At 34.1% G+C, this 144,179-nt stretch overlaps 2 protein-coding genes across 2 annotated transcripts; one reads left to right on the plus strand and one right to left on the minus strand.

The window, feature by feature from the left end:
• The first annotated feature begins 3,835 nt into the window (after positions 1-3,835).
• Positions 3,836-16,253, plus strand: LOC137926400 (aldo-keto reductase family 1 member B1-like). Its single transcript, XM_068770002.1, has 7 exons — positions 3,836-3,962; positions 7,394-7,536; positions 10,415-10,556; positions 11,532-11,726; positions 13,301-13,500; positions 14,938-15,093; positions 16,138-16,253. The coding sequence occupies exons 1-7, from the start codon at positions 3,891-3,893 to the stop codon at positions 16,175-16,177; spliced, it is 948 nt and encodes a 315-aa protein (XP_068626103.1). The 5' UTR covers positions 3,836-3,890; the 3' UTR covers positions 16,178-16,253.
• A 1,046-nt stretch (positions 16,254-17,299) lies between these two features.
• Positions 17,300-106,111, minus strand: LOC137926131 (AT-rich interactive domain-containing protein 5B-like). The gene is made up of 13 exons (XM_068769661.1): positions 105,537-106,111; positions 85,972-86,113; positions 85,004-85,113; positions 28,776-28,980; positions 28,101-28,276; positions 26,733-26,885; positions 26,282-26,456; positions 23,383-23,506; positions 22,387-22,778; positions 22,013-22,158; positions 20,740-20,821; positions 19,703-19,854; positions 17,300-19,333 (listed from the first exon to the last, which is right to left on the minus strand). Exons 1-13 carry the CDS (start codon positions 105,555-105,557, stop codon positions 18,254-18,256), a joined length of 2,958 nt encoding a protein of 985 aa, XP_068625762.1. The 5' UTR covers positions 105,558-106,111; the 3' UTR covers positions 17,300-18,253.
• Positions 106,112-144,179: the final 38,068 nt, after the last annotated feature.

Here is a 144,179-nt window from a genome sequence, read left to right on the forward strand (position 1 = left end):
ATATAATTTAAGAAAGCGACATTACTTTCCGGTTCCATTATTATGCGATACGCTCCTAGCTGACAAAATAAAACAAAACCCATATATATAAAAAAAACAATTTAATTGAATTTTTTGATTAATTATCTTAAAGCTTAAACAATGGTTTAAAGAATTTTGTAATATTCTCTTTCACGCGCAGCAGTCGCTTTAGAAATTTGCTTTAAACATAAGACTTCATTCCAGAGACAGATCAATGTTCATAAATAAATCACAAAGTTCATTTGCAATTCTATACCTTTGCTAAGATTTTCCAAATTAAATGTCACGTTTCAATTGCTTGTTGAAGCATCTTCTTCAATGCTCTTTGAATTTAAAATTTTACATAACTTTTTTTATTAATCCATTTGCCAGCATTTACAAAGGATATTAGGTAAGATACCTTTAGGAATCCTTATATTAATACCAGCTGATCCCGCAAACGTTGTTTTGCAAAAAAAATATAAAATTTTTAATTAACAAATAAAAAATAAGGGTTGATCGTAGAGGGGTGAAAATTTAGGATTGTATGTATTTTTGTATGCTGTATCATAATAAAAACCAAAAAATTTGTTTAAAAAATTAAAAAAAAAATTAGGTACCACCCTTATCACTTAGGTGTATGGAAAATAGATAGTAGCCGATTCTCAGACCTACTGAATAGGCATATAAAATTTGGTAAAAATCGGTCGAGCCGTTTCGGAGGAGTACGGTAACTAACATTGTGACATGGAAATTTTATATATTAGATGTATGTACTCATTAGATCCGTGAATATTGGAATTGGGTCGCATTTTTGTATAGTTTGGGAGATATCTTCATGGTAACATTCAATTTGATTCTTGTTTTGTATCAAACAGGACTCATCTGGCACTCTTGACGTATTCCTCTTTGCGTTGTATTCCTTCTCTCTCTCTCTCTCTCTCTCTCTCTCTGGTTGTATTCTTTCTCTCTTTACTTCTGTGGAACTTTACCGATCTTCAGCGGTGTATATTGCTTTGGCTACTGCATAGATCGTGGTACGCACCAGCGTATAGGACTACGGTATTGTGGTCATCACCCATCATTATTTGATTTTTTCAAGTTGTCACCGCTTTTCTTGGCTATGTAACCGAAAGTGCAGAAATTTATGCGACCTATGCGTATATGTAAATGCAATTGGACAGCACCGGATCTCAATTTCGTCGATGCTTCATAGATTCGATTTGCTTGACCTACAAAAATGATTAAATATTAACAGTATGATTAACACGTTCACTGCGGGCCCAATTTTGAAGAACTTTCAGCTGGTGCGGCTGAGGTCGAATCAGCCTCAAGCTGAACTTCCTAGTAGTGCGGTTGAGGCCTTTTCTGCCTCATGTTCATCAAATTTTTTTTACAATATTGAGTCAATGCTTCGCAGACATAAAGAAAGCTATATTTGTCTTTGTCATACCTCATACGGTTGAGTGTAAACAGCCGCCGCACTAGAGAGAAAACACGAGTTTTACGCGCCGCACCAGTGCAAAGTCTACCATGAGGCTGAATCGACCTCAAGCTGCAGTTGACGTGTTAAATAAGTGTGATAATACAAATGTTGTTACACAAAACGTGTTATAATATGTTTCTAAAAACCACTTTCAAAGTTTAGCTAGTTTCAGAGGACCTCCACAACTAAATACCTACAATATTAACAAAAATAAATAATAAATGTGAAAATTAGATCTAACTACAGAAATTTGCAGCGCGAATAAGTTCCAACAATAATTAATAATTTACAACTACATATAGCAAAGTGATATTTCGACCGTTTGCACACGTGGTCGCGCTTTGCAAATCTAAACAAGTCACACAAGCAACAATCGCTGAGATTCTTAAATTATTATCTGCCTACATTGATACGTGAAATCAAATCAATATTTTAATTCCTCGCTTTTGTGTTCTCAATTGTGTGTCCATTTTTTTCATATCACCTTAATATGTCCCTGTTAAATGTCCGGTGGAGCCCTGGAGGTACCCCAAGGCAATTTTGAGAACCTTTGTATTATATAATATATTTTGGAGGGTATGTACAAAAATTATTATATATGTTTAGTCGTTTTTAGTCATGATTTTATTACCGGATATATCGAACACCTATCTCTCCGCCGACATTCCCTGCATGCTAATTAAATATAAACATAGTTCCGTAGTTTTCATTGTCTGAATGGAATAATTTTGCTGCTTCAATTTTTCCATAGAAATGACGTGTGTTGATGAACAAGATATTGCTGGGTTACCTTGCTGGAAGCTTTATCTGTATATATCAAAATGATTGGTTATATGTGTAAAAATATATATAATATTTAGTTTAGTATGACCTATCGAATATACATAAAAAACTAAAAACTTGTCATACTTTTTCGGAGTTAGGTTATTAACACAAAGGAGCTATAAAGATTAATAATATATAACTAATTTGCTGTCAATAAATATATGTTACATAGTATCTAAGTATTTCTTTTAGAAATAATAAATTACGTAATGATTATAGTAAGAAAAAGCGTTTTTAAATTTAATTGTTGTTTACTGTCTGTTCTTTCAAACTTTATGTTGACAGAAGGTATTGGTCTCTCGCGTTCCAATAGAATAAATAATTAATGTAATAAATTTCAGTGATCAGTTTATATATATCAGTTGATTGAGGTTTAATATTTTTAAAATTATATATTGTTTCGTATCTCTCTGTAGAAATGTCTAACAAGAAATTATTGCCCAGTCATATTTTAACAAAAAAAAATTACGTAATATATTTCAGACATTTCAACATTTTAGCAAAGAAATGAGTTATACATTCACTCATTTAAAGTTTCTACTCCTGTTTGGTTATATATATCATTCTGTATATATGAATGTATATAAAATTACAAAATACAAATCGATAAATATTTATACTTAACGTTTAAAAATTAAAATTAAATATGAATATAAGCCGTGAAAAATTATTCCTTGTTAATGTTTTTAAAATAAACAATTAATTATTAAACTGTTGGGAGTTTTTCATGCACGTGTAAGCCTTATTGAGATTTCGCTCTGAGCAAATAAAGCCATGTTGCTTTTTTTACTTTTTTTCCGCGATTTACCATAAATATATTACAGCAATGAAACAATTATCTTTCCGCCTTACCAAGGTCATATTTTTCCGTTCCTATGTACTGCTCGTTGCAGAATTTTGAGTAGCGGTTAAGGTGCACTTCCACTGTTTGGTTTTTATTAAATAGTATTCTCGAAACTCTTTTTATGATATTTGCCTAAGATTTTTTATTATTTTTATTAAATCTATTATTACAAATTTGATCATCTGTCCAGCTTAAATTAAATTAAGCCCGCTTATTATTGACTTCCAGTAAGAAAGTAAAATCGATTACAAGTTTTTAAAAATATGTATGTATAAATATATAGATGTTCATACTGATATATATATATATATATATATATATATATATATATATATATATATATATATATATACAAGAACAATGAACATTGCTGAGAACACAACGCGTACATTTTAAATAAAATCTTGAACGATGAAGACTTTAACTAGAAAATGAAAAGTGTTATTCATTATCAGCATTTCACTACAAGTCAACTGCTAGGCATAAACTTTCTGATAGATTTCCAAAAGGACCGGTTGAAAGAGGCTTACAGTACAATTATCAAGATATGTTTTCTACTAGAAAAAATACTAACATTTAAATTGGCTTATAATAATTAAATTACGCTTATGGAAATCACCCTTAAACCTATTCGCGTAAATATAAATCGGTCGCTTGTGACGCGTCAGTTTGAATCTAATTGTCGCCGGCGACGCAGCTCCGCACAAATTATTAAAACACTCTCATCACTTTAAAATGAGTGCCGTACCTCTGGTTGTCTTCAACAACGGCCACACCTGTCCCATCATCGGACTGGGAACATGGAAAGTGAGTACCGAATATATTCCACATTACGCAAGAATAAATATTTTTCCAACCACCGGCATTTATAAAAGAAATATTTGCTCTTTCGATTACGGTTTGCTGAACACTTTCGAAGCCAAGACATTGATATAATGTATAGTTTAATATGTTTTTATACATAAACCACTGCGAGGTTTGGAATGTTCATATAGAGAAGAATCTCACAGGAAACTATACTTTTAAAGACAATTTTATAATTTATTTCCTGTTATAAATCCTCTATTTGTTCCGTGAATCAGCATTATAACAATTCTAGGCATATTTATCTCCTATACAATCTTTAATATGATTGTATCTTGCCTTTGTAAAATTGCTTCTAGGATTTATACAAGGTATGTCCCACTATGTTAACAAAAACTTTATTTTACCTTAAATTTTCATTTACGAAATTATCTAAATTATTACAAATACAAATAATACTATTTATTGTAATGCAATCGTTAGTATATCTACAATTATGTCGCGCCATCGGAATTTTGTTTCAGTGTTACATTTTTAATATTGTTGATACTGCAAAAATATATTCACAAAATGCAATAAATTATTTTACGTGATAAGTGATTAGTTAATTAAATTTTGTTGTAGGTAGTTGAAAATGCTTTATCGATTGAAATATTTTATGAAACATTTTTAATATATATATATATATATATATATATATATATATATATATATATAATACTTTATTTGTTTAGGCATTGTTATAAACATGACGTCGGATGTACTATGACTGCAAGATATAGGCCTCCAGAGATTACCTCTATGGTGGTGTCCTATATATATATATATATGTTCCTGTTATAAACCTGTGATATATTAATAAAGATATATTAAGAGTAATCTATTATGTTGGAATGTCTCGTGAAAATATTCAAGATTTCTTAAATCGTTCTACATGATGGATCATGTTATATTACAAGGTTAATTACGATATGCATATAAATATATACATTGCAATGTTTCAAACATAAGTTATACGATAATGATCACAAGTTATTTTCCATAAATACTTAACTGAGGGTAGATTGTTTATATAGATTCTAGAAAGTTCTTGAATCAATCGAATGTGTTTCTACCTTCGATTTAGATTTATAAAAGTAAGACTACCGCGTACTGCATACTCCACGAGGCTATAGATTTGAAAGCTTCGAAATAGCTAATTACTTAGAAAAACGCTTTCATTTACACCAATTTCCAACCTTATTGAAAAGAATATTTTTTAAACTTTTTTAGCAAACAAATGATTTATATTTTCACTCATTTGAATATTTTATTCCCATAACTAATCATCCTGTATATATGAATGTATATAAAATTATTATATATATAATTTTATATACATACATACATATACACATATATATATATAATTTTATATGATGAAATGAAAAGTAATCATTCTGTAATATGTTACATTAATTTATTTCTTATTTATTTTAGTATGTAGTATACGGAAATTCGGAAAGGATTTTTTTACTATGTATATTATAATTACTTTATTAGGTATTTGTGAAACTTTTGATTTTTAAATTTGAATAAAAAACATGTATGGCATGCTTTAGTTTATCTACGTACCCTCGGGCTTGGTTTCAAAAGTAATTGTTATAATGTAATATAATTTATCACATTCTATGCAACTTATTATAAGGTTCATCATCTTCATATCACCCGACAGGTGATGACCAGGATTGCCGCATCCAGCGACTTAAACATTTACTGTGTCGTCCACGTAATTGAATCCAGGCCGTAACTACCCTCTCGTGATCACAGCTCTAGAATTTTTGATCCCAAATGGCATCAGTTGCGTGAGTGATGTGTGCCACCCGCTGCCATTTGAAACGAGCATTTCGTTCTAAGTCTGACCTTGTTTCTTCTGTAGAACACCTCATATTATTTTTAATTGATTTTAGCATAACCTTAATGATTTTTGATTCTTTTAACACAATCATTCCTATGTACTAGATGTCTATACGGTATAATAGTTAATGTATCGGCCCAAGTTGAGGTCTCTGGTGTAGTTCGCGAGCTCACTTAGTCCAGAGGTAAACCAAGCCATCTTAAAAATTGTAAAAATTAATACTTACGTGTAAACATAATTTTTTTAAGTTAACAAAACTTTCAAGTGTCTGTATATGCATATATAATATCTTACACAACATATCTTAGATTTTTTCTTAATTATAAATCTAAAATAAAGTGTATATTACTAAATAGATCTTAATATAGCATTCAAAGAGTTTTTATTTGACTAATTTACATGATTGATATTATAATGTACACATCAAACATTACTAAATTTCATTTAAAAAGAGCAGTTGATCAGCATTCCGAGGTAGTTAATAGTTTACATATAGACTGATAACACTGACAATTTTAAAATTTTTAAAATAATTGTCATTTAAAAGTGCGTGTAAATGCATATATGAAAAATTTGAATTCCCTTGATAAAAAATATATTGCATAACAGTGGGTGACGTAGACCTATATCAACATAACAGGCCTCGATTTATTAACACCATCACCATGAATTGCGTTAAAATGACTCAATGCTCACCAGGTGTTAATCATTAACTGGTTTAACTCATTTGATTATTGTAAATGTATTTTTGATGGAATCAGGCGTTACCTTGCCGAAGTCCATCCTAAGTAAGAAAAGGAACAATATTTAGCCACTTCCGCACATGCAGTGGTAGTCGTGCAACAAAGTGCACCGCCCGCCAGCCCGCTGATAAATGCGTATGCGGCAAACAATGCGAGTCACACAACTGCCACCGCCAAATCACTCAACACGTGTTTCACCCCTCCACAGGCCATCTTCAGGAGTTATGTTACACCGATTAGTGCCAAATACAGACTCTGTGCACTTTGTTGCACGACTACCACTGCATGTGCGGAAGTGGCTAAATATTGGTCCTTTTCCTACTTAAATGTAATTTTGTTTAAATGGTTACAATTTCGTGAGAAGCCGATTGTAACTAAATTGAAACACGTTATTTTAGTCTGTATTTATGACTTCGAATCAGAAATTAAAAGACGCGGAGAAAAATCAAAGTTACTGAAGTAGCTCAAAGAATTGCCCGTTTAAAGTGGCAGTTGCTGAAACACACTCATGTAGCAGACTGCCGATTGAGCCTAAAGGTTCTAGAGTAGCGATTACGTGGGTAAGCCCCCGGCAAGGTAGATTGTCGACAACCAAGGTTGCATGAAGTCTCTAAATTATTAGCTATCGAGGCGATCTTTGGAAAAAACCTTGCAGTAGGGTTTTATCAGATGGTATGATTTTTAGTAACATCAAAATATTTGAGAAGTAATTTGCCTTGTGTTACGCTTTCCAAAGTAGTAATAATGTAACCCTAAAAAAATAACTTTTCTATTCTCTTCTATTCTTTCCGCAGTCGAAACCAGGCGAGGTGACACAGGCCGTGAAAGACGCCATCGACATCGGATATCGTCACATAGATTGCGCGCACATTTATGGAAATGAGAAGGAGGTTGGAGAAGCTTTGAAAGCCAAGTTCGACGAGGGAGTCATTCAAAGGTAAGATCCTCAAAGTGACTAACATAGCTGATGGGTTGAAGTGGCAGGTGGAGTCCATAGGGCGTAGAAAAGATTGCTCCTAGGTCCTTAACACGTTGAAAGCAAGACTAAAAACCATGTTTAGTTCAGTGGGCCGCGACGGACACCATGTGACTACCATCATGTTGGGTCCAAGAGGCCGCGTCGGACACCATGTGTCCGCATGCCCTCGATCACTTCAGAAACCACTAGGGAGCCAACGGACAGTGTTTCGACTGTTTTACCAAGGCACGTGACCCGCGCTGCCCCGCAGAAAAATAATGCGTAAATCGCTGTTTCCGTAAGTCGCCCATTATTTTTAAGGGTTTTACTGACAATATTTGCAAAAAACACCTTGGCGGTATTTGACGATTTTCGATTTAATGGTGTGGCCCCAGGGGACTGTATGCTGTCGGACACATGGTGTCCGCCATGGCGTTCAACGTGATAAGATTCAGAAGTGAAGACCTCGAACCGGCAAGGCAGCTGGATGGATGACCTTGTTAATAATAACACTAGATGCAGAGCCTCTAACTGGTCTTATTTAAAATGTGTGGAGTATGCCTATCCCCAGCTGTGGACATGAAACATCTAAAACATTATTTTTTTATTTATATTACATAACAAATTAAAAATACAATGCTGTCATTCTAAAGTCCATCCCACAGATGTCGACAGTCGAGTCATCAATCTGATAAGGAATATCGTAACTTCACAAACAGTGCCGGATGTTCATGTCGCGTTGATTACCTGTAATTAGAAACATAATTACCGTGTCGAAGGCTCATTACAAACAAACACGACACAGTCGTATCGATTGATTTAATATTTTATCAAGATTGACTCGGGTCACCTTGGCCGATAAATTCATGGTTTCTCGTACCTTTTCGTATAAACGAAATATATGCTACTTTACTCGAGGAAGAATCTTCATTTGAGAAAGATTCTTTTATCGATGGAGATTCTTTTATTAAGGAAGATTCTTTTGCCGAGGAAGATTCTTTTATCGAAGAAGATTCTTTACTCGAGGAAATTTCTTTACTCGGGGGAAATTTCCTCGATGAAGTATTTTTTAAGATAGTTTTTGTGCTGAACTGGACAAATTATTATTAACCACCTCAAATCAATAGTATACTAGAAGTATAACGAATTAGCAAGTTAAAGTAACAGAAGGCAGGCTACACTGCGCGTAGAACTGATGGCCGTTGGATCCTTAAGGGTGTGGAGGGTAGGCCACAAACCCGCATGCCCATTATTGGTCGCTCGCCCACAAGAGCGACGGAAAACTCTGGATGCCTATTGAAAATATTTGGAAAATTCATGTCCAGTAGCGGACGTCTTACAGCTGAACGATGATGATGATGATGATCGTATTAAGGATATCGTAAAAGTGAATCAAAAAGCCTTCTGTATCTTTGTTAGAGGTTCTTCTAAGATTAGAGCGTGTTTGGAACCCTCGTATAGTTGAGTTTCTATCAAATTGTGCTCTTCTGGCATTTTTATGAAGCATACAGGTGGTCACTGTAAACGATTCTTTATTGATAATAATATTAATGAACACTCTTAACAATATATTGTTACAAATTATTTATCGAAACAAGAAATACATTTTCGTATTCCTAAATTTAAGTTACAGTAATTTTTCTTCATGTACACTGACTTTAGTGACATGATTTCTATTAAAGAAACTAAAAATCTGGTTTGACCCTTCGTTTGCCTAAACCTTATCAGGCTGCGCTTCTGCCTTAAGACAGATGTGTCCGGAAACGATACAAGCTATATTTTATCGAATATTACTTAAAATACGGTTCAAAATACTTTGCATTTTAATCAGGATATACTGCAGATTGTAGACAACAACTTTGCGTTAGAAATTTTAAGAATTTGTTTCCGATCGAAAAATACAGTGCATCCAAACTCACGCGCGTTACTCGCTCGCAAACTTTTAGCATACGAGAGGTTAAAACAGTTTCTAGTCAATTTACATTATTTTTAATATGCCGAGTATACATAACGCCTCAACCTATTATATAATAGGTGTCTTAACCCTTTCCACTCCAAGGTTGTTATGTAGCATCGATAAAATTTAATTGAATTATAGTATCTTGCGATTTTAGAATATGTTTCATTCATTCGTGATTCAAACATTTGAGTAACAAAAATCTTTCCTGTTTTAAAATTTTCCCCAAAAAGAAGTATTACACCATGTCGAGTATCACTCGACAGTGGAGCTTGTGGAACAAAATCAGTGTAGAGTCACACTCGACCTTGGAGTGGAAAGGGTTAACTATGTCATTCCCAATGTGGGGCCAACGCCCCACAGGGGTGCAATTCGAAAGTGACTCTAGAAGAGTTAACCCTCTCGCTTTAACATACTAAATATACATGTTACATAAGAAGGCGTAAGAATTTTAGAAAGGCTAAAGTGGTGCATGGCATATAAGATCGAAAAATATTTGTCTACATATTGGGGGGCCTGCCCTGCCTTTTGGCACAATCGGCTACTAATTGCATGGGCGATCTCTCTCGCCTATTGCCGATTCAAACTATCAATTCTTCCAGCAACATGGATGATCTTGGTTTTCCTCCAGTTTCTTATTTCTGATCCGATCTCGCAGCGAAACTCGTAGGATAGTTCTCTCCATTGCTCTCTGGCGATCTTGAGCCTTATGACGCCCATCGTCTCTGATCCGTATGACATCATGACACATGGAAATTTCTAAATATTGTGATCATTCTAAATGATCCGATTGTGAAGTGAAGCCTGAACAATTTGCAAAACTGCCTTGTATTTTATTACTGTATTGTAATGCAAATGTAAACTTGTATTATATTCAATGTTATATAAATTGTCTACTAGGAAAGATATCTTTATAACATCAAAACTCTGGTGCACCTATCACCGCCCGGACCTGGTGGAGGGAGCCTGTAAGACCACACTTCAAAACCTTGGATTGGAGTATTTGGACTTGTACCTCATTCACTGGCCTCAGGCGTACAAGGTAAGCTTTTTGTACCCTGTTACCCTCCAACTTTAGTTTAAATAGACTCGCACGAAAGCAAGAGATAAGGATAGATAAGTTTTGTTGAAAATAATTAACATTACTAATAAAACTTTAAAAAGATGATCTATGTTCAATCACCTTGTATTTTAAGTAAAAAGAAACTAAATAAATGCGCTTAATCTAATCCGAAGATTTACCATCACCAAAGCAGTCTAAATTTTTTTTGAACATTTTGAGCTTCGAATTAAAATTATATATATATGTAATGAAACTAGTTTCTATTTTGTATTGTGCCGCGCTCATTTAATGTCGGTAAAGCAGCGGCTGTTTAACCTTGACACTTCATAGATGGCGCTGTTGATAATGGTGTTATGATGGCGTCCGTTTCGGTCGCCGGTCGGTAAAGAGTTTGGTAAAAATATTGCAGAATAAAATTTTAAAAAGGAATCGACAGTTTAAATCAGAGTTCCCCAAACTTCTTTGTGTCGTAGACCCCTTGCCATATTTTTTCGTATTGGGTAGACCCCTGCTTACCTGATATTGATTTCCTGTAAATTTCTAACTGTAGTGAAGTTTAGTGTTAAAAACATAAAGTAAAAACACAAGTTAATTTATACATTTATTAATTGAATTTAAATTAAAACTACTCTAAATAAAATTTTGTATCTGTTATATAAAATATACGTAGCGTTAAATACAAATTTTTTCACTGACGTAGACCCCTTGCAGGTTGTCATAGAACCCTAGGGGTCGATTTAGACCACTTTAGGAATCACTGGTTTAAATGATAACTTAAAATGTCGTTTCTCTGTTTTCAGAACAACTCATATTATTTTTAAACACATACCTACATAGTCGAGAGAAATTGTATACATTTATATATATATATATATATATATATATATATATAATTATCTAAAAAAATGTTTGATATGTGAAGAGTTTGTTTAAGTACTATATATTATTTTACAGGAAGGCGATGTTGAATTCCCCGTCGATGATGACGGTAAGGCGGTACCTTCGCCAGTCGACTACCTTGACACCTGGAAGGCATTGGAGACGCTGGTAGACCAGGGTCTGGTGCGAAGCATTGGTGTTTCAAACTTCAATAAGAAGCAAATCGAAAGAGTCATGGAGGCTGCTCGGATCAAGCCTGCTGTTAACCAGGTATGTCCAAAACTTCTCACGACTTAAACCTTCATATAAGTAAATGAAAAACATGAGTTATTGTCGGATTAAAAAACTTCCTCTGTCTTTAAATACCTACAAAATTTCTTTGTATATTTTATAATTTTGTTACCGCTCTTTTTTTATCATTATACTGCTTACTTTTTAATATTATCTAGTGAATAATGGTGCAAATAGTGTAAATATTATTTTTTTTTTAAATAAAAAATAAAAATGTGTTATCGTCCAATTTCTGTCGTCCGGCGACTCACTACAATCGTTGAGAAAATAATCGTTTTTACAAACAATGCACATCATGTACCGCTCTACTGTGAGAATCCTTCGCGATATTATTTCCGCAGTTGTATATATACTTATACAACTTTGACATTACATTCCGTAATAAAGTTCCCTATAAAACAGTTATTTGGTTTATTTCAACAGGCTTTTATTCCATTTAGAGATGTATAACCACTACAACTAAGTTACTCCACTACTAAACTACAATTTTATGAGAGGGTTATTTTGAACGTATATAAATTCAACATCAATAATAAATCTTGCGCATAAAATTCCCGTACGTGTTTGTTGTGGATTCTTGTCAGAAATCCTACCTGAGTAAGAAAAAGTAATATTTAGCCACTTCCGCACATGCAGTGGTAGTCGTGCAACAAAACGCATCGCCCGCTAGCTCGCTGATAAATGCGTATGCGGCAAGCAATGCGAATTACACAACTGCCACCGTTAAATCACTCAACACGTGTTTCACCCCTCCACGGGGCATCTTCAGGAGTTATGTTACACCGATTAGTGCCAAACACAGAGTACTTCCTGGACTCCCGCAAGGTAACGCCTGATTCCATTAAAAATAGAAACCCTACCCACCAGAACCCTCGTAGTCGAGCGAGAAATGCCGAAGCAAAAGACAGGGAATATTAAAAAACGTCGCCACGTCGGACTGTAGGAATCCTTTTTTATAACTAGATTCTCACGGCTGCCTAAATGGCATTTGCAGATTCCGTGGATTTGAAGTACGAGGCCTAAGACTTGTTTTAAAGTAGGGAAGCCCTAGAGCTCCCGGGGGATCCTCGGCTTGAACCGCTACATACTATTTAACAAGGCTGAAAGCACCTAGTTCTTAAATCGCTTCGGTGAAGATTCCATGATTTGACTAAACGCAAGAGCCCTCACGAGGGGACCTGGTCTTGGGCTGTCACTCCTCGATAAGTCCCGTTGTGCATTCCGACACAAGGGCGCCCGGGAGAGCTGAACCTCTGCTTTACTGGTTTCTATTGCCTAATAACACTCCTACCACTTCGGATAGTGTTAGCTTGGAAAAGAAGTTGAGGAAACTCAAGCTGCGCTTCTTTCTAGTATGATCGAGGGTTGGCGCCCATAATAGCACCAGGCAATTGCACACGTGGATGCAATTCAGACTACTACATAGTTATAGACTAGTACAATGTTTTTATTTAAATTAGGTTATATGCAGTAATACTATGATTAGAGTTGTGTAGAATAGACCTAACAAAAGTATCGAGTTTTTATCACAAAAATATTTAATTTGCTTCCAGATCGAAGTGCATCCGTACTTAAACCAGCAGAAGCTGTTCGACTTCTGCAAGTCGTTGGACATCACCGTCACCGCGTACTCCCCTCTCGGCTCCCCGGACCGTCCCTGGGCAAAGCCTGGTGACCCCCACCTGTTGGAAGACAAGCGCCTCAAGGAAATCGCTGATAAGCACAACAAAACTATCGCACAAGTTCTGATTAGGTGAGGAACATATATGTTTACTTATTAATGTCGTCATCATCATTTTAGCCTTTAGACCTGCACTACTAGACATAGGCTTTCTCCATAGTAAGAAAAGGACTAATATTTAGCCACTTCCGCACATGCAGTGGTCGTCATGCAATAAAATGCACCGCCCGCCAACCCGCTGACAAATGCGTATGCGGCAAACAATGCGAATCACACAACCGCCACCGCCAAATTACTCAATACGTGTTTCACCCCTCCACGAGGTAACGCCTGATTCCATTAAATAGGATTTCTCCATAGATTTCCAATAAGACAAATTGGAGGCGGCCTGCATCCAACATATATAAAGGTCTCCGTCTTTTCACCTTGTCTTACGATGCACTTGCTGATCTGTGATCTCTACTCCAGAACCTTAAGGTTCCAGTGACCACTTATTCGCGTTAATAACCTGCCCTCTTCAATTTCATTTTATATCCCCACAAAATATACATAAAACTCGCACTAATGAAACGCTTTTTCTTTTATTGATCATGTAATAATATTGCTATATAAAAAAGCCGCCATATGTGAAAGTTCCCGCGGACGTCGTCACAACGCTTAACCTTTTGTTCGTCTCGCCTACTCGTCTCGCTCACTCGCACGGCGTGCACGATATGCGCTCTTGCTTGCTCTTGGCAGGTAGCCAAGACGCAGCACGTGCGCCCGCGGCCGTTGGAGTTCTCGGAGAGTCGGATTTGAGCCATGGTTCGATGCGCAACCGCGCGTAGGCGAATTATTCATTTTCCGCGCACAAATTGTTTTCGTAATTAAATAAACGTTTTTTCCACATCACAATTTTTAAATTTTGCAGCGAAAACTATTTTTTATATATAGGGGGACCGAAGAGTAATGTCGCTTTCTTAAGTTAAATTCACACGACTACACTTTTAACAAGCTTTTATTTCTAATCAATATATTCACCTTCGTTATCCACAACCTTTTGCCGTCTAGTATACAAATGTTTAATGCCGAAGCGGTAACAAATCAATAGGTTTTTCTGTAAAATATGTCGACAGAAACGACATTACATTCCGGTCCCCCTAATATTTACTCGCGAAGTTTTTAAGTTTTCTTATAAGAGTCTTACTGCATCGAAATTTTTCGACTTTTATTCATTATATGTTCTTAGTGAGATAGTTATAAGGTAATAATTGTAACTAATTTTATATGTCATTTGTAAATTCTTACTGCCTTTTTGTTTATGTCCAATAAAGTAAAATAAAAAAATAAAGTTTTTATTATGCTATGTCCAGCAGTTGACATTTTACAGCTGCTATTATGATAATGTCATATATCTGAAAGCCAACGATGACCTTTCAGACCTGGCTCTAAAAATAAATTGAGGTTTTTCTGATTTTTTTGGTTTTTGATTTGAAAAACAAAGTTGTTGAACGACTCCTGTGTTGGCAGGTACGCGATCGAGCGCGGCATGATCGTGATCCCCAAGTCCGTGACGCGGTCGCGCATAGAACAGAACTTCCAGGTGTTCGACTTCCAACTGGATGCCGAAGACCTCCAGCGCGTTGCAGCTCTCGAGTGTAACGGCCGGCTCTGCACTATGGGCGAGTGAGTACCACACATACTCTTTTATAATAACACTTCTAACACACGATAATGGTTACAGAAGTAAAAGCCTTTAAAGTGTATGTATAGCTAAATTTTCTATCAGTCAATGTATGGAAAACCCTATCTAAAAATCAATTGTTTCAGAAATAATAAACAACGTAATGATAATATTAAAAATAATTATTGTTAATTATCTGTATTAAGACTTTATACTGCCAGAAGTTAGCGTGTCGTATTTCAATAGAAAAAAAAGTTAATGTAACATATTTCAGAGTGATCACTTTTCTATGGCCCTCGCTATTGGGAGCCTCTCGTACCCCCTATCTAATTTGAGACAGGGACTTTATTTACACATAATTTTTTCAGAGTTTTATCTTTATTCGACACTCACTTTCATACTTCTCAATTTCTTTTATTCTTTCCTTTTATCCTTCACAATATCTTGCAATTTTTGTTCTTTTATTCCTTATTGCTTTTATCGCCTTCCTTTCCTCATCTGTGTGTGAGTGATCACTTTATACAGGGAGATTGGAAATAGATGTGTAAACTTTAAAGCTTTTTTGCTACCAAACTAGCTATATATTCATCCCTTTAAAGGTTTTGACCTCTAACTGTATATATCATCATCATAACTATAGCCATAGGATGTAAATTTCTGGAGATAGGTCTTCTTAATAGATTTCTGGAGAGCATTTAAGGTATATCAACCCTGTGGGTGGATATCCTGCGGTGGGATGTCCTGCGTTGCTCTTTCCGCTTCATTTGAGAACGTTATATAAATAAGATATTTCAACATAATTACTCATCGTGATATTTCTGGAGTCATTAGGCTTATAGACTTGATATTTAGTATGAATATTACTTTTGCAAAGTAAAGGTGAGCTAAGAACGGATTTTACGTAATATCTTCCACAAAAGGAAATAAGGGGGCATTTGGTAAAGTCTTATAGTAGGCTGATACAGCTAGTTGTTATAAAGACGTGTTTAATTTCTTACGCTATTAATGATAATATTTTTACAAAGTAATTATAATTTCTGTTTCAGTGTACACCATCCCGATTATCCTTTCCACGACGAATACTAAAATCTGCATCGGCACGAGTACATGACTACTCATTTTTTTGTTCCTTAATTTATAAATAAACAGTTGCTGCATTTAATTTGTTATTTTTATACACCATCTAAATGTATAAGAACATCTTCAAGATCAAGATAAGTCTTATTTACCATATTCATATGAGGCTTAGACTTTTGGACTTTAAACGGACCAATTACGAAAGCTCTAAACTTTTAAGCGTTAATCTTTAACGAATTCAATGGAATTTACAAAAGGTAAAAAAATGTAAGTACGTAATTAAGAACTATACAAAAAAATGTGCAATATTTATCGCCGGGTACTATCGGTTCTTTGCTGATAATTAATTTGCGGTAAATAAAACGTCTATTTAGAATTTAATGATTTCAGAAATAATAAAGTAAAGATAATATAGTAAGAAAAACAGTTTCCAAATTTTAGATTACATATTCAAATTATTGTTGTGTATCTATACATGCATAAACCACATACCGTTAAATAAAAATTTAAAGCCATTGGCACAAGTGTTTACTTCATAAGCCAGTTTTATATTTTTTGTGAGGGTATGACGAAAAAAAGAACGATTCAATTTTCCAAATATTTATTTTGTACGGCAATCAATTATCTTACAGTGCCAGAACCACTCACCTATTTACACTTGCGTATTAGAAAAACGTACACCTATTTAACTATAGAAACAATTCAGCTAGGTCTCCACCGTACGCTGTAGGAAATAGATTTAATTCTAATATTTACAAACTGAGAAGTTAATTGTTCCCAAGTTGGCCGGCAAGCGCGATGCTTCCGGGAGACGCTGTCTTGAATGCATCCAGCACTGAACAATTTACACTAGGCCTCACCCGTGGGTACTTGTAGAATTTAATTTTAGATCATTTAAAATGAATGAAAATCAAATGTAAAATAAATCGAAACTCAATTTCACTAACTTGTTACCTTGTTTAAAATGTAACATTTTTAACGTCATCAAAAACATACAAAGAGATTTTATTACATGTTTATCAGCACGTAAAGATTTTTATCTCTCCTCTATTTGGTATATTTTTACTATATTATTTGATCCTTATTTATTATATCGTAATAAAAAACTATTTATTTATGTTTTTGGTTAGAGTCGGTCTCAAAAATGTATTTTCGGTGATATATCCTATAGGCGTGTAAAGTCCTTTATAAACATGTGGGTACATGAAAAAAAGGTAGTCCCAGGTCATTATTTCCTATCCTGAACTAGGATACAGTTCAAGTGCTGGAGTGTTTTGTATATAAAAGAACAACACAGTCCGTCCCGCACGCTGCGACTTGAGCCAATGCGACTTGCGTCTTCAATTTCTTTGATAAAACTTAATACCCATTTCGAGGGTAGTTTGAAAACATTAATCTACCCCATTTATCGTTATTTTAATATTTACAAATATAATGCTATAATAGTTAACTAAGTTTTTGGCTTATTGTGATTGGAGGGTAGTTTTAAAAGACATTAAACGGCAAACAAGATTTCATTTATAAAATAACTGAACAAGGCAGTGATGATTCTCGTAGTAACACAAAGTGTAAACTACCCTCATTTAGCCAAAAACATTTCTTTACAATCCACATATCGTTGTTGCCTAACCAATGCGTAGGTACAAAAATTATAATTTTGAAATAGTGAATTTAGACGTTTTCTTTTAATATTTTAGATATTGGAAATCTAAGCAGGGCTATGTCCAGAAGTGGACGTTCTGCAGCTGAAATAAAAAGTGGGTGGCACCTCCAAAACCATGCTTTTAATGATCCTAAATAGAAAATAATACGAATAAATCAACATTGAAGTTTTTATAGTTAGATCCAATACTAGTGTCCACCCACTTTGCTTGCAGTAATAATTATTTTTATATAGAAATTTACTGTTAGAAGTTTGTGTACACACACACACGATGAAACAGTGCTCTGATATATTGGCTTGACAACGACGATACTCGTGGATAACAAATCATTCAGACATTCCGGAAAAGGAGTTTCGATGTGAAACGGGAATAGATTCCCTGGACGTTCCCACGCGGGAAATTAGACTAGATTATGCTAGGGCTAGTTCTTGGTGGTTGGCGTGGTGTTGGTAAGTAAGCCGGAGTACCCGCGGAATTGGTCAGCCACCAGGTCACGGTAAGCCGCCAGCTGTCGCTGGTCCAGCTGTCCCAAGCTGCTATACAGTGCACTCATGTATACTGGGTCCATGAACGGCGTCATGCTGGGCACAGATTTTTGCATCTCCATCATCTGCGCTAGGCTGTTCTGTGGTTTCACGCTGGGGATGCTAGGATCTTTACCGGGAGATCCGTCGTCCCGTGGTATTTGGTAGTGAGGGACGACTATGGGGTTCTTTTTATGTCCAGAGGGAGAAGCGGGAGGGTAGGGTCTGTAGTCCTTGGGTGGGGTGGGTGTTTTGACGGAGACGAATTTGCCGTTGGATGACCGTTTTTGTGGGGGGCGTTTGGGTGGTGTTTGGGGTTTGGGGTTGACTAGAGTGATCTCAAGGTTGGAGCCAACGACTGCTTTTCCATCGAGCAGCGTGTAGTTCTTTGATAGGTTATGAGGTTGGGGGTGAGAGGGCGCAGGCAGAGTGGGAGGCACGCGTACTATCTCAACAGCGGGGCGGTGTGGGGGTAGGTGGGCAGGGGCGTGCGTGGTGGCGTGCGGCTTGCAGGTGAGATCGAGGGCGTCGCGAGGAGGCGTGGCTGTGGGGGCGCAACGCGGAGCTCTCACGGGGGCGCCTAGCACCACATGGGGTGGCGGCATGAACGGATCCTTCGGATTCCCATACACCGTTTTCTCTGGCCCGGAAGACCCGAATATACTGGTCGCCTGTATAACTTTAGGCGGCTGTACACCGTTAGGCACACTTGGAGGAATGATATTGTACATCTGAAACAGCTGTGCCTGTGTCATGATCTGATGCTGTACAGCAGGATTGAGGATGATTGGCGCAGGGCTGATGAGTGGTGTGATTGGATTCGCGAGAACTGGCTGCAGGGGCCAGGTGGGTGGGACGGCGGTCACCTCCAAGCCCCGCTCCTTGAGGATGTCCAGCTTCTTCTTCTTGACCGACTGCGGACTTTCTGGGTATTCGTCGAGGTCAATTATTTCTGGCGTTTTCGGTTTGTAAGGTACCTGGAAAAATTGTTTTGATTTATTTAGACTCGGATGTCTATTTCTCGAGCTTTATGAACGTGTTCGCATGAAATACTTTAGAGAAATTCCCATTCGCCATGAATTAATAACGAGAAAATTAGTACAAACAATACTGCAGGTTTTCTTGGGCTAACCTTATCCAAAACAAAATTGCACCCCCCCCCCCTAAATTTGTGATGATGCAATAAGAAAAATTTACGGAGAATTGTTATTTTTGCACGTGTTATTTATTAACAAATAAAATAAAAATTCTTACACTTATATTGCTCATGTGCAGTTCTTTGGAAAAATCCATTAATAACGCAGTTTAAAGTTGGTGCAATGAAAATTATAAATTGTGGTACTGACCTCGACGATCTCGTCATCGCTGTGGGCGCCAGTGGTGGTGGTGGTGGTAGTAGCGGTGGTAGTGGGAGGCGGGTGGTGGATGCCGAAGTTGTTGAGAGCAGCAGGCTGTGGTGAGCCGGCAGCGGAGTCTGTCCGTGGCGGCGGCAAGCTCGCTGTAACAGATCCTGTGTTACGAATTGCTGAAGACACTATTTTCAAGTGGACGTTATATGTTACCATTGCAGCTGTTCAGGCAGAACGTGATGGGTGTAAAAGTCTTGAAGTTTTTACACCTATTGACTAGAAATCACCCTGTATAAAGTTATCGCCCTAAAATCTGTTACATTCATTTATTTTTCCTATTTTAATGCGACAGACCAATAACGATCTTCTAACATTACAAAGTTTATTCAGATAGATAGTAAACAATAATTTATTTTAACATGTAGTAACCTGTATTCTGAAAAAGCTTTTTCTTACTTTATTGTTATTACATTATTTATTATTTCTAAAACCACGGATATTTTCGGACAGAGTAAATATATATTTACCTCTTTAAAACTTTTGGACCAATAACAAATCAACCTGTATATACGTAAGCTTTCTGAAGGGAAACCCATAATAACACTTCAATTAATCTTTGCTTTTTGAATGCCTTACTTGCAACTGGTAAATGTGAACACGGCTTTCTAATTTATTATGCTTTAATTATATAAGGGACGTGGCAATGACGAGCTGTTTTCATAATTCGAATACACCATAGAAGAACTATTAACGCTATTTTTTTCAGTTAGAGTCATTTTACTACACTTTATTAAAACTTTATAATGGAGCAAAGGAATGGAGGGGATAATATTCCCCCGTCCCGCCGTAAGCATACTTAAGGCGCGGTACAGTGGTTTCGGTAGCACTACACCAAAAGCTACCTTCTTACCTTGCTTTAACGACGAAAGTTAGGCCTTCTAGATCCTGACTGTGAGTTCCATGGGTTTCTGGTCACATTTACTCTTATGGATGCTAATCCTGTCTCCGCATGGCGATAAAGGAACAAGACTTACGTGCGCTGGCAGTGGCCAGTGGTCGCGTGGGTTTGACTCTCACAGCCCTCAGCGAGCTACGTCCAGCTGGTCGCGCACTTCGCTGCAATATATAAATAAACCAAATTTAAAATACCTTTATTTAAATAATAATTTACATGTACTATTGAAGCATCGATTGTTTTAACATTAGAAGTAGTTATTTACCATCAGATCGGAACGCTGACCTAATAAGAGCCGGAATGTCAACATGTGCTCTTTTAAAATCAAATTATACAATTTTTATATGTGCATTTTAATATTAACCATGTAAGTAAGTCAAGAAAGTTCCACAAATTTCGATTAACTAAAAACTCTTTAATGCTATAATAAGATTTATTTAGTAATATACTTTAAATTTTAGATTTAAATCTAATAAAAGAAAGATCTAAAATATTTTGCGTAATTTTATTGTATATGCGTACACTCAGACCTTTGAATGATTTAAAAAAATAAAGTTCTTAACGAACTAAACATTGATAAATATCCTAAAACTCGTAACACTGAAATAGCTAAAGTAAATGAAGGTAATAAAGATGAAAAAGTAAATACAGGTAGAAATAAAGAGACATATGTATGTGTTGATAGAATTATACAAAGAATAGAAATATAGAAAGACAGAATTGTAGAAAGAGATTGAAACATAAAAAGAAATAGAATTGTAGAAAAAGATAGAAATATAAAAAGAGATAGAGTTGTAGAAAGAGATAGAATTATAGAAAGAGATGGAAAATAGATAAAGATGAAAACATAGATACAGCTATCATTTATCAGCAATATATTAACATACAGAGAATCTTTTTCTTGATCATTTATCTACATTGCTGAAGATCAAGCTCTTCCTGAAAAGTCTTGGTCAAAGACTCGACAAGTTGGCTTCACAGGTCTCTATGAGCTACTTTTACGAAGGCCCGCCAACATCTGAACTGAGTCTACCTATCCGGCTGGTGATCGTCTTCTTGGTTTCTTTCCCTCTACTTCTCCTTCGACATCCAGCTTACAGAGACTCTATGGTTGCCGCCGAGCTATGAGGTTGAAGTAGCCCAGAATCTACTCGTAGCAGATGGTGGATGTATTTGATCAAGAACAGATCTGTTAGTTCTCCTGGCAGCCAGTGCATCAATTGAGGCTAAACTGAATGACTTGACTTGAGAACAAATTGGAAAATTCGATAACGCTCGTTTAATAGCATATCTAATTAATTCTGACCTGTTTATTAAAGAGGTACTGTTACATTAACCATGGGGGAACCTACCTGATCGGGCTGCCCGGGTGGCACGGGATGTGTTGGGTGTGTTGGATGTGTTGGATGTGGATTCGTCGCGGGGATCCCTAAGTGACCATTAAGCGTCTTCCTCTCGCCCGTAGCCAGCTGCTGCATTAGCGTTGTATCCGCATTCGCTGCAAAATATGTCTTTATTAATTGAAGATATAGTCACTTACATTTGTGTGATGTTTTCGAGGAAATAGTACAGAATTGAACAGTAGTAGCGTAAATTAGTGGAAAGTCCACAAATTGGGAATAAATTCTGATTTAGAAATATCTACAAGAATATTTCCAGCCAGAGTATCCATTGCATTCTTAGCGTGAGTAAATGTAATTCTATATACTAGAAAGAGATAGCTCACCCAGACTGAGCTTCGTGAGTTCATTGATAGGGGTGTCCGTTTCGGGTGGCTGGCCATCTATCAGCTGTTCCACCGGCTTAACCGTGATCTTTAGCTGCTTCTCCTCCTTGGGTAAAGAGTCGAGGAACTCTCGGTTGAGCTGTTCCGCGGGCTTGTTGGTCACGTCCAACTCCTCCGGTTTGACCAGCTCGCCGGTTTCCTTGTCGGGACGCGGAGATGGTGTTCGCAACCTTTTCGCAGGTAACTCTCGAGGGCCGTCCAGTTCTCGTAGAGGAGAGTCCTGGACCTCGATAGTGTCGATGGTTTTAGGCTCAGCCAGTCGCCCGTTCGCCAGTTTGTTGAATATTTTAGAGCCATTTTTCCTTTCGTGATTCTCAAAGGGAAGGAGGAATCTGTAAAATGTTGAAATTAGATTTTAATGATCATTTTTAGTTTTATTTTTTTTCATTTATGATATTTATTGTCTTATATTATAATTGTTCGCGATTTATTTAAAAATTAACTACGCATTTTTTGTGGATTTTGTGGATAAATAATATTAGCTTTGAAACAGCTTATAAGATACTCGTAGTTTAGTTTTAAACCTTAACACCTATTGCAAGGTATATGCCTCTACCAAAGGTCAACAAAAAAATTATATATATATATATATGTACATATATATACATATATGTACATATTTATATATACATATATATATACATATGTGTATGTATATATATATGTATTTCGTATATTAATTTACGTATAAATCCTTTAGTATGATAGATCCACATATTATATCTCAATGCTGTGTATTTTAAATGCTGCAAATAGTTTGTAAACCTATAGTAAAAAAGAGGATGTTTAATTTTAACCATTAATTCTATTTAATTTTCATGTTTTTTGTGTGGAAGTGTGTTGTAGTTGAGAAATGTGTTTATTGGTCGGTGGTAGCTTATTCTTCTTGTGAAAGAGTGTAATGTGTCGAGTGGTTGGTGGTCGGTGGTCGCTCACCGTTCGTAGTGTCTGCGCGCTCTCGCCGGCTGGTCGGGGCTGAGCGCTCGCCACAGCCGGGCGCGGCACACCGCCTCGTACCCGCCGCGCGCGGCCACGCCCGCGTACAGCCCGCGCAGCGCCACTGCACCACAACGCACCATCACAACAGATCCTCACTTATACACTACAGTACACTTACTGAATTTATCTCTTATCATCGTCAAACATGAATGATTGGCCTTACATGTTCACCATTTTAAAATGTTAAATCCTTTTACACCTATTTCCAATTGATCTATTTTCAACCGACACATAATTACATAAAATCAATCAGAGGCAATATTTTTAAAAATACTTAAAAAATATACGTAATTTTGGCACATTTGTCCATTTTTTGAGATATTTAAAAATAAAAAAGGCTTCTACTACACAGTGGCGTACCTAGAACTTTTGCCGCCCGGGGCGATCTTCAGTTTGCCGCCCTTTCTATTATAAGTCAATCAAATAGTGGTTTTTATAAATTAATAAATAAATACATAATTAACACATAAATAAATTATTAAGTTATTTAATCAATATTAATTAATACACAGAGTAATTTTTTAAGACATATTTGTATGCACTCGTAAATATATTTATATAATATCTACTCTTCTAGCTTTCATACTAGAAAAATCGTGTATAATGCTCTCAAAATTTATATTATTTGTGATTTCTTGTTCTATTGACAATATTGCAAGATTTTGTAGTCTTAATTGACTCATTGAAGAAAGAAGATAATTTTTTAACAACTTCAATTTTGAGAAACTTCTTTCGCAACTAGCGACACTGATTGAAATTGTTAAAAAAATTCTTAACAAAATTACAATGTTGGGAACAGAATTTTTCAACCTATTCTGCTAAATAAATTTTAGCCGATCAAGAGGGCCCTTCTCCCCGTTTTTCTAATGTTTTGCCTCTTTTTTTAGTGTAGGTACAGCCATAAAAACCTGGATCCTTTTTCTTTCAATATGGAACTGTTCTTTATCAATGTCAATCAAGTCATTTATTTGACATTCAAATTCTTCATTTAGTAGGTTACACGGTATTATACACGAATATTTTCTTACAAGGCCATGCATCTGATCGAAGCGTTCTTTTATTTCCTTTATAATTCTGTCCATAGATGAAAAAAATTCTCTTCGTACTTCTTCTTCTAAGGATAGCTCCACGTCTCCACGTCGAATTTTCCCCACTCATATTTTTCTCCTTCTAACTCGACGCTCAGTCGATATCTCCAACTCTTCACAAATTATTTTGGCTGCTATAACAGCGTTTTGTACTAGCGTATCTCTTTGTTCCATATTTTTGAGCGACCTTAATTTCCAAAAGGACGGATTCCCATAAATGAAGGTAACATAGAAAAGAAAAAGATTGCTTAGAATTGAGTAATATTCCAGCATCTGATCTCGTTTTACTATTTTCTTCTTCTAATAATCATAATAATCATTTATTTTTCAAGAAAGAAAATAAATATGAAATGAATAAGTTGCTTTTTACAACTATAAGTAAATCAAAAAAATGCCGCCTCAAGGTAAGTGCCGCCCGGTGCGGACCGCACCCACCGGAATAGATAAACTATAGATCATTAATAAGCTCAGCGGTTATAGACTGAATCTTTTGGTCGCAGGTCGCAAATTCGATTCCTGGTATACAATCTTATATAATTCAAACTTTGAGTATTAATTACATAGGATTTCTACTGCTCACAGACAAGTTTACAGAGGATGAACAGCAGCGTCCTCTGCGTACCATAATACCACACTGCGATCGCCAACATAACTTATAAATATAAGAAAGGCGTATGCCTTGCAGTGGGATAGGTATTTATATTTTAATTGTAATTTACCTAAATTTGTTTAGATTTTAATTTCGAAGCTGTGGTAGTCTTGTGGTTTAAGGTTTTTATTTTCGAAATCTATTCCCTGCCCGTGGTAGACATGATTATGTTTCAACCGTCATTGCTTCACAGGAAGTCATCCACTTTATACAGCCCTTCCTTATAGATTTTCTAAAAGGACTGGTTGGAAATGACCAGCATCCTGCGTCTGCCAACAGCCTTAACAAAGACTTTACTTACTGGTCAAGCGTGGCGATAATGATTTATTCACCTATAGATATCTTTGGGGAAAGCCTGTGCCTTACAATGGAACCTCTATGGGCTGAAATGACGAAATAGTTTAAACAGTAATAAACAAACTAAGGAAGAATAAAAGAGAAATTACTATAAAAGTTTACATTGGTCGCATAGATAAATATAAATAAGAAATTTATGGAACGAGGATATATCGTAAAATAAAAGTTCAAATGACATTATAATTTACCCTAAAAGATCTGTGCCATTTGACGGCAGAGGAATATGAGTGGCGACAAAAAAACCAAGTGAAAACTGTTCACGCCGAAATGAAACCGGAGGGTAAGTCAACCATATAATAAAAACTATTGAATATAATAATGACACAGTGTTATTGTATGATTACATGTCGATACTGCGATTCAATCTACTGCTTACGCCATCTAGTGTCTAGATCATGGATGCACAGACCGCGGCCCGCCGGACGAATACTGGTGGCCCGCCGACAGCAAAAATAATACTCTCGTACATTCGAAAAATATTGAATTCTAATTATTATCAATTCTTTATTGTCTTTAATTACCTATACTTCTGGCGGCCGGCCCGCCATCAGTTCATGATTTGCCCGAGTGGCCCCTAGTCTTAATAAGTCTGTGCAACCATGGTCTAGATGCAAGAGTGTGTACTACCTTACCCAGGTAGTACACACTCTTCATCATCAACTCGGCCTCAAGGCATCCACTAGACATGTTACCAACAGGACCGTTTGAAAGCAACCTGCAGCTGGAGCCTTCGTTAACTTACCGTGTTTAAGTGACTTGAAGCTCTCGTTCCTCGCGCGGTAGAACTTGCGCAGCTCGTGCAGGAACTCACGTTCCTCCTTGCTCTTGCCCTCCGCGCCATCCTCCGTGCCGTCCTCTACTTCCTCCTCGCTCTGCCTCTCGGGACCGCCGTTCCGCAGAGAAAGGCGACGGGGTGTCTGCAAGCCGTAAGTCCGATATCAAACCGTGGCATATATTGATGTATATGCCATATTATTTCATTCGTTTATTGTAAACATATTCTATTTTTTTATTTAATCTTTATTGTCCATGCTAGGATACATTTAGTTTCATAGTACTAAACAAAAGAGTACAATGGGCGGTCTTATCACACGAGGCAATCTCTTACAGACAACCATAGTATAGAAACAGTACAAGTGTAAATAATTGGTACTTAACGTGTACAAAACATAAGTATATATCACTGTACTCACCCGCGGGCAGGGCTGCGGTTCGTCACTATCGGAGCGCGATGCGGACCGCGACCGCTGGCGGCGCCTTCGCCCTCGGGGCCTCCCCTTTAGCCGCGGCGCCAGGTGGTTGCATACGAACTCGTGCCCCTCGAGCTCTGGATACTCGAACGTCTCCTGAAATGTACATAGCAGTCAGTGAAGAAGAGAACATTTCGTAGAGCGCTCAAAACGCCCGCTGCAAGACATAGGTCTTTCCCAAAAATCGCAACGATGACCTGTCTTGCGCTGCTCATAGCTAGCGACGTCATCGGTACTAAACAGCCAGGGGCGGCTCTAGCTCGTGCAGCGCCCGTGTGCAATGAAACCCTGACGCCCCCTAGGCCTGACCCCTCCCCTCCCCGCCGAGGCTATAGCAATTAACTTTGTCGTCGTAGCAAGAAAGTTTTTTCATATTCCAACAAGCTATTTTATAAGTAGGTATAGCTCAAAGTGTGGTATTAGTTACGGCATTTCTTCTTATGACGGCAGAATAACACTCATTGTTTTTATGCCTGTAGCACATCTCTGTTGCCGCGGCGTCCATGTTCATTACGCACCCTGCATTATAGGTTAAGCCGCCCCTGTATATAACTATTGGTATGTGTGCTTGAAATCTTGGAAGAATTTTTTTCCATTCTTCACCAATACAAATACGAATAAAAAAAAATTATAAACGAATAATTCCATCATGGAATCATTTGGCTGCTGATCCGGTAAATGATTCCCTTGTTGGAAAATAATCAACAGTATATAATCAATATTTTGTTTTACAAAGCTACAAATATAAAATGATGTCGTACATTCTATTTCTATCTATTCTATATTTCTATTTTTATTATTATTCTATTACTATTCTATTTTTATTCTATGAATGTACGACAGTGTGACGTCACACATTTGAACATGATGATAATGATTTTTTGACAGTACGAAGTATCCTCAACTAGTCAAAAATACGTTGTTTTTATACTCTTTCACCTTCTTGTTTTCGGGACAGGGATATACACCCTCCTACTTTCACCTCTCCTCTCTCATCCTTACAATTTCTCTTTATTCCCTCTTTCATCCTTCATATTTTCTAACATTCAACATACAGCATTCACCCACATTATATTCATCGAAGACTCATAAACATGAGCATAAACCTAAACGGGTACTCTGAGAATCCCCCGTTCAGCTACACTTTGCGCAGTACACGATAAGCAGTCTCGGTGTCCGGAAAAAATTTCCTCATTGTCGAATCCGTCTCACTTTCACAATACTTCCTATTCCATTCGACGTGTCCAGCCTTAGCTGTCGCTTGACGAACCTCAATACTACGTAATACGTTAGATTAAAGCATGCACCCACCTTGCAGTAGAGGATCCTGGTGTTCTTGGTGGGCGCCGCGTAGCCGCCCAACGCGGCCACCAGCGAGTCCCGCAGCCAGTCCGCCTGGATGCCCTCGAGGCGTGCCAGCAGCGCCCGGTACCGGCAGTAGCGCGGGTAGGAGAACACCATCACGCCAGGGCTCTCCGCGTCCACCGCTGCAACCATACTCGTCTAATCAACACGCTATCAGCAGCGGTAAAGAGGGAGAAGGACAAATACCGACAAGAGATACAAGTGAGTGGGAAAGCAGAATTGATTACAACTGTAAGGTACTAGCTGTTCACTGACTGTGACTATGGATTTTTTTATTAAAATCCATAAAGTCCTACATCCAGCTATGTCCAGCAATGCACATCTTATGGTTGTGATGATGATGTCATATTTCTTAGGATCATCGGTGATTTTCTTATGGACACTCATATCGCAAAGAACTAAACAACCAGTCCTATTATAAATTTTAGGGGAAGGCCTATGCCCAGCCACGACGAATGAACAGCCTAATTTATTGACGTTTGATGGAGGCTGCTTCCCACAAACCTGTGGCTTCTCCATAGATTTTCAATAGAACCTTTATGGTAAAGGACCATAACAATGAACCCCATACGGCTGATATGATGGAGAAAGAGCATAAGCATGAGTTGTAAGTGAACTTACTCATGGCATTTTTCTCGCGCTCCACGTCACTAAAATCCAGCTTGGTGTGATGCAGCGGTGAGGTGCGGCGGGGGTCTGCAGGCGGGGCGCAGGCGCCGCGCCACACCGCGCGCAGCCCCCACCGCCAACCGGAGCCCTCGCACACCCAGCTCAGCAAGTCCTCCGCGCGCAATACCACCTTATCGTTGATCGCGAGCACCTCGTCCTGGAAACAACAACACATTTACAATCAACCGAATACTATCAAAGTACCCCCCACTAGATATAAGTCACTACTCATATGTATAAATCAAAGCTCTTTCATGAAGTTTAACAATAGTAATAAATAAAAAGACAAGTGTGTGTTTTGCAGTCTAGAGAAGGATATAACAGGATTTAACTTTTTTTTTATTTTATTTAACCAGGCGTTCCTTGCGGAAGTCCATCCTAAGTAAGAAAAGGACCAATTTTTAGCCACTTCCGCACATGCAGTGGTTGTCGTGCTACAAAATGCACCGCCCGCAATGACTCTGTGTTTGGCACTAATCGGTGTAACATAACTCCTGAAGATGCCCCGTGGAGGGGTGAAACACGTGTTGAGTGATTTGACTGTGGCAGTTGTGTAATTCGCATTTTTTGCCGCATACGCATTTATCAGCGGGCTGGCGGGCGGTGCACTTTGTTGCACGGCTACTACTGCATGTGCGGAAGTGGCTAAATATTGGTCCCTTTCTTACTTGAGATTTAACTTTTTCCTCTATTCCATAGGCATTAGCGTTCGTGCCTTTACTCCGTTTTTTACAATTAACCATTTTTCCGATTCTTTTTTGCTCACGTTTCTGCAAGTCAAAGTGTTTATTAGCCTCTTAAACTATTTCCTAGTATAAATCATTGGTTACTTGTTTGTTTTTGACGACGTCCTAACAATGTCCAGTTTTTAACATTACTGTTCGATTGACCACTTCCTCATCCCTACTCCAATCACCCTCAAGTTGTAAGCCAGTATATGTGATATGGCTTTCGATTTCGCCACATCGATGAATCCTGCGATCGCTTCTTGAGTCTCGTCCGTGTGATACACGCGCGAGTTCGTGTGACGTGATATCGCTGCCACCGCATGATGGACACTGGTATACAGCCCGAGGATGCCTATTTTTCGAAGAATATATAATATAGAGAATTTAAACGATATAACAAACTTATTTTATGTACATCGCAGTTTTTCCTAAATTTATACACATTATGCGTATAGTTAATGCCGTAATGAATATCGTACAATAACGATACTGTCATTATTCCGATGAAAGAGAGGTTTTACCGCGATTAGCTAAGATAACATTTGACCTTAACTGGCGAAGCAGCCTTGCCCAGTAATGGTTTTAATAGTCATTACTTGAAAAAAAATACGTATTGAAAATAGAAACATTTCATTAAATATACAGGATGATATGTTATAGATGTAAAACCTTCAAAGCAGTGAATGTATGTCTTAAATATTGTCGTCGTCGAGTCCACTGCAAGCATTGACCTCCTCCAAAGATATTTACCGATAAGCAAACTTTTTGTTGAGGTTGTTGGAAGACGCTGAATGCTGGTCATTTCCACCTAATCCTTTTGGGAAATCTATAAGGAAGGGCTATATAAAGTTGAGGGCTTCCTGTGAAGCAATGAGGATTGAAACATAATCCTGTCTACCACGGGTAGAATATTTTGGAAATATATTTCTGAAATGAAAACCTTAAACCAAAATACTACCACAGCTTCGAACTTAAAATCTAAATAAATTTAGGTAAATTACAATTAAAATATGAACACCCATCCCACTGCAAGGCATAGGTCTTTACTAAAAATATATATTGGAGAATATATTATAATTGTCACGCTTATCACGCGGGTTAATAATCGCAGTGTGGTATTATGGTACGCAGGGGACGCTGCTGCACATCTTCTGGAAACTTAACAAAACAATCAGTCAGTAACAATCCTATATAATTAACGCACAAAGTGTGAATTATATAAGACCGTATCCCGGGAATCGTACCGGCAACCTACGATTCTCAAGTCTCACTCCTCTACCGCTGGACTACCGTGAATATAACAGGATATATTTAATTCTATTAGACCGCTGAAGCTGTAAAGTTCTGGAGTGGTAATCATATATCAGGGGTGGCCGAGCTCCTTGTTAGCTCGAGCAATTGTTCGAAATTTGAATTTTTTTGCAAACCGCCATTTAAAATTTTGAAATACGTAAACGAATATTTTTTTTTTTAAAAAATTATATTGAATTACAGTTTGTGTTGAAGTTAGATATATGCACACGTATATGACAGCACTCCTAATGATACTTAAGACGCCGGTTAGTTAATTACGATCGCTGTTTGGATTTCGCTAATGTTGTGCTGCAATAATAATAATTATTATTCACGCCAATAATTTGTTTTGATTTCCCAGCAGCTAACATAAGCAATATAAATATAAATATTGAAATAATTCGACAAACAATCGGAGACAAAAATAATCGTTCGAAGAGCCGCATGTGGCTTGCGGGCCGTAGCTTTATCACCCCTGCGATATATCGACAAGCGTAAGACTTCCGCCTGTAATATATAAACAGACAATTTTGTTAAAGATGCAAGCCGCTTCCAACCGGTGCGATTGGTAATATGAAGGAGACTTATATACAACAAAGGAGATCTTTCAGCTGAAATGTGATGATGAAATAAACATTAAAATTACCTGAAGGCGAAATCATCACCGCCAAGATGAGCTGTATTTTATGAAGTCATTTACAATTTAATAAACCTTACCGCACAAACGTCTTCGAAATTTTTTAAAACCCAGTAATAGAAGCTTTCTGTGCATTATCTGTGATCTTATAATGCCCATAGAAAGCTTTCCTGACTATGAATTCGAGTCTTGATACAAAATTTGTTTTAAGTAAAATCAATTTAGCCAATTTAAATTAATTATAATTGTATGTGCTTGTATAAATATGTACAAAGGAAATAGGCAGTATACATCTCAAGGTACCGTGACAAAAAGACCAACATCTGGAATGGACCAACACTGGGCTAAACGAGTGTTTTTAAACCGCATAAACAGTGGGCTAATAAAATAGTCTAAACTACAGGAAAATATTGGATGAAATATTTTTTTTTCTTTCTATCTCTGATGATTATAAGTGGGTGTTTTGTGTGGACTATGTCAGGATATGAGTAGTTTCCGGAGAAGCAACTCCTTATTCACAGAGCTACAAACGTTCATGCAGCTTCACGATGCCATGCCTGTTCAGGCGTTTGGCATGATTTGTTATATGAATTTTGGTCACCTAGGTGATTTGGATGATCAGTAAACACAAAAAAATTTAGAAGTAGTTCGGGGAATCCCTTAAAACCAAGGATCATATCGTAGAACACGCTGACGATACTAATATCAGAAATAATGTTAAGATACTAAACAACATTTAAAACGTAAAAAATAAGTTAAATTATAAGAAATATATAAGGCTTTATTATTAATATTTCTGTGTTTATATAAATCAAAATAAGCTGATCATAAAAGAAATGTAAAACCATTTGTAACAATTAACAATAATTGATTATTAGAAAAGTTACGTAAAGAATTATTTCACAAATAAATCGAAGCCGGAGTACGACCGGGTGCCTGGGGATGGGTGTGGTGGAGCGAGTACAGGTCCGCATTTGGTATTAAAAATTAATTGAATTTAAAACTCTTTATTAAATATATACTACAGATATAGAGTATTCCAAATTGTATTGTTAATATATATAAATTTTAGCTGTATTTACCCATAAGAGAAAATTGTGTCAGGAAAATTGTAAAAAATTATAAATCGCTGTCGTGCCTCGCAGCTGGGAGAAGAAAGATCCTTATCAAATAGCGGCAACCCTCTCTGTACTGTCTGCGTTTAGTTTAAGCTAAAAATAAATATTGTAAAAACAAACACTAGCGATACAAATTAGAATTAATAAAAAAACTATAGATATAAATACAAGTTTTTTCACTTGAATCAATTTCTTGCAGGCTTGGAACTGAAAGGTTCTCGCGTGTCCACCAGGAGCCTTCCTCCAGGTGTGCTGATAGCATAGTCAAGGTAGCGAACAAGTTGCTAGATGCGGGCAACGCAAAACCGATCATCGAGGTGATCTTTGGAGAAGGTCTAAGCCTTGTGGTGAGCATCTAGCAATTGACATGATGATGAGACAACAATGTCTATAGAAATAGAGTAAAAGAAGTACAAACAATATGTAATTGTAGACAACAATGTAATAATAGGTTGTCAAATATCTCCCTTCCGCCTTTTTGTCTTTTGAATTTCGCGGCTATGTACAAAGCGCTACAGAGCTCGTATCTGGCAATACTATACATAATTTGAAAGGTCTTGACATAACCTACAAAACGACGCTATGCATGATTAGTTTGGATATTGCGTTCAACAGTTATAGACGTGTAAACATGGAGTTCACTAACGCCGAAATTCGCGCTATTTTAAAGTTTTCCTTCGTTAAAGGCAAATCCGTTAGAGAAACGTTCCGTGAGATTAATGGTGTTTTGGGGGATGGTACTCTATCACTGCGAACCGCGGAGGAATGGTTTCGACGATTCAGAGCCGGCGAAAACGACACCATGGATAAGCCAGCCGGCGGAAGACCTGTGACGACAAATACCGATCAAATCATGGACTACATCGAGTTAGACCGGCATGTGGCATCTCGTGACATCGCCCAGGAGATGGGAGTTAGTCACCAAACCATTTTAAACCATCTGCAGAAGGCTGGATACAAAAAAAAGGCTTGATGTTTGGGGATGATTTGACGCAAAAAAACCTTCTGGACCGAATCAACGTCTGCGATATGCTGCTGAAACGGAACGAACTCGACCCATTCTTGAAGCGGATGGTGACTGGCGACGAAAAATGGATCACATACGACAATATCAAGCGAAAACGGTCGTGGTCCAAGGCCGGTGAATCGTCCCAAACAGTGGCCAAGCCGGGATTGACGGCCAGGAAGGTTTTGCTGTGTGTTTGGTGGGATTGGAAGGGAATCATCCACTATGAGCTGCTCCCATATGGCCAGACGCTTAATTCTACCAATTACTGCGAACAACTGGACCGCTTGAAGCAGGCGATCGACCAGAAGCGTCCATAATTGGCCAACAGGAAGGGTGTAGTGTTCCACCAGGACAACGCCAGACCACACACTTCGTTGATGACTCGTCAGAAGCTACGGGAGCTCGGATGGGAGGTTTTATCACATCCACCATATAGCCCGGACATAGCGCCAAGTGATTACCACCTGTTCCTGTCCATGGCGAACGCCCTGAAGTAGAACTCAAAAGAGGTTTGTGAAAAGTGGCTGTCCGAGTTCTTCGCAAATAAGGAGGGGGGCTTCTACGAGGGAGGTATTATGAAGTTGCCGTCTAGATGGAAACAGATTATCGAACAAAACGGCGCATATTTGAACTAAATCCGATCACTGTAACACTTTTTATAAAGCATTGAATAAAGAACAAAAAAGCGGAAGGGAGATATTTGACAACCTGTTATACTCGTAAGAGAAATCTATACAAATTATATAAATAAATAAAATGTTGATAAAATTATGATTAAATAATAATAAAAATTTGTACTTATTATAATTAAATACTGTTTAAATTTATATCTTTTTTATCCTTAAACTTTTATACTGTCTAACACTGCCAGTGTAAAGTATAGTCTTTACAAAAAGTAAACGGAGTGTCTGTTGATAATATTAAAATAACCGCTCTTAACCAGATACACATGAACATATATGCAAAAATTAAATTTTTTTCTCAGACTGTGTTCCGATTAATCTCAGAAATGACTAGACCGATTTTTGCCGAGACTTGTACTGACAGGTAGCTGATGTAATAAGGAGTGACTTAAACTAATTTTATTTAAAAAAATCCTGAACGAAACAAAAACAAGATAAATTAATTAATTTATTTCTTAAATTCCACACTGACGAAGTCACGGGGACAGTTAGTACGTATATAAAGTATATAATATAAATTTAAATATATTGATATAACTAAATAAAACATTAAATAACAAAACTAAAAAAAATAATTGGATCACGTTCCAAAAAGTTGCTACTTACGTTAGAAAAAGATAAAAAGTGTAATATCGTAATATTTTTTAAAAAACATTCTTTTTTTAAATACTTCCTCTAGAATATATCATTATCACAAGAAGTAATGACGACCATGCGAAACTTGGCAATAACGCAATGTTGCACAAATGTCAAGTAATCAATTATAACAAATTATTTTATAATTTATTGGTAATAAAAACGAATTACCTATTCATACAAGCATAAATACAAATTCATAATTAAATGTATATATCATTTGCTGCCAATTAGTGTATGACACACTTTACTTAAAATCGATAACTTTAGAAATAATAAGTAACATAATCATAATATAGTAAAAAAGCATTTTCAAATTTAGAATTAATACATAATAAAATTAATTATTGTTTACTATCTGTACGTACTATTGTTTCTGTTGAAATAAGCATCTTTACGGACCCTTTCGCTCCGTGAACTTATCAAAATAAAAATTACTGGCCGCTCGCACGCAGGAGACAGCTCTAGCCGTGTAGAGGTGTGTAGTGTTATTGTTGTGTATGGGGCCTTGGGGCGGCAGCGTGGACCACTCAACAGTCCAAAGTAGGATCTGGATCCTGTCGCGGATCGCCCACGCTGTTCGCAATTACGGAGGCCGACTCCTCAATAAGGATCGTGTGGTTATTTGTACTTCCAGAAGTTATTGGCCTGTCGTATTCCAATAGTTTTTAAATTTTCACTGTATATACAGGTTTATTGTTAATAGCTGTAAATGTTTCACACCTATAACTAATCAGCCTGTATTAAATAATGCAATTTATTAAGATAATATTTTATAATAATAATTTAAATTGATCACAAAATGCGGCCCTGCTCCCGCCCTCTCGTAGCAACCCTACTGAACAATGCCAAAGGACCATACCTATCCAATATCAAGAAATATGCTCACGCCTTGTTTTCCTGCCGGGGGTTTCCAGTTACATGTTTGCGATATAAAATATCTTATATGTGTACATTATTATTAATGTAAACTAAATAGTAAATAGCGCAAACCAGCTCGGTGAATATATGGGGCAATCAATTCAGATCTAACTTATCTCGTTTCCTCGTAGTTTGTTCTGATTTTATACAGGATGATTGATTATAGGTGTAAAAGGTTTAAAGCGGTAAATGTGGCTCATTTGTCAGCAATAAGCTTTAAACTTTGACACTTATTTCCAATCACCTTATATAACGTGATCAGTCAACAAGAACAGATGATAAACAACAATTAATTTTAATATGTAGTAATCCGAATTTTAAAAACTATTTTTCTCACTATACTATCATTACATTATTTATTAGGGGGATCAGAAAGTAATGTCACTATCTTAAGTTATATTCACACGACTACATTTTTAACAAGTTTTTATTTCTAATCAACAATATATTCACCTTCGTTATCAACAACCTTTTGCAGTACAAATTGTCGTTACAAATTGTCAATGCCGGAGCGGTAACAAATCAATCGGTTTTTATGTAAAATATTTCGACAGAAACGACATTATCTTCCGGTTACTGGTGATTTTTGTATAGATCGTACCATGAATGAATTGACAGCAGACATAGTTGTACATTAATCATTTCAAAGCCTTTACACCTATTACCAGTCATCCTGTATTATGACATCCATCATCTTAAACTTAGGACAGTTCCAAACGAATCCTAGTTTAAGGATAACTCAAGAAAATAAAAGTTTTTTTTTGTGATCATTCCTTAACGTATTTATTGTTATAAGGACATCAGTATTACATTAATAAATCTGGGAAATAGTTGCGAATGGACACAGAAAACGGTTAATAAACGCAGCACCGAGTCCGTCCCTGTTTAATTCTAAATGAAAGGGGCGCGGGGGCGCGAGGGGGGCGAACTAAAATTGCTTTCGAATAAGTAACCCGGCGAGGGAGTATTCTGTCAACTGGAAGCGATATCGTTTCTTTCACGCTGTTGAAGTTTTTTTTTATTTTTGTAAAGTTTTGGCAAACGCTGTTGACGCAAACGACAAGATATATAAGTTATTTCTTTTTCACCTGATTTAAAACTTTTACACTTCTTTCTAATCATTAAACAGTATGAATCATTATGAAATTTGTAACACCAATTTACTTTTATCTATCGGAATGCGACAGATGGATAACTTCTGGCAGTATAAATTTTACACGAAAATGTTATAAATAATAATTAATTTTAATATGTAGCAATCTGAATTTGGAAAACTCTTTTTCTTGCTATATTTTTATCACAGTCTTCATTAGTTCTAGATAGGGTGTACCATCTATCTACATATATATACATATATGTATGTGTATATATATATATATATATATATATGTGATGCAAGAAAAAAATATATTTAATAACAATTCTCTCCGGACGAACACAGTAAAGTTCAAAGCAACATGTGTTCAGAATAAGCCGCCCAATTTCTGCCGGCATTTTGCGAGAATGTTTGAAAAGTACTTTCACCTAAGCCGATATGTATATACAATTGCGACCCGGGGTTTGTCTGTCTGTTAATAATGCTAAACGTCCATTTATATTAACCCCTAGCACTATAAGACGGTGTATCACCGACATTGATTTAATAGCACTGTAGCTCAGTTGTCGAGTGATAGCCAACGCGTAAGGACGTGTTTTATGTGCTCTGCGCTACCTTTGTGACAAACCTTTATATAAATTTATATTGTAATATATTTTTAAGTTTAAAATTTTTTGTTAATATTGGAATTAAAAAAGCAATCATCACAATCATATTTCCTTACGATATGATAACAGGAGTTAGATTCAAATTCCCAACACCTAAAACTCTCATTTAAACAATCTAAGCTTAATCTATTCTGAGGCGTAAGATGGATCGACGTGGTCTTGACCGTGATACCTCCACGAGGGTTTCAAGGCTGCCGTCAAAAAAGAGATAGAGAAGAATTTTCTAATGGAAACACTAGACTCCCTCACACAACATACAGGGCAACCAATGAGGGGGCTTTAATGAAAAGGAATTCAACATGACACTGTCCTTACCCACTGCCCTTTTGAATATCTGGAAGATTCCCCAAAACAAAGAGAGGAAAAAACATCTATGTCTCCCGAACTCGTACCCGCCTAGTCGTATCCATATTACTTTTGGAATATAATTGCAATAAGATGTCTTATAATATTTTAAATACCTGCTATAATTTTGGTGAGAGTAAATAAATTTTTTAATTTGGTCATTGTGGACATGGCTTTATAATATATATAAACGTTTATATACTACGCGGATTGATGGTGCTGAAGAAGTCGAACTCAACACCGTTACGATGTCTGTTCTTTGACATCTCGTGTGCGTCTTAACATTCACACCCAACACTTCTCGCTGCTGATATACCTTATACGAATATATTGTACACACAAGTGCTAAAATACTTATATATGTGAATAAAACAGGGACGGTTGACAAATGTCACGCTGTTTGGTCCTAACATCTCATGTGCGTTTATTTTTCCTCTTCGTCTCACCGCAAACGTACCTTAGGCAGTAACTATATTGTGCGTGCGAGTGGTAAGCAGCTTCCGAAGCATGCGATCGGCAGGACGTCTGTTGACATATATCTCGTGTGCGTCTTAACAATCACAACCAACACCTCTCACCGCTGATATACCTTATACGAATATATTGTACACACAAGTGCTAAAATACTTGTATATGTGAATAAGACAGGGACGGTTGACAAATGTCACGCTGTCTGGTCCTAACATCTCATGTGCGTCTTTCTTTTCCTCTTCGTCTCACCGCAAACGTACCTTAGGCAGTAACTATATTGTGCGTGCAAGTCGTAAGCAGCTTCTGAAGCATGCGATTGGCAGGACGTCTGCTGACATATATCTCGTGTGCGTCTTGCACGTCTCACAGGCAGTGTCTGGCGCTCCACGCTACATGTCCTCGTAAAAACTAACCGATTTGCGTTAACAATTGAACTCAAGTTTAACGAACACGCCGTTACGTCTGTGTGCGCGGTGTGCGTGTATGTATGCGCGCGTGTACATTAACATGGGACAAGGCTTTATACAGGTTGTTTCAAAAAGTTTTTAACATTTTTTTTTAATTATAGCAATTTTTTTCTCAGACATATCAATTGTTATAATATCTTAGCGATACTTTGAAGTATAGACACTTTGTAAAAACATAGCTGTGTATAATTCTCTACAAATTAAATTAAAACTTTTACCTATGCTTGCGACTTTGTCCACGTGGAATCAAAAATCTATTATTTAGTTTATTTTTTGTATTTTCTTTTAAATATTTATATTTTAAAAAAAGCAGCCTAAGTTACACCATATTACATCAGCTACCTACCAGTATATGCGCCGTCAAAATTGGTCCAGCCATTTCAGGGAATAGCCGGAACAAACAGACAGACATAACGACAAAAATTTTAAAAAATGTCATTTTAATGTATATACCATATTATTCATATATGTAGCAAAAAGTGATTGTTTTGATATTACAAAGAGACACTCCTATTTTATTGTATAATGTAACTGGATGCACGAGGTTGTGTAATATATAATTTTGATGACAATAGTACATAAGATTTCCTATTTTCACCAACATACATATTTTTGGTCAATTTTATATTTAAAAAATTAAAAAAATGACCGATTCAGCGAATAGTTACGGATGATTAAACACACCAATTGTTCAATACCATATTTTAAAATTAGTATTTAAAAATTCTTTATTCAAAATACGATAAATTCAATCTATTATTAACATTGTGTCTACCACCTGTCCTCATAAAATGCCACAGGCATGATCAAAACAGAATAAAAAATTCATCCGAACTTTGTAATTTTTTAACTATATAAAAATACGTATATTATAATCATATTTTGGTGCAAATTCGAATCAGAAATGATGAGATGAACAAAAGAACCAAAATCATCGTCGTAGCTCGAATAACTGTTCTTCTGAAGTGGCAGTAAAACGGTAGACGTAGGTAGGCCCCCCACTTCTCGTGTTGCTGCAGTACAGCGATAATGCTAAGGGAGGCATAATTTCCTCCCGGGATGTGTCTTGGCACAGTACTGAGGGTCAGCTGCGTGTTACGTAGGAGATCCGGCGGCTTCTCCAAAGGTACCGGTGACAAACATCGAAGGGCTTTTAGTAGGTAGGATACCACATAACCGTGTCCTTTGCCCAGAGGGCAGGGTCTCTTGTGTCCATCTTGAAGATTTTCCCAAGATACCAAAAAAAGGCAATGCTCTAGATGGACCGACGACATCACTATGTCGTCGCGGGAAATCGTTGAATTCGATCAGCACAAGAACAGTGATCGTGGCGATCTTTGTGGGAAAGGCCAATGCTTTTCACACAAAGAGGTTCTTAATCATTTTTTTTTTTTGATGTAAAAACGGAAAAATTTCTAAACATTATCTGTGATACTATTTTAAAATTGTTTACGTTGTCCATAGAAAGATTTGCTAATTCTATGTAATCGGGTTTGTTTTTGCTTGTGTTATTTATATTGTGTACGACACAGTTCCTGGGAAAAGTAATGCCTTTAGGGACATGATTTATAATAAATTTTGATTTTTAATTCTAGTTTATTGTTTCCGGAACCGCGGACCAGTAACCAAAGTCTTTGTTAAGGCTGTTGGAAGACGCTGGATGCTGGTCATTTCCAACCAGTCCTTTTGGGAAATCTATATGGAAGGGCTGTATATAGTGGTGGGCATTGGCGTAGCTATGGTATTTGGGGCCTGGGGCAGATTGGGGCTTGGTGCCCCCCCCCCCCCCTAAAGAGTCTAAATTCTTTATTTATATATTTTTCACATTTTGGTACATTTTTTTATTTTTTGCCCATAAAAAAGTAAAAAATCCGAAGCCCAATTTTCTTTTTTTTTTTCTTTTAAAAATTAAAGAAATCAAAATATTTTTTTTTCTTAAAAGGACATGATCTTCACCCTTTTTGTATAAAACAAAAATGTGTTTCCAGAATTTTTGGAACCCTTTATGAACCCATCTTTGTTGCTTATACATTAAGGGAGAGGATCATGTCCTTAAATGTTGAACACATATATATATTCTTGTACATTTCATGAACACAGATATGTGTTTTGTGATTTAGGGCCCTTTTAAAAAACACTTGTTTTGCGAATGAAAGGCACTGTGTATATTATAATTTGTAACCTTTTATTTTTTTTTTAATGTTCATTTTTTTAACAACTTTTTAGCACAACTATAGTAAAATTCGATATTCTTTTTATGTTATTTACTTTAAATTATGGTTTTCATTTTCTTTTAACATGACGAACTAAAGTAGCCGATATAGCCCTGTGGATTGACAAGTTGGAGTTGCAGTAGGCATCACACATAGCACGTAGTGTGTGAGAGAGTCCACGGATGGGCAAGCCTACGACGTTTGCCCACAATATGAACAGATAGCCTTGTTAGTTTCCAGGAAACGCGGAACTAGAGCTACTTCCAACGGTTTCTATTAGAAAGGGCCTCCAGCAGTGAACGAAGTCATCATATAACATATATTATGACTAATTTACTAACAATTTATTTAATTTATTAACAGTTAAAACACATACACTTATATATGAATGTATATATATATATACATATATATATACACATATATATATAAACATTATACGCGTGCATATTTATGTATTTCATATAAACTCTCTAACTTCATACATCTAATTTACATTAGTTTCATATTAAATAATACAACAATAAATAAGTCTAGTTATTGCAGACGCATAAATATGTTTGCTTATTGTGCACGTACACAGTCCTGGCGATATTTATGGTAGCTTATATCTTAACATTAATATCTGATTAAAATAGAAAACTAAATTAAATATCCCTAACAAACAATCTTTGTTAAGTTTATTATAAACAAGATTATATACTTTCATTACAGATGTAACTATAGAAAAATAAAACTAAATGTTTAATAATAATTTAAAATTCTATCCATAAAAGCACTTTCAGAATCTCGACAGTGTTTTCTATAAAACAATCTGTGTTATAAATTGTAAAAAATATTAAAATAATTTTAATATTTTATCGAACAGCCTGTATCAGTGATATGCGACACACAGAACTTCGGACGCACACACGCGCGCCTCACAGAATTGATAGCGCGCGTCGGATCTATTCGGTGCAACGCCCCTGAACTAAGGCCGGGTGCACATGCGTAACAACCTTATTTTTTATATTATATATAAATAAAATCGATCATATAAGAAACGATAAAACTTATTTATAGTTACTTTTACAATGGTTCCAGTTGTAAATATATCAAACTTTGCTTTGCCTAACAGCCGTCTGAATAACTTTGACTTTCAACTTCAACCAATTATGGTCGCAAGTATAAACTTTACAATAACATAAAGAAATGGATTTTTAACGTTAAAATTATATTTTATTATATTAAACATAGCGTTCACTTCTTGTAAGTAGTAATGTAGTATCTTGTATATAAATTCTTTATTTGTAGTTAATGTAGTTGAAGAATTTAGTGAAATATAAACAAAATAAATAAAAAAATCACAAATAAAACTACTAATCGTCATCAAGGTCGTTTCAGCACATAAGGCCTCTCTAAATGTGTCTATGGGGGATATACCATAAATACCACGTGCTATTATGGTGCGCAGAGGATTCTCCTGTGCATCCACTTGAACTTGCTTATAAGCAGTGGTAATCTTATATATTTAATGCAAAATGTGAATATGAAGGCGTTATATAGGATTGTATTTCGGGAACCGAACCCGTGATTTCCAATCGCAAATCTTAGTCATCTACAGCTGGGCTATCACTGGTCACAATAAAAAATATTAAGTATTTTGTGTAAATTATTATAAATGCAGGATATTGTTATATTAATTTTCAGTTTAATATCTGAAAAGATTTCATTAATAGCAAAAATGCTATCTAAAAATAACGCATGCACTTCCTAAATATTTACAGTGAAATTGCATCCATAATTGTAATAGAAAAACAATATCACATACAGGATGATTATTTATAGGTGTTAAGGCAGTAAAAAGTACACATCCATCCCTTCCCTCATTTGCTGTCAAGTAAAGTTTAGTACAATCTATCCAAATGTCAATGAAATTAAAAAAAAACGTAATAATATTATAGTAAGAAAAAGCATTGTTGAAACTGTTTTTTATTATCTGTCTCTGCATTAATTATCTATTTATCTAATATTAATTATTGGTTACTATCTGTCCCTGCACACTTTGTCCTGACACAAGTTACTGGTCTGTAGTATTCCAATAGAAAAACATAGATTAATGTAACATATTTCACAGTAATCACACACAAAATCTTCAAAACTTTCTGCTAACAAATGTCCTATATATTGACCCGTCCAAAGTTTTTAGACTTACTTTTGAAAATAATCATTTTTAAAAAAAATATTGCACCAGTAACCCAGTATAACAAATTGCTCTGTACGCATACTTATTAGTATACATTATTCTGAAAATAAAAATGTATATTTAAAAAAAAATAATATTCAGTGCAAATGTATTAGATAAAAATAGTAACAATTTGCAACATGATAATCGCGTAAAGACGCCCGCGAGTGAGTGCTCTACCTTATCGACATAAATTCCCAATAACACGAAACGGAGGCGCGGGGCGGGAGGGAACAGAGAACAGGGCCGGATTAGATGGGCACAATATTATTATTATTAATAAATAATATTTATAATTATGAGAAATTATTAAATAACAAATGCTGGGACCGTGTTTACTACTATTTTATATATTCGTATAACCATAGTATCAATTTCAATCCTTGGTCTTAATTTTGACAACTCTTTTTTAACTTATTGTGTTATATTTTTAATTGAATGTGTGTTATTGTAGTTTAGAATAAATGTTTATCTATCTATATCATCACCACTATCAGCGAATAGATGCCGGCTGCAAGTCATACGCCTCCTCCGCCGCGATGAGTGGTATTTTTTCGCATTTACCTACTTCCTGCGAATTCGTCTATGTCGTCGGCCCACCTAGTGGGGACCTATCTACACCTATCTATGTATATTTGTTACAAGTATATAAATAATATTTTCTTTATAAATATTATGTTTATGATACAGTGTTTTGTTATGAGCTTGAGTTGTCCACTTCCATCCATCCACTTCTGGACTGCCTGGAAAAGGACTGCATCCGGCACCTGTTGACTTGTAGGATGTTCTACATGGCTCTTGCCGGTCTTTGGTCCTCACTTCAGAATCTCAAAGCCTCGGTGGCTATCTGTTGTGCATGCTATATGGCATGTTACAAAACCCTTGACATTCGTAGTAGTAGAACAATATTTATAATTATTAAATTGGGCACGCTTCAGTGCACGATTGACAGCTGTCATTTAATTGTCAAACTGTGATTTCAAAAGATAATTAAGACAAGAAAGGTTATATTCGTAAAGTGCATAGTTTTCTGTAATTTGGATATTTTTGGAGAAGGCATGTATCCAGTGGACGTCTAACGGCTGATGTAATTATACTCATAATTATGTACTTATTACTTATACATAATTGTATGAATTGGTCTTAAGGCTCGACTTTATCCAGTTACCATATCCTTTTACGGGAAATGCATGCGCTTTGATAATAAGCCCACTACTGAGCGAAACGACGACATATTCTCAATGTAGCGGCCCGAGCCACTTCATACCTGCGGAATCTGCTTAAAATGCCATTTGGGCAGCAGTGAGAGTCCATTAAAAAAAGCAACATAGTCAATATGCGCAAGACCAGTCAGCGAGGAGATCTTTGTGGGAGACCTATGCCTTGCAGCATCAGGCGTATCAGTTGACATGCTCCAGTCGAAAACACTTCCAGAATGATGTAAGGATTGAAGAGCTCATTTTCTTATTTCGCAACGACCGTGACCTTGTGAACAATGGCCAGTCAAATGCCGAACAATTAACTACAGCGCTTGTTTTTCCATTTGTTCAATGTTAATTATAACGATATGTCCATAGAGGTTGTTCACGATACATTTTCTTCGGCAAGGCAACGACGTCACGTAAAATTATTCAAGTTGACATCGCGTCCAGAATTCTAATGTATCAGTTAATCTGAGCATACTTCTCGCACACGTTTATTTTTACATTTAGATTGCGTTCGATAATCAGGTGATATTACTTTAAATAAAACAATGAAATGAATTTATATGTCGGTGTGATTATAAAATCGAGTATTTGTTGAAAATTTATCTACAAAAAATTAATGCTTCCAGCAATAACGAGCAACGTACGAAAAAGTGATTTTAAATTTCTCTCTAGACTTTGTACTGTTAAGTTATTAGCTTGTCACATTCAAATAGATAAAATACATATTTCACAGCGATAGCTTTATACAGGTGTTTGAAAATAGGTATAAACTTTATAGTTTTTTGTTGACAAATGAACTCTACCAGTAGGTATATCCTTCAATCCATATACAAAGAAAATCTTCCTGTATAATTTAAGAAAAAAATTAGCAGTTACACAAGTTAAACAAAAGTTAGATAAAGCTCCAGTCTCAACCCTTAGAAGAACTAAGATCTTCTGTATTAGAATGTCGGAGTATTAATATCTTATTCAGTACTGAGTCTCCAACCAATTGCTTCTACACTGAATCTTACGTGCTATATTCACCTGTAAAACGGTGCAGCAATCAAGTAAGAAGGTTCTGTATTACTGACCAATATGTCTATCAACATCAAGTGCTTCCTCCAAAGAATTCCAACAAAATTTGAAAGCGGAATGCACCTAACGTCTACCGATGACCTTAACAAGGTTAAATTTCCACCTTGTGAATAACAGCATCCGTATGTCCAGCGAAAATATGATAACACTTTGAGAGTTTATTAAAAACCGACCAATGAACGTTGGATCGATATCAGATAGTTGAGAAAAGACAGCCTTGTACTGAGCAGTTTAATTATTCACTTACAGGCAACTGCTGGCAATCCGTCGCTCCAGTTTGCATGACGTGTCGTGAGTATTGTTCAATGCGAACATACGGACACAATTACACAAACTAACCCGCACAAGGTTAACGTGTGTGCGGATCAGAAACAAGGGATGCCCCTTGCCCGAGCTTACAGTTGGATGGCTACTTACTTCTACAATTAACACACCAGTTACTACAAACTATTTAGTATAGCTTATTATGTATTTTAAACTACTAAAACTAGACGTAAATTTTCATGTACTCTTTGAGCGGGTACAGGGTCTATTGTAGAGAGAAGTTCTGTCAAACCACACAGCAGTTTCAGAGAGGCTTTAATACAATGCAGTGTTGTTCACCTTTACCTACCAGATTCATCATCTTCATCATATCAGCCGATAGACGCCCACTGCAAGGCATAGGCCTTGATAGTTGGTGTAGCCCTACCCGCGATTTCCAGCGATATTGACTACGTCGCCGGCCCATCTAGTAAGAAACCTACTCACACAGTGAATACCGGCTCGAATACCACTTTGAACCTTACAGCTCTGGTTTTTTCGATTCAGTCGCTTGCACGAGCGATGCGTAACTCCTACAGGCTCGACAGACAATTCATCCACCCTTTCTACCTAATCAAATTTGAAAACATCAATGCTGCTTCTGAAACTGGTTTCAAAATCGGCATTGATGATTTAAAATGAAGGTTATAGAGAAATTTTGCTATAATACCTATCGCACCTTAATTTACAGCACAAACAACTATTTCATCATTATATTTATTACAAACAGAATTTTATCAGCTGAGAAATTATGGAGGCGGCTTTGGTATATAAAGGTTTATTTACGTAACAAAATAGTGTCGTATCATTGTCTCACCTATACCAATTAATCTATAAAGGTAAATAAAAAGGACGGGTCTATTTATAAAATACTTACTCGTCAAAAAGGTATAAATATCTACATCATTCCAGTCGATGTCCAATAATGTAGATCTTCCCATAGCTTTTCAATAGGACTCGTTGAAAGCGGACTATGTTCCATTGGAACATATTAACATCTTAACAAAGTTGTCTGTACGCCTAATGGGTGAACATCTCATTGTCATCATCATCTCCACATCAGAACCTTAAAAGGCTTTCAGTAATCTGTTTCACACGCCAGCTCATTGCGAATTCAACTTGCCAATTAGCTGGACGTCTAGTTACTTTCGTCAATCTACATTGGTTACTACTTTGTCTATGTGTCTAAAAGCTTTAAAGATATGAATGTATAGCTCATTTATAGCAAATAGTAAAGAGTTTTGAATCTTTTACACCTATTTCCAATCAGCGTTTACAAGATGATCACTAAAAATATAAGCGAATGCAACAGAATTTTACTAAAACAAACTTGAGTATTAGTATATATGCCATTAACTGTACCCTTCACTACAAGTCTCTCATTAGCGTCATCTTTCTTCCATTTGATTAGTCTATTGCAAAGCGGACGACACCTGGACCTTGAACCATTCACTTTACTCCTGGATAACAAAATCCATCCACGAGAGATTCACGAACCCTTCAGCTCCGTGAACTCAGTTCCGATGAAGCCGTAAAAGTCCCCGGGCTAACACCATCAACTTCAATCGACACTGAGCAATTTACAAGAGGATTTTTGGGACGCGAGATAGGTGGAAAACATTTTGTATTATATAATCGAGTTCAGCTATCGATTATACGGATTAAAAGAAAATTACAATAATCACAACAGTAATCAGATAATTCAAAATTGATTAGTTGTTATAGTCTTTAATTAAAGGTTGACGATCCATAAACATTTTAGAGGTCAGTCGTTTAGTGACCCGAGTTATGTTCTTCAGACAATGAACAGAAATTAATTTCTGTGAGATTATTAAATGTTGATTTTTGACGCGAAAGATTTCTGTGGATCCAACAGTGGTTTGATTAGTTTTATTTAGACAGATGAGACAGACATTTGACATGAAATTGAATTAATCCACTACTATACTGTTGAAGGATGCCATGATAAAGAACATGGATTTGATTCTATTTTCCTTCATGTTCTTCTCGCATTCTTGTCCTGACCTATACAAGTGCTCACTTTAAATGATTCAAAGTGAATAGTAAAATAAATTAAAAAAAATCAAGACAATTCATATAAGCCATTTAAAAATATAATTTAAAAATAGACTGTTTAATTATATGTGGATAGTTTCATAGTGAATGTATAGCTTATTTGATCATATTATTGTATAGTACACTATATCAAAAAATCAACGGTTTAAAAATGAATATATAACGTAATGATAATGTAGTAAAAAAAGTGTTTTCAAAATTTGCATTGCAATATCAATATTATTATTGTATAGTATCTGTCTGTGCAGACTTTGTACTGAAGTTATTGGCCTGTTGCATTACAATTGACTATTTCAAAGTGATCAATTTATACAAAATTATTAAAAATAGGTGAATAACTTTCAAAAACGTTCTCTAACAAATGAACTATACGAAAGTCTTTTAATGCTGGTAAACTGATTTCTAATCATTCTGTTTTTTATGAAATTATATTTTGATTAATCTATTAAATCCTTAATATAAACAATAGTATATTACGTACGATAATAATTTTTTTGGTAAATATTATAAATTTGACAAAAGTTCTTAAACATTCTCAAACCACGAACATATTATTATTTATTTATATTATACTAATCACTCTATACATTAAAATAGAAGCGAACCTTATTTAAAATTAAGAGAATGTAAATATTGTCCTTAGAGCGTACTTTTTTTTTTTTTCAAATTCGTGAACAGCGCCGGGTGGCATAGCCAAGCTACACAGGTGCAAGCGCAACGTACATGTTTAGTTAATAATCCCGTTGCAGAAAGAGCATGCAACAAAACCATGTCTAACGATTTTTTCCCCATGTTAAAAGACAAAAAAAAAACCTTTTCTGAAATACGTCCCTGGCGGAAAGCAGAGAAGGATGGCAGTGGGGTCGGATACGATGGTAAAGCTATTTTGATACTAGTTTATGTATTTTTATTTCAATAACAACAGAATAACCCTTAAATGCATGACTTTTATTTATACTTTTAAAAAATATATATCTTGCAGATAGGTACACTACAATACAGAGGAAAATATATTACGTATGTATAATATTCTTATACTTATTTTTTTTTCAAAACCTTATGTTTCAGATATACAACACTATGCATTTACTGCTACTTATACCGTTTATGTGGTATGTTGCAGATTTTCATTATTATGCATTTAAGGGATAAAAAAGAAAAACGTAGGCAAATTTATTGAACATGTTATCATTATTCATCAAGGACGTTGATATAGCTATATACAAGTTAAAAACTTTCAATCGAATTATTATAGCCAACTCCTCATGTTACACAGAATGATTGGTATTAAAACTTTATAATGGTGAATGCATACCTCATTTATCAGAAAAAAAATTTAAGCTCCAAGGCCTATTACAATTCATTTTGGTCAAAACGATCGCTCTGAAATATATTACATTAATTTTTTTTTTCTGTTGGAATGCCGATAACTTATGGCAGTACAAAGTAGCATTGATGGATAATTAAACAATAATTAATTATAATATGTAGTAACCCGCATTTTGAAAACCCTTGTTACTATATTATCATTAGGTTATTTATTAATTAAGATATCATTGATTTTTGGACAAGTTGTATACATTAATTGACAGTAAATGAGCTATATTTTTACCTATTTAAAACTTCTACATATATATCCAATTACCCAGTATTTATCTAATTTACAATAAATTAATAATAAAGTAATTATTTACCTATTCGACTGATTCCAATTGTAGTTACAGATACTGCAGCTAATTACGACTGTTCAAAACGCGCACTTTTCTGTATAGAACTCACATCAATGTAAGTATTTTTTTATCACTTTCACTATCTCTATATAATACAGAAATTTAACAATTCATTCTCGAGGTGTATTATTACTTGAAAATACTTTACACCATAGCAGGTTTTCCTGTTTTTTATCAATTAGTTTTCATGTAAAGGACATTTCTCTATTATTGTAAATTAAGTAAAATTTATTTGAAATACTACTACTAACTATATTTATCAGAAGATATCTAAACTTAGTATAACAAAGAACTATATACGTTTTCGTTCAAATATAATTAAAAATAATTAAATACAGTTATAAAAAAAAAATTACACAAGTATCAAAACTATTCAGTCGCCTTAAACAACAGTTCACGAAGTTTTGAAAACATAATGAATACAAAAGGGTATAACTACGAACAAATGTAGACACAGTTTACAAAGTGAAACGTACTTTAACACTTTACGATAAAGTCTATTTTACTGTACCGTGCGTGTATAGTATACATTATCCAATTTACAGGAATATTTGAGATTAGGATACCTTACTTTTGGAGTTCCATTTAAATATATGAATTGATAACACGCGTTCATTTACGCGATGGATTATTTACAAGTTTTTAAATGAAATTGAATGTAATATAATAGTTATATTTGAGCAATGTAAACATTTTTACAATGGGATACCAGAAAACTTCCATTGTCAGATTAAAAAAAAGAATATACCAAGGGCTACTGTGTAGTGTAAATGACTTCACAGAAGATAGCGCACCTCGGGAATGATGTCTTTAAGTTCAGGCTGTTTACCGAAGATCTAATTTCATATTATAATATATTACATATTCCCACAGTTTTTTTCGCATGTTCTACTCAGGTCTCATGTCAAGAGATATAATATGAATATAAAACATTCACCATTTATTTTGTAAGTCGTGAAGACCATTTTTATTATTTCAGCCATAGTCCGTTCTACTGAACATAAGACCAATAAGACCGGTTGTAAGCTACCTGCATACAGCGTCTTTGGACTTTAACATAGTCATCTGTTCTTATGGATGAACGTCTTACGCTGGTCTGTGTCACTCCAGAACCTGAAGGCTATAGTGGCGATACAATCTTGGCGATACAATCCTCTGGGATATATTGGTTAGTTACTACTAATAAATTTAAAAATACTACAGATACATAAATATTAGGAATACCGGAAAGTAATGTCGTTTCTGACGACATATTTTACAGAAAAACCGATTGATTTGTTACCGCTCCGGCATTGACAATTTGTATACTAGATGGCAAAAGGTTGTTGATAACGAAGTTGAATATATTGTTGATTAGAAATAAAAACTTGTTAAAAATGTTGTCGTGTGAATTTAACTTAAGAATGCAACATTACTCTTCGGTCCTCCTAATATAATACAATTGTGTTTATAAATAATGTACACGATTTAGGATTGTCACCTACCAGATGAACTGACTACGCAGTCAAGGTGGCGGGAAGTTACTGGATCCTGGGCCGAGTTTCCTTCATCATGACGATCTTTTGATGAGGCCCATGCTTTGCAGGGAACGTCTAAGCCGACATGATTATGATGAAGTGGTATTATATCACCATTTCCATAGGTCACAGAGATCATTAATTTTTTCACCCTTTAGATGTGACGTCACTAGTTTTTAATCGATTACTTCAGTGAAGTGAAGTTCGATTTACTACTATTTCACTGGATCGGTAGACAGCCAAGCTCTGAGATCGCTTAGGCGGACACTTCGTGGAGTTGGCTCAGGGTCCAGAACGAAAGAACCTCGACTTGGGCTGTTACTCGTCGATGACAAGACTTTGTCTGATTCCGACTCAAAACCGCCCAAGAAGCCTGAATCTCTGTCCGTTTTTTTTTATGACCCCCGCTATTGGGGGCCTCTCGTACCCCTATCTTGTGGTGGGACAGGGTCTTTTTTTAGCAATTTATTTTTTTCACTTAGTTTTTTTTTTTATTTCCGTTCTCTGCTTTCATTCTTCACGTGATCTTTCATTCTATTCTTTTATACCACATTTCTTCTTTCTTACCCTTTTGCTCTGTTCGTCTATCATTCTTCCCTTTTTCTTTTTACATTTTTTGATTTATAATCTCTGTCCGTTGCTACTGCCTGGCTAACATTACTGCCACTTCGGAAAGCTTTAGTACTGGGAGAAAATGAAATTCTTTTGAAAATGATCGAGGGTTGGCGACCCCTGTGATACATGACCCGATTCCGACGAAGGCATTTAATTTTAGAACGTCAATATGTTTTGTACTTAAAGTCGTCGCGTCGTCTGGTAAATCAGGCCACGTGTTTAGGTCCCAAGACGGCACGGCAAATTATTGTTGAAGTTTTAAATCGAACCGCAAACCGAGTATAAGCAGGTAAGCGTACTTGCTCCGTGCAGACGGGCGCATTGTCACATTTGACTCACTCTATCGATTGCTCACTAATAATAGAAGCTCTTATAGCGCTGGTACATGTCATAAACGTAAGCGATTCGCTTTAAATATTTATTTATTCACTCTTTTTGCAATTTTTGTAAAGGTGGACTTAATGCCTGCATTCTCTACTAGTCAACCAATTATTTCGTGGACCAGCAAATCCATAGTTGAACAACTGAAATTGAATAAGAGGAATCTACCCTCCAAAATACGTCCCTACGGAGGATCTTTAAGATCTTCAGACATATCGCCCGAAAACCTAGGTGTCTCACTTCCCCCATCAATGGGCAGTACCGACATTGTTGGGAATCTATGATTTACATCTATGATTTCTTAAAAATCACTTAGAAAACCGAAGGGTAAGAGACCGAGGGTGGAATAGTCCAATGCGTTCATCTCTTCAAATTTGCAATAATCTAAGTGTGAATGTTTCTGAGACCGCACACGTCGGTACCGAAACAGATGGAGGAACATCGTTACAGATAAGATCACATGATTGAGGTCTCTCCCAACATTGGGGAAACTTCAGAAGGAGAAGCAAAGCATGATCGCGTTGTAAAATCACATGAATGTGGAATTTTTACTTTTACAGTGTAAATACGTATTTTGTAACTTATTAAATGTCTTTTAAAGGGTATAAATAATAAAACGCAGCACAGAATTGTCGCTTGAATCTCTCGAAATAATATTATGCTGTTATTAAAACATAAGATTTTCCGAAATAGTGCTGTATTCAACAAAACCATACGAGTGATATCAACAAAGCTGACGTCGCCCTATTTTTAATACTATTTTGGCTAATTTTTCTGTTTTACGTCCAACCAAGGTCACCAACATAGCTGGAACAATTGCTCGCCAAATGGAAGCGGGTGAAGCGAGTACCTTGTAACCGGAGGCCGTTGGAGTGGAAAGATCCTCGTTCAGGGCAAGACCGATCATCGTGGAGATCTAAAAAAAAGGTCTCCAGGTCTTTTAGTGGACTGATATCAGCAAACATGATTATTACCGGATTAGATTAAAATCATACACTTATAACTTGCACCACCCGCCTACACTCCGGCTCGAACCGGTTGAAACCGGATTATTGCTCGGTGTACAGTTGATTTAACCGGGCTTCTCCGAATTTACAGCGAGCGGGGTGCCGGGGGGGAGTGCGGGGAGGAATAGATACCCGGGCGTGCACACTTACCCTGGCCAAGCTCGGCATATGCACACGAAATTTCGGTCATTATTTATGGGTTTAGTGTTTACTTTCAAAATAATTATACAGGATGAATGGTTATTGGTGTAAGAGCTTTAACCCTTTCACGACCACGGGGACGCCGGTGTCCCAAGCAAAAATCATGGATTAATTAAATATTTACGTAACCATTGTAAATTATTTTTTTGTTTTAATATTTCGGAAAGTACCTTTTTATTATTTGTTACTGGCAATACACGATAACTAACACCGTTTATTGTCTATCGTCACCGGAACGTTAGAATTCTTTTGGCGGGAATAATCTGCTGTTTGGAATAAATAATTGATATTGTAAAAGTGCTTTTCAAGTTTTTACAGTGTCAAATTATCATTACCTGGTAAGTAAATTGTTATTCTAAATATTCAGTAGTAATGTATTTATGTTGTATTCTGTGATAAATCGTTATAAAGATTATGGGACACGGATGTCCCTGTCGGCGTAAAGGGATACTTTTTATACGGAATTTCTTAACTTTTTGGTCTGGTGATATACCAAAATGCTATCATTTTCTTATTCATATTTTTCACAGAATATGTTTCGTAAGAGGCATGGAGTTTTTGAACTTCAAAAAAATAAAATACTTCAAATTTTGGCGGGTGACAATAGCGATGAGGAAGATGACTTAGTGCTTGATGACGAAGACCAAAGACTTCTAGTACAGGATGATGACCAAGGGGTATTGGATGTCGAGGTGGAAGAAACGACGACTCTTCAACGGCAAGAATCACCTGAACCTTCAACGTATCAAAAAACAATCCATCGACGAGCATATGATCAAATTCAAGGGCCACAACGTAATGAAGCAATACATAAAAATAATCCAGTAAGATGGGGTTTCAAGCAGATAAAATTGACGTGAGATGTCCTAAAATTGTATCACACTATAAGAAAAATATGAGCCGAGTGGACCTAATGGACCAACTAAAAGTGTGCTATGAAATAGATCGGAGATCAAAAATAAAGTATTATCTTCGCCTATTTCTTGATCAGTTAGATATATCGGTCAATAATGCACATATCATCTACACTAAGCTTCATGAACTAAAAAAATTAAAGGATCTTTGTTGCCGACCTTGCAATTCAAACAAGTTGTTGCTCGGAGTTTGATAAATGGTTTTACCAACAGGCAAAGAGGCCTCCCAACTGCAAGAAGTAGTGTAGTACGCAAAGCAGTGAAACGACAATTACCATCGCACCCAATGGAAAAGTCGAATGCCAGAAAGAGGTGCGTATATTGTGCCAAGTACAAAAAAGAAAACCGCACAAATAATACTTGTGTTCTGTGTAAAGTGCGCCTTTGCTACACTAACAACAGGAATTGTTTCGCCGAGTACCACAAATAACTTGCCCTATTATATTTATATTATTCATAAACAAGTAAAAAAAAGTACACTAAGTAACAAATGTACATTATTTACAACAAAACTGACTTACCAATAAGTAAACCAAAATTTAGATGTTTAAGTAGAAAGTAACCCTTAGCGACCATAGGGACACATTTGTCCCATAAATTTCCAAAAAAAATGTAAAACTTTTTTGAATTTTTAGTATAAATTATGTTTTTAGGATGCCTATTAATTCATTACATCTAGCTAAATTGATTAAATAAGGTACCGTAACCTTATGGTCCTGAAAGGGTTAATGGGATGATGGGATGTTCCGGCTCATTTTCAGTCAATTAATGATACACCCTAAAATAAATGTAGTAATTTATTAGACATAGTCCTTTTTTGAAATTCATATACAGTAATACCCCGCTTTACGCGACCCGTTATACGTGGTTTCACTATAACGCGAATTGCAAATTTCGCGCTCAAATGCCTCGAATTACGCGAAAGAGTGCGTATAAATATAATGTAGTCATCAACTTCTCTATGGTGTCTTGACCATCTGTCAAACAATTAAAAACAGTGTTGGGTGTTATGAACGTATTTTACAAGAACGTAAACAAAACGTTACCCAAAAGACAATAGATGTATTTTTCCGTAAAAAACAAGAGTATGTATTGCATAGTGTTCCTAGAATTAAAGTGATTGATTAAAATGATTTGTATTTTTTTGTAATAATTTTTGACTATGTTTATTCATAAACCTCGTTATACGCGAATTTCAGTTAATGCGATTTTTTTTTGGAACGTATCCCTCGCGTAAAGCGGGGTATTACTGTATTTATATATCCTGTACAAAGAGATCACTTTGAAATATGTTACACTAACTTATTTTTTCTATTGGAATGCTAATAACTTCCGGCGGTATGAGGATTTCTGCACGGTCAAATAGTACTTAACAATTAATTTTGATGTGCAGTAATAAGAATCGTGAAAACGCTTTTTCTTACTACATTACTCCTTTTCTTTCCAATTAATAAACATTCACTGTATGCCATAGACTTCCCCATAGATCAGCCCAATGATCATTACTAATTAATTTTTGTAAAGGTTGCCATACATTAATTAACAGCAAATAAACTATGTACACTTATAAACAATCATCCTGTATATAATTAATGTTATGACGTAGTTAGATTATGTTTTCTAGAGTTCAAATAGATACAAACGGAAACGTATAACATCGCCGGAAGAGTTTTGTGCAATCTCATTTGCAATTATTCGAAACCTCCTTACAACGAATGTATCTATACATATATTGAATAGAATTGCCAAATGTATTGCCAACTAGTTAATAAAACGGTTGAACCGTTGTAATTCAACAACATAAATAAATACAAAAATAATTTAGAGTGATTTATCAAACATTATCACCTGTGAACGCTGCTTGTTTGGTTTCGGTTGAAGTTGATGCTGTTACCCCGAGGGCTTTTACAGCTTCATCAGAGCTGAATTCAGGAACGGAAGGGTCCTTAACTTAAAAATAAAACAGAAGCTGGACAGATGCATTCCAGCTGTACGATGACGTTCGCACGTAGTAAACCGCTCTACCCGAGTAGAGCTGTGTAGTGTTGATGTTGTGTATGCGGCTTGGGACGGCAGCGTGGACCACAGGCGAGCCAAGGATGGATCCCGGATCCAACATCGGTTCGTCCACGCTGTTCGCGGTTAGGGAGCGAGCGGCCGCCCCTTAAGAACAGGTGTTATGGTGTGGTGAGTAGTGTTTTTAAACGGTTTTATTTATTTCGACGGAATTTATTTATTTGGGTCAAAATTACAAATTAAAATTTAAGCACCTTCCCGTTATCAGATTGATCTGAAATTTGGTACACACATTTAATTTAGATGACAATACAATATAATAAAATCAATAACATTATAAATCTAAGATGGCCGCCGATACAAAATGGCGGATTACGTATTTTCCCTTAACCTATATATGGGTATCAAATGAAAGGGCTACACTAGTAGAATACGATGATTATGTCAAAATTTATAATTCAAGATGGACGCCGTTCCAATATGGCGGACTAGGTACATATTTTTCCACAACCACCACAATATGGGTATCAAAAAACCGTTTAACTTAAAAGTTTTTAAATGTATTTTGTTCTATTGTATTTAACGCGGTGTGCTGTACGGAGTGTCGCATGTGCAGTGGTTGCTGATGCTGTGTGGTTAGCGATTGCAGTGTTGCGAGTGACTTATGAACTTCACGATAAAATAACATAGGAAAGACTGAATTAACTTTAATCATATTAAAATCATTAGGCATCTTTTCCACTTAAAACTATAAGAGTTTCAAACGCATCTTGATTTGAGAGGATACCAAAATAAATTTAGACCAGTAGAACAATACATTCCCAAGCTTACACATACATATTATAGATTTACTAGCTGATCCCGCAAACGTTGTTTTGCAAAGAAATAATGTTTTTAATTTGCAAATAAACAATAAGGGATGATCATAGAGGGGTGAAAATTTAGGGATGTATGTGTTTTTGTATGCTGTATCATAAAAAAATTAAAACAAAAAAATTCGTAAAGAAATTAAAAAAAAATACTTAGGGGTGGACGACCACCCTTATCACTAAGGGGTATGGAAATAGTAGCCGATTCTCAGACCTACTGAAATTTGGTAAAAATCGGTCAAGCCGTTTCGGAGGAGTTCAAGTTCGAACACCGTGACACGAGAATTTTATATATTAGATATTTTACAAGTATTTTTTTCAATTATCTACCTAAATATATTACATGACCCAGTGACTACTTGTTAATTTTGACTTGACTTTAGATTTTTAATGTCTAGATCAGTGATTCCCAAAGTGGTCTATATCGACCCCTAGGGGTCTATGACAACCTGCAAGGGGTCTACGTCAGCGAAAAAAAATTTGCAAGTCCATGAAATGAAAATGGGGATCCACGATAGTGGATCTCAACACATACACTGATAGTACCTATTTACTTACATCATACTATCTTATAATATCAAAACATTTACATTATTTATAAAAGTACCTATGAAGTAAAAAAATTATTATATAATATATGTTTATAAAATTGTGTGAGTTGTAGGATGTTTTCGCTTTGTGGTCGCAATATATTTTCATAACATAACATGTGTTTTTACTTTAAGTTTTTATCACTAAACTTCACTACAGTTAGAAATTTACAAGAAATCAATATCAGGTAAGTAGGGGGTTTACCCAACACGGAAAAACATAGCAAGGGGTCGACGACACAAAAAAGTTTGGGCAACTCTGGTCTAGACGTTAACCTTTTATAAACCGCTTTTTGTAATTCAAAATCACACAGCACGATTAACACCGAACTTACCTCGGAACGACAAGAATCGACACAATATCTTTACACAATAATTCGCAGTGTGGTGTTAATAACACATTTCAATTTTACTTTCGAACGCTATTGAAAGGAACAGATTGCAACGGAACGTAAACAAATATAAAGATGTGTTTACATATGGTTACTTTTTTAATAGAAGCGCATATATTATTATATTTCTACCAGGTTTCGTATGAGTAAATCTTTTGTCACTGTGTACAGTACTACAATAAATTTTCAAGTAGTGTTTAAATAATATATCGTAATTAATAAAATTCATAAAAGAAAAGTTTGTAAAAAAATCCTATTACAGCAGGAAGAATTTTCAAAGTATAATAAACTTTGGAAATGAATTACTCTACTACTGTGTAAAGGGTATTGTAAATGTGATCACAAAAACACACCAGTCTGTGTTTGTCGTGAGCTCTTTTCAGATCATGATGTCACTATATTGGTGATCAATCTAATTCTGGTTTTTGTTAAATTGGGCTCTTTTGGTATTCTTCTCATGACGTCCACAAATGGTCACTCTCAATGATCCTATGCTCATAATATGATGAAATAAATAAAGTAAGCGACATAACCCCCATTGATAAGTTAAAGTTGATCTAAATGGTATCGAGTGGAGGTCAAAGACTAGAGCAGTGTTTCCCAACATGAGACCCATGCCCCACAAGTGGGCAAGTTGAAATAAAACTTCACAAGAGTAACCCGATCGTTTTAACATAAAAATTACATATGTTACAAAAGCTTATAAATTTTATAAAGGTCACAAAAAAGTTTGAGGAACACTGGACTAGTGGGTCCTTGGCTTCGTCGTTTCCTCAATGCGGGGGTCGTGACCTTAATACTGTAGTGATCTTATCTCTTACGATATTCTACCATCTTCATTGGTTCTCGGCAACGTGTGCGGCTTCAGAAACATTCACGCTAAAAATAGTGAAGATTTGATATGACCAGCGCACAGGACTTCGCACCCTTAGTCTCATACCATCGACTTTTCCGCTGACAAAGGATTTTTGAAGGTTGTCACCAGGTTTTCATTGTGTCCGAAGAACTAGAAGAACTTGAGTAAAAAAAGGGGGTAAATAACAACATAATCCAAAATGTTGGTTTATTTTTTTTCTTTCATCCCAATAAAACTACATCAATTGCAATATTTTATATTCTATGTAGATCATATGTTTCCAACTGCTGTGGTGCCGCTTATTAGTGGGGAAAGTAAAATACCTATACAGGGTGAATGATTATAGATATAAAAGCTGCAAAGGGGTGTATATACATATACAATGGTTTCAAACACAATAAATAATTGAATAATTTTCAAATTTCAGATCACTTCATAATAATCTCTGTCTGTGGTTGGAACAGATAATAAACTGATTATTGTTTACTACCTGTTCCAACCACAGACTATATACTGCCAGAAGTTATTGTCTTGTCACAATGAATTATAAAAAATAAGTTACTGTAACATATTTCCGAGTGATTTATAAACTGATCACTATGAAATTATGTTTATTTATTTACACTCTTTACTAACACTTTTTATACGCCATAGACAATAAACAGAAGAAAAAAAAAAGAAACAATTCATATGGTACAAAAGGCGGTCTTATCCCTCGAGGCGATCTCCACTATCTTTGGATGGAGATGAGAGACACGAAAGATATTTTATTTAGGATATAGGTATAGGTATATACATATATACAAACATACCATTAAAAATATTTATACATATAAATATACATACAAATTGTATTAATACATTAAACTCCACACCTCTACGACCAATGAACTTAGATATTTAAGAAAAAAAAATATTTTTATAGGCGTCAAAAATGTTTCAAGATTCTGTGTTCTAGAAGGTGGCATAGAATATTTTTTCCGGTTTAACAATACAATGGTCCATAAAATATTTGGATCTGATGTCGTAAACTGACGTTACACCTCATAGATTTTCTCTCGTTCTTTTCTACGCAGTAGAAAGCACTGTTACAGATATCGAAAATGCTGGGCTAAATCTTAAGCGTCCCATTCTTTTTGTCGTTTTGGTATTAAAAAAAAAAAAACTATAGCTCATGCAACAGTCGTTACTCTCAATACCGAGCCTGTCATATTATTGAAATGGTAGAATTTTAAACACAAAGTTTAAATTAAAACAAAAAACTACAAAAAAAAATGAACAAGTATCAAAAGGTGCGCGTCGGCGTACGGCGGACGGAATCCGACGTCGCGCGTCGCTTACGAAATGTTATCGCGCGCTACGTGAATAAAGTCGCAACTGAAACTTTTTGCCAAGATACATTTTTCATTATCAGCAACACGTCGAAATAATTTTAATATACTTATATCTTTAAACATGCGTGATAATTAAATATTTTAGTTATATATATATATATATATATATATATATATATATATATATATATATATTGCGAAGTAAAGGTCGCAGGAATTCTTTGCAGGTCTCAAAACTATTCATCATGGCTTTCTTTAGGCTTCCTTTGCCTTATAACTTGTCTCTCTGCTGACAAGAGGATATTTGTGTGTATATTGCATCAGGTAATATCTAAATTTTAACAAATAAACGAATCCAATCAGTGTTTATATATCAACGACAATACGGCTTGGAAATAAATTACTCTACTATTGTATTAAGAATATTGTAAGGTGATAATAAAAGAAAAACCGTCACGAGTTTTTTTTTTTAGAGCTCCTCAGATTAGGGTGCGTTTGGGACCCTCGTACCTTAAGTCGGAGATTGTCATACAGGAGAAATCAATCTGATTTTTATTTCTGTTAATATGGACTATACACTGCCATTTTTCTCTTGACATACAGAAGACGCTACTTAAAATGATCCTACGTATAAAATATAAATAAAATTAACGTATTAAAAATAATAACCTCAAAAAGTCATCACACACATATCACATAAAGACTTATTTTGACGCAAATATTGATACAGTTAAAATATCGTTTATTATAAGTCCAATTCTATTTATTTTTCAAGTAGAACTGTATTAAAATCTTAAAACTTGAATTAATATCTAAAAATTTTTATCGAGAATATGGATTTTATATAAAAATAGTTAAAAGCTACTCGAAACTGTACATAAATAAAATTCTATACCTGAATGGGTAATTAAATAACGTTACAGTATCAAGTAGCAATTTGCAGTTGTAACCATCTGCCGGTAAGTCGCGCTAAGTAAAGCAAGCAAACGAAGCGGGCGCGAGGGCACAGGGCTGTGCCAATGACGATAATACAAGTAATATATATTTTAAATATACTAAAATATAAACAAATCCGACTTTTTTATTATTTAAAGTGTATAGGCCTTTAGAAGAGGGAGTTTACCATAGGTGTACGTATTCGTCCCTTCTTTGATGACGAGGAAACCCAAATTTGATCGAGGTAGTATTTACAGTTTTAGAAAGATTATTACAATTTATATCCGAACGCAATAGTGAAGGGTTTTCTCTACGGAATCGAATTGGGAATGGGAAAATCCGTAGACGAACGCAAGCAAACGAGGTTGCCCAGCGAATTGGCAAGTTGAAGTGATAGTAGTCAGACCACATAGTAAAGTCAGGCAAACTTTGAAAAAGAATTTATGTCAAATTGTCACTCACGTGCTGTGTACCTCAGTAGTTTTATGTATAATTTAGATGTCTGCTGGGGTCAAAACCATGAGCGGGCTGAATGATGTTTCCAGCATCTATAATGAAAGCTTATGTCCAGCAAAGAAATAATAATACTTATAAAAGCGATTTAAATTATCCTTTTTATTTATTGATACACGAGGAAAGACGGGTCAGAGACTAGTGTAAGACGTACATGCCTACCGCACAGAGCGCGGCAGTTAAAAAACTAATCGCGTAATGCGCACGGACGATAGGCGATTTGATTGATGGCTCCGATACCGAGCAGGTCGCCGGCTATCAACACGTGACCGTTTCATTTGTGGCTTAATAAGGAATACGGATGACTTTGCGACTATTATATATTTATTTATTAACACTTGTTGTATACCATAGACAATAAATAGAGAAAAAAAAGAAACGATTCATAAGAGAAACGGAGGCGGTCTTATCGCTCGAGATGATCTCTAACAGACAACCTTTGGATGGAGATGAGAGACATGAAGGAGAGGGCAGTTTAGGGTGTACGTACATACAAATACATACATATCTAATTCGTTCTGGCATCTAATTGGTTCTGGTAGCTCATTCCATAACCTGACAGCGACAACACTGAAAGATTTCTACATACACATAGTAGAGTGAGCAGGCATAGGCAATTTCAAGTTCTCCGATGACCTAAGCAACTGCCATCCATTATTTTACATTGGTGTATATAATTTACTGATAAAGTTCTCTGTGTTTCTCTTGTGTAGATATTTATCCCAAGTGATAATTGGGTCTGAATTTATATTTCTCCAACACTTCTTTCTACCGACTAAGACTTTCCAGATACTTTACAACTACCCGTTTCTTTTATTAACAAGTCAGTAGTTTCTTCGGTTCTCAACCCTTCTCTTTAATTACGTTAAAAAGTTACTAATTATACTACATTTCAGTGCTATTAAAACACACAACGCAACATTTCGGCGACCAACACTCCAACAAATATACTATATCTCAGAGCTTAAAAATTCCATCAGATCAGGCTTTTTTAAAAACGTACTGGTATGACTCAGATGTCAATGACAATAAACTGACCTCACAACTTATATAAAGGTTGGTTATATATGTGTAAAAGGTTTTGAGGGGTGAATGTTTGGCCCATGGCCCAAATGTTTGGAATGGTTTTTAGCTATGTATAGTACACTCAATCCAAAGATTGATTTTAAATATAATTTATAATATAATGATAATACAATAAGAAAAAAGGTCTTCAAAATTCTGATTACTACATATTAAAATTATTTTGTTTACTATCTGTACCTGCGGACTTTGTACAGCCAGAATTTGTTGGGCTGTCGTATTCCAATAGGCAAAATAAATTAATAATACATATTTCAGAGTGATCACTATTTATAGAGTGACTAGAAATTTGAAAATTGGTTTAAATACAGAGCTCGCCGACAGATGAGCTATACATTCACCTATTTAATGCTTTTACAACAATAATCTGAACTTTATACAGATACAATACATAACTGAGCCAAACTTTTAGAAAGAAAATCGAAAAAGTTACTCTTAAACTAGAATTTAAAGAAAAAGTAATAACTAAAATGTTTTCAGAATAACATTTCTGTTAATCAACTCCAAGATATATTTTAATCTATAGCGTACATTTAACTAAATTACATTAGTGTACATTACATGTATATGACGTATTTTGCTCTTGTGACTCGACAAAAATAAATTATTTTTTACGGATGTGCAGTGCGATAAAAACGAAATATCATTATAAATTAATCTTAATACAAATATAATCTACACTTGTGTTAACTGATTAAATAATTTTATTTATTTATATATGTAATCTGTACACGTAATTTACGCGTAGTGGGATCATGATTGGCAGATTTATAATATATTACAAAGTACCTAGTTTTTATTGAGATAACGTCGCAAACCTGTAGCCCAATATAAATAATAATTTTTATTTACAGTTATTACAACAAAGTTATAAATTTACCTTACTGGTCTAGGACAACATTCATCAACCCCAGTAATTTTAAAACCATTAATATAATACATAATAACAACTCTGTATATATACATATCTTTGTGTGTATGTATCATACATATAGTGTACACGTCGTAAATATTTATTTCTAAATCTAGTCTACGTCTAAACAAAATCTATCGCTTGTTTTAAAAAAACTTCCCTCGTAAGCAAGAGTTTTCTATGAAATTATTGTTACATTTATATAGTTGGTTGTAAAACGTGGAGTGTTCGTCTTTTAATGTGCTTTGTGCAAAATTTCTACTTATTCGTGGTTTATGGTATTCAAAGAAGTCAAAAATAACTAAGAAACTATGATAGTTGGTTGTAATAATGAAACATATTAATAAAAACAAATAAATTAATAAATTAATGTAAAATAAAAATAATTAAGTTGTGGCAACCCTAGCGCGCTCCTCGGCAAGTATGCGCCTGGCCGATATTTTTTCACCGGCCGAGGGGAAACCGTCGAGTCGAATTAGGATTTTATTATTTGATTTTTTATTAAGATCGACTGCATTATGCTTTTCATTCGAAGCGATCACTTTGCGATATTTAGTCTGAACAGATTATATGATCGTTTATGGTTTTTTTTTTTTTTCGATGCCGTAACGATAAACCGACGTGTGGGTACCACGGTGCTTATTTCCGCTAAGAAATTCGCTAAACATATAACTGTGTATTAACATTATAATGGTATTATTTCAAAGCTTTCCATTCATTCATATCAGCCGTAGGATAATTATCCATAAGTAAATGGCCACTGGGACCTTGAGTTTTTAAAATTAAACAAGGTGGATAGATGGCGTTAATGTCGTCGAAAGACTGAATCCTGGCTGCTTCTCATCGTTCTTATTAAAAAATTTATGGGAGAAGCCTAAACATTAGAAAAATGTATAAAATTGAAAAATTTTACATTGTTTTAGAATAATTACTCGTCTGAAATGGCAGTGACCTGGGCAAATCGCTTGTGCAACCGTCGGCCGTTGCAGCTGAAAGGTTATTAATTGAAGACCACGAATGATGGGGGGTGTGTTTTCACTTGGTGGATCTTCGACATAGCTAGGTTCGAGAACGTCGCAGCACGCGGACTGCGCCAAACAAGTCTTTGTGGCAAAATAAGGGGAAGGGGACCCTAGCAGTAGCCGTTTATTGATATGAATTTTATAAGATAGACAATTGCCAGATATTTAGTTTTCACTAATATAATTTTATTTCACCAAAATAGTCTTCACATTAATCAACTACAAAGCAATTCTATTTGTATTCCTAGATATAACATTATGCGCAAGTTTTACAAACTTAATTAAGTCAGGTCTTTGACCCGATCGAATTTAGTGTGCATAGTTGTTTACGGCCCACACTGTCTTCTTCGGAAGGCCTGTGATCCCATATGAAGGACAAAAATGTTACTAGAGAGATAATTCATTTTATAAAAGTTCTTCCAAACGGACTTGGACTAGACTGAGGTTTATATAGTTGATTCTGACTTTTATATGCCGCTTAGCTACTGATGTTATAATATTTTCTACTTTAACTTTAATACTTTAAAGTTTTTGTTAATACAATATGGCCAAATTATATGCATACATATGTTACAATTATAGCATAGAATTATGAATCATATTAAGCTGTCGTATGCTTTAAGATCCACCGTTGAGTCTGGATTACTATTTCCTTTGGGCCAAGCCAAAATGAGTAAATTATTTATTTTAAATTGAGATATGCATTTTACATATTATCAGGTATATCAAATGTGTATATTAAATGAAATAAAATTAGTGACCTTTACCGTCTAGTTTTAGGGATATACCAAAACATATACTAGGCACGTAAATAAGTCCGGCAATATAGCCACATAGCACTATATATGTATTTTCTGATAGTTGCAAATTTGTGGGTTGTAAAAAACGTTTCTGATAAATCTTATAAACGGCTCAAGTGACCACATGGTTTAAATGATTCAGTGAAAGACGGCTCACGGGTGTCCCATATGGAAATACTCGATTTATAACAAGTCATCCAACGTATTGATACAAGCATATATGTAATACATATTACATTATGCTGTTAGTGTTCCAAAAATAAACTAATGAACCAATAAATGAAGTTAATAATAATAAATTGGTTTCAAATAGTCATAAAAAATATTTTAAGTCCAATAGACTCGTATGATGTTCTAGTCCAAAATCTACCGTCTCGCTCGCGCTTTACTTGGTATCTCCTTCCGACTGCACTGAGAAGGGTTCATGCGGCAGTGTGGTATGTAATCATATATAAATAGAATTTATGTGTAAATAACACTTTTTATTGAAACTTTGTTTAATATCGTATACTGGATGATTAGTTAAAAATGCAAATACCTAAAACAGATAAATTTATAGCTCATTTGTCAGCAAAAAATCTTAGACTACACCTATTTCTAATCACATCGTATATGTGATCACTTTAAAATCTGCTACATTAATTTATTTTGCCTACTGGAATACGATAGCTCAATGAATATTGGCAGTAACATGACTGTAGCGAACAGTGAGTAATAATTAATTTTAATATGTGGAAATCCGAATTTTGAGAACGGTTTTTCTTACTATATTATTATTTATTATTTTTGGGAGTGTAATATTATAGAAAATGAGCTGCATATAAAGCTTTCATATTAACATTAATATGTCATGTACTTGACAAGGAGCCAAAATAACATAATTTATTTATTCAAATGCAAGACAGCTACATACCATGAGGCGTCACGCTTAGCGAAGGCATGTGACTATGTGACGCGCAGTTTTTATTGCCCTTTGCTTTTGTATTTACGTTATTTTTTTTCCGAACGCTTATTACCTGGGCTGTGTTAGCCGAGCGGCCAGTGTGAACGCGCCTTTACCTTGCCATGCATCCTGTCGATCATGGTAAATTAAAGGCGCGTTTATCTATTATGTGCAAAAAGTACACAGATCTTATACTGGGTAATTACGTTATTAGTGTAAAAGCCTTAAGAATGTGTGATGTTTAGCTTATTTACTGTTAATTAATGTATAGTAAGTAGTACCTCATATCCTAAAAAAAATTGGATAACTACATATTAAAATTAAGTACCCCTTGTAGTTCCGTTCAAAGGTTGAAGGTTCCATGTTGTAGTTTTCCAGGGTATTGATTCTGGACATAGCAGCTAATAGAACCTGTCAGTAGGTGGGTCACATCGTTCTTGCAGCTGACGGTTGGAGTGAAAGGTTTTCGAGGGGCGACCACGAGCAAGTAAACGCGGTGCTGGCAGGTCTTCCACTAGGAGTACAGCATTTTCCGACGATGTTACCAAAGTCGCCTTCTCTTTTCACTTAGTGGACGGACGTCCCACTGTTGGGTTATGTCGGTTACTTCATTAATTAAACCATATTGTTATACGCAGAGGACCATTTAAAATACAGTACTTCTCAACCTTTTATGTGGTATGCCCCACCTTTGCCTATCTAAAATTCTTCTCCCCCCCCCCCATGTAACCTATATATTTTTATATAAAAGCGAAAGCATTAAAATTGCCCCACTGTGGGGCGTGGGCCCTAACGTCGGGAAACACTGATTTAAAGTAACCAATTGTGTACGTGATGATATAGCCAGAAAAGCCAGAGAGCAATTTAATAGAAAACAGAATCAGATTGAACTCCCATATAATGGCTTCCTGCTCCTTAAAGCATTATTCTAAGCAGGACTTGAGCCAACAACAAATTCAGAAAGACCTATTTTGTTCATTTTCGTTTGTCTATGGAACACTCCTTCCCAAGTATAGCTCTCTCCAAAAGACAATTATTGAGTAGAAACATTACATAACCCTGGCCTCTAGAAGAACCCAACCTCTGATCGCACTAGATAGAAGCGTAGCTGGAGTTTATTCTGCCACTCATTCCCTCAGTGGTAGTAGTGATATTATCCAGGCAATAGCAACCTTCCAACCCGAAATGCAGCTCTCTCAAACGCTATTGTGTCGTAACGCTAAACTGGTATCGACGAGATACAGCCCAAGAAGAGGTTCCCTTTTGGGGGCCCTAGAGTTTAGTCACTCAATGGAGCGTTCCCTGAAGCGATCTAAGAGCTCAGCGCCTTCCCAATCTGTTAAAATACCACTATGTAGCGGCTCAAACTAAGACTACCCTGGGATCCTTCGAACTTCGCTACTTTAAAAGACCCCTGACATCTGAAACCCGCAGAATCAGCTAATGCCGTTGGAGCAGCATTAGGAGTCCGGTCCAAAAAAAAATGGATTTCATTCCAGAGGGGAGTATATGCCTACATATTTCCCGCCAAAACCAAAAAAAAAAAGCTAATGCGGTTACGTTGTAACTAGCTCACTGCAGTCCGGTGCTGATAAGCGACTATGTGTGTGCGTACACGATCGTGACTTTGCGCGTGTGTGTGAGCGATAAAGCGTTCGGGCGGCGCACGCGCTGATTAAAATCAATCGTTACGAATCCCGGTAAGTGGGTCGAAGCGATACCACAGCCTCAGGTCTATGGACCACCTAGCTATGTTCTGTTACTTTTAAGATAACATCATTATTTCAAACAGGACATCTATTGTTGGACGTACACATCCACAATAAATTAGACATACGCAACCTTAACAAGGCCATCGGCATACCTTCTAGGTCTTTGGTCTCCTCTCCAGATCTTCAATGCTCCAGTGGAGATCACTTCTACGCGCTATATGGCCTACTGCAACTTGAAAATGCTAAGTAAGAAAAGGATCAATATTTAGCCACTTCCGCACATGCAGTGGTAGTCGTGCAATAAAGTGCACCGCCCACCAGCCCGTTAAGCACAGAGGCACTAATCGGTGTAACATAATTCCTGAAGATGCCCCGTAGAGGGGTGAAACACGTGTTGTGTAATTTGGCGGTGGCAGTTGTGTGATTCGCATTGTTTGCCGCATACGCATTTATCAGCGAACTGGCGGGCGGTGCACTTCGTTGCACGACTACCACTGCATGTGCGAAAGTGACTAAATATTGGTCCTTTTCTTGCTTAGGATGGACTTCCGCGAGGTAACGCCTGATTCCATTAAATATTCAAAATGCTAATTCGTTGGACGATTTTTTATCTGTTATTGGCGAAGAGTTTGCCTCATGCCCTACTATGGTATGTGATTCTCCAGAAACCCATTCACTCTTGTCTTGAAGACTCCTGAGTTATAATTGTCTGGAAACAATAACGCCGGTAGATTGTTCCACACTTTGGCCGTTCGCACTATAAAAGTATTAGCAAAATGCTTAGTGTGGGGGGAGGGGAGGAATTTTTACCATATAGGGATATCGTGAATACATATGTAAGTAAAGTTAAACGAATTGACATCATCATCATTCAGCCACAAGATGTCCAATAGTGGACATAGACGTCTCCCATAGCTTTTCAATAAGACCGGAAACAAGTGACTTACATCCAGCATCTTTCGACGATAAAAGGAAGATCATCTGTCCTCCTTATGCAAAGTCTTACACTGCGCTGGTCTTGACTCTAGAACCTTAAAGCGCTTACGACCATTCCTGTCTAAACAACTGTGAGTAATTACCAAAAAAACCACGAAAATTGTTGAAGACTTGTTCTGACCGTGATTCGATTCGAACCGTTGGCTTTAATAACTTATGTATGTCATTCCAACGGATTGGGCAGCTGAAATGAGTGGGCTGCCCACGGGGCAGTATTTTGTATCTCTTCCTTTTAGATAATTAGCCACATGTAAACGCATCTGGGAAATTTCTTTAACATTGTAGACGCATACGATTAAAATCTCTAAACTATAGTGCTACCGAAACAGCTGTACCGCGTGATAGGTATGCTCGCCGAGATAAAAAGAAATTAATTTATTCAACTTTGGAACTTTTAGCAGAACTCTTATTGATCGTCAACTTTTTTATTTTTTACTCTACTAGAGGCAATATCGGTCGTTTCGTTCTATATTATATACAGGCGATAGATTCTCACTGCAAGATATTCCCAGACAAGGCCTTTCCCAGATATCACTTACTTCTTGCTACATTCACTATGTAGTCAGTCCAGCTTAACCATCATGTCCTATCATCGATGTTTCATCCCATAGATACCCACTGCAACACGTACATCTCTTCCAAAAATATCTATGGGGGGATATACCATATTTAATGGAATCAGGCGTTACCTTGCGGAAGTCCATCCTAAGTAAGAAAAAGACCAATATTTAGCCACTTCCGCACATGCAGTGGTAGTCGTGCAAACAAAGTGCACCGCCCGCCAGCCCGCTGATAAATGCGGCAAACAATGCGAATTACACAACTGCCACCGTCAAATCACTCAACACGTGTTTTACCCCTCCACGGGGCATCTTCAGGAGTCATGTTACACTGATTAGTGCCAAACACAGAGTCCTGTCTACGCATTTATCAGCGGGCTGGGGGCGGTGCACTTTGTTGCACGACTACCACTGCATGTGCGGAAGTGGCTAAATATTGGTCTTTTTCTTACTTAAGATATACCATAATCGTCACACTTGGCAGGCAGGTCAGCGATCGCAGTGTGGTATTATCTCTGCCTTTGGAAACTTGTCAGCTGTGGTAACCTTGTATAATTAATGCACAAAGTGCGAATTATATAAGACTACCCCGAGAATCCAACCAGCGATCTATGATCGCAAGTCTCAGTCCCGACGCTGGGCTACCATTGCTTATTCATTACATGGACATTTTGGACAAAACATTACATAAGTTATTTAAATATATTTGCCTACTGTAGGCGTCCACCACCCTGACCATAGGTACATTAGCTTATATCTGAAATTTAATAAATAATAAAGAAATAAAAACAATATTATACGGTTCGTTTATTTAGGGATTATGATTACATAATTATAACACGATTATTCCTAAAATAAGGCACGTACTATCTATGTCAAATAAGTTATAGACAAGATTTTATATTTACAGTGATATAACAGAAACTAATATAAATAAAAATAAATTAAATAGGAAAACGGAGTCGGAGGCGAAGTATATATAAAAGTAATACCTCGGCCATGCTGATGTTTGCACGCTAGACACTCCAAGCGTTGCAACTCGTTCCACTTGTAATAATTATCGCTAAATAATTCAGGAAGTTGTACGTAAAGAAATATTAATAGATGAGAAATACATTTATTAAAAACTGTCAACGATGGGGTTTTTGCATGTAAACGAGGCCAACAGTACTATTATATTTATATAATATAATTAAAACTCTCACGTGGTTATATTATTTTATAACGCCATTATAGTAAGCGACTTGAAAAGTTGATATATATATAACGGAAGTTAAGTAAGTTTTATATTCCCACCACTAAACAATGATTAAACAAAGTTTATCCCGGAAATGTTGTAAACGGTGTATATATAAACATACTATGTAGATTTGATATACAAAATGATTGGTTTTAGACGGCAAATGAGTTATGCATTTGTCCCACTTATGTTTTAATACCTACACAACCAATCACACTAAATATTAATCGTTACTTATCCCTTGCGTATTGCTTTTACATTTCTATACCGGATTTTCAAAAAGACTTCTTTTCGGTGGACATCTAAATACTAATGTAAAACATTAACTCCATTCATCTCTATGTTAAACGACATCTAAAAAACCTTACCTAATCCAATGACCTTCAACAGACAAAAACTAACTTTATCAGATACGGAAATGAACACAAAAAACATTTTTAATTTATTGTGCCGGAATTAACATAATTAATTAGGTAAAGATCATTAATTATGTTTAAATTTAAGATATTGACCTACGCGTTTATTTTTAAACTTCTATATTCCAAGGTTTTCTACGTGGATATCATCGAATCAGGAATGAGGAGATTCGTAGATGAACGAAAGTAACCGAGACAGCCCAGTGCATTTGCAAGTTGAAGGAGTAGTGGGCAACCCAGACAGCGCGCAAAAGAGTGGAGAACGCGGATGACGAGTTCAGAGTAAGACGCCCACTTAGATGGATACATGACCCCGACAACATCGACGGGAGACGCTGGAAACAGGCCGTTACCAACCGGTCTTTTTGAAAATCTATATGAGAGGATTTAGTCCATCAGAGGAAGTCAGGTACCTATAAATTACATATTTACATTTTATCTAGTAATTTTTAATAGTAAACAGCCTGTTTATTGTTCACCTTAACCTACTAGTCTACACAATCTCATGGTAGAAACAAAACAATACATATAAACGACTAAAATCCGTACATTATACAATAGATGTTTTACATGTACCCGCTTTCACACGGAATGTTCGACCATTTTTAGAAGAATATTCAAATAGGCAGCGATGTAATTTTACAATTATTCACTTTCAATAAAGGCACAGACTAAGCACGTCTAATTTATTTTTGAAGAGCAATTCTGGACTAATACAATTTTTACGTAAGCAAAATGATTTATTCAACATTGATCTTTCTTTTTGGTAGATTAAACCAGTGTTGCAATGTTTATAAAATGTAAATAATTACCACTGTACACTTGTATGTTTTATTATTTGTTTTAAGACAATATTAACATACATATGTAATAAAATAAATTAAATGCAATTGTATAATTAATTTAATGTACAAAGGACTTTTACAAAAAAACTCTTATAGGATTAGTGTCCCGTGTAAAATATCCCGTGTAACCTTTTTTTTCGCTATAATGATGTACTCACATATACAATGAAAAACAAACTAACACACAATGTTCAAGCGTTAATAAGTAAAGAGAATAAAATTTCATAATGCCTTGTTATTGCGCATACATAATAAATCGCTAATAAAAATTAATATACGTTGCAACATTGTTCCTCTCTAGCTACCGAGCAACCTTTAATAATGCACGCACACAGCGACAGCGTCCAACGCTCACAAACACATCTACAAGCGTTCCTAAATCAAACATGAACTGTAAGCACCGGAAATAAGGCTTATATTCCATTGCGAAACAATTTGAAACGCTTCCGAACAAACGCTTCATTAGAAACTGTGCCCTAATGCAACAAGATAAGACATAAAATAGAGAAACATATAAATACATATGACAGTTCGTTACGTCGGTATTGATTACAGAAATTACAAAAGGCAATCGAGATGGTTAAGCGGAATCACGCATCACACGTCAACTCTACCACCTGGAGATAAATACTAATTTAGCTTGAACTAAAGTACGAACTGCGAACACTTAAACGTAACTTAAATTTAACGGTATTCCCATAGACATAAGGTTTATTTTCACCTGTTTCGAAATCCAATAACGAATGCTGTTTTTTTTAAATCAATCCGTCCTTATTAAGTCCGTAAACAAAGAGCTTGAGAGTGGACACGAATGCTCGCCCGTTATGCCTTGGGTCACGTGTTCGAATCCCGGACTAATAATTAAGACATAAATTTTACGTAATCTGTATATACAGGTTGATTGACTATAGATATAAATACTTTATTTACTCCATACATCAAGTTTATTTATACCATTCAGTACATGCTTTAAAAATAATAAATAACGTAATAATTATATAGTAAGAAAAAGCTTTTTCAAAATTTTTGTTTACTATACTGCAGATATTGTATTGACTATCGCATTTAAATAGAAAAAAAAATTAACCCTTTTCTTGATAATGTATCTGTAGAGATACATCAGAATTAAAAAAAAATAGTGGCATCAATTTTGAACGCAAAGTAATCATTTGTATGTGAATGTTTAGGTAATTTCTTAATTTTCGAACGCTTGTACAGTTTTTTCTGTTGGCATCCTTGGATCTTAAAAGTCAAGTGGTATGAATATTAATGAAGTATTAAAAAAAATCTGCCAAGTTAAGGGTTAATATAAGAAATATTCACTTTATACAGGGATGACTCAATCATCCTGTATATAGCGGTATAGCAATTACTAATTGCAGATTTCTTACGTCAAGGTATCGTGGAAATTAGATCCCCACGTATATCTACCGTCAAACTTTTTCTTTGCAGTCTCCTATCTTACGTTCAATGCTGGTCTTAGGTCAAACAGAACTGAAAAAAACTCGACTCTAAATGATTGCGAGACAGTACCTTCAAGTAATGAAAGCTATTTTAGACTAGTTTACCATAAGAAAGCGACGACGCACAATTCACACCCATTTTTATAATATATACCCTATATTTAAATCTTTTACACCCATTTCCAAACAACCTGTATATAAAAATACTTTTTTGTCACACTTGTGCAATTGTAAAGAGGTAAACGATTTTAAAAACACACTCACACTACATTGTAACGTATATACACGTTCGAAACCGGTTTTCTGTATGCCCTTGACGACTCTGACAGACATAAACAAAATACACGCTATTATTTAAATAAATTAAAAAAAAAAGAATAAATGTTTAATAATTTATAAAACCAACTTAAGGTCGCGGCTATAGCTCTTTTATATACAGGGTGGGTCATTAATTTGAGGGAATTTAAAAAAAAGTATAATTTTAACCACAAATTCGTAAAAACTCATTTGACAACGTATGCGATGTTCCGCCATCTTGTTGGAACTGCGTCCTGCTTTTACACACTTCAAATTATACAGTTCTGAAATTGTTACCTAATACGGAATGGCGGTTAGATTTTGAAATTCGCGCGCCTTTCTTATCCGTCCCATATATTATTTACTTTCGTATCACATTACCACTTTTACAATAAATAATTAAAAATAAGAAACACAGAAACTGTTGTTCAAGTCACGTGCTTTCTAATATTTAATTAGTAATTATGATGTACATAAATCGAATATTCGATCATAGAATGTTTACTGCTGGAAATATATACATCTGTCGTTTACTTGTAATGCGATGCATTCACCGGTCCATTTTCTTTACTTATGACTCTTGAATATATATATATATATATATATATATATATATATATATATATATATATATATATATATATTATAGCCATCAGCTCTGCACACTATATGACCTGGTAACTACCATCTTACCTTTCGTTCACCTACAGATCTCATTCCTGATTCAATCATCTAGAAAATTCCCGAACATAGCCCTAAGTCAAATAAAATTTTTAACATCAACCTATTCGTTATGACCTCTAATAAAAATTTAAAAAGATATTTTCCACAAGTCACCTTTTAAAATAAAAGTTTTCTCTGCACATTATTTGATTTCAATTAAAACTGAATAACTTCATAAACGGGATTGTAGGTTATATAAAAATATGTAGCATATTAAAAAGTATTCACTTTATACATATATGTGTTTTTTGCTGACAAGCTATACATTCATGCCTTTAATACTTAAAAAATAAAATGTTTAAATAACTAAACAACACATATTGGTTTGACAAAGACTGTAAATGACGATATGTAATAATTTCAAGATGGCCGCGTAGAAATTGGCGGGAAGCGAGAACTCGATCGGCGCAAAACATAACCTTAACGCGTTACGTAACGGCAGGGCCGCCAACATCGCCCGCTTACGTTGGCAGCCCTGCGCTGCTAAATAATTGCCGAACTCGAACTGTGTGGAGACGTCATTCATTAATAAACTATTGTATAAAAAAATTAATTTGCATTATTAATATTTAATAATATTAAAATATGTTTAGCACGAGACGTTATCGACATCTATGAAACGATACAGGCGACGTAATTCACACAATCGGTCGATCGGAGATAAGCGACTTTTACCTTTTGTCGTTTCGAGTAACAATGAAATCTAATTTACAGCCGAACAAAGGACTTTTAACGAATTTTTAACGTCAAAATGTAGACCGCACCGTTGCTTTTATACGCTGAATGTAATCTTCGTGTGTACAACACAGTTACGAATTTTAAATAATTAAAACATTTATTACTATTCATTATTTATAAACCGCAAGTATTCTAACATAACTGTAATAAATTATTTTATTTCAATTAAATTTTTGTGTATAATTATTTAATAATTATATTTTCAGTTATTTAAACCTTAATAAATAGGTAATTATTGTGTATACTTTAAATAATTCTTTTTCTCCTCGTACCTGCCGACACGCCTCTATTTAATTTCTAGGCAATCCATAGCAATCTGACATCGGATAACTAAGTCGTAATTACCTTAAGTTATTTAATGGTTAGCAAATTGTGGAAGCGGCTTTAAAAGTAAAAAAGGTAAGTAATTATCTGTCTTACTCGCTCGTTTTCATACTAATATTTTTCCGATACAAAAGTGCTTTCCATAACTAGCCAACACTCGTACTTTTTTACACTGAACATTGGTTAACATATAATAAAAATAAACAACCTTAAATTTGAAATAAGAACAGGATCTACCTACTCGTTATTGCGTTACAAATTATCATATTTTAGTTCACAATAAATCTATTTTTAACTGATACCCAATTTTGAATATTTAGTGAAGAATTTTTCTAAACAGGAAAAACTCTCGAACAAAAACTGGTTTTGACTGTGAGATATAAATAGTAAATTGTCTTCCAAGTATACCGCGTAACTAGAAAATCCATCGATCTAATTGTACTATACAATCTGAATTGCACGACATAATAAATAAATTAAAAAACATTCGTACAACGCATTCGTATAGATCTGTACCCAAGTAAATGTTACAGTTGACGTGTACATTTTGGGCGTCGGGCGGGTCAATGACACCATCCACATGTACCGCGACGTATAATCAATGTAGGTGACAGTTTGAGAAGCGGTATGGACCTTATACCATCGCATTAGTGTTTCATCTTGTCTATTGTATTAGCATTATAATGCACTGCTAAATTTTAAGCCTACACTTCGAGTGTATTGGTCATAACCCACCACATCCACGCAGGCCAAATTAAGCAAACCAAAAACCCTTTTTTATCATTCATATCTCTATTCCTTCTTAATAGGAACACCTACGAAGATTAGTCGCATTAAAGTTGATAGATATGAATAAAAATCTGATAATAAAAGTAAAATATTTTTTTTTTCTATATATACATATGTCTGACAGTATAACAGATAGTTCAGGTCTTTTTTGGGAGAGACTTTTGCCTTTTAGACGCTCGTTTACCGGCTTATGTGATATATCAATAAGTATAAATAAAATCTACATAGTTTTTTTACAATAACATGCAAAATTCACTCGTTTTATTACGGACGAGTAAACCGGTGGCACAAAGCTAGTTATGTGGCAGGCGAAGTTTGAGAACCGCATGCGTACCGCCACTCGGACATTAAAAAAGGTATTCACTTCGTTCAACTTACAAAATATCGTTATTATTACTGGAGTACGGTCAGCATGTTTACCACGTATTTTATAGAAACATATCAGTTTTATTTTATATATTAAAAAATTTAGACATTTATCATGATCATTTATCTTTAATCTAAAAAAATGTTATAAAACATATTGTATATACGTTTAAAACTTTATTGATAAAATGATTTTTACTTCATTTTTTTTAAATAAGCGCATATTTTGGTTGCTTGTCATTCTAACTGCAACTAACCCATGTTTTTATATTACTTCGTATTTGTATGTAATATTGTTAATTTTGTTGGCAATCGTTATTAAATAAAATAAAATTTATGTTTAATTACACAAAAAAGATAACTCGTTAATGACTTTAAACGCAGTATTTTATTTATTCTTTAATAAAGAACTTTTAATTTGTTATTTCCTTTTTTACTACGGATATATGACCCAAAAACCGCCGACGCGGACAGATAACCTTTACCAAAAATTGATCAAACCCACGTAAGAGTTTTAAAAAATTACGTTTTTAGTAATATAAAACAATGTCTCGTGAAATTTAAGCTAATTGAGTAATGACAATTACGTAAAATACATGACAGCAAAATTAATTAATAATTAGTTAACGACTAATCAAATGAATTACATTTAAAAACGATTATCAAATCAATTTCCCTACCAAGATTTAATGACGTATGAATATGGTTATGAAATGACTACGTATACAATTAAGTAACAAACATTATTTGCTGTCGGTACAGCAAACCGGCCTGGCGCGCTATCAGTTATTTACACAGAGTATGAACCCACGATAAGATAGCAATACCAAGCGACTCCAACCCGTATTTGATCCCATCGGCTTTCGATATATATGCTTAACATATATATTTTTTTCAATTGCATTTAAAACATTATGTAAACATGCAGATAAATATGCTTTGATTTAGAAAGTAATTCAATAATATATAGAGCATAAATTAGTGTAACCAAAAATATATAATAAGTAATAACAATATTAAATATATGCCTCAACGGTTGTGAATGTAATGAAAAAACACAATACCTAAATATTTGAATATTTTTCCATGGAAACGACTTATACAATAACAAACGAACACAAAGAAAGATCGAAGCAAAAAAAAATAATACGAAAAACAAAAAGTTGCAAGTCGACTCTATCACGGTCGATGTTCTAAACCGTCACATGGCGCGTCGTAGACGATTGTATTGTGTGCTAGGATTACAGCGTCTTGATAGTAAGTAATTATTATTATTATTATTTCCCTTTTGAATTTAAAAATACTGAAATAACTAATCAATTGTAAATTATTAGTACAATTTGTACATAGAAAGTTTATCCAATTTTTCAAGCTAGAGTACCTTTTTGATTGCAATATATCTTTATTTTTATTACTGAAGAATAAAGTCATTAGCTATGCTCGTTCTTTGAATAGAATCTTCATTCACAGATGGCAGCAAATAGATACAAGTACATTAATACGAACATGCGGTTTTTTTTTAAGTATAAAATTTCATCTACATTAATATTAAAAAAGTTAAATAACAATTAAACCTAATAAATAAATCATAAGGTGATTTTAACACATTAGAAAATTTCAAGGTTATAAAGATGTAAATCTAAAGCTTTCAAAACAATCACATTTTTTTATTAAATGTGCTGTGATTGCGTATATGTCTACGTAAGTAGTGCTTCAATAGTATATTCACGAAACAGGAAAATGTTTAACATATCCTTTGAAATAATAGATAAAATAGATACAATAATACATAAGAGTATTATTTGCTGAAGGTGTAATCAACGTTTTACAATGTACACAAACAAATATCAAGACTAGTAAAGCGCGCAACAGAAATCCCATAATGTACTACAAAATTATTCCACAGCTTGTGCATCGCAAATCCACGGTTATTGCCGAGCACTAAAGTATATTTTAACTCCGGCACATGTATTGGTGTGTGGTACAAGTGTAAAGGTGAAGATATAATTTTTTATAAACGTGTTTTCGACCTAGACCAAGGTCACCCTGAATGAATTATAGATTCAGTGCCTACCTACTGAATTAAATACAAAGTAATTTAGTAAAAAAATTAGCTATGCTTTTTACGGTTGTCAGTTTATTTTGGTGTCAGGGCTGTAGCCTTGATAACTTTAAAGTATCTGACAGCGAATTTATAAATACATATACTGATGTTATATCGGCGAAGAAACATAAGACATATATTTTAGATGACATCTCTGCGGATAGGAAAATTGTAGTGACAGTGGGCAAGCTAGATAGCGTGCAGAACTGATGGCCTGGCAACGGCAACGTAAGACGTGTTAGATACACGGTACATGATTTTCTTAAGGTCCTTGGAAGAAGCTGAATGCTAACTTAACTTCTAACCGGTTATCATATATCATCAGATAAAGATAGAAATTTTCTAATACTAATGTAACTAATTGATTTAAAATTTTAACTATGTGACGGTTAGAATTTTTTTTATTTTATCTGCTTTATTAGAAGTCCATGACAGAAGCTGATTTCGTAGTATACTATGTGTACCTTTTATTCATCGTTACTTATAATTATAATTGACAAATCTGTAGTCACAACACGGCTATACTATCATATAAAATTGATATAAATCATGCTATGCCAATTAAAAATGGTTTCCATATTAGCAGAAAAAATATAATTCAATATTTCAAGTTATACTTATTTCCCATCACAGAGATTAGTCATGATGCGCAGAGTGTAGTATAAAAAATAAATATATTAAATGAACAATATAAAGCATAGTTAAATATAATAGTTAAGGCCGATTTTTATAGAGATTTCTATTAAAGAACATATCATATAGCAAATAGAATTGCACCTGGCCTTTTTTTGACTCGTGGGAAAATCCTACACAAGATACCTTTTCATTGCGGGGGCGAAAAAAAGTGTTATTTGGAGTACTACCGACTAAAACCCCACAATCTTACTACACCTGCTGTAAAAATAAAAGAAAGCTTTTTAAACTACTGCTGCTTTAATGGTGATGGCACAATGTCCTGACGTCTCAGGATAGAGGAAGACGAACGGTGGATCGCTAGGAATCCGTCAGCAAGACCCTTATGGAATTTAGTGAAGGGAATATTATAACTTTCTATGAAGTCTAGATTTCCGGCTGCGGATGAAGCATTGATGTACAAACAATTGCAATTTATCCCATCATTATCATTTCAGCTGAACGTTCCAGTGGACATAGGCTTCCTCCAGAAACTTCATAAGGACTGATCAGAAGCAGCTTGCATCCAGTCTTTCGATGCGATCATTGTCCTCTATCCACGTTGCAAGTGGACGACGTTGTAATAAATCTTTCATTTTAATTTATTATAATTAACTAAGAAATATATCATTTGTTCTTGGTTAAAACAATTCAAATCTATACAACCAAGATCCAAGCCTTTAGGAGTGCAAGAGGATAAAAAGTTTCATATTATTTTAATAAGATTTATTAAGTAAAAGCCCACGTCGAGGTACCTCCCAGAACATACCTCAAGGAAGTTAGAATGTATCACAGTCTACCTAAGCGTCCTAACTCCTTAATCCGGTGAAATATGTAATTTAAAACTAGAACTAGGGTTTCTTGGGAATTTTAGAGCTTATCACTCATTTTTTAGCAAAAATCATTATAGCATCTATTTCGTTGCATAAAGTAGTTACTCTGAAACTATATTGGAATACAACAGGCCAATAGCTTCTGGTAATACAACGTCAGAGGGGACAAATTGTAAACAATAATTAATTTTAATAGTGGAAATCCGGATTTTGAAAAGACCTATTTTTAATTTATAATCACTACATCGTTTATTATTTGTGAAAACCATTGATTTTTGGACAGGGTGTACCATACGTAGAATAAACAGTAAATGGTACACAAATTCACCTGTTTAAAGCTTTTATACTTATAACAAATCAATCTAAAGACATTTAACCCTTAAATGCATAATGATACAAATCTGCAACATACCACTTAAACGGTATAAGTAGCAGTAAATGCATGTTGTATAGCTGCAACATAAGATTTGAAAAAAAATTAAATAAGTATAAGAATATTGTACATATATAAAAACCTTTTCCACTGCATTGTAGTGTACTTATCTGCAAGATATATATTTTTTAAAAGTATAAATAAAAGTCGTGCATTTAAGGGTTAAACTAAGTGCTTGCGCTCTACCTCCTCGTACCCAGTAATATTCTAAATTACCAACAGGAAAACAGTGTTTGAAAAATATAATAAGATTCCAGGGTAATTTTGCAATTGTTAATAAGCTAACATCAAAACTAAAAAAACTTTAAAAAAAATAAAAAGAAATATTTTTCTTTGTAACTTGGACCATCCACCGGTCGTAATTTCACCCATGAAATAGTTGGTATTACCAAATAGGGATTAGAAAGAGACGGCGCGTGCGTGCGACTGAGGTGCGAGAGGGACGGAGCAATTCCGTCCGTTGAACGGCGCTCTCGATTTTTGAGGTTTGTGTAAAATTTTGTATTATTTCGCTGCATAGTCACGCCACGCGGGTATGCCCGCTGAAGTATTTTTATTACTTATATTAAATTAATAAATACTCAAGAATGTTCATTGTTCGTCTTTATGTGTTGCAAGCCGTAATAAATATATATACACAAATATATACATATATTTATGTAAATATATGTATATAGTTCATTATGTCTTTATAATAACATTATGATAATACTATATAAGAACTAAATGCGTTTTTGAATCCTGATATAAATAGATAACATGTACACATATAAATACTTAGCATATACATACCCCAGGGGCTTTTTCTGAATACATATATATACGCAGAAAAAGCCGCTGAATCCTTAAGATTGTGGGGTGGAGACCTCTGACTGACAAGCGTTGCGTAGAATATCTATCTACCCGCACGGTGGATCTACGACCTTATTTAAGTAGCCTGTCGCCAAACGGTTTGAAAATCTATAGAAGAAGCCATGTCCAGCTGTGGACGTGCTATGCCTAAATTGATGATCACGATGATGGTCTTAAAGTCGTGATAATATCACTAGTCATATTTAATTTATATTTTATAAAGAGACACAAATAAAATATTTGTTAAGCTAGACGGACAGTCGTACTAAACTAACTATATATAAATGTCATAAGTAGATTGGATTATCTGTGGCGGACATGATCGCAACTCCATTCGCCGGTTGCAATAGAAAGTTTTTTTTTCTTATCGCTCCGTATTCGAACTTGGAACCGTCATGCACTTTATTTATACAGATTGATTGGTTTTGTAAAATGTATATTCTATAAATAATATAGCTTTACAGACATATTAAATAACTATTGAATTTATTAATAATATATATAAATATCTATGAATGTGACGTATAAAGTTTGTCTTAAAAAAGTTAACAAATCTTATATATAATACAGTTCCACAAGATATCTTAGACTTTTATTTCGTTTTAAATCTGAAATTAAATGTATATTAATAAAGAAATATTATAATAGCATTCAAGAGTTTAAAGTTGATCTAAACGCGTGGAACTTGTTTTGTTGACTCATTTACACAGTTGATATTATAATGTACATATAAAAAATTGTTAAATTTCATTTAAAAAGAGCAACTGTTAAGTTTCTGTCTGGCTCTTGTCAGCAGACGAGAAATGCCAGCCGGTGTTAGTTTACTACATATATTATTAAAATGTTGAACCGTTCAAAAAGTAAATGTAAATTTATATATAAATACAAGTAAAGAAAGTATGTTTGTTCTGTATTGGTTATTATAACTATTAAATTCTTAGATATTTTAAATTATTGATTATTTTTGAAAGTATTTAATGGAATCAGGCGTTACCTTGCGGAAGTCCATCCTAAGTAAGAAAAGAACCAATATTTAGCCACTTCCGCATATGCAGTGGTAGTCGTGCAACAAAGTGCACCGCCCGCTGCCAGTTCGCTGATAAATGCGCATTCGGCAAACAATGCGAATCACACAACCGTCACCACCCAATCACTCAACACGTGTTTCACCCCTCCACGGGGCATCTTCAGGAGTTATGTTACACTGATTAGAGTCAATTTTTTGAAAGTACCCACTTTTTATCTACTATTACTGATTACAAGTGTTAAAAGTTATTAAATCATTAATTTCAGAAATAATTAATAATGTTATTTTATATTAAGATTAATTATTGTTTACTATCTATATCTACAGACTTTAAGCTGCCGGAAGTTATATATATGCACGTTGCATTCGATTTAAAAAAAAAGTTGCATATTTCAAAGTGATCACTTTATGTAAGTGATATGAAATAAATATAAAATCATTACAGCCTTCTGTTGACAGAGACATAATAAAAAAAAAATTAATTTTTTAATGTTAACTTAGTTTTAAACTTACCTTCAAAGCTACGAGAGTTCCAAGCGCACCGAGAAAAACCCACAAGTAACTTAAAGTTCTTCATAGATATAGAGCAATATATACATATAATATATATAATCTAAGTTCTTCCAGAGCATTCAAAAAGAGTTATAAGATTTAAAAAAAAAATATTTATTGAAGGAGGTATAATGTTTTATTCATTTTTTTTATGACCCACGCTATTGGGGGCCTCTCGTACCCCTATTTATGGTGGGATAGGGACTTTATTAGCACTTAATTTATTCACATAATTATTTTATTTTCATTTTCTTCTCTTTCATTCTTCACATAATCTTCCATTCTGTTCTTTTATACCACAATTCTGCTTTCTTTCCCTTTTGCTCTGTTTTACCATTCTTTCATCCTCTTTACATTTTACATTTTCTTAATTTCTAGTTTTGTTGTATCACATGTTTTATTCATTGCCAACACATTATAAATGAGCTGTTGATTCAATAAACAAATACAGTGTTTTAAAACAAAGGCCGGCAACGCGGCGCCCGCGGGCGAAACTTCGCCCTTATTTTAGTGCGCCCTTAAACTATTGTTAACTTAGATAAGAAATTCAAGATACCAACCCAAATATACCATTAAAATAACTTTATATAAAAAATATGTCATTGCTCTTGCCGCCATTTTTAATATACTTACTGTACCCGGCGATAAATATTGCACATCGACCTTTGGAAAGATACAATCGGCTAATTTCGGTTTCGTAGAGCATTATCTCTGTCCCACACTACTTATAAGACATTTTGTCAGTCGTGCAAATTAGCCGATTATCTCTTCCAAAAGTCGATGTGCAATATTCATCGCCGGGTATTGTACAAACATTCTTCTATATTTATTTAAGATTAATAATAATCTTTTTCTGTAATTAAATTCATAAGTCATAAAAATAATAAATGAACATGTTTTATGAATATGAATATTATTTTTATATATTTGTTAGGTCAAAAAATATTTGGCGCCCGCCGTGAATTTTTAATTTAGTATTTCAATCTTTACATTAAAAACGTTGCCGTCCTCCGTTTTAAAATATTACGTTAAATGTTTATGTAGGTGCTAAAATGCATATGCATAAATATATATCTAAACATATTTAATATGTCAACTTCAAATATATTTTATCATATATATGAGAGTTGTCTGTTGAACCGCCGGAGCGTTTAGCTTTCTGAATTGTTCGCATTTACTCGAATATAAGAATTATCGATAACAGTGTTATATTGGAAGCTTTAATCACCAAAATTGTTAGAATAGCTGTCATCACTAATGAAAACTAACGAGAGATTCCCTTCTATAAATAAATGAGCAAATGTAGTGATGAACTGTAGTGGTGGTAGACTCGATAGTAGCTGAAGCAATACACCGCCTAATCCAAAAAGGATCAGGATTCTTAGTTGAAGGTTTCACCTCACTGATTGAGACAGAGAGACAGAGTGACTCACCTCGCCATGCTGGCCGCGGCCGTCGGGCGTGTTCTCCGGCAGGAAGTAGAGTCGAAGACTGACCAGAGTCTGGTCTGAGACGCGGTCCGTCCACAGCAGCTGCAGTTCACCTGGAGACAGACTCGGATTAACAAAACTGTATATCGTCATCATACCAGCCGACAGATGCCCGGTGTATTTAGTCACCACCAAGCGGGGTGCCCACCCGTACTGCATCTGTTGGTACCTAAGTATCTACGAAAAATTCTCCCATCTGATATTCCTTAAGAAAGTCTGCAATTAATGATGGCATAAAGACAAGAAAAGTGGTCTCTCAAAGGTCCATTGGTGAGCACATAGTCTCTCAATGGGTAATGGAAACGACTATACTTGGGGTTACTCTGAGAGATCGAATTAAAAATAAGATGATCCGTTGACCAGCAAAAGTAAGTGACAGCCAAGAGTATTTGCAAATTGAAGTGGCAGTAAATAGGCCATATTGTGATAAGAACAGATGGCCGCTGGAATTTAAAGTTTCGTGTGGATACTATAAACCTGCAAGTGTGACAAAGGACCTCCATACACAAATTGGACAGCCTTTTTAAGTTCATCAGAAGTCGCTGGATGTAGACCGCTTCCTATCGGACCTGCTGGTAATCTATGGAGAAGGTCTATGTCCACCAGTACACGTCGAATGGCTACACTTTAATGCTATTACACAGTGTTTCCCAACATGGAGCCCACGCTCCACATGGGGGCAATTCGAAAGTGGACTCAAGACTAGTTTAACTCTTTCACTTTAATATAAAAGATATATATGTAACAAAGGGTGCCAAAAATTTTAGAAAGGCTAAGGTGGGGCAAGGCACCTAAAGGGTTGAATAATACTGCTTTAAAAAAGATATATTAAAATTTTAGATTTCAGACTAAGAGAAGGAAAGTCCGTGATATATTATTGCATATCTAAGTCTAGATGTATCTGTACTCACCGATGGAGACCAGCTCGGAGTCCTGCCATATCCTGACGAAGAAGAAGTCCCCGATGGCGACGATCCTTTCCCTCTTGCCGGTCAGCCGGATGGCCTTGTAGAACGTGTACTGGCCGTGCTGCCCACAAGGCGCCCCTACCAGCTGAGAGAAGATAACAATTGCATTCACTTTTTACAATTACTTTCATTTTATTGACTAAATTAAGACCACTATGCTATTAATGAGAACGTAAGATCCATACTTAGCTAACATCTTAGTAAAATCCATGCTTAGCTGACGCCTCAGTAAAATCCATACTTAGCTGCCGCCTTAGTAAGATCCATACTAAGCAAACGCGTTAGCATAATCCATACTTAGCTATAGCTCCAGTAAATCCATACTTAGCTATCGCTCCAGTAAATCCATACTTAGCTATAGCTCCAGTAAATCCATACTTAGCTATCGCTCCAGTAAATTCCATACTTAGCTGACGCCTAAGTAAAATCTATACTTAGCTGACCTCTATTGGACGCAAGACATGTTCTTACCATATTTTATGTCCTTAAACCTTACGTTTCGAGACATATCGTGATGAGTCAGTCACCATTCGGTTACCATTTCTGCACATAGACGTCCACTCATATCCTCCCCTAAGGATATCTATGGGAGATATACAATAATCGCCACATTTGGCACGGATGGCGATCGCAGTGTTACATTATGATACGCAAAGGACATTTAATGGAATCAGGCGTTACCTTGCGGAAGTCCATCCTAAGTAAGAAAAGGACCAATATTTTATGTAACCAATATGTGCGAAAGTGGCTAAATATTGGTCCTTTTCTTGCAAAGGACATTGTTGCCCTTACTCTTAAACTTATTTGTGAGCAGTGGCAATTCTATATAATTAGCGCAAAAAGTTTTAATTATATAAGATTGTATCCCTGGACCCCATGACCTATGATCACAAATGTCAGTCCTGTCTACTGCTCACGATGGGTCAGTATCCAAGTAAATGTAGAACATATTTATTTATTTATATGTAATAGAGGTATATAAAATTAGAAAATCCTTTATAGGCAACTGCCTTACACTTTTACAATAATCTTTCCTATAACTAAACTGGATATCACACAAAAAATATCTGAGTGCAAATATTTCTCTGATTACTCCAACTACTGCATCAAGAACGTATGCGTGGTCACAAATAAAACCCCATTATTTCTGTTGAGGTCTTTTCTTAGAGCAGAATGCATTTGGAGCCTTCGTTATCTTATTCGATATTGAAAAATGCTATCATAGAGAACTTATTTTGATTCTAGATTCTTCCCAAATTGAGCTATTTTAACTAAGAAAAGGACCAATATTTAGCCACTTCCGCATATACAGTGGTACTCGTGCACACACAGAGAGACACTGTATTTGGCACTAATCGGTGTAACATAACTCCTGAAGATGCCCCGTGGGGGGCGAAACACGTGTTGAGTGATTTAACGGTGGCGGTTGTGTAATTAGCATTGTTTGCCGCATAAGCATTTATCAGCGGGCTGGCGGGCGGTGCACTTTGTTGCACGACTACCACTGCATGTGCGGAAAAGGCTAAATATTGGTTCTTTCCTTACTTAGGATGGACTTCCGCAAGGTAACGCCTGATTCCATTAAATATTTAAACTATTTTGGCACGTACACTAGTGTTCAATTTAAATTAGCTTAGTTGATTATCATTATTATTTCATCCATAGAATGTCCACTAGTGGACGAAGGCCCCCTCCATAGGTTACCAATAAAACCAGGTGGAGGCGGCCTGCATCCAGTATCCTCTAGACTTTCAGACAGATCGTTTCGACCTTGTGAGCGAAGTTTTATACAGCGCTGGCAGGTCCTTGGTCTCCAATACAAAATATCACACTTAAGAAATGTAAGATTTTTCTTTAGTATTTGGATATATTACATAAGTAGTCGGAATTTTTTTTGTTAGTTTTACTGCAGCATAGATGGTAAGTTTCCGTCTATATTGTTCCGAGTCGTCTTAAACCTTTTCCATTCACCATTCAAATTTCGAATTCAACAATTCTTTATTCAAAATGATGAATTACATTTCCCATTGACGTCATACTGTGTCTATCATTTACTTGGATGATAAAGGCACACACCTGAGAATAACAGCCGATGGAAATGCAATAGGAATATTTACTTTTTTAATAATATAAAATTATATATTTATTAAACATTGAATATATTAGAGGGACCGGAAATAAATGTCGTTTCTGTCGACATATTTAACGGAAAAACCGAATGATTTGTCACCGCTCCGGAATTAAAAATTTGTATACTAGACGCCAAAAGGTTGTTAATAATGAAGGTGAATATATTGTTGATTAGAAATAAAAACTTGTTAAAAATGTAGCCGTGCGAATTTAATTTAAGCGACATTACTTTCCTGTCCCCCATTACAAAAATATTTTATTTTCTATGAAGTTATTTACTGTGTAACCTTTATTGAAATATTCTTGGACATTTTTTTAAATCTTAGATATAATTATACAAGCTTATAAATTGCCTATAAATTCAAGGTCGTGTTTTATTTTACCTCGTGTAGACTTCACTAACAGAGAAACATTTTTAATTTTCCTCATTTTTAATTAAGGATTTTATCCAGAGACAATATATCTATCTGCAAAATAATCTAGCCTGATATAATACCTTACAGTACCAATACTGAATATATTACATTTTAATTGTCCCGACAGACATTTTATTTTAATTCAATATTTATGACATTTCGTCAAAAAAAAGTTTTACATAAAAAAAATTTTTGGCCCACAATTGGGATCTGTCTTCCCAACAAGATAGGGGATCTAGTTGGGGTCACGAATTTCAATTTTATTAATATTTTTTTAATTTTTTTATATTTTATTTCCATTCTCTTCTTTCATACCTCACAGTATCTATCTTGCTACTCTTTCATTACACAATTCGATCTATTTTTCTCTTCCACTCTATTTACCTTTCATCCACCCTCAATCACTGCTGTTAGGTCTATTTACAATATCACAGATTTTTTTTAGCTCTAAAAAAAGTGTATATGAAACTTAGTTTAATTCTACATACAAAATACCTTTGTATTTTGAAGGTAGTTTAAATTCATACCGTGGTGGTGGTGGTGGAGGAAATGGTAACACCGAAGGCTCTATACAATTTATTTATTAAATTTTTAACGTCAGCATTACGTTCCCGGGGGTAAATCGATAACTATAATAACAGCCACCGGCCGTATGAGCGACACACGGCGGTGCGAGCGAGACGGATATAAATTTAGGTCACTTACAACCCTGCGTAACGACTCCGCGACGACTTAAAATTTTGTAGATTAAAATAGATTTCGGAACACAATTATAAAAGTTTTTTTTGTACAGTAAATATGATTTCTGTACAGAATCTATAACTTTAAAATAAATATTTTCTTTTGTGTTACAATTATTGAATAAAACATGTAGTATATATTACTGGATTATTGAAAATAAGAAGTGTGTGTGTGTAAACTCAAACTTATTTTTATGCGGAGGGTATGTACAGCATAAAAAATGTTAAAACTTAACACATTCCATGCCATGTGGGGCATATACGACCCCCGCTGCACTTTTCGTTCAAGCCATTTGCAGTTATTAAAAACAAAGGATTCATAAACAAATGAATTGTAGGGTCGAATGTAGAAAACTTTACATCACGTATGCGCGTACGTAATGCATATTAAAATTTATAAATTTTTCCCGCTAATTATAGCTTTGCAGTATTGAAAAAGTGTAAATCATACGTCTTAAACGACTTTTTTTAATTTTAAAAGTGTGAATCGCATACGCTCAACGCGACCTGAATGAAAAATCTTCAAAAATTGCCGTGTCACGGAACTTGTTAACGCAAAACGATTAAAAAGTATTATTATCTGAAAACCTTACTAACAACTAGAATATTCCTCAAACTAACCTATCACCTATTAGTAGCCTGACAGTATGCGAACTTTCTTGTGATAAACTGGTTCAAAATCGATTTCTTCACTTCAAAATTTGACTTTTCACTTATCTTGTAATATCGATTATCAGTTTTTACTATGATTCTTGTTTCACTACATAATATATACAAGATCCTAACTAATTTTTTAATCGGTAGGTTTAAAGTAATGTTCCAATTATTTTTTAAATTTTCTAATACCACACAAAAGTTGTTTGGCCACAATCATGTCCCAAGGCATGTGCGTCAGGACGAAAGAGATAGACAAACGAAAGGCCACCTGTTCTTAAACATCTCGTGTGCGTTCTGCCAATTGCACCGTCTACACAAATATCTCAGGCGACGACTACTACTACCTCGTACATTATAAAAGCTCCCTCCATTTCATCACTATACAAAATGGATGACAGTACATAGAGTTGATTCGTAAAAAGATTGCATTTAGCATTGATTAATATTGACAAATATCAATGAAATAATAATTATTAGGACATATACAGGATGATTAGTTATGGTGAAATTGAAAGCCTATTTACTATTAATGTATGGTATACACTATCCAAAAAAAATCATTTGTTCTGTTATAATAAATATCGTAAGAATTATTAAAATTAATTATTATTTATTATTTGACTCTGCAGACTTTATGCAGCCATATGTTATTGACTATTTCAATAGAAAAAAAGTTAAATATTTTACAGAGATCACTTTATACAGGGTTGATTGAAAATAGATGCATGTTAAACATTTTTGCTGAAAATTAGCTAAACATACACACCATTAAAGCTTTTTTACCTTTAACCAAACATCCTGTATACCTAAATATAAAAACAAAAGTAGTTTTGTAACAGATATATATTTTTTGGTCTTCATATATCTAGTCGTAAACGCAGCCCATAGATAAATTGGTCTAACCACCGCTGGCCACTTGTGAACACAATTAGAATAATGCACACGTAATGAATACCTCCTATCGGAGTCAACTAAATGAGCGCGCAACCTCCGTCGCCCGCTGTACATAGGGGAGTAATAAAAACAATAACATTGTCAACAATCCTCCGCTCAAGTATACATATCTCCGTCCCAGCGACACGTCATTCATAACAGGATTCAACCATCTTGATCCAATGCAATAAATTATTTTTTTGTTTATTAAATAATCTAAAATTAACAGTATAAAGGCAGCAAAGTATTTAAACAAGTAATTACATTTAATTATTAAAGTGGTAAATAAGCAACTTAATAGTCGTCTTCATTTCTAAAGCCGTATCCGTATGCCTTGACGGAGTCAATGACAAATTCCTGTTAATAGGTAGTATTAATATATATATATATATATATATATATATATATATATCCTCTTATTTCCTCAGGGCAGAAGCAATCTATAGTCCACGTGTTCTTTTACCGTTTTCTTTCCTTACAACCAGAAGCTTGAAAGAGATAGAAGTCGAAATCCTATACGGTGGTCAGTCCAAACGTCACAGAAGCTGTTATAGCAGTTTCAAAACCGCTGTACCGCGCCTTTGGAAAACGGCAGTGGGAGCTGATGAAAGAAAATAAGCCTTTACTTCCGTCTCCTTTGTCTCAGCACCCACATACCTAACGCATGGTACAGCAGTTTCAAGCTATTAAGTAAGTAAAGGCAACCGACGAAGGCAGTTGGTTCACGAAGTGATAAGAAGGTTCGATTCTTAGAAGTAAACGAGAAGGATAGTAATCAATGTTGGAGATGGATATCTTTGACGTTTGATGTGATGTAGGTCTATTCTGATATGCAATATACAGGCTGATTTATGATCAATGAGACTTTTAAAGTTTTAATGGGGTAAATGTATAAATCATTTGCCAGCAACCAATTTCCAATCAACTTGTATAAAGTGATCACTCTAAAATATGTAACATTGATTATTTTTTTTTCTATTTCAATAGGCCAATAACTTCTGGCAGTACAAATCCTACAGGGATAGATAGTAAACAATAATTAATTTCAATATGTATACTATATTTTCATTTCGTTATTTATTAGTTCTGAAACCATTATGAACCTTCGCTCCTTAAAAGCTTTTACACCTATAACCAATCACCCTTTATAACATAAACGGATAACAAAAAACACGGCCACCGTCATATAATTTCGTAAGTATTTATAATTGTCGTCGCAACAACAGCAAGTATCAAGAAAAGGCGTAGCGTATAGTCGAGTCGTGGACGCGGTGAGACGTCATCGGCCGCATATAGACTGTCCGTGCGGTCTTGAGCCGTGGCATTCTTAGGGGCCCGTGTACACGAAAACCTCTGTATTTCATAAAATTTTTATTGTTACTAAACAAAACGGTATTGTACGAGTATAATTCACACTTTGTGCATTAATTATATAGGATTGCCAATGCCCACAAACACGTTCTCTGCTTGGTGCGTATATTGTACTACACTGCGATCTCCATCCCCCCCCATAGATATCTCGGAGAGAAGCCTAGCCTCTTGCAAAGGGCGTATTAAGTATACAAAATTTATACATATATGTCTTTGTATCTAGGTGTATAACGTACTGTTCAAATAGAGATTGCAATTAACTAACTTTCTTTTAACACATAAAAACAAAAACAACATATGGGTACCGGACGAATATCATATGTATAGTATATACCACTAGATGTCTTGAGAAAGTTTGTACCGTATACACAAACTTACTCCGGAGTGTTCACTTTATTCATTTATTTTTTGCCTCACTAAGAACAATAACATATTTTAAGAAGCGATGATGGATTTTCTTCATCGATTTTTATCCTAGCGCTAACGTTTTCTGAAATGATGGTACCGACCAAGGCGAGGTTCTTCAATCTTTGGCGCATTTTAGTCCAAATGCCCAATCATAGGTACCCTCTCCAGGCCAGGCCAGGTCACTCTTATACAGTAGAAAGTAACGGCACGAGCCTAGATTACCAAAGAAGTCCTTAACCTTCGCGAACTATAAAAGACATTTATGCAAAGCCATCTGCACCATGCCACCTCAAACCTGAGTAAAGGATAAAAGAGGAGCACGAAATTATAAAAATTCTGTCAAAAACATAATTTTTATATTAGTCCTTATGGGGAAGTCCTTGTCCATATGGGGAAGGTACCAGAGGCCCCCAAATGTTAGGTTTGGGTTCTAAGTATATATATATATATATATATATATATATATATATATATATATAAATGTATATATATGTATATATATAGACCGCCGCCGCGTGGCAGAATAAAAAAGCAATAGCCGTAATCATTTTTATCGGGTTTTTAAATAGTTGCAATCTATGAATCCCAATACACCTAATAATTTTTTTCCATAATTTACTAATCACCTAAAAATGGCGGAGATAGGCAAAGTTATATTATTTTTCATCACATACAAGAATATAAAAAAATTATACGAGTAGCTTTCTTTCAAATACAAATATTCAATGTTTGTTCGGTATAACATTAGCTTTCAAATTATACAAAGACGTAATTTTAAATGTATCTATATATATTTTTAAGACATATCCAATATTTATATTTTCGTCTCTCTGCAAAATTTTATTTTTGGAATTATGGGTCGACTATATATATACATACACACACACACACACATATATATATATAAATATATATACATATTATATGTTCACATGTGAAAGTAATAATTATTTAAGCTGATAGCACATACCATTACACACTTAATGCGCTAGCGTTAATTCAACCTTGGAAATGTGAATGCAAATTACATAGTATTAAAATAAGTAAAAAAAATACCAACACATTTAACATCTTGTTTTTACTATTATTTTAATCGTGATCCGAGGAAGCTTTGTATTGTTTATATACGTAATGTAAATGGAACTCTATTTACTAAACATAACAGAACCCCTGCGGTCACAGATTTCCTTACAAGGGATTGTACCACAACATTGACGTCATTAATACAATAAAATTTAAACTTATTCGTTAAATACAAACTCTTTGTTTTGAAGCAGGGTTACTTGCCTCTACGAGGTGATTGGTTATAGGCGTAGTTTTAAAAGGGTGAATCTATAGCTCATTTATCAGATAAATGCTTTAAATTTTTACACTTATTTCTAATTGCAGCTTGTGCACCAGCTTAATAGCTGGAGCACCAGAACCAACCGGAGGATATGACCACTCTGACATGCGTGCACGAATGAGAAGGAGAATACACACACACACACAAATGTGTGTGTGTATTCTCCTTCTCACATACTACATATTCTTTAATACATATACTACATATTCTTTAATAACATCAAAATATAGCACCATATTTTCTTAGTAAATAGAGTCAGATGGTGGATTAGGCTCCCCGCTAGGTGAACAAACAACATAGTCAATGTCGCGAGAAATCGTTGGAAACAGGCAGGACTAGACCGGTCATTATGCCCACCTTTGGGAGAGGCCTATGCTCTGCAGTGGGCGTCCACCTGCTGAAAAGAAGAAACTTATCTACATGTATACATACATATGTATGTGTATCTCTCTCTCTCTCTATCGAGATCACGCTTTACATGTGCGCGCATGCAGAGAGATGGAAGACAAACTAGATCAGCAACTCTGACATTACTGACGTAATCTCACCAACTTGGGGATATACCTACACTGCGCTTGTCGATGCGCGGTTTCTACTTTAGAACCTTAAAATCACAGGGTCAAGCCGTTTTTAGCACTATTTGCAGTACAAACTGCCACCAACCCTCTGGGCTATGCCAGTATGTTTTGTGCTTCCAATAAAAGAATATCATTATCATCGTTTCAGCCATAGGATGTCCATGGCTCGACATAGCCTTCATTCAGCGCCTTCCACCAGGGCGGCCGCCCTACGCAGCGATTAATTCATGAAATATGAGTAATCAGGAACATACACGAAATCTTCTTATATTCGTCTAACAACATAACGTTCTAGCCATCAGAACACCCCAACGGTACAAAAGACAATTGGGTCTGTATATTAACTAATTATCAACTTTTAAAACACAATACACAAATTTTTGCATTACTACACAGCTATATTAAACGCTATCTCTAACTTCAGTAAACTATCATCGACTACAATAATTTCTAAATAAAATTACATACGGAACCCAAAGTGCTAGAATCTGATTCGCGCTCGTCCTAGCTTTTAATATTATTAGCGGCGAGTATAAGCTATGCCCTCATCGCGGCAACAGACGACTCATTCTCGCAGGTTTCGGTGCATTGTTCCCTCTGTTCATCTGCTCGGATTACGAACGACGGAAGCGGTCAATGGAAACGTACAGGAGAAATAAATACGTCGCCTATGTATGCATTAATAAAAAAATAATTGTTATATAAATATCATGTTTAAATTATTTTTATGCGATGAAACAACACTAACTGTTTTTTCTTCCCTGACTGTAGACCAGTGATTCCCGAAGTGGTCTATATCAACCCCTAGGGGTCTATGACAACCTGCAAGGGGTCTACGTCAGCCAAAAAAAATTTGGGGATCCATGAAATGAAAATGGGGGTCCACGATAGTGGATCTCAACACATATACTAATAGTACCTATTTACTTACATCATACTATCTTATAATATCAAAACATTTACATTATTTATAAAAGTACCTATGAAGTAAAAAAATTATTACATATGTTTATAAAATTACTTTAATTACTTACAAAATTGACGCCAAATGTTTATAATTTATTATTAAAGCATCAGGTTCATCCTTCTCACTAAAAATATTGACTTATTGCTTATGTTATTTTATTTATAGTTTATTTTATGTTTATTTAATGTTACGTATATTTTACATAACAGATACAAAATTTTATTTTGAGTAGTTTTAATTTAAATTCAATTAATAAATGTATAAATTAACATGTGTTTTTACTTTAAGTTTTTAACACTAAACTTCACTACAGTTAGAAATATACAGGAAATCAATATCAGGTAAGTAGGGGGTCTAACCAACACGGAAAAACATGGCAAGGGGTCTACGACACAAAAAATTTTGGGCAACTTTGCTGTAGACTAACTTTTACCATCAATGTAGACACATCCTAACCGTGTTATCGATAACTCATGAGATAAGCTGTGTATTTTCTAAAATTCTCTTTATCCGATGAATACAATAAAAATAATGCATTAATTTATTAACTATTGTGATGAAATAGTTATGTCGTTTTCTTAAGTTAAATTCACGCGACTACATTGTTAACAAGGTTTTATTTCTAATCAACAGTATATTCACATTCGTTATCAACAACCTTTTGCTATCTAGTATACAAACGTTCAATGCCGGAGCGGTAACAAATCAATCGGTTTTTCTGTAAAATGTGTCGTCAGAAACGACATTACTTACCGGTCTCCCTAAAATACTTTGTACTATTTACTGATTCTTAGTATAAGGAAAAGAAAGATTGGAGGACCTGTTTTAACCCTTTCCACTCCAAGGCTGTTATGTAGCATCGATAAAATTTAATTGAATTATAGTATCTTGCGATTCTAGAATATGTTTCATTCATTCGTGATTCAAACATTTTAGTAACAAAAATCTTTCCTGTTTTAAAATTTTCCGCAAAAAGAAGTATTACACCATGTCGAGTATCACTCGACAGTAGAGCTTGTGGAACAAAATCATTCATTCATTATCGACATTGGAGTGGAAAGGGTTAATGGTAAATAGTATTAAATAGTAGCATTTTAAAGTCATTATGACATCTTTCAACCAAAAATAAAGACGTAAGGTTGGAAACACACTATGATTTCCAAAAAGCAAAACTTAGCCTTTTAAATAACTTTCACAGGGGCCCTTAATACAATTGTCACAATTACTTTCCAAATTGCATTATTACTTAACATCTTATAATTATTATATATAATATATTTTCAATTGATTATTAACACTAAATATAATATGACTCAAAAGACCCATTTTAACGTTTATAATGAAAATACATAAATCATCCTTATTGCTTTTAGACATTTGACTTCCAGATTTTTAATACTAACTAATTTACTATTCTTCTCTTTTCCTATTTATAATCAAATTTAATTTTTATTTTATTCTTAACAACCATATTTCATACATTTAAACAGTAAATATGTCGGGGCAAACATGTGGTGTCTCGTATAGTAAAAATAGGGACATAGTAAGTGTTGGTATGATTGGTGTTCATTTTTTTATGTACATATATATATATATATATATATATATATATATATATATATATATATATATATTCTTCTACTTACATGTATATATAAGTAAGAAAAGGACCAATATTTAGCCACTTCCGCACATGCAGTGGTATTCGTGCAATGAAATGCACCGCCCGCCAGCCCGCTGATAAATGCGTATGCGGCAAACAATGCGAATCACACAACCGCCACCACCAAATTACTCAACACGTGTTTCACCCCTCCACGGGGCATCTTCAGGAGTTATGTTACATCGATTAGTGCCAAACACAGAGTACATAGGCAAATATTGGTCCTTTTCTTACTTAGGATGGACTTCCGCAAGGTAACGCCTGACTCCATTAAATATATATATATATAAATATATATATGTATTGACGAAGATATCAGATATAATAATAACCTATTTTCAAGGCCTATGTAACATTGTAATCAAAAGTAAATGTATGTATGTGTAACGTAAATTCTTTATTTATTCTTCCAAATCAATTTCATCCCCTTCAATGTAATCCCCGTCTGATAAAACTCAATCTTACCAACGCTTTTTCCACTCGGAATATGCTTTTTCCGGACTCACATACGCACACATTATTCAGAACATCTACTAAATGTTTATATGTATGTCTAATCATTATAAGTATGTTTTTTGTTTTTTTTTTTTTAATTTGTATGTCTGTTATTATTTATAAATAAAAAATGCGAATATAACTGGTATATTAAAGGATAATTAGCATTATTAATATCACATTATGGTACGCAGTTAAATATGTTTATATATATGTTTAAATTAGATTTTTTTAAACCTAGCGCATTTTGTGGTTGCCTGTTATTCAAATTACAATTATCTATTACATAATGTCATGTATAATTGCTTTATGTTTGTATATAATTTGTTGGCAACACTTAATAAATTATATATATATATATATATATATATATATATATATATATATATATATATATATATATATATATATATATATATAATTAAGTTAAACATAAAAACTATTTTTAATCAGACGGAAAATCTCAAGTTACATAAAATAAATTAATTTACATTCATATGACTCGCAGAACAGTACCCGGCGATAAATATTGCACATCGACCTTTAGAAAGACAATCGGCAAATTTCGGCTTCGTAGAACACTATCTCTGTCGCACACTACCTATGTGACGTTTTGTCAGTCGTTGTATTTCTTGCGACAGCGATAACGCGAAATTATCCGATTGTCTCTTTCCAAAGGTCCATGTGCAATATTTATCGCCGGGTACAGTACTGTATTAGTTCCACACAGACATCCTAATTTTATATTTAATTATTTATCACAGATAACATATTCAAAACGCAAACGTGTACAAATAGATAAAATATAACTCGACTTGACAATCGCTGAACTTATAAAACTATTTGTCTAACTTAAATAATTCTCGTGTTAAAGAAACACATTTCCTCATTTTAGGTAAGCGGTCGTTTGGCACCGGAAGGAGTTCCGTCACCTCCTCGTGGGGAATAACAACCCCCCCCCCCTCCCCCTCTCTCTACCCCCCTGCGTAGATCTTCCCCTCCGAGATGCCGCGCGACGTAGTCCCACGGAAAGGCAAGTGGTAATCGAGTAATATTATGTCATTTGCGGAGCTAACTTTTTATACAGGATGATTGGTTATAGGTGTTCACTATAATGCTATAAAGCAGTACACGTATAGTGAATTTGATATCAAAATTAAATGACAAAAAAAAGTATTTCAAAATTCGTATATATTAAAATAATTTATTGTTTACTATCTGTATGCAAACTTTGTACTGCTAGAATTTATTACCCCGTCGCATTACAATAGAGTTTTGGTCATCATTTATACAGGATGATAGCATATATATATATAAAAGCTTAAAAGAGATAAATTTATAGCTTATTTTCTATTGTATACATGTTACACACTATCCAAAAATCAATGGTTTCAGAAATAATACATAATGATAATATATTAAAAAAAACCCTTTTCAAAATCAAGATTGCTAAAATATATATAAAAATTAATTATTGTATACTATCTGTTAATAAAGGCTTTGTACATACATCATATTAAAAAGTAGGCATGTGTAAACACATCTTTATATTTCTTCACAATCTTCCAATAAAACCGTAATAACTTTTTTAGAACGTATGTGGTGTATATAACAGACCCATATATATAAAACAATATAAAATATTTCAGTGATTACTTTTTTATTGATTTAATATATTAATAATAAACAAGAATAAGTAGTCGCTGGGGCATCAAGACTTAGAGATGGTGAACAGATGACATTGTTAAAGTCGAAATATGCTAGATGCAGTCTGTTTCAAACACGGTCCTATTGGAAATCTATCGAAGATACATATGCCCAGCTGTGGACGTCTTACCGCTGAAACGATAACGATCTTTTCTCTCCAAAAAAAAAAACTTTCGTCAGATCAAAAATATAAAATAATAACTTCGACCAATTCACGGTGTCATTGTCAAGTTTTACTTAGCATTTGTTTTATTGTGTAAGAAAAGGACCAATATTTAGCCACTTCCGCACCATGCAGTGGTAGTCGTGCAATAAAGTGCACCGCCCGCCAGCCCGCTGATAATTAGTGACTAGTTGACTCTGTGTTTGGCACTAATAAGTGTAACATAACTCCTGAAGATGCCCCGTGGAGGGGTGAAACACGTGTTGAGTGATTTAGCGGTGGCGGTTGTGTGATTCGCATTGTTTGCCGCATACGCATTTATCAGCGGGCTGGCGGGCGGTGCAATTTGTTGCACGACTACCACTGCATGTGCGGAAGTGGCTAAATATTGGTCCTTTTCTTACTTAGGATGGACTTCCGCGAGGTAACGCTTGATTCCATTAAATAGTTTTTTATTATATTTATTTAACATACTTAGCGGTAGAAGTCTGAGACTTGCGATTCGATTCCCAGTATACAATATAATATAATTCACATTTAAAACCATTAATTGTATTGGATTGCCACTGCTCAGAAACAAGTTTCCAGAGGATGTACTGCAGCGTATTCTGCGTATCATAATACCACACTGAAATCGCCAACCCGCCCGCGAATCGTGGCGATTATGGTTTATCCCTCCATATATATCTTTGGGGAAGATCATGCCTTACAGTGGGCAACATTTTATTGTTTTAATATCATGAAAAAATAGATACATATATACATTCACCCATGTAAATTTTTTACACATATAATCAATCACCCTGTATGTAGTAGAATGACATGCATTTCCGACACTTATTACTTGATCACCGATCGCTCCGTTCTTCCTTATTAACCAAATCCATCCAAAGGTTGTCTCGAAGAAACCTCTATTTGCAATAAGACCAACCTTTGAATTATTTACTTATATCAATTGATTTTTTAATATCCTATTGATTATATAAAGTAAATAAATAAATAAATATTGGTTATAGGTGTAAAAGTCTTTAAATTTGTGCATATTTATCAGTAAAAAGCTTCAAAGTTTTTGCAACTATTTTGAATCATACTGTACATGTAGCGATAATTTTGAAATATGTTACAATATTTTTTTTATTGTAATGCGACAAGGGCTTTAACTTATGGCACTACAAAGTCTGCAGGGACAGATAATAAACAAAAAATTATTTTAATATGTAGTAATTCGAATTTCGAACTCCTATATTATCATTGTAATTTTTTTTAAAACCAAATCAATGGTTTTAAAAAAAATTACAATGATATTGAATTTTTAAAAAAGGTTGTGCTAACTTTTACGCCTATTACCAATCATACTGTATATTATATATATTAATATGTAAACGAGGAGAATAAAAAGAATTATTATTGTAATATGGAAGTAACACAAGGTAATTAAGGAACAGTGACCGCGGATGGTGAGCGAATGTCCGAATGCCAAACGCGACGCAACGACGAAAAAAAAATATACTGAAACTGCTTATAATACGAATGGAAGGCGATCCACTAGTGATGGGACACGGTATTATCGATAAGCACCTAAAATAATATCGATATACATCAAACTCTTTTTTTTATTGTAAAATAACGCTTTGAGGTAAAATTTTATTATAATACGAATTCTCCTTATTTTTTTAATTCTAATTTTAATACTTCTCACATAAAGATTTCAGGTAGCGAGGAATAGTTACAAAATTGATCTTTTTTCCTAATTTGAATTTATATTTTTATATGAATTTTACTTATTTATATCAGGGGTGATTAAACTGCGGCCCGCAAGCCACATGGGACCCTGAACGATTATTTTTGTCTCCGATTGATTGTCGAATTATTGCAATATTTAAATTTATATAACCAATGTCAGCACCTGGGAAATCGAAACAAATTACTGGCGTGAATAATAATTATTATTATTCCACCATAGAACTAGCGAAATCCAAACAGCGATCGTAATTAACTAACCGGCATCTTAAGTATCATTAGGAGTGCTGTCATATACGTGCGCTATCATATACGTTATATCTAGCTTTTATGCACATATTTTGTACTTTTGATTAAATAATTTCAATAAATATAATATTTAAAAAAAGTTCGTTTGTGCGTTTTAAATGCGTATTTAATTGCGGCTCGCCAAAAATTTCAAATTTCGAACAATGGCTCGAACTTTCAAAGAGCTTGGCTACCCCAGGTATTGAGGTTAAATATAATATATATAAATAATTATTTCATTTTTATTACAATGTTTCATTTTAACAATAGGTATAATGGCGTTTTTAATAATAATTATGTACAGTGGTAATTTTCCTATATAATTAAATACGTAAACATAACGTGAACATATTTTTTTATTTTATTTTACCCCAACCTAAAGCCACCACTTATACAAAAATTGATGTATTTTATACAAAGAATAAATATTATGATCAAAAGAAGCAAATGATACTTGTTGTAACAGCACCTAATAGATACCGAACAGTTTGTATTTCGTGCGACAGAGATAACGCTCTACGAAGCCGAAATTAGCCGATTATCTCTTTTCAAAGGTCGATGTGCAATATTTATCTAGTAGCTAAAACTGATCAGCGACATTGTAACTAAAAAAAATTTAACTCCTAACGAATTCTAACTAATCTCAAGCTAGGAAATCAATTTTGAACCAATATATCATAATACGAAAAATAATGGTTATAGATTTACCAATTCTTTCATACTCCGTAAGGCTTTGATTTATTTCCTACGTGAGACATTTATGCGATATCTGTTCACGGAATAAATAATAATAAAAATGTGTCTCGTTTCTCTCCAGATCTATTTATTGCCAATCTTTATTCGATAATACACGTGTATGTATTTTAATATTACATACAGACACTACTATTTTATTTATTTGTATAGATATGTTAAAATCAGTTTGATTCTAGCTTCTATACAATATGTCATTGTTCTATTCATCATTTTTTATATACACTTATTGTCAATATGATTTAAAGTTTTTTTTTTTATATAAATGTATAAATTTAAATGCGACATTTTTTCTATTAAATATTTTTATTGAACGAATGAAAAACGGAATATATTTATTTTGAGCCTTAACTGATGATTGTAGGGTTGTTTTTTACTTTGTGGCGGAATGCAAAGCGGATAATATTAACGAGAGTCCAGGAGGCCGAAGTCTCCATGGGAGACCCTGAACCTAGTCACTCCATGAAACCGTTCACCGAAGCGATCTCGGTCCTCCCAATATAATTAATTAGTATTTTATAGCCCTAGGCGAGGCTCTCCCGGGAGCCCTGGAACTTCGGTACTTTAAAAGAGATATTGGCCTAGCCGCAGTCTGCGCCCTACCACCTCGAGGAATCTTAGAATGCCATTTGGTGTAGGTGACGATCCGGTCCAAAAAAAACCTTACGTTGTTATTTAAATACAAGAGTATCATTACAAAGCACGAGTTACAGAACCCTCTAAACAATAAACACGGAACCCTAGGATCAAGAATTGCCGTGACCACGTGTAACCTTGAAGTTATTTATAGCTTTTTGTGTACGGTTCTCGGAAATCCTAACAAGAGTACTATCTCGAACTTAATAGAACCTTATCCGTAGTATAAATAGGTGTACTCCACGCGTCGACAGTTCTGCGATCAGTGATACAAAGTGACTATTTGGTAAGTTATTTGGACAGTGATTTGGAAGCGTAGTTTGGACTAAGCGAAAGTATACTTTGTGTTAAAGTAGGGTGACCATCTGATTTGTGAATAAAGGACTCCTTGTAAACCGGTGGTGTATCATTCCGAATCAGAAACCCACAGTACGTAACAGTATGCTCTGAAACTTTCAGAGAAGTTACAGAAGCTATTTCTTCTACATATATTTGGACCTCACGTACCAGTTTGAGAATCGCGTGAAAAATTTATTGTTTCATAATGCCTCCCACTGACCTGTCGAAGGTAATATCTACCATCAATGTACCCTCATAATTGTAGCCTGTATTTTAAATTTCGAATTTAATCAATTAACAAACGCTTCTTACGAAACTTGTATCATTAAGAGATAACCTGTTCTCTAATGACTTCACGAAATAGTTTTTTTTTTAATTAAACTCACTAAAAATATATATAAATGACTTTAATTTTACAATCAATACAGGGTGTTTGTTTATAAATCATCGCTTTAAATCGGCTTGCTATATAGCACAAGATGGACAGACGACCTTTTGAAGGTCGACGGAACAAGCTGAACGCACGTTGCATCCAACCGTTTCATGGCCGGAACATATTTCCAGCGGTGCACTTTTAAATGATGATTATGGTGATGAATAAATAACAAAGATAGATTTAAAAAAAATACATATTGAATTTCTAATTTGATTAATCGTAAATATGCTTACAAAACTTCTTAACTTATGCAATATCAATGTTTAATTACACGCAAAAAAACTATTATATATATATATATATATATATACACATATATATATATATATATATATATATATATATATATATATATATAAACATAATAGTTTTAACGATTAAAATATATTTCTATGTTATTTAAAAAAAAGGAAATTCTGGTGAAAGTATCAAATTAAAAATTATTTTTTTTTTATTTTAATCTATATCTATATATATATATATACATATACATATATATATATATATATATATACATATATATATATATATATATATATATATCCTAATGATAACATAGTAAGAATAGGCGTTTTTAAAATTCAGATAACTGCATATTCAAATAATTATTGTTTACTATCTATCATTTTTAAAATAGTTCGCAGACTACAATCAAAATTTATCGCATTCTAATAGAAAAAAATATATAATGAAACATATTTCAGAGTCATCACTCTGTATAGAGTGATTTGATATACATATCAAAGTTTTAAAACTTCTTGTTGACAAATGAACGCATTCACAATTCTCCGTATACTCTTAAAATTCTTATTATTGATCCTTACTCACAAAGTAGATAAAAGCAATATTTTTTTTTTAATCAAATTCATAATTAGCAGAAATTCCAGCTATAAATATAGATTATCGTGATACAACTAATAAAAACTTGAAAAAAAAATAAGCACGCGTTAATTTTTATAACCTGGAATTAAATGTGTTCGTTTTTTAAACATGGAATAAATAAATCTTTAGATTAAATTAAAAAGATTTAAAAAATAAAAATAACTATTATACTATAAAAAATAATATGCAGATAAACCCGCGGGCGAAACTAAGAGGAAATAATAAACTTCTATTGCATCTTCGACTTTAAAACAACCGAGTAAAGATGAGAAACGGTTTACATAACATCAATGCAAATACGATTTTCCCAAATCATGATTTCAATATCGAATAATCTTTTCAACGCCACGTCAATACCGTTTATCATTTATAAAGATATTTATTCAGATATGGATATAAATAAAACAAAAATATCGATTCTTATTCGAGTATACTAAATATCGTAATTTTTATTTAAAAAAAAAGACTTCACTAGTTTAAAAAGTATCGATAAGAATAGATGCCCAACACTATTGCTTACTGATACTGTAGAGTTGTTGGGCTATATATCATATACATCAATATTTCTTTACATTTATCAAACAATTAATTTCACTTGATATTTTGATTATATTCACGGATGGTCTCACTCGCATTCACCATGATTATAACATCTGGGTCAAGCTAATTATTCTCTAAGATAATCTTAGGAAATAACAATTGATGACGTCATCAGTTGATTTTACGTTCGTTGCATATTAAATAATTTTTTTCAATTATATACTTTATAAATATATTTATGAACTAAATTAAAGTAATTCGCGATATTTAATATATATGTATATTTTAAATTTATTAATTATGATGTATGTTAAAGCATACCTTGTAAGACGGCTTCTCCATATCAGTATGTAATCCAAATAGACAAAGAAATATCCACGTATGCACTCAACAGCACAAATTGATCACATTTCGATGCAATTGTATATTCACTGAATGCACTGAAATTTCACATATCAATGTGGCCGATGCACTAATTTTACAACACTCGCTTATTTTTCCGTACCGTATTTTTAGACACAATCGAAATAACGATAATTAAGAATAATTCAACGATACATTATCTAACAACAATTGATTCGATCACCTAAGATATCACAACGTATTTAATTAACATACAAATATACCCACTATCATTATTGTTAAGGAATATAAACACGGTGTAATGTAATTGAGAATTAATATATATTCATATATGTATATATGTGTGTGTATATTTAAAACACTTGAGTATGTCGTAATAGTTGACTCACTGCCGTTTCGTTTGTGAGAATAAGTGAAATTATCAAAATAAAATGCTGATTATTGAACACAATAAAACAATATGGCGTACGTTTGACGAAAATAAGTCAAAACACGCGCGCGGGGGCGTTTTCGCTGGCAGCACGCGGCCGTCTCTGAACGCGGCCGGCGCGCGTCTGTGTGCTCCCTGTTTCTTACCCGCTCGCACATAGTACAGGGCTGTCTCTCATCACTATATTTATTTATTTATTAGTTTAAAATACATTATTTGATACTAGTATATTGTTGGCTGCTGTTCCAGTTATTAACTACGTTAAGACCGTCAGCGTCCCTCTCCCTAAATAGCGAAATATTTAAATAATACATTCAAAGGTACTAAACAACAAAAATTGTAAACTGATTTTGAAATTGTATTACCGTATTCCTAGTAATGTTTATTTATTCGTCAATGTATTTGTGTCATTGATTATAATTTTGTTATATTTGACGTTTGTGTAAAACAGTTGAAAAGGATTTGCTTATAATAAAATTAAAATATTATTTTGTATAGTATGCTTATTGAATATATTCTAAAAACAAATCGAGAAACATTTATGTAGTGTACTTATATTTTTCAAATAATAATTTTAAAGCATCATGTATTAGAAAGAAGTTTTCATTATTCCGCAAACCTTTCAATCAATTCAATCAATTACTAAATATTGAATTAAAAAAAATATATCGTAAATGATATAGTCACTACTCAATTAATAGTTTCATTAATAAATAATCATTATCAAGAAATACATCATAAATTGTATTAATAATTATAAAAAAAAATATTTAAATGTTCACGACAATAGTAACAAATAGTTGTAAGCAGCGCATGACTTTCGCAGTAGATAAGAAAATACAATTACGTCTCTACTCTAGCTGCTTAACTGTTTCATTTTTTAATGACAGACTAAAGTAAAGTATCAAATTATCTATGTAGCATGAATTATTATAATAAAATGCTTTTATAACAATGAGGTACACTGCTCTGTTAAAAAAACACTCCTGTGCTCGCTACGAAATATGCCTATTTAATTTAAAATTAAAACAAAAAAAACCGAAAGTTTTATTATTATAGCCATATAGAAACTTCCATTTAAACATACCTCAATTATACCAAGGAAACTTGCCGCTATTAATTAAATTTGTAAAAATCAATATTCACCTCTAAGTAAAAAGAAGTATTTGACTTAAATTACTAAAAGGTAAGAGAAAGCTTAGCTAAAAGAAGTCTTAATTTATTGCATTACAAAGTTTTATACTGATTAAATAAAAATAAATGATTAAAGATATACAAGCAAAATAATTTATCCTAGTACATATGTTAATTTTAACAGAAAAATATTTAAATAAAATAACTGCAATATGACAGCCCTGTAACAGCAGCGGCTCACGGTGGAACGTATTTATACATTTGTGATATTTATTTTAAATACCTATAATGATTGGTGGGATACAAAAGAAACGAATGTAGTTCAAACGATGTTGTAACTAATCATTTATAGTTATTATTAATATATTTAACTCATTATTAATTAAATTATTTATAAATATCCATTTGTTTGACATAACATGACATTTACATTCTTTATATGAAATGACAAGAAGACTAAGATCATGTTTACAGAGCCACTCGATATTTTTAATTAAAAAAGCAAAGGCATTCTGCATCATCATCATGATATAACGTGCTAATGTCCAAAGTCTGAAATAATGTATATAAATAGTTTCGTTGAACAGATAACAGCGTGTCGTTTGAAATTATTTGACAGAATTGCTACACGATTATTAAATGATTCTTCATTTAAGTTTCCTTAACAAAGACTTATAGCTTGAGGATAATCACATCAGTATATGCAGAACCCAAGCCTAGCGCTGCGGAACGCTGGTACCAGTTCATTATCTCGAAATTTCGCTTATACTGCGACCTCAAATGTTTTAGTTAATTTATTTTTAGCAGCACTAGATTTCCACAAAAAGCGTTCGTTGCTAGTGTCGCTATGTTAATTGCTTTACACAGTGGACTAAACGAATTTAATTTAAAAATGTTAGATGCGATGATATCAAATTAATAATGTATACGTGAATTTTTCATTTATTAACGTGGGAATTTAAACTTTTAATTGCCTTTATCTCTATATATACAACAAACAGAATATTTATTTTGATAATAGATGCTTCTAGAATTAACTTTACTGTTTTATAAGTGAACTAGGTAAACTAAATTATGTATTAATAAACCATGATTAACAAGGAGTATCTAAATTTAAAAATAAATCTTTTAATTTATGTATGTTTTTTAAATTCTAGTAAGTCTTTTTGTAAAAAGATCTGGGAGATATATTTTCTGTATCATGTATGTATCAAATATTGTTATATTTCATTTAAAAAGAGCAACAGTTGAGTTTCTGATCGGCTCTTCTCGACAGATCAGCATGTCAAGCTGGTGGTACCTTACTACTTATAATATTAAAATAATCAATGAATTAAAAGTGCATATAAATGTCTACCTTCAATAAAGAAATTTTAAACGTCTTAACTTATGCATCTTGAACAATATCTGTTTAATCACACGAAAAAAACTTTTATATATATATATATATATATATATATATATATATATATATATATATATATATATATCATTTAACAAAACTCAAGTAGATGTCTCAACATAAATTTAATAAATATTTAAAATATCGAGTCCTGAATAAAAATATTATTGCATTGTCACCATACTTCGAGCGATGCCTAGTAGATGTTAAACTTGGAGCACGGTCGAAACAAATAAGGTTATTTTAATATCACATTGAATCACTCCGAAACGCGAAAAATATTCGTCTGATTAGCGCTCTGTAGATTATTATTTATACGTCCCTCACTCTTTATTATATAAACACATGAATTATTGAATTAGTAAACTGCTTTTTATTTTATATAATACAAAAATAAATATTGAAATTTTAATTTTAAAAACCTGTTTATTTTTGGTTATAATTTTTTAACATATTTTTTTAAACGATTGTATTATTAAGGAAACGGCATTACATACCTTTTTATTATCATTCTGAAGTACCTTTCGTACATATACGCTACGCTATGATACATCTTAATATACAGGATGATTTTTTGCAACTGTAAAAGTTTTAAATGGGCGAATGTATAGCTGATTAGTCAGCAAAAACCTTTAAAGCGTTGTAAAAACTTATTTACAATCATCTGTGTAAAGTAATCACTCCGAAATAAGTGAAATAAATTTATTTTTTGTATAGGATTGCGACAAGCCAATGATTTCTCATGGTAATAAGTCTACGAGGCAGATAGTGAACAATATTAATTTTTTATGTGCAGTTATCCGAAGTTTAAATATTACTCTATTTATTGTTTCTGAAACCATTGATTTTTGGATGGCGTGTACCATAAAAATTGACGTCAATTGAACTCTACATTCACTTTTTTAAAACTTTTACACCTATAGCTAATCATTCTGTATCAACGAAATATGAGTATATTTATAAGTAATGGAAGTTCTATACCATTACTTTGTCCTGATGATATTTTGACTTCAGTTGAACAACAGAGGAACAGCTTTAATATCGATATATTATATTTATCTTGATGTGTATACATTTTGTAAATTAAGAATAATAAACCTATTTAAAAAAAAGCATTAAAATTTGCCTCTGTATTTGTGAAAATTTAATTGAACATTAAAAATAGAATTTAAATAGGTTGGTAATATTGATAACTTTAATATTTCAACACGAAAAATATTTAAAAACAAAATAAAACAGACGCCGCGTTCCGTGCGATTCGAAATTTGAATTAATTCGGAACGACCAATCGCGCGCCGATCAACTCGCACCATTTTCGTACATTCTCAAACTCAACGTGTTCAAAGTTTTTGTGTCTTAAATTATAATATTTTTGGATTTCATCACGTTCATTGTTGAGGTAAGTGTTTTAAAAATTCTTATTGTTAATAAGAATATATATAATTCTTATTGTTATATATAGAATGTACTGTTAGAGGAATGTAATGAGTGTAATACATAAATTTCACTATTTATTAATTGCCCAGACTTACTGTCAAAAATGATTGACTTGGAGAAATAGTAAAAATATATTTCAGAGTAAATACTCTTTTAATTTATTTATTGTCTTCATAATTTACAAGGATTACTAACATAAGTCTGTTTTATGTTTCGTTTACTGTGGGACTTTTGTAACAATGTGATTATATTTTCATTAGCACACTTAATGCCACGCAATTTTTTATTTTAATTATAAATTCAATTTTTTTGCTTTGATTGACGTGAAATCTTTTATGGCTAGGGATAGATGGCATAGATTCACTTAGTAGCTTATATAAAAAAAAGTAAAGTTTTGTTACTATTTTCCACGGATTTTTTATATTTTATGTCAAATTATTCAAAAAAATAGTCGAAATATAAGAATCGTTGAAGAGTTGTACTTTTATACATTTGGTTATTTATTTTTATTTATATGAATAGATTAAAATCTTTTATTCGAAAGCATAAAATGACATGTTGCTTCTGATTTCTGTGAACATTTTGGCTCTCCTTTAATTTTTTCCACCAAAATCTGATCTGTTAACATTTCTCCAGTTTAGAGAGAAGCATCTTGCACCATCTACGGAACCAACGATAGAAGTTAGTGTTAGTACATCGCCAATTAATGCAAAGTTCGCATACCGCGGAATTAGATGCTTTTATTTTGGATAGATTTCAAAATAATGTCAAACAACTTTGGTATTCTAAGGTCATTTTCATTTATTCCTGTGTCCCCAAAATGGGGCAGAGGGCGTCCACAGGACGACGCCATCCCGAGAGGTCTAGAGCTTCGCTTTACTACGCTCCACGTTATTCCAACTGCCTTCACTTCTGCAGTGATCGTTCGCCAGGTTTGCTTTGGGCAGCCACGTCTTCACTTTCCTTAAGATTCCATTCTAGGGCTTGCCTCGGTATATGATTAGGTCCCTTCGGAGCGTGTTGCCTATCTAGTTCATCTCAACGCAGCGTTTCCAGAGATCTACGTTGGAGACTTTATCAGGCCAGTATATATCGGGAATATTTTGAAGACAGTTATTAACGACGACTTGGTAAGGTTTACAAAATTCTAAATGACATAGCTGTCTTATTGACAATCTGTGTTATTTTGAGAATTACATTTGCCTCCAGTCTATTTCAATGTTTATTCGATATGTAATATAATATTATTAAAAGTCCCGTTGAGTTAGTTTCATCTGTTTTTCTAAGATCTGAGGCATTTAATCAGAACAGGTGGTAAACTCAACATAATTTTATAATTTGATTTGAATATATTGTGGTCTAATAAATGAGTAACATATATATATGTCGACACAATACTTAATAGGGTTCCGTTTGGTTCCACAATCGATGGCGTAAAGAACCCAAATGTAAACATACAGACATGAGTTACGTGGTGTAAGCGGACTTGTAACATGAATTTATAGTTTCTTCACTTCTCACATTTAAATTACAAGTTTTTGTGGAACCAACCAAGCGGCTGAGTAAATAATATGCACATATATTCTCCGCAGTGACAAATTTTCTCTTTTTTGTATTGATTATATTTAGTACAAAGAATGATTGTAAATAGGTATAATACCATTAAAACAGGGAATATATTGCTTATTCCTTGTCCAAATAATGTATGGTACACCCTATCCAAAAATCAATGGTTTCAGAAATAATAAACATACTAATTATTTTATTTTACTGTCCGTTCCTAAAGATTGAACTTTTTTTTTTACTTTAAACTTACCATTTGCATTATTGGGCATCCTAAGAAAAAGAATAAATAAATTTTATGTATTCTTATATTATTTATTATCTACTAACGTGGTATACACTTTTCACGTGGTATAACAGCGAATTTAAAGTCAAAAACATTTATACTTGCTAACCGAGTTCGGATTCCAAAGTGACAACTTTATACAGGATGATTAGAAGTAGTAGCAAAGGGTTTAAACATTTATACTGACACAGGAGCTATATATTCACCCTTTTAAAACTATACCTTTTAACCTATTACTAATCACCATGCTTTATTCTATTTTAACTTTTTTATCTTTAGCTGGATGTGGGTAGCACAGGACTGTTCATGGTAGCGATTTTGAGGGAGTCAAGAATTTGTCAAGTCAAGAATTGAAGAGAGTTAAATATAGTACATATGATTAATTACTTTAAAAAAATTATCTTTATTAAAAAATAATAATTTATTTGAATAGAATCACCCCGTGTGAGCCAACGACACTCACACATAGGAGATGCGTTCGTTTTTCAAATAATCCGAACTCAAGTGCCGTTACAATTTAAACTTTATAGCAGTGTAGTAATGTCGAGTTTTGAATGTTGAAAATTTTTATTATTACTTGTGTACAAATAGTACACATTCATAGACATTAGGTTTGCATGAAAAATAGGGTAACTCTGATTTTTTTATGGAATAAGAAAAACTTGTAAGAACGAACAAAAAATTGTTACGTCTGTGTGTATGGTATACATTGAAATGGAGCCAAAGTTGCCACACTTCGGAATAACTTACGATAATGCGCTACTCTGATAAACATTTACAATTGAAATACTAATGTACTCTATTCAGTGATCTCATGTTCAAAGCCCTCGCGTTTCTAATTTTTAAAACATCATGTGTTTAAATAAAGAATTTGTTTAAAATCTTATCCATTATGTAACTGTTGTTGATAAGAAATATGTTCTAAAATTTTCCTGGTTCGATTTTGAGATACTGATAATACGGTTTAGTACGAATTAGTACAGATACTTCTATCCTACGATTGATAACAATGCTATATGTGTAAGTATATACGAGTTGTTCAACGCCCATTTTGCATGGCCCGCTTATTAAATATTGCACATCGACCTTTGGAAAGAGACAGTTGACTAATCTCGGCATCTTAGAGCACGTGCGACAGAGATAATGCTCTGCAAAGCCGAAATTAGCCGATTGTCTCTTTCCGAAAGTCGATGTGTAATATTTATTCCCGAGTACTGTGTATAGGTGTAATTTCATGTGGTATTTTTATTATGCCAAATAAATATTTCGGTTAAATTTTATATCTACAAGAGCTTACAAAATATGCTTCTTTTAATGACTTCCACCCGTTTCCAATAGAATTTCGTTAAACCTTTTCTTAGCTGATTTTAAATTAATGTATAAGAAACATTTTATTAAAATTTCAAGTTTCTAAACTTTATAGATCCAGAGATATTGTGATGAGTCAGTACATTGGTAGAAATCTCTTACACAATATTGAGTTTACTCATTCTTGATACTTTATCATTGTTATTGAGTAAATTTTAATTTATATCTATAAAATATAGAGAATAAGTTTGTTTTAATACACCATATATATACCAATATATAACTCTATTTAAACAGTTATAAATTTTTGAAGACAATACGATTGCTGCCTCTCTAGTATTAATAATAATGCACAAGGTAAATTATTTACATTAAATTAACAATAAATAGTATAATATACGTAACATTAGTATAGTTATTTTGGAAAACTAATATCTACCGTAAAATTCATTTTGGTAAGTTAGTATAATTATGAAGAATACATAAATGCCAATGAAAAACAAGAGGCGTGAATATAATATGTGTATTTAGCTTTCTCTACTACGGTTAATGTATTATATATATATATATATATATATATATATATATATATATATATATATATATATATATAACATTCATACATAACTTACAAACCAACGAAGTGGAGATGGACAGTGGAGGTGATGAGAAAGGAGAAAAATAACAAGAATATTAACAGAGTGGTGTACGCGAGACTGCGAAAGTGGTACACAATAAGAGATGACAGGATGATGAGATCTAAATAGCGGTTCCAATATGGATGCGTATGGCAAAATACATAACTGAATGGAAGGCTTTAAAGGTCTTTGTCGGAAGACAAGCTGATCTCAATTTATCTACTGTTTGCCAATATCTATATTATGTCAATATTATTAAGGCTTTCAATTTAAAATCTAAAACAATAAAATTAGATTATATTATTGATGCAACACATTCGGAAGTATCCGCTGTCCTTATATATATATATATATATATATATATATATATATATATATATATATATATATACACACACACACACACACATATATATATATATAAATATATATACACGCGTTTGTGTACACTCAAACCTATTTTTGTGTGATATGATAAAATTTCTATTAAAACATAATAGGTACATAGGAGTATATAGATATATATACATATATCCCCAACATTATCTTGCATATGCTGTTGGATAGAAGGAAACTGGGTGATGATAGCTGTCTGTGTACAGTTACATTTCACGCTTTATTATTACTTAAAAATTCTTCACACTATAAAACACTTAATGTATAAGTTTTTGTTTAAACAACTTTTTTATTAAAAAGATTTTACTTGGGAATATATTGTAATAAAGTTTCTCACAATGCATAATAAATAAAAAAAGTTATTTATTAAAATTGTATACATATAAATAAAATTCATAATATTCCGTTTTAAAAATACTTGAATTCGACGACATCAAGTATCCGACTGCCGTGTCTCCAACACATACGCGATTATAAAGGCGCTTACTCACGCAAAAGCGAAGCGATCTTATAAACCCGTGTACTCAAACACGACACGTGGAATTTAGCTAAGCGATCTCAACCAATGTCGAGGTTCGCCCATTTTGGGGGAGCTTAAGCCAAAATGACCCAGATCCTCACATGGGAGACGTCCACTGAAGCAATCTAAATGCTCAACAGCCAATTCAGTGAAATAGTAGCATGAGCTCCGATACCTTAAAAGATATCTCAGGCCAGTGGCGTAGCTAGGGGGTGGCGAGCGGGGCGGCCGCACCAGGCACCACAAGTAGGGGGGCACCAAAGTTGAAAATAATTTTTTTGAATTTTTTTTTTGAATGATGAATAATGAAATGTTCAAAAAATGAAAACCATAATTTAGAGTATTATAAATAACATAAAAAGAATATCGAATTTTACTATTTTTGTACTAAAAAAGTTGTTAAATAATATGAACATTAAAAAAAAGTTAACGGTTAGTGTTTAAGCCTTTCATTCGCAAAACACAAAGTGTTTTTTAAAAGGGCCCTAAATCACAAAAACACATATCTGTGTTTCAAACTAGTCTAGTTTGCAGGCCAAAAAGCGAGGAATGTTCGTTTGTAAATGTTCACTATAATTTTTTTTTAACATCTAATGTTATTTTATATATATTTATTATTATTTTGAACCAAAAAAATTATATATTAACTACATTCTGTTCTGAATTTTGAAATTATTTAGACTCTTGGGGGGGGGGAGGGGCACCAAGCCCCAATCTGCCCCAGGCCCCAAATACCACAGCTACGCCACTGTCTCAGGCTATATGCCATATTCACAGAGCCACCTCAAACAGGCAGCATTAAAAGTCAGATCCTGAAAAAAACTTGTCGAATTGTAAAAACCCTGTCAATCCGATAACCGCGACGTTACGTATTGATAACGATTGATATGGAACTGATAAAGCCTTATCAGGTGCCTTGACATTACAATGAACTGAATACCTGCTTTTGATGAGATTTTTATAACTGTGTGTTATTTATTCAGAAAGAGAACACCAAAATTATAATTATCCTATATTAACAATTAATCCTGATGCACTTGCTTATAGAAGATGTATAAATGAATGAATTTAATGCTACCAATTTTATGTCATACATAAAAATCAATGGTTACAAACGTATCAAGGATTTAGTTATTTTATAAAAAGTCTCATATATATATTAAGTATATTTTATCTTTGCCAAGTTACAATAATTCATTTAAACAACAAAATGATAAAGAAACTGATATTATGTGGTTTTAAAAAGTTAGATAAAGATAAGTTTAAATGATTGATCTTCAACTTGTAGGGTATTTTTTTTAAATCTATTTTATTTTGACTCTGCATCGCAAGGTATTTTAGTTCAGGAGAAGAAGCAGGAAGAAACTCCATAAGAAAACATCTTTTAGTAAACTATCTCAGATCCATACATGTACACTGTATCAGATATAGCCTAAATGAAATAAAAATATTCAGGCGACATTACTGCCTAGGATTCTTATCGTTTAATTATTCGTTTACTGAATAATAAGCTTTTTACAAAAATTTATAAAGGCACAGAATAATAAAAAAAGAGTTTTTGTTCGTTTGTTTAAATGATTATATTAAAAAAACGTGTACTAATAGGATAAATACATGTATCGTATTAATAATCTTTCTAAAAATATATAAAAGGAACCAAAAAATTAGCATTACAAGTTCTAAAAAGCATTAATGATAAATAAGCATCCTTCTAGAAGTTCGGCCCAAGGGTCGCAAATGATGAACAGTCTTGCGCTAGCCGCTGCCAGACTTCCGCGACTTTCCACTTCAGCGTTTTCTCGTGGTCACCATTTGTAAATCGTTCGTCACCACATAAGCATGATGACAATAAAAATAATTTTGTAAACATACTTAAAAATATTCGTAATGATGCGTTCAGAACATATCATCACATTGCTTCACATTCTTATCATAACTAATAACAGTTTAATAAAAGAAATTTCCGAACGCAAATAAATAAGGGAACAGCGGTATCGTCTAAATAAAGCAGAACGACGCGATGTGAACGCGGCCTAAACAGCAATTTCAGCCAAATGGACACGGCGGGCCGAGACACACGGCAGAGTTTGTGGTACGGAAACATTATGTATAATTATATAACACATTGAAGTAATTTCTACATATCCGTTTTCATAGTTTATGTTTAATCAAATCCTATATATTATTAAACTAATGAAAAGTGAAAACTGTAGAAGAGTCAGAGGGGAACAAAGCGGTAAAAAACAACGTTTCAGCCTTAAGACGTCTACGTCTGCAAATATGGCTCTATAGATTTCTAGCAGTATCGGTTGAAAGCAGAGTTCTTCTTGCATCTTCCAACGACTTTAACAAGGTCATCTGTTCTTCTTCTGGTCAGACGGCCCACTTCTGCCCATTGCCACTGCAACTTGTCAATCCGTTAGCTTATGTTATTTCGTTCATTCACAGACCTCATTTCTAATCCATCTTCAAGATCAGATATATTTAATAATCATAATTATTTATTTGTGTAAACATAGATCGATGTGTTTATATAATGTGCTACTTTATTTATTTTTACTATGGATAAACAGTTACTGTTATTTACATGTATTTTATAAAAAAATATATATGTTTGTGTCAACAATTCAATAATCGTAATAATAAAAAGTGAATTAAAAATAACAATTATTATAGTTCATAATAACTTCCGCGTATTATAAAATCGTGTAGTGTGTAAGCGCTGACCTGCGCGCCACTCGCTTCGTCCAAATGAATGTGGCGGATCGGAGCACACGGGGTGATAATTTATAATTGTATTATTATTATTATCACGTTATTCATGACCAATTTTATTACACAATCGATTTCTATCGACACTTCAACGTCTCTAAGCTAATTTACGCGTTCGAGTTTTATTTCTAATGTCATTTATACGTACTATTTCTCGTGTGTGTTAATCTGTACGCACTGGTTGAGTCAGTTGTTTTTTTAAATATAGACAAGACGACGGTGACTATGATTCGAATAATAAATATGGGATTAAATATTATTATTATATTTACAAGTTTCTGCTTTATTTTGAAAAACGAAATATAATTAGAAAAAATATTGCAAATTAAACGTTAGAAATAACAGAATATTTAAAAAGTGTAATATTTGTTTATATTGGCGCGAAATCCTTATGTTGACACGTAGTTGATTTATAGGAATGTTTTTAGATCATGTATTGGAATTGTTATAATTATAAATAATTATTGTTGACAAAAATGTTTAGATGACTTAGGCATATGTTATAAGTCAAGTATGTTGATACTTTCTTTTCATTGTAACTGTAAAATTATTGTCCAATGGTAAACTTTAATATTTTTGGTTCGGAATACCTGGATACAGGATTTCAACTGTACTATTGGAAATCAGGGGAGGCCTATGACCAGCTGTGGACTTCGTATGGTTGAAATGATGATGATGGTGATGATTGTTTATATTTAAAAATATACTAATATTACCTAGTGTGACATAGCTCTATGTTATGTATATTTGTACATCGTAGATGCCCACAACTGGGCCACAGGTAGTCGTATTAATTAAATCTGTATCGGTCACAAAGCTAAACATTCATACGTTTAAAGAAACATGCAAACATACACGAGTTTTAAGACGTAATCGTTTCAAAGAGGGAACAAAGGAGAATTCAGTGAAATATACCTCGGTGAGGTGAAACAGCGCAATGTGTGGAGTCGTGTTATATATTTTATCGTTTATGACAATAATATTGAAACAAAATGTAGTTGAGTACATATAAAATTTATACACAAAAGTAATTTACATACAAATATATTAGTTCTGTATGTGATAATATAATTATCTTTATTTTTGTAAAATAGTACACTTCACGTATGATTTTATTTAATTTTAGTTATAAAGATTATACACAAATTTATTTTAGATTTTGCTAATTACAAATCGACTAAAAAGATAATATTTATTAAAAAAATTACAGGTTTAAGGAACTAAATAGAATAAAATAAGAAATATTTAATCATGGCATCTCTATATATTTCCCTGCTCCTTCCATCCTTTCCCTCGGAAATCCTACGCGACAAAAGTTTTAATTATATCCCCGTCCCTTTCCACCGCGTGGCCGCAGTGTTCGGTCTTGCTCCGATTATACGCGCGTCCCGCTCGCACCCGCGCTGTACCGCGCGCACGTGAAAGTGATAGTTCGACTCCAACAGCTGATAGAATCATTTTTAATTGGATAAATTTTACAGTCCGTATGAGTACTGTGGCGCTAGGCTTGTTCCACGTCGGATTCGGATATCTTACGGATACACGAAGTACACGTTTTATTACGTAAATTGATTTTTTTTTGTCATAATCAAATTCAAATTCAAAAATCATTACACTAAATTAAATATCTTATTGATGTGAAGTTTATTTTTTTAAATAATGTAAAATTCATTTATAATAAATATTTATATAGCTTAGAGTTTATTGCTTCATTCCTCAGATATGGTATCTCCTATGAAGTAATTTATTGTGTAGTAACTCTTAGCCCACAAACGTTGACTATTTTTTAAACGGTTTTATTTAGTTCGACCCGTACGGAATTTATTTGGATCAAAATTAGAAATTGAAATTTAAGCACCTTCCCGTTGTCAGATTGATCTGAAATTTGGTACACACATTTAATTTAGATGACAAAACAATATAATAAAATCAATAACATTATAAATCTAAGATGGCCGCCGATACAAAATGGCAGATTACGTATTTTTCCTTGACCCCCTCAATATGGGTATCAAATGAAAGGGCTACACTAGTAAAACACGATGATTATGTCAAAATTTAAAATTCAAGATGGATGCCGTTCCAATATGGCGGACTAGGTACATATTTTTCCACAACCACCGCAATATGGGTATTAAAAAACCATTTAACTTAAAAGTTTTTTAAATGTATTTATTTTAATCTCCAATTGAAAGCTTTCTGAACTATTGTAAAAGCGTTGCCCATAAAATGAGTTGCTTAGGTACACAAAATTTGATTTTGTTTCCGGTATATATATAGTCCGGTATACATCCGGTACATATAAAATGTGATTATCATAAATGGAATTTAAAAAAGAACGCGTTATGTTTGCCACATTTTTAAATTTGAAATTGGTGGAAAAATAAGTAACTATACCCGGCGATAAATATTGTACATCGATCTTTGGAAAGAGACATTCGGCTAATTACGGCTTCGTAGAGTGTTATCTATGTTGCACGAAATACAACGACTGACATCGTTCAGAGATAACGATCACATATATAAGTTACATAGTAAACAATAATTTATTTTCATAATTTATCATTTATTCCTATGTCACTAATATGAGGCAGAGCGCGTCCACAACACGTCGCCATCCCAAACGGTTTTCAGCTTCGCGTTTTACTTCGCTACTCGTCATTTCAACTGCCTTCATTTCTGCAGTGATCGTCCGCCGCCAGGTTTGCTTTGGGCGGCCACGTCTTCGCTTTTCTTGAGGATTCCATTCTAGAGCTTGCCTTGATATGTGTTAAGGGTCCCTTAGGAGCGTATCCAGTTCCACTTGCGGCGAGTTCCATCTGCTGGTCGATCGGCATCTCACCGCAGCGTTTCCAGAGATCTGCGTTGGAGGCTTTCTCATGCCAGTATATACCGGAAAGACGTCTAAGACAGTTGTTAACGAAGACTTGGAGCCGACGTGAGATATCTTTGGTGACCTTCCATGTCTCGCATCCATACAGCAGCACAGTTTACACATTGGACCTGAACATTTTGAGCTTAACTCTCTTAGTCAGTTTCCGTGATTAATTATTACATAATCCAAATTTAAAAAATGCTTTTTCTATTACATTAACATTACGTTTTTACTATTTGACTGAATTCTGTTAAAGGTTGTACCATATATTAATTGACACCTAATGATATAAATGCGATTCGGACATTTATATTAGTACCAAGGTTTACGGATAACGGATATTTTATTAAGAATTCGGATAACATCTGTGACGGCGCTATAACATCACTTAAACGAACAGAAAGTACATCATTCAATTTGATATTTTATTCATTTCATTTATAATTATTAAAACTTTCAAATATATTTTTATTAAAGCACATAATTTTTGCCTTATAATTTTCATGAATAAACTTTTTTATATATATATTGCTAATAAGCTAGAAAATGATTAATGCAAATCTCCGCTAAAATTTAACTAAACGCTTAAGTGTTTATATTTTGTTAGATCCGTGTAAAATACATTAATAAAACAGACATATAGATATTATGTATAATATTGAGATGCTAATGCATTCTTTGGTTGTTGTATTAAAAATATAAAAATGCAAGCAAAGCCGCGATCAAAGCTAGTACTCGTGGTGAGGATAACAAAAATATATAATTCATTCGGTGGGAGCTACCTACCCACTTTTAGTGCTAAATCGGAAAATTGTGTTTACACCGACTGACCCTACTTGATACATTGCAAATTTAAAACATGTAATTTTCACTGTTATTTACTTTGTACATTTTTACGTTTTTAAAGCTATAAAGAATTCATACTAGTTATCTGATTTATAAGGTCTTTTTAAGTCGCAAGAAGTTAGTGGAAGAGTGCAGAGCAAAACCCGTCATTGTGGCGATTTTTGGGGGAGACCTATGACATTCAGTAGGCCTCTATCAGCAGACATGATTACCGTAGATTATCTCTATGTATTATCATATCTTCATATATCATATAGAATACAAAGTATTGATTAAATTCCTTATAGGACTTATTTTAATTTTCTCTTGAAACAATACATGTATGATTTTTTTTGTTCTATAAAGGAAAATATTGACTGGGAGAATTTTAATTGACTCTTTCACATATAGGCTACAACGTAGTCAAAAACTGTGAGTGTTAGTCTTATTAATATTTCTTTTTATTAACTATATTTAAATAATAGTGTCGCAATATATTTACTCACAATATCAGTCAATGTAACCATACAAACATTAATATATTATTATCGAAAACCTTATGCAAGTAGCGTTGGTAGAGCTATAAAATACAATACTGTAATGTAGACAAGATGATCTGTTTAAGTCATCGGAAGATGTATGGCAGATGCAGGCAGCTTTCAAGTGGTCCTATTGAAAGATTTTGTCTTATGTCCAACAGTGAATGTCTTACATGTGAAACTTTGATGATGATTATGAAAGAATATACAATTTCTACTTATGCTGATATATTAAATGTAATAGGTTATTTTGCCTTGAATAATAATAGTATCAAAACTATTGAATCCAATAAGAACAGGTCAATATTGTGTCTATGCCAGCATTGCATGTAGCGCGCGTCTGTGTGCTGTATAAACGCGCTATCGAAGTGCGCGAACAAAGACACACAGCGTGCACAGTGTCGCTGTTGCGAACGTGCGCGTCGACACCGTGCCGTTAGCTGGAAACGCGGACCACGGATTATATTATGTTAATAGCTTAGGGCTGTTTGTAATTATAACTGCTATGTACATGCAATAAAAGCTAAAATTAATTGCACTGTTTTTTTTATTTTTGAAATCGATATGGAAATTTCTGTTTGAATTAAAATATTAACCACATATTTTAAGGGACAATATAAATATAACTGAGATTTTAAATAAAAACATTCAGCAATGTCAAGCGGGACGGACATACATAAAAAATAGCAATTTTAAAATTGCGGCCATTTTGAATTGAATTTTTCTATTGTGTTAAAATTACTTCTTATAGCGATTGTATAGTTGTCTTTTTAAAACTATAATAAATATATATTTTTTACCCTGAAAAAACTGTAGTACCTTTCACACGTAAATATTTATTTATATATATATAGCTATGTATATATATGTATCTATGTACATGTAAGTATTCTTGTATGTACGTATGTTTATATAGTGGTGTATGTATTTGTATGGATGTACAAACTATATGTACTGCTATCAACTTCATGTCTCTCTTCTTCATCCAAAGGTTGTCTGGTAGAGATTACCTAAGTGATAAGACCGCCTATTGTACCATATGAATTGTTTCTTTTTTTCCTCTATATATTATGTATGGTGTACAAAAGTGTTAATAAATAAAAAAGTTAAACTTAGTTCTTTATAGAGTTGTTACAACATTATTTTTGTAACAAAAAACATATTTTTTGAACGGGTGTACACTTCTGTTCTACAGTTATTTGCAGATAGCGAAGCTTCAGAGCTTCCCGGAAAGCCTCCATTCGAGACCCAACATACATAATGTTATCAGTAAACCTAGGTTTAATTAAAATATGCCATCTTCAAAGTCAAAATTGGAAATATTCTATTTCAATATCGTAATAATTACAAAATTTATTCTATAATTAATATTTATTTAATTACTTTAAAAATAACTGTTTTAATTGTATGTTTAACCTATATATAGGATGATTTGTTACAAATGTAAAAGCCTATAAAGGGAGAATTTTTAACACATTTGACAGCAAAAAGCTTAGAAACTATTTTTTATTCAGTTGTAATGGAATAGGCGTTTGTCTTCCATCTCACCTGATGGAAAGTGTAGATGAAGACGAAGGTGGTACATGCCCATCCGAAAGAAACCTGTTCACTCTACTCTTAAAGGCTCCAGAGTTCAACTCATCAGGAAAAATAGATCCAGGCAGGTCGTTTTATACCTACAAGAACCCTTTATAAAATAATATTTTTTTTAATTTAGATTGCGACTGGTCAATAATTTCTGTCAAGATAAAGCCTGCAGGTACAGATTGTAAACAATAATTAACTTTTATATCTAATAATGCTAATTTTGAAAACTCTTTATCCTACTACTGTTATATTTTCAAAAAGTTATTTATTAATTCTGTAAAAATAGATTTTTGGATGGGGAGTTTTTATCGTTTTAGTTTACACACGTCCACTATAAGATATACCATAATAGCCATGTCTGGCAGGTTGGCGAACGCAGAGGGGTATTATGGTGTGCAGAGAACGCTTTTGTGCAACTGGAAACATTTTTGTTGAATTATATAGGATTGTATACCAAAATTCAAACCCACGACCTACTATCGTTCCATAAATTCATCCCTAGCTTTTACACCTATAAATATTCATCCTGTATATATATATATCACATATTATTAAGTGTTCAACTGTTTATTGCTTGTTACTTGCTTGTTCATTCATAATAACATAAGAGTAAAACATTTACATTTCACGACAGTTAAGTATGACCAAGGTATATTTCATAGTATGTTCCATAAATTCACTCCTTTAAACCTTTTACACCTATGACCATTCACCCTGTATAGATATCATATACTATTAAGTGTTCAACTTGTCATTTATAATAACATTAAACAATAATTTATTTTAATATTGAATAATAATAATTTTGAATTTTTTTTCTTTACTACATAATCATTAAATTATTTATTACGAGTTCCCGTGATCTTCAGCATATCGACGGTCCAGCTAGAGGGCTGTGTATCCACTAGGTACCAGTACCCGGCGATTAATGTTGCACATCGACCTTTGGAAAATATAATCGGCTAATTTCGGCTTCGTAGAGCGTTGTCTATGTCGCACGAAATAAGACTGACAAAACGTTACTTAGGTAGTGTGGGACAGAGATAGTGTTTTCTTCTTCTTCTTCCTTCTCTTTTCCCTTTATTTGGGGTCGGGTCTCCTTATTAATTTGCGCCAGGCCACTTTATCCTGGGTTATCTCTGTATCAAGTTGAAGGGTTTCTAGTTCCTTTCCGATATTAGACCACCACGTAGCTTTTGGACGCCCTCTCCCTCTAGGGAATTGTGGGAGGCTTAAGGCAGTTTTTACCACGTTGTTTATATACACCATCTGGTTTTCGTTGAACGTGGCCATACCATCGCAATTTATTTTTCTGTAATTTGCCGGGGATTTAATTTAACTTATTTGTTTTAATTAGCCGAAATTAGCCGATTGTCTCTTTCCAAAGCTCGATGTGCAATATATATCGCCGGGTACTGTACACTCTATATTATATACTAATTCACGGCAAAATATTATATATTCAACTATTTAAAAAGTTTACATAAATAACTCTGTATATAAATTTATAACAGGCTAAATACGGATATGTTTTATAATAATTAAAATCGAATGAAACTTCGTCCAAAGCAATGGAAGGTAGTAATTAATATTTTGCGTTTAGAACACTTAAAGTTACGAATGTGTGCGTGTTGCCTTCGTGTATCGCGTGGCTACAGTCGCTGTACGGATGTGTTTGTGTGTGGACGTCTGTGTGCATTCCGCCCGTCAACACAGTTACCGGAATATCTTCCCTGTATGACGTTATAGTATGGATGCGACTTTATTTTCTTGTTGGCAATATTTTTTATAGTCCAAATTAAAATATAAAGAATGCATTAATCATGTCAGTCTTGCTATATTACAAACAACGATATTCTGAATTCGAAATGATTATAACAATATTTCCATTAAAAAAAATTATCTGACGTACATCTATTTTTTTTGTATGCTCCAGACCATAGCGTCCGTGCCTTTGTTTTTACATTAAAATTTATTTCTAAATTTATTTATTTATTTGCTCGCATTTCTGCATGTCTGTATGTATGTGTATTTCTGCATGTCTGTATGTATGTGTCTACGTAACTTTAATCTTAGTTTCTTAAATCATCTTAAGTCAGTAACTACATGTTTGTTTGTTTATATAGAGGCGGAAATCGCGGTAAACAGATTTAAATTAAAATTACTTAATGTTTTTTTACAAAAATCTGCATAATAACTTGACTTCTCTCAATAACAATTAACACCTTATTCCAACATTACTTTGTTAAGTAAAAATTCAATTTATATGCAGCAATGTCTTCCAGTGCTCTATATTTTACATGCCGATTATAGAGTTATTCTGTACTGGGTTGTAAATGTTACAATAAATGTTTCAATATTATAATTCTCATGAGTGAATGAACATGAGGCTTCAAGTCTTGAAGCTTTCACTTTTTGCTATTATTAATGTTCACTTATATACATTAAGGCAGGGGTGAGTAACACGCGGCCCGTTAAACAAGTTTGTGCGACCCGCCAAGAATGTCCAAAATTATATTAATTTTATCGACTTTCTCGTATCAATATATCATGATAAAATTAATTATAATAAAGTGCTAGTTCATACTAAATCGAAACAGTTTATTTGTGACGACTTGCTCACTAGTCGCAGAGTTGTTCAAACATTAAGTATGAACGTGACGCGTGTGCGATTTTTTTGCATTGAATATGTTTATGAAATCCTTACCTTTTTTATTGTTGTAAGTATTACTTTATGTGCGGCACGCCAAACAATTATAAAATTTAAATTGGCCTGTTGATTAAAAAGGTTGCATACCCCTGCATTAAGAGAATAGTAGGAGAAATCATCATTATCATTAATGTTAACCACGAAACTTACACTGCTGGACATGAGCCTTGCCAGAAGCCTGTAAGAAGTGGCCAACATCCAACCCTCATGTGACATTAACAAGGCCGTCTGTCCTCCTTGTTAAAAGCCTTACAAAAAATTAATCAAAATCTACGCAATAACTGAGATTTGCTAAAATGTATATCACTATCCTTCATAACGGACAATTCGGCCACTGGTTCACAATTGCTCTCGCCACTAAAGATGCTTAAGCTTAAATTCATAATTAATTAAAAATATAAGATTGTCGTGAGAAGATAGATGATAAATTGAATTATTTAAGTAAAATATTGTCACAAAGCAAGTGTTACAGAACCCTCTAAACAATAAACGCGGATCCTTAGGATCAAGAAGTGTCATAAACACACGTGACCTTGAAGTTGTTTGTAGATTTTAGTGTACGGTTCTCGGAAATTCTACTATAGCGAACTTTCTAGAACCTTCTCCGTAGTATAAACAGATGTACTCTCCATGTCGACAGTTCAATATTGTTTTTTGAGTTATAAGATTACGATCTACGATCAGAGATACAAAGTGACTATTTGGTAACTTATTTGGACAGTGATTTTTTAAGCGATTTGGAAGCCTAGTTTGGACTAAGCGAAAGTATACATTGTGTTAAAAAGGGTGACCATCTGATTTGTGAATCAAAGACTCCTTGTGAACCAGTGGTGTTTCATTTCGAGTCAGAAGCAGGACGTAACAATATATTTCTTTATCTTTAATTTAGTAAGACTACTGAATATCAAACAGCAACAGGCAATTTCTCTTCATCATTATTATTGGTATAATTGTCCCGTGATGATATTTGTAATTTTAATTTTATATTAAATTAAAATTAAACAGTTTTAATTTCAGGAAGCTTTCCAAATTTGTGATAAAATTTTGATCCATATTATTATTTAAATTATTATCAGAATTATAATTATAATTGAAATAAAAATAGGTCTAGGTCTAGTTATAACTAAATACAAAACAATGCTTCATCATTGAATAAATAAATAACATAAATGCGTGGTTATTTGCCATTTTCTATCACCACTGGATAAACATACACAAGAGTTGTGTATGTTTATCCAGTGGTGATAGAAAGCATTTATACACCCTTAAATGTCGAAAAATGCTTTGGTATTATGTTTGAAAATGCAAGACATAGGTCTTCCCCAAATACAGGGGCAGCTGAACTTATAGTGCAGGGTGTGCAATGCATATGGGCTCCGCGGCGCCACCTGAGACAGCTAAGAGCATCGTCTTGGAATCTATCGCGATTCTCCGCTTAGTTTCGCAACAGAGATGTGCTACAGGCATAAAAACAATGAGTGTTATTCTGCCGCCATAAGAAGAACGGCTATAACTAATACCATACTGTAAGCCATACTATATAAAATAGCTTGTTGGAATATGAAAAAACTTTCTTGTTACGACGGAAAAGTTAATAGTAATAGCCCCTTTCAGGCCTAGGGGGCGCCAGGGTTTCCTTGCACACGGGCGCTACATGAGCTATAGCCGCCCCTGCATATATTACCGTAATGCGACCTTGACTATGTCGACAGTTAAATTAGTGGCGGACGAACCTACGTCGCATTGTATTATTAATAGTCAAAATTAATAGCATTATTTGTTAAAACAGACTTTATTGCAAACGGGCCGGACAGAGGACGACGGGTATATAACCTCAAATAATAGCAATAATAATAAATCAAAGATATAATACTCGGTGTGATCCTTATCAAGCTAGCGTTCACTCGTCAACGCACACCGCGGACGTCTTAGTGTGCGCGCAACTATGTACACATACACTATACAGGTATAGAAATGACGGTAAAAATTATTTACTATATTTTTATTTTTATTTGTATTTGAAATTGCATTTTTATTTATTCATTTATTTATTTATTTATTATAGTGGTCATTTTTATACCAGAATCTGTTTCCTTCTTTAGATTGCTGACTGGTCCACGTTGCCCTCTAATTCTCACTGCACACGCACTACACCAACAACACTGACATGACCAGGTAAGCCTTGTCATAGCTGCTTCAACCTCCATCGCAGTGTCAAATGTAGGTTCTGAGACACGAATGCTTTAGTTTTTAGTATAGTCCACGGACCCAACACACAAACTCATATCAGACGTAGCCTTAAAGCCTTAAAGCCTTATTGCTAACAGCAAAAATATTTTGGAAACAGTGCAGTAATAAACCAGAATACTAAAAGTGGTTTTTGGTCGTAAGATGTCCACCGTTGGACTTGTTTGAATCTGCTTATATACAACGTCATTACTAAGATTGTTTGTTTATTTTTTGGGTGAACATCTTTATTTGCTTTTACCGGTCTTTTTTGGCATCCCAGAAACACCACCCACCACCACAACGGCTTCTAAGTGGCGTGAAATAATATAACAGCTTACGAGTGTTCTAGCAAATTCTTTTAAGGTTTATGCTGGGCGCTATACCAAAAGAAACTCGGTATTCGTGGAAATGCCAAAAGTAAAGTGTCTTCCGATGACCTTAAATTGTTTATATATGTGTTAAAACATATATTCAAGATATATCTATATACCTTAATTACTGAAATAAAGGGAATTATACGCAATTTTCATTATTATCCATATAAAAAAATGTATCTTACAGTGTTCAGTGTTTATTTAGTAACAGTACTTCAACTTATATTGTTATAAATAATGTCACGAATGCAGGAAACGTCAATATTGCTGTCACGCACAAAATGCTTAGAAAATGTTCAAGAAGTTGTTATGACCGAAATCCTTTAGAACGAGTATCCAAATTATAGGTTTGACTATAGCTGGTTGGCAAGAAAATTGAAAATGTCATTAATTTCAAACTTTCAATGGAATGCTCGCTGACGACTATAAAAGCCGATACTGCGGGCATTCTAAGTCAGTCTACGTACTGAAGACAAGTGAGGAACAAGAAGACTCATAACAGTGAGGACAGTAGGTAAAGTACTGCTATGGGCAGATTTACTGCTTATTTTGTTGCCCGAACTCTAGAATATTAAAAGGCGTATTTTCATTGAGTCTTCGTTTCTCTATCCCCAACCTATGGTCTGGTACAATATTTAAAACTATTAAATGATATAATATTAACTGAGGTGAAGAATGAGAGAAGATGAGAGAAAGGAATGTAATAAATGATAAAGAGTGGAAGATATTGTGATGGGTGGCAGTATAGATAATGAATGATAGTGTGACTTATAACAGAAGAAATAAATTAAGAGTGCGAATCACTTATTGGAAATAAACATCCTTAACCTTACACATGTTAGGGGAACACGAGAGGCCTCTAATAAATGGGGTCCATATAATAAAAAAAACTGTTAAATGAAGTGATCACTTTGAAATTTCTTTTATATTTTTAAACGGTTTTATTTAGTTCGACTCGTACGAAATTTGTTTATTTGGGTCAAAATAAGAAATTGAAATTTAAGCACCTTCCGGTTGTCAGATTGATCTGAAATTTGGCACACACATTTAATTTAGATGACAATACAATATATTAAAATCAATAACATTATAAATCTGAGATGGCCGCTGATACAAAATGGCGGATTACATATTTTTCCTTAACCCCCTCAATATGGGTATCAAATGAAAGGGCTACACTAGTAAAACACGATGATTATGTCAAAATTTAAAATTCAAGATGGACGCCGTTCCAAAATGGCGAACTAGGTACATGTTTTTCCACAACCACCACAATATGGGTGTCAAAAACAGTTTAACTTAAAAGTTTTTTAAATGTATTTATTATCTACTGGTGACAGACCTATTAATTTTAATGTAACGTGTTGTCAGAAAAAGATAGTGAATAATTAAAATTAATTTATTTATTGATTGTTGTCCTTTCTATACCGTTCTTAAGTCTATAGCCGAGGACAGATTGTGAGCCGTCCATTAAAACATGATAATTCCACGTCCAAACACACGATCACGGCGCATTGCGGCTCGGGGGTCGGCAGAGAGCGTAACTAAGTGTTTTATTCTATTGTACTCTTTTTTTTTTAATTTTGATTAACAGTTTTCCTGTGTTAAAATAAACCTTTATTAGTGTTTAATTTACAATAATTCAAAATTTGTATTACAATGAATCTATCTAATATTACACTTTTAAAACATACACTACGATTTGTACATTATTTATCATTAGACTGATTCTTTGAACGGCGTGTCTTTCAACAGAGAACTTCTCTAGAGTCTTCTATTCCTCTCTATATCTCGCTTTTCTCTTTTATTCTGGACAAACTGCTTTTTGAAAGTCGTCCCATTGTTTCAATTCTCGTTCGATACCACCATGTTACACTCCATCTCCATTTTAAGGCCTTGCATATCATTAAATACAAGACATGGTAGCTTACGATTGAACTTTTAAGAAGGTCACTCGGAGATTAATGAAGAGAAAAAAAATTAGAAATGAGAAGATCCAAAGGTGAATGAAAGTCACGGACCTAGCTGGAAGAATTGTTCGTTTGAGTAGATCAGAGTTCCCCAAACTTTTTTGTGTCGTAGACCCCTTGCCATGTTTTTCCATGTTGGGTAGACTCCTACTTACCTGATATTGATTTCCTGTAAGAGAAGTGTTAAAAAGTGTGAAGTTTAGTGTTAAAAACTTAAAATAAAAACATATGTTATTTTATACATTTATTAAATGAATTTAAATTAAAACTACTCAAAATAAAATTTTGTATCTGTTATGTAAAATATACGGAACATTGAATAAACATAAAATCAACTATAAATAAAATAACATAAGCAATAAGTCAATATTTTTAATGAGAAGGATGAACCTGATGCTTTAATAATAAATTATCAACATTTGGCGTCAATTCAATCGGTTTGGCATTTGATTATATAGTATGATGTAAGTAAATAAGTACTATCAGTGTACGTGTTGAGATCCACTATCGCGGACCCCCATTTTCATTTCATGGACCCCAAATTTTTTTTCGCTGACGTAGACCCCTTGCAGGTTGTCATAGACCCCTAGGGGTCGATATAGACCACTTTGGGAATCACTGCACTGGATGGACGGACCACATAATCAAGACCAATGCCCTTCAGTAGGAGTCAAAAATAGTTTATTTATCTACAATAAGCTTCAAAACTTTTTTTACTTTTATTTCTTACCATCTTGTCCCCTCTGATATATATACAATATTTTTTTTATTGTAATGGGACAACTCAATAACTTCTGGCAGTAAAAAGTCTGAAGGTACTGATTGTAAACAATAATTAACTTTAATATGTAGTAAATCGAATTTTGAAAACCACCGATTAGTGCCAAACAGAGAGAAGGCTGTGTTTGGCACTAATCGGTGTAACATAACTCCTGAAGATGCCCCGAGAAGGGGTGAAACACGTGTTGAGTGATTTGGCGGTGGCGGTTGTGTGATTCGCATTGTTTGCCGCATACGCATTTATCAGCGGGCTGGCGGGCGGTGCACTTTGTTGCACGACTACCACTGCATGTGTGGAAGTGGCTAAATATTAGTCCTTTTCTTGCTTAGGATGGGCGCCTGATTCCATTAAATATCTTATTACTAAACTTTTGATTTTTGGATGGGTCTATATACGCCAACTGCAAGATATACCATAATAGCAATGTTTATCAGGAGGTTTGGTGAATGCAGTATGGTATTATGATACACAAATGATCCTGTTGCACATCTTGAAACTTATTTGTTGAATTATACAGGATTATATCCTGAAAATCAAACCGGCGACCTACGATCGGAATTCTCAGTGTTTACCACTGGGTGACCAATGTACATTATATAGTATGTTCTATAAATTCACTCCTTCAAAGCTTTTTCATCTATAATTATTCATCCTGTATATGTATCACATATTATTAAGTGTCGAACTTTTATTGTCATTTATAATTATATAAGAGTAAAATGATTGCATTTCACGACAGTTAAGTATGACCAATGTATATTCCATAGTTTGTTCCATAAATTTACCCCTTTAAACCTTATACACCTATAACTATACATCCTGTATATATATCACATATTATTAAGTGTCGAACTCGTCATTTATAATAATATAAGAGTAAAATGTTTACATTTCACGACAGTTAAGTATGACCAATGTATATTCCATAGTTTGTTCCATAAATTTACCCCTTTAAACCTTATACACCTATAACTATACATCCTGTATATGTATCACATATTATTAAGTGTTCAACTTGTCATTTATAATAACATAAGAGTAAAATGTTTACATTTCACGACAGTTAAGTATGACCAATGTATATTCCATAGTATGTTCCATAAATTCACCCCTTTGAACCTTTTACACCTATAATTATTCATCCTGTATATGTATCACATATTATTAAGTGTTCAACTTGTCATTTATAATAACATAAGAGTAAAATGTTTACATTTCACGACAGTTAAGTATGACCAATGTATATTCCATAGTATGTTCCATAAATTCACTCCTTTAAAGCTGCACACCTATAACTATTCATCCAGTATATATATCACATATTATTAAGTGTTCAACTTGTCATTTATAATAACATAAGAGTAAAATGTTTACATTTCACGATATTTAAGTATGTTTAGAGCCATAACTTAAAGCATTGTTTGTATAAAAATTCGCAAAAATATACCATAACGCTAAGAACACAGGGTAAACATTACAATAACAGGGGATGTGGTTCAGAAATATTAATGTTTCTCTATTGTTGTAGTGTTTCAGACGGAAAAAAAAAACTGATGCAGCTATATCGCACTGAAAAGGATCATATTTTCTTATTTAACTGACGTACCAACCTTTCGCGTGCACACAATGTACCGCACTGCACATAGATGAATGAAAACAAATACAATTTCATATGGGTAATGTTTTCAGCTTGGAGCCAGAAATGAGAAGTTTATGCCTTGGAGGGTTGTTGAAGATCATCTCTGATGACTCGTACCGCTTCTTCAGGCTTTCATAGATCAGATAATGAAGGATTTACTGGCCAAGAACTGTAGCACGAGGTTTCCTGGTGGAACTACGGAACCGGAAGCTGCCGGATAGATATGAAAATTACAATTAGTATAAAATAAATAGATAAGAAATTACTAATATAAAAAATATAAAACTAATGTTAGTTTTATATAAAATAGAGTTTAAATCAATTACAAGTAAATTAACTAGATATAGATAAGTGAAACAATAACGACAAACAGACTATACCATCATGTTAAATATTAGACTAATAGATGGCAATATTTATGTATATATGTCATTAAAATTAAGATTCATATAAAACAAGGATAAAGATAAGATGAGTAAGAAAAGGACCAATATTTAGCCACTTCCGCACATGCAGTTGTAGTCGTGCAACAAAGTGCACCGCCGGTCAGCCCGCTGATAAATGCGTATGCGGCAAACAATGCGAATTACACAACTGCCACCGTTAAATCACTCAACACGTGTTTCACCCCTCCACGGGACATCATCAGGAGTTATGTTACACCGATTAGTGCTAAACACCGAGTGACCACTTTTCTTACTTAGGATGGACTTCCGCAAAGTAACGCCTGAATCCATTACATATTAAAGACTGATAAAATTGTGGAATGAAAGAACAGAAAGAAAGATCATGTAAAGTATGAAAGAAGTGTATGATAATAAAAAATAGCGTGAAAAAATTAACAAGAAAGAAAGAAATAAAACGAATTGTCCCTCTAAAAGATATGAGAATGAGAGGTCGCTAACAGCGGTGGTTATTACAAAAAACAAACATGTTTATTGCGGGGCAGAGAGTGAACCAGCAAGCCAAGGACGCGGCTTAAAGATAAAAGATACCCTCTGCTTATAACCTATTTGAAAAATGTCATCTATCCACTATTTATACGATCTACCAACACTTCTTTTACCGTCCAAGAGTTCTTCTAGGCATGCTCAAAGGCATACTTCGCGAAGGCCTCTTCCCACTCCAACCCCCTCATAGCGAACTCCTCTCGCTACACCCCCGGCACTTCCTTCAGAAACCTCGTAAGGCGTCCTAAAGACGTTCTTACAGATATTATCGCAGGGTTCCCACAATCCACTCACAACACACGGCACGCTTTAGACACTCACCACACTGCAAGCGATAACTCACCATCTACAGCAACCACTCCACTGGTGACCGCTCACCGCACGACAAAACGCGTGCGATGCACAAAGATCATTCAAAACACTTCCTAGCGTTTCCGTTACGTAAACGGCGTCGACCTCCTGACGCCGCCGCCGCGAACAGCGTGGGCGATCCGAGGTAGGATCAGTACCCTTCCTTAGATTGCCGAGTGGTGCACGCTGCTGTCCACACTTAACTCCTCATTCAGTAACACGGACGGGTCGCGCTGGGTTTGTGTCCTCGAGGGCTGGCTGGCTGAGCCCCGCTGCTACTATCTCGCGGCCACTACCTGTGTGACTTCCTCGTCTCCCCGCCGAGTGCTGATACGGGTTCGGAAACTGGAATCCTGTAATTTTATATAGTTCACAGACCCCTTCGTTCCGTGAACTAGTTTCCGATGAAGCTGTAAAAGCCGCAAGGCTAACAGCAAAAACTTCACGTGAGACAATAGAGACAATAGACTTCTTTTACCCGTTGGCCCATGCCAAGTGATAGTTTTGATGGTACATTCAAACTGATAGACAGGCAACATGATCGGCCCATTTTCATTTAAGTTTAAAGGCATGTGTAAAAGAATCTTACTTTATTTATCGTTTATTTATGGCCACAAATATACCTTCAAAGAGCAAGCCGTTCGAGATCCACTGGTTGGCTCCCTTGTTATATAACTCACCACCCATGTTATAGGTTTACATACTTATATATCTTCACGATATTTATTCAAGCGTCTAATACGATTTTTTTATTATACTAAGATAGTATGTACACAAATATTTAATGTTATGTTTATAATAAATAATTTATGTTTTGTTTACAATTCCCACGTCTAGAACAACATTCGAAATGCGTATTCTCTTATTTCGTAATTGTTTATTGACTTGTTATAATTTATGTCTGGTTTACAGTTACCACTTTCCCGAACGTGGACGACATTTAAACCGTATATAAAAAATTTATCTTAAGTCAGCAGTCAATTCTAAGTCATAATTTATACTCTGTATGCTAATTAAAAATAAATATTTTATAAATATAAATTACCATAAATATAAAGAAAACTTCAATGTACGTAACATTTATTATTATTACAGTGTGTTAGTTTAATACATTAATATAAAACCATTACAAATATATATAAAGCTTATTCTATCAGCACATACTCTTTCTATGATAAAATTGTTCACTACCAATCCTATGGATTGTTTTAGGGACTCCAAATTATCATGGTGTTTAGAGCAAGCCTTACTCTATAGAACTGACCATAAATCGTAATCCAGTGGATATATATAGGGCTAGGTGACGGCCAACTTTCATCTCTGATGAAGTCCAAAACGTTCGTTTCTGAACAAGCTAGGGTGAATCGAATTTTATGACCCGTGTCTTACTGAAAGGACCTTTGTTGATAATTATAACATGGTGTTGTTAAGAGGTTTAAATACCTTCTCAAGAGTGGTATCTTGATACATTTGTGATGATGTTTGAAACATTGGTGTGTGTGCGCCATTTTTATTTGTCATTCACACACATGATAAAATATAAATATTATATTAGAGAGTAAATAATGAATTATAATAATAAAAATTGTACAAAATATAGAAAATAAATTAGATATTAAGGATAAAGGTGCAGAATTGTCGTAGTAATTTCAGCCCAATGACGCCCATTGCAAATCATAGGCCTCCCCCGAAGATATCAGATATCAGATACCATAATCAGGACTGGTAATCTGGTGGTGCAGAAGACGCTGCTGCCCATTCTCTTGAAACTTGTTAGTAAGCAGTGGTAGTCCTGTATTATTAATGAATTGATTTTCATTGATTAATGATTAATTGAAAGTATTGTATATTGTATTCCGAGAATCGAACTCGGGAACTATGGTCGCAAGTCTGATTGAGAACCTCACTACTGAGCTGTCAATGCTCCTGTGTCAAATGGGGTGCAGAGCGCCCCAATGCCATCTATTTAAATAATAGATTGCACGCACACAGTGAGTGGAAATTGTAAATAAAAATATAGACAGTTGCAGTAAAATAGACTTTATAAGTATATGCAATAAGAGTAATATATATATATATATATATATATATATATATATATATATATATATATATATATATATATATATATATATAATATATAAAATTCTCGTGTCACGGTGTTCGAACTTGAACTCCTCTGAAACGGCTTGACCGATTTTTACCAAATTTTATATGCGTATTTAGTAGGTCTGAGAATCGGCTACTATCTATTTTTCATATCCCTGATTGATAAGGGTTGATCACCCTTAAATTTTTTTTTTTGTTTTTATTTTTTATGATACAACATACAAAAATACATGCGACTAAATTTTCACCCCTCTACGATCAACCCCTATTTTTAAATTGAAAATTAAAATTATTTTTTTTGCAAAACAACGTTTTCGGGATCAGCTAGTATATATATATATATATGTGTGTGCGTGTGGGTATATATATATATATATATATATAATTTCGATCGTATAGATAATGAAAATAGGAAACAAAGAATTAAGATAATCAATGTAATTTTTTTAAATAAATTATTTATTAACCACAGATAATAAATGAGAAGTGTCAGTGGAAGGGGAGTGACAAAATTTAAAAAAATATAGTCACTTAGTATAATCACAGTTAAAAAATACTACTTCTTACAATGTATTAACTATAAAAAATTAATTCCAGTAGAGCTCCCGCTAAATTGACTGACGATAAAGTTTACTTACGACCTTGAAGTCACGGGAAGCCACTGGATGAAAGCAGCACAAGAAAAAGCCGACTCATCATCCCACCATCACCCAGCATTCTCCAACAGCCTCTAAAATGTTGTCTGTCCACTTTAAGCAATATATCTAATATATAAAATTCTCGTGTCACGGTGTTCGAACTTGAACTCCTCCTAAACGGCTTTTATCAAATTTTATATGCGTATTCAGTAGATCTGAGAATCGGCTACTATCTATTTTTCATACCCCTAAGTGATAAGGGTGGTCCACCCCTAAATTATTTTTTTTATTTTTTAGACAATTTTTTTGGTTTTTATTTTATTATGATACAGCATACAAAAATACATACAAACCTAAATTTTCACCCCTCTACGATCAACCCTTTTTTTTTTGTTAATTAAAACCTTATTTTTTTTGCAAAACAACGTTTGCGGGAACAGCTAGTAATATAACAACATGTCTTGGTTCTGTAACCAAGTTTAGCAAGGAAATATAGTTAAATAATAATTTGTTTATGAATATAAGCAATTGTAAAAATTTTCTCAACCGTAAAGAAAATATTTTTCTGACCTCCTTTGTGTACCGCTTATGTAGTTGTTTTGATTTTACCAATCTATTCTTTTTTAAAATTATAAGTTTAGAAATGACCAGTGCGTTTCTTATAGGCTGCATAGTTATCTTTTAAAATACTTCTAGAATAAAATATCTTGCTTTCGGACAGGACATCTTCGAATTTCTTCCTTTACTGGTTCGATCGTCTTTTTCGTACGAATACTACGTGGGTGGTCACATCTTTTTCTGTCACAAACAGAAGAGGTTACATTGTACGTATCAATAGTCCGGCTCACAAACATTTGGCTAGTACTAAGCGTGTGGAGGATTTTAAAAACTATATTTGGCGCAATACCTACTGCATGCAATGCAATTGCAGCGACTCGGTTTTTTTTATCTCCCCACTCCGTTTTAATATCACGAAATATATGACTATATATTGGCCAAAAATAAAAAAAACAATGAACTATGAAGTAAAAATAACAGATTCCAAATTCAAAAGTGACAATTTATTCATTTTAATTATAAAAATATTTATGACCAGAGTAAGTATAGGTATATATAAAATATTCGCTGATTTTCCACACCAAGGGAACAAGAAAAAATTACAATACGTCAATCAAATTTTCTTTCTTAATTTAAAGTTTATATGAGAAGATTTATTATAGGTCTAAAAGCATTGAAGTAAGAGTGAGGCTCATTTGTCAGAAAAAATTTTAAGGTTGTGTTTTATTTCCAAAAAATACAATGTTTTAAATATTGCTTTATATAAAAAGCCTATATAAAATATTATTATAATGTTCCTTAACATTACATAAATTATTTTTTTTCCTAAGGAATCCGATGTGATAGTAAATACTGGCAATACAAATTCTGAGAGATAGTAAACAATGATTAATTGTAATATTTAATAATCTGTAAATATGCTTAATTTTCATCTATTATCATTACGTTATTTATCGTTTCTGAAACGATACATTTTTGTACAGGGCTTGTACCAAATATTAATTAAATGCAAATGAGCTAATTCACCAATATATTAAAAAAAATCAATCATCTTTTATATTTGACTTAATTTTTGATCTGTTACACCTTTTCCAAAATATTCACTCTTACCACTTGTCTGTCTAAGAAAAGTAAAAAAGTAATACTTTCGCGCCATTTTCGCGTGCGTTTGACAGATCGGCGGCCATCTTATACGCCGCCCTCTCACATTATCTTTAGCCCTGAAACCAAATTGTACATAAATACGTGTATACGGGAAATTGAAAACATTTAAAAATAATAAACGTGAAATGCCTTATTAACGAATTACAACATAGGTATTTTAATTTTGTTATACCACTTTATCGGATAAATATATTTTTTTTCATAATTTACATTTATTTCTTCTTTTATGAGTCATATTCTCTTGCACTCTTTCTTCTTTTATACGTCACAAAATCTGTCATTCTTGTTAATCGTTTTTTAATTTACATACATAGTTTTCCATTCATTCTTCATCTCATTCCTTGTATATTATGTCTATTTATTACAATACGGTCTTATACTATATTCCTTACTTATGGTATATTAAAATGGTACAGTTCTGCAAAAATTTGTTCAATATTTATTTTACAATAAAGAACTGTTCAGGTGTATTACTTAAAGGTTGAGGAATTGATTGTAGCGGTTGTTTCAAAACACGTATTTAATAGAATATTATTTATGCCGCAAAATTTAGATACGTATATAGAAATAGTGACTGACAGATGATAGATACAAGATGTGAAACGCCTCGTAACGAAAAAATATGATCTTAAAAAATATTTACAAATCCTTTATGTGCCTAAGTATACGCAAATACAATAAATTTTCACAAGATATCTTAGATCTTTCGTTCCTTAATCTAAAATTTTAAGTTTATTATTGAATAAATCTTATTACAACATTCAAGAGTTTTTAAATATTGTACTGAACTTGTTTTTTTTTGACTAATTTGGATGGTTGGTATTATAATATACATTTGTACAAAACTAGGAAACAATAATGTGATAAATAATCTGTGATACTTTGGAAATGGAGAAGAAGGATGAAAGGTGATGGTTGAATTACAATAATGCTTATAGAGTGAAAGGTTTTATGATGGATGAAAGAAAGAAAAAGCATCATAGATGCTGCGAAGGAAGAAACAAGACAAAAAATATATCTAAAAAACTTATTTCCCGAAATTGTAACGTCCCTGTTCAACCAAACAGGGGGAACAAAAAGAAAAGAAAAGAACTAAAATACCTTATATTATCTAAAGAATTCTAGAAACTAAATATGCATTATTATCTCCCAGCCACACCTTGGTTATATATTTAATATCATCAAAACCAGCCAGATACAAATAGTACAATTAAAAATATATGTAAACTATTTGTAAAAAACCTCTTTTCTCTCTTTTGTTTAGTTATATAAGGTCGCAATGTTATCACTTCATGCCAAATAAACCAAGAAAAATTAAAACTAAATGTCATGTAAGACAGGTGAACTGTAAGAAATAAATTATCATATTTCAAAATGCTTTTATATATTTTTTTTAAAGATAAGAATTATTAACGGCCATGTTTTAATTTCTCTATTCGGCATTAATTATTGAATATAAATATTTTTTGAATGAATTGTGAAGTGCGGAGAGGTGAATAATAGCTCCCCCGGCACCGTGCTGACTCCTAAAAAATAATTCCAACAAGCAAATTGGCTGCTATCTTCAAATCGAGTGTGCAAGCAAGCTCGCATAGAGTAGCTACGCACAGATGCGGCACGGAATATTATATTTTATCTCTATCAGTAATTTCGTCGTTTTAACCTATATGGAGGATTTACTATAATCATCACGCTTGGCAGTCGGGATGGCGATTGCAGTGTAGTGTTATGAAGTGCAGAGGACCCTGCTAGCCATCCTCTGGACATAACATATTTTTATCAAACAATGTAAAAAAAAATTATTCTTACGAATATGTATTGATAAACACCTTCAAAATGTAAACATTGATATAATAATACATTGATGCATGGAGTACTAAATATGGACTTACAACTTTTATGAGTAAGAGTGCCTTCTAAGCAAAAATAACAATAAAAGCATGTTTATTTCAATTTAAAACAAATTATTTTCCTTAACTTTAATGTTCTTTAGGGATGGGTCCTTCTTTTACTATATCTCAAACCGTAGTTGTGTTAACAAGTCGGGTTTAACTCACTATGTAACGAATGCTACTCACGTACTACTTTATTACACAAGGGTATCATATGTCCTCCCACTTCGGTTCACTAGAGTCAATTTCCAAGATCTGTGGTGACGTCAAGGGTCTGCCTCGATTTCTCAAGGAGTTATGTTGGCTAGATTGTCAACTGACTTGTGAATGTCAACCCTGACGCAAAACGCCATATCGTTTGATTGCGGGATCTAGCCCGTTGACACAAGACAACATAACAAACCATTATTAGCCACTAAAAAAGGAACTAATATATAGCTACTTCCGTTATGCAGCAGTAGTCATGCAATGAATTGCAAAGCTGATAAATGCGTGCGGTAAACAATGCGAAACACAATTTCCACCATTAATTTACCCTACACGTGTTTCCGACCATGCCGAACACTGAGACTCTGTGTTTGGCACAAGTCGGTCTAACATCTGAGGATGCCCTGTGGAGGGGGTGAGTTAGGATGGACTTTCCCAAGGTAACGCCTGGTTCTATTAGATATTATTAGTTATCCTATTAATGTGATGGTGATTAAAAATAAAACAGCAACATAGCACACTTAACTCGATTTTGATCTTCTATTTATAAGGAAAAAAACTTTTAAGCCCAAAAAGAGTTGAAGACCAAGGCTATAAAAAACTGAGCTATAGAAACTTAGATGCCTTAAATCTGAGGTCATACATTTTTTTTTCTTTTTATGGCCTCCGCTATTGGGGGTTCTCTCGTACCCCTAACTTTTTGGGATTAGGGATTTTATTGTTCAATATTTTTTTTTCAGTCTTTTCTTTATTTATCGCTCTCTTTCACGCGTCACAATATCTTTCATTTTTTACTTTTGTCCTTCATAATATCTTTCGTTTTGCTCTTTTATACCTTCTTTCTTTCCTCGCCTTTCTTCCATCATCTTCTTACTCTAAGGTGGCTAGGTACAATTTATTTATTTTCATTTAAGGTCATACATTACGAATTAAAATACAAGTCGGTTGAGGTAATACCATTGCTTGCACGAACGATATCCCTACGTCATATTCATATGATTATAGTAATAACTAAAAGAAAATGAAATAATTTTAAAACAATATAAAACTAATAAATTATCACTCTGGTACGTCATTACTCTGTTTAGGGCCTTGAACACGCTCCAGTCACAATGTACACGAAACTTAGGGGTGGGGCACACCGGGTGCAGTTGTTATGACAGATGAAATGAGTCTACGGAATTACAGACCGTCGATCAAAGGATATTGGTTTCTTTGGTAAACGATAAATTTGTGAATTTTTAAAAAAGGATTTTAAGAATATACAGGGTGATTGGTTATAGTTATAAAAGCTTTAATTATTCTTGTTTGAGTTGATGCTGTTTATCGAGGGGCTGTTACAGCTTCATTGGAACTGAGTTCCCGGAGCGGAAGGGTCCGTGAACTTAGAAATAAAACAGAAGTTAAACAGGCGCTTTCCAGTTGTACGATGACGTTCGCAAGTGAACCGCTCTACCCGAGTAGAGCTGTGTAGTGTTGATGTTGTGTATGCGGCTTGGAACGGCAGCGTGGACTACAGCGAGCCCAGGAAGGACCCGGTCCTCGGTCTCGCTGTGGTCCAACCTCAGTTCACCCACGCTGTTCGCAGGGAGAAGGCGGCCGCTACCTAAAAACGGGTGTTGTGTAACAGCTTTAGAGAGGTATAGCACTAGTATTAACGTTATGAATATATGGTAAGAAAAAGTGATTTCGAAATTCGGATTAATTCATATTAAAAAAAAATATTGTCTACTATCTGACTAAGCAGATTTAAACTGCCAAAAGTTTTAGCCATGTTGCATTTCATTATAAAAATTAATATTTCACAGTGATCGCTTTACACAGAGTGACTGGAAATTACTTTTTGAAAAATAAGGTATACCATCACCGTTTAAAGCTTTTTTCATCTATAAATAATTACCCTGTATTTATCTACATTTTATATTTACTATCGTGTATGTCAAGTAATTTATTGTTAATTTTAACTTCATTGTTAAAATTCAATTCTGTTAGTTAATTTTATTTATTTATTGTCGGTGTAAGAGATCTGGTAATTATAATAATAAAATCAGTAGAGCCAACATCAAGAAATTGAATAATAATAAAAGGCCATTGTTGTATCGTTACTAGGAAGTGAAAAAAAATTAATGATAAATAATGAACAATTATTAAATATCTTATTGTTCTACTTGATTAAAACATTGCAATCTTACACTCCTGAAATTTACCTTACATCATATATGATAAGTTTTATTTACCTTCGTAAATGTCGCGACCTCTTGCGGTCAAACATTGTGTACAATTATTTACATCAAATCATCACCGTCATTTCAGCCGTATGACATCAGCAGCATGTCCACATAGGCCTTCTACATAGATTTTAAATAAGGACGGTTGGAAGAGGTCATCAACTAGGGCTTTCCGATGACCTTATTAAGGTACCATATAAGTGGACTCCTCACGTGGTCTCCACTCCAGAAAAATAAGGCCCCAGCGGAGGTCTTTTCTGCTCTACTAAAATGATATTGATATAGATACTAGAAAATAAATTATACATTTAAACTAGATACGAGAAGTAATAATGAATCCACATATAAAGATACACAGGCAGCGCTAAAGCGACATTGTAATATCCATATTTAACTCTTATCACAAGTACGAAATGATAAGGTTTAAAAGTGTTAACTGATAATATTAACAAAAATAAACATTAATTTTCAATAACGTTACACTGATATAATGAGTGTCGATTCGATTAACAGAATTGCGAAGTGATTTTATTATTTCTTAGAATAACATTCATATTTTAAACATCTCCAACTTAGTCATATGAGCGGCAAAGGATGGCTCGCTAATAAATAAGTTAAGAAATATTATTACTTTTTCCTTTATCAGTCAATATCTTCCAACTGCAAGTCATGGGTTTCTTGTATAGATTGCTAGACGAACGACTTTCCTTCTCTTTAACTATTTCATATGTCATCGGTTCACTTAATGGGGAGTACGTTGGAGAACTAAAATGACAAATTCCTCTTACAAAAGGCTGTTCAGTTTATGCTGACCGGGACGATGGTTCCGACCAGGGCTGGTTTTCAGTCCTTTCTGCTTCTTAATGTTATCTCTGGCTCTAGCATGTGCGTATGCGTATATATCTATAATTCTTTGATACCTTTTTTATTTGCTTATAAAAGTGTTGTGCACGGTAACATATATTTACTTTATTTACTTCCGTCTCTTAGTTTTAAATCTTAAATCAAAAGTATATTATTAAATAAATCTTAACATTGCATTCAAGAGTTTTTAGTTGATGGAAATCTAAGAAACTTAGTTGATTTGTT

Source organism: Battus philenor, unplaced genomic scaffold (genome assembly GCF_028537555.1).
Source record: "Battus philenor isolate CCGP_79_NKW_IND1 unplaced genomic scaffold, ilBatPhil1.0.hap1 SCAF_29, whole genome shotgun sequence".
Classification (NCBI taxonomy): domain Eukaryota; kingdom Metazoa; phylum Arthropoda; class Insecta; order Lepidoptera; family Papilionidae; genus Battus; species Battus philenor.

Coding starts and splice junctions, on each gene's coding strand:
- LOC137926400 (XM_068770002.1), top strand. CDS start 3,891: ATGAGTGCCGTACCTCTGGTTGTCTTCAACAACGGCCACACCTGTCCC. Junction 3,963..7,393: donor TCGGACTGGGAACATGGAAA/GTGAGTACCGAA, acceptor TTCTTTCCGCAG/TCGAAACCAGGCGAGGTGAC. Junction 10,557..11,531: donor ACTGGCCTCAGGCGTACAAG/GTAAGCTTTTTG, acceptor ATTATTTTACAG/GAAGGCGATGTTGAATTCCC.
- LOC137926131 (XM_068769661.1), bottom strand. CDS start 105,557: ATGGAGAAGCCGTCTTACAAG. Junction 28,981..85,003: donor GCCGCGGCCAGCATGGCGAG/GTGAGTCACTCT, acceptor TGTTGTTTCCAG/GACGAGGTGCTCGCGATCAA. Junction 20,822..22,012: donor CACCCGGGCAGCCCGATCAG/GTAGGTTCCCCC, acceptor TATATATTGCAG/CGAAGTGCGCGACCAGCTGG.